The 144,179-nt window shown below is 40.1% G+C and overlaps 1 protein-coding gene across 1 annotated transcript; it reads left to right on the top strand.

Annotated features, from left to right (window-relative positions):
* The first annotated feature begins 31,805 nt into the window (after positions 1–31,805).
* Positions 31,806–122,419, top strand: cntnap5a (contactin associated protein family member 5a). The gene is made up of 22 exons (XM_073473673.1): positions 31,806–31,946; positions 45,172–45,319; positions 49,864–50,067; positions 50,676–50,860; positions 54,551–54,694; positions 59,891–60,158; positions 69,191–69,334; positions 69,473–69,632; positions 75,618–75,724; positions 77,804–77,923; positions 81,959–82,159; positions 89,968–90,124; positions 92,220–92,347; positions 95,100–95,270; positions 96,228–96,446; positions 100,780–101,019; positions 104,720–104,947; positions 110,604–110,737; positions 116,154–116,241; positions 116,442–116,642; positions 119,519–119,593; positions 122,226–122,419. Exons 1-22 carry the CDS (start codon positions 31,821–31,823, stop codon positions 122,417–122,419), a joined length of 3,642 nt encoding a protein of 1,213 aa, XP_073329774.1. The 5' UTR covers positions 31,806–31,820.
* The last annotated feature ends 21,760 nt before the right edge of the window (positions 122,420–144,179 follow it).

Here is a 144,179-nt window from a genome sequence, read left to right as displayed (position 1 = left end):
AGAAGAAGAAGAAGAAGAAGAAGAAGAAGAAGGAGAAGAAGGAGAAGGGATGCGTTTGCTAAAGTGTAAACCTCCATTCAGTAAACACTTGCGCCGTAACTAGTTTGAACTGATGAGCATCTGGCACAGGGGATGAACAGTACAACAAGAAATGGGCAAGGATGAGAAAAACTGATCTACCATGTTGTTACTTTTGTCTCTAGTTCCATTTTACGCATATTTTGACTTTTGTTTTGTAATCAGTGTTGGTAGATGAGGGTGGGAGCACTGTAATTTCCATCATTTTATGGAAGAGTAAATTGAAGCTTGAGCCTTGCCTGGAGTTTTTCCATTTTCTCAGCAACAAGGTTTTTCTTTCCTCAGGTAAAATTAGGCACTTACAGGAGGTATTTATTCTAGGATTTATTCAGCTTTTTAGTCTGCAAAATAACTGATGTTATCTCACAGCCTGTTAGAGCCGTTCACTGCTGCTTATGAGATATGGAAATGATGCATGTATCTGAAACTGCTACAATTCCAGGCCAAAGAACCGGAAAGAGATTTTTAAATGACAGACAGTTTTTGTTTCATTTTAGCCAGATTTACCACTTGTGACTGCTTTGTCACAATTTTGCAAGTATTAAGTCCTGTGATTTAACATTTAATGTGAAATAACATAAACACAATTAACATGCTAATTGCCAATCAAAGCAGACAATGAAAACCCTGTGAAGAAATGTTCCTGGAGACAAGGAGAGCCACTGCTGAGTGACACTGAGGTTTTAATGGGAGCTACTTCAAAGTGAACAGGAGATGAAAAACATCATTATCACAACAGTGAAGACTATCTGCTCCATCAAACTGAGAGCCAGGTGTACTAAGAGTCCATTTAATTAGCTGCTTTGTCGATGCCCTGCAGTCATTATGTGTATTCAACTGGAGTGTATGGTGTAATTTTCTTCTTACTGGACAAAAGCACTTAAATGCCAACGAGACAGCAACTCCCACTTCCTGCTTAGTTATAAGAGGAAGTCAAGAAGGGAGCGAAGAAATGAACAGAGAGTTAACAACTTTGCTAACACAGCCAAACATCCAGCAAGTGCAACAACACGAGACACATAACTTAGCGAGCCAGCTAATATTACTTGCTATTCAACAGCAACAAGTCCAGCTGTGTCCGTCTGCAGCCTTTTATTCAGCCAAACTGTCGCCAACGACTCAAAGTCAGTCTGAGACTCTTCTCTCTTGCCTCTTGCTCTGTCACTGTCTCTTTTTCTCTTCTTAGCTTCCTCCATCACCATCTCCTTCAGTCTCTTCACCTCTGTCATGATGTCAGTAGAGGCAGCTGAGGCCAGTTCGGTTGCCTGCTCGGTTGACGGTCCAAAGCTGCTGTGATAGCTGTGTGAACGCCAACACTCCCAGACGATGCTCCGAGCAGCTAACGGCTAACTTGCAGCTACGCTACGCTGCAGTTACAGGTTGCTTTCAGGAAACCCCGTAAATCACAGAGTTGAGACACACCTGCCGGAGGAAATAAGAGGAAAAAACAGAAAACATTTTCTCCTTTTTCTCCAAAACCAGTGATAGTTGTTGTGTGTGATGTAGTGCCGTCAAGCGTTACGCACTGTGTTACAAAATCAAGTGATGGCGAGGCTGAGCAGCTGAAACGGAAATGCTGTTTGAAGCTGTTGTTTGAGGCAAAATAGCTACATCATGTTGCTTTAAGCAAAATGTACAATCAAACAATGATTCCTTAGTGGAGGGAACTCAGGCATGTATTACTATTCGCCAGTGAATGAAGATGCTGCTTTAGTTGTTCCTGCGATGTCATCTTGATTCACTACAGCTGTTTTGCATTTACTATCCAGAATGATTTAATTGTATTTTAGAATTTCTGTGTTTTATCGGTTACCCTGGCACAGAATGCTCTTCTCTCTCCAGCCTGGAGATCATGACTTCCCTCTAGGAGCAGCGACGGCCTGAGGAGATGTGACATGATTAAAAAGATAAGGAAGAGCAAACATATTATTCTGCTTCAGAAACTTCTTGTTTTCTTTTCTCTGATCTTGGCTTCTTCTTTTGAAGTAATTTAATAGTAGCTTCACCCATCCATGCTTCTATAGCTCAAATTAAATTAAACAGTTTAAGAAGTTCTTAGATTGAACATATGCAGCCTGTGACAAAGTGTTGCCATTGCCTTGATTTAACATTTGGCACCACTGATCCAATGCATGCTCCGTTAATTAGTTGGAGATTGTATTTTCAATTTAACCCACTCAGGTGAAAATCATCTCAGAGATAAGCTTGTGCTTTTCTTTTGTCTTGTTTCATCATATTTTTTTTCCTGAATTTCATCCTCTGTCCCTGTGTGTGATTGTTTGATTAGATGCTTTTCTCCAAAGCTGCTTCTGTGTCTGCAGAGCAAGTCTCAACTTGGCTTGTTTTTCACACTTCCAGAGGCTATTTTCTGCCGTCCCTGCTTTGACAATTGATAGTGTCTTCACCCCGGGAACAAAATCAAGGAGTTTTGCCAGGTTCTAACAGAGGAAGTGGAAACTTCTGTCAGTGCAGAGACAAGGAAACCATGTGATCAATGTCACATAACAGTAGCTTTTGTATGAGGTTTAATAGAACTAGATTTTTTATAATTATTTCATCTATTTTTTGGGAAAGAGATATTGTTCTGCTAACCTCCGGTCAGTGGATTCTAGTCAGTAATAAAGACCATTTCCACATTTCCCATGTGAGTGTGTTTCTTGGGATGAACAAAAAAAGCCATGTGGGGACTTAATTGGCTTTTCAGTAGAAAGAAAAGCTTTGAGAGAGCAATAAAGCAGGGAGGGGAGTGAAAGGCAATGAAGCAAGAAACATTAGCTTTAGAAACGAGTTCCATAATCCATGCAATTAAAATGAAGTGGCTGACCATGCCAGTCGGCCATTTCCTTTTTGTCGCCTCGCTCGTGTTCAGCTCCTTGCAGCGACATGCTCCTTTGATCCTTTCATGACTCTCTGGAGCTCAATACAGGAGGGAAACATTTAGAGACATTTATTTCACTGACGACAGCTGTAGGCTATTTGAATATGAGAACTATGTTTGCATTATGTGGACACAAAAGCCCGCATAAAGATTCCGGACAACATTAGGATCATTTAAGCTCAGTCTAATTCCCTTTCTGACGCTGCAATTGCAGGGCTTTTGTCCACTTGGCAGCTGTGAAATGGTATTGCTAAGGTTATCTGTGGGAGCAAAGTATAGGCTTCTCTTTTTTGGGCTCACAGATCACCTGAATCTGTGACACCTTTCTGATTGCAGCTTTGTCAGGATCCTCTATCTGGCACAAAACTACTGAGTGAATCGTCCTCTGATGCAGCCACTGTGGAGAATTTAATTTGGGAAACACAGACACTGCAGAGAGTTTCACTCTTACAGATGATGGATGAGCAAGAGTTTTCAGATGCAAAGAACTCTCACATTTAGGCCTGAGCACTTCTGTTGATAGTGTCCTTGAGGGAAAGTGTTCTCCTTCACAATCAGTGTCCAACTAACCAGAAAACAGGTGAAAGGAAGTTATAATTACACATCCCCGTTCTGATGAGAATCTCTCCCTGAGTTCTAGGGTGGACCTTAACATTAGGCAAGGCAGACGACTGCTTGGATCTATAATCACTATACAGTATATACACTCTGATGTTTCCACACCAGGCATATAAAATCTGCCGCCAACACACTAGCTGTGAAGTTGAAATAGCCATTCGGCAGAATGTTTAACAATAAAACGTATGAAGACATTAGCTGATCTCAGTGGGAATTCCAGAGGAAAAAATAAAGATTAAACTGTAACTTTCGCTGAGCAGCTTACCTTGTGAGGCAGCTGGATTCACCAGATCACATCTCGCCAGGCTTCAAGCTGTGCACTCGTGGCTGGACACAGTAGTTGAAACAATCTGCGTCTAATGAGGAACTACAGGAGGCTGTGGGCGTGATGTGAAGACCAGCAAGAGTTGCTACTGTTTGTTTGACAAACAATAATGGCAGCTCCTCAAGAGGTTAGCATAGCTTCTGTGATATCATCATTTATATCAGGACTGAAGAAGAGTATATGGCATTAAAAGAAGAGCAAAGAACAGCAATGAAGGCTTTTCTGGATGGAAAAGATGTTTTCTGTCTTCTCTCGGCTGACCTCCATAAGAGTTTGATTCACGTACTGTTTCAAAGTCATCGAAGCGCTGTCCTATTGTTGATTTAATTGGTTGAAGTAAGCCAGTGATAGACAGTGATATCATTTTTTTGTCAGTCCATGTCCTCCAAACAGCTTCTATTGAGAAATCTGGCCTGACTAGGTGACCGGTATTGACCTTTGAATATGAATGTGTTATTCTGCTTTGGGGCTGAGATAAACAGAAGATTGGGAAATACGATGATATCACACTTAATAAGCACACACACATAATCGCATAGAGATGCCAGGACTTTCCAAAACGGTGAAAAACAGGAAGCCTACACTCCAAATCAGCACGTATGGTCAAGTCAACAAGGATGAACACACACACATACATGCATGAGCAAACACGCACACAAGCTCTGGAAAGATTACTGGAAATTACATGAAATACTAGGAAAGATATGGAACAATGAGACAAGGGTCATCGTGACATTTTGGCGGTGGTCCAGGTCATCACTACGCAAGTGTGACTGTGCAAACAGATTTTGAGACATATAAATGCTTGGTCAGTCCAGGAATAAACAGAACCCACTTTATACAAACCTTGCCTCTGTGTCGTACTTTCTGAGAGTTTCGGCTTCAACATGTACACTTGTTGTGTACATCCTCTGCAACACTTATAGTGGCGCCTTGCCAGATGGTTCTGTGTAACAAACCATCTGGCACGTCAGGTTCCTGAACAGCAGCCATTTGGTCAAAAGTCACAATCAGAGGATAAATGGAAATGCTGAGATGGAAATGCTCAAATATAGCATACTGTAGCATTAGTCGCTCAGCATACTGACTCACTATAATGTCAGTACAATGTCTAAAACTGCTAATAATCTTGTCATAATCTAAGGATCTTAAATATAACTAACAGCTCTGTATGGCTGTCACAGTGAATCACTGACTCACTATGTTTACATGATGTTAGAAAAAAGTCGGACTATTGGGTTAGTCCGACTATTAAAGTCCATGTAAGCATGAAATCGTGCTAAATCGGATTTCTCAAAATCGGACTAACACACCCAGATAATGCAGTTGGAAGTAAATGTACTTTTACGTCTTAGTCGGACCTGAACTCGCCTTGGCGTTCTGCGCGTGCATCACAGTCGCAGCACCGGGCATTGACCCGTCCAGTCGTCCATGGCATAAATCCATAGCAGGAAGAAAAACAGGAAAAACACAAGAAGAAGACGGCGACGAAGGTATCAACATGGAGAGTGCTAGAGCAGGAAATACACATTTTTGGACCGACGAGGAAACGCAGTTATGTTGTCTCGTGTTTTCACTGTTCGCTGTGGGTGCAGCCCGTTTGCCGCTTCTTAACTTGTTTGGTATGTGTCGTAATAGGTCAACCGGATGAAGGACCAGTAGCAACTAGCTGAAACGGTGCATATGTCCACCTACCGTGGTGAAGTCAGACATACTTCTGTCAATAAATCGATTCTCCCCTGGTGCTTGTACATTGGGACAATGACAGCGGTCCAATTAAATGGCCTAATAGAGCTATGACCGTAGCTCGACTTAAGTGTGCATGGAAACATACTGACTGTAAACAGAAATAAGAAAATATTTTTGGAAGGTGTGATATTATTACACAACTACATTCATCACATAATGAGATTACCCATGTATGACCAAAGTTTCCTAAACTAAATGAAGAATAATGAGCAATAATAATAGTAATAACCACCACAGCACTTATAGGTGATTTAATGTTGCAACTAAATTGACACGGCAAAGTTCAGTAAACTTTCACTTAAAACTTTTTTTAATTAATGAGATCATCTCATAATATTAGAGATCATATCTCTCCCATATCAGCCTCTCAATATTTTATTCAAACATAATAGCAACACTATGAATTGTACCCGTGGCAGGTTACCTATTTTCTTGTTGCGCCCCCTGAAATCACTGATAGAGTAACTCATGTTAGTTTCACTTTACTCCATGACTGGAGTCAGCTGGGTTTTGTCATCACGGCAGCATGGTAACAAGGCTCAGCTCACAGTGTCAGGCATAACAGTCAGGCATAACACAATAAATACAAATTGACAGTATTCCCAGGAAGCAGGGAGAGCTGCATGTTCAGAACAATATGCATAAGTGCAGAGGAACATTCTGCAGTTTCCTCTGCTCCACCAACTAACCCTAACTCTAACTTGTGACATGATCTGCCCAACTTTCTCTGATGCTTATTAAGGCAAGAAAAGAAAACTACTCTCAAGACGGATGGAAAGAGAGAATGAAGAGGTGGAGCAGCATTCAGTGTGAGTGAAGATGTTTTCACATTCTTTATTTAAAGCTGCTTTAAAAGACAATTTTCATATTAATAATGAATCAAATGAAGAGCTGGAATGTTGAAAAAGTTTATTTGTATCCACAGAGTTATCACCTGACTAGCTCCCCTTAGCTCTGCATAGTTTTCTTTCTACGGGGATTTAGCATCTTTTAGCTCACTGCTTTTACGGCCCACAGACGGGCTGTTTTGGTTCAGTCTGAAGTCATTAACAACATTTTTAGCCAAAGCAGGCAGCTGTTTTCAGGAAAATAATTTAAAAAACCCAGTGAACACTACCTGCCCAGCACCAAATGGCAAATAAAGTTAACAGCTAGCTACTGAACATGATGGAGCTTTTACCTGCCAGAGAGCCAGATATTTCCCTCAGGGATGGGAGGAGATCGAAATAGAACCTAATTTCACCAGATGGACACAAACATGACTCCTAATGAATGCTAATGTTGCTCTTTGTCTTCTTCATGTGTAAATGAGCCAAAGTTTGCTAACACTCTAACCATATCAACTTTATAAGGAGATGACGATGCTGTAGTTACAGCCTATTGAGCTGCTCCGAAGCTGCGCCAATAATAAATAAATATTATAATATATAAGTACTCCACTGCAAGTGAAAGCCCTATGCTTTTACTTCACACTGCTATGAACATTAGTAATGTACGCACTACTAATAAGAGGTAACACATTATTTGTTAATGGTCTCTCAGGGAAAATAGAGAAAATGTTCTGTGAGAGTTCGGTTGATTTGTTGTGTTCATTTTCTAAATAGATTTCAAGTGGAATGTCCCTGAACTGCTCTGTATACATGTTGATTTTGTATGCTTGCCTGTAGACATTTTCCATGTTCAGCTGACCCGCTGTGCACTGAAAAACTCTCTGGGTTACACTGGGGTTAATTAGAACTAATCTACTGGAAGTGCACCAATTTAAAAGAGAAAATCTTTTTCTCATCAGTCAGTGAAGATCTTTCTCTTCTCATTAAAATTTCTTTACCAAAACTACAGAGTGCTCCTTTAAATGAAGCATTACTTTATTGGACCACATGAAGAGTCGTGCATTTTTAAAAAAAAACAAACAGTTTGATTCATTAACGGATCTACATCCAAACACGTCAGAGTGAGAACATCTGTTTGCAGTGTGTTTGGAGCAGGAGCTGTTCATTACCGTGGTGCTGAAATCAAAAATACATTTTTTTCACGATGCCGTCACTTCTGTGTTGCTTACCAGTACCATTACATTTAAATGAGATACCGCCGTACATCTCATCTTTTAAAACCTTAGTAGGATATGTTTGCAGCGATGTGTTTTTCTTTCATTACTGTATGCTATGTATAGTGAGGTAGTTGTATACCACCGATTCACCGCACTCTCAGACCAAAACAAAATTCAACATTTACTTGGGGAATAAACTGACACTGCCAGGGAAACAGCAATATGTGTCAGAGCCTGAGGGAAAACCAGTAGAACAACACATGAAACTGTGCTGAGAATCTACCCCCTCTACAGTTTTTTACATTTTCCCTTTTTATCTCTTTCTACGATGCTCAACATATAAGTTAATCTGTACTTCATCTTATCATTTATATTCTTTCTATAGATTTATCTTCAATAATGGTTTTACCCCCTTATAGTGTAATATGTTCACATAGCTGTATGGCGTGGTATAGTGTATGTTGTGTAGTGTACACGGTGTTGAGTGGTGCATCTTGTAAAGTGATATATTTTATAACACTGAATATGAAAAACTGTAAAACCTTGTAAAAGTTGTGCAACATGCTTGTTACAACTGTTATTACTTATGGTCAAGCTAACAAAGCAAATTTGTATTAAATTAAGGTGGTAAGTGTTGATGTGATTTACTGCTGTTTGTGTCATAACATGGCTAAATTAAATCATGACAATATTAAACCTCTTTAATCAAAATCCCTTAAAGGTCCAGTGGGTGGTATTGTGGGGGATTTAGAGGCAGATATGGAATATAATGTTCACAATTATCTTTTCATTAGCGTATAATCACCTGAAACTAAGACCATTTGTGTTTTTTGTAACCTTAAAATGAGCCTTTTATATCTACATGATTCTACAGTAGCTCAGAATGGACAAACCAAACACTGAATCCAGAGAGGGCCTTTCAAGTTTTCATGCTTTTAGCAGCCATAGCAGTGGAGGGTAAGGTGAGGGGTGTTCAGTTGGTTGCAGTCTGCAAACACAGTGCTAGATGCTATTTAATCCTACACACCGTACCTTTAACTTGGTATTTCCAAGTTAGCGAGAAATGTTGCGAAGTGAATCTAACCCCAAAAAATAATGAAGCGATTGTATGGTATGTTCAGTGTGGGGCTACAAAAATGCAACAGCATGGACGTTGAGCCATTACCAAGCTCTGTGTTGCCAAAGAAGAAGATGGAGAGAAGTTCCCTCAGCCAGCTGGTTATGTGGCTCAGATTGCCTCTCAGCAGACAGCCAGCAGGAAAAAGAAAGTGCAGCAGCCACTGGACATCGACGACAAAAACTCAAATGAAAAATGTTAATGCTGAACACTGAACATACAATACAGAGTGGCAGAGAATCTGGGCAGTGTGAGCATTCAGAAACTGAGAAAGACATTAAGCAAGTGGGACTGAGTGACCGACCACACAAGTGACCACAAAATTGGCCATTGAGACCGGTTGTCACAGAAAAACCTGGCAACCCGGAGAAAACAGATTGAGTCACTTCTGCCAACAACAAGATGCAGAGACAGAGCAACACTTTATGATGCACTGCTGCAGAAAGACAGAAGAATTCAGTTCTTTAGCAAAATAAAGTTCAAATACCAAAAAAGTATGACACTCTCTCAGACCTAAAGAAAGTTAAGTACATACTTGAGGGTAAAAACTGACCATGCAATACAAGCAGTGAAATGGCCAGAGGGAAAAGCTGCAGAACAACACATAAAGCGGTAATGAGCTCCTCTGAAATCTGCTTCCCCTTTTGGTTTTTATTATCTCCTATGGTTCTCACTATTACCATCACATCTAGTTGTTATGCTAGATTGTACATATATTTTTATTCTGTTTAAATGATTTGCTGCACCAATTTGTTGCTCCTTTATTACACTATACTATTAAACGTAGCAGTGTAATTGTGTAGGAGGTTGTGCCGTAAAGTGCAAACCATCCGTCGTCTCCATTTTGTTGCGTTTGGGTTTTTACACACACTAGAGTCATAACTCAAGAGGGGCAATGTCATTCTGAGACCACTGTGGTCCAGACTGAAATGAGAAATGAGCTCTGTCCATGTCCACATTTTTGCGGAGGTCATGTGGTCACATGGCCTGCTTGGTCCAACACCACACACACCACAGATATCACATTTAAAAAATACTGTCAACGATCTGTAAACTAGTCTACAGCTATAAAATAAAAAAATATATCTATTCAAGAGCATATGACAAGATTTACAAAAATAAAGAGCTCCTTTGCACCCAATTAATAAGTAGTTCAGTCCTTGTAGACCACAGCGTTGCATTGTGGAACCAGGTTTTGAAAAGCAGTCCACTGATCTATCATCGCTCTCCTATAACACTGTTGGACTCGTTATGGACAGTTTAAAAACAAATGATCAAAACTGATACAGCAGAACCAACCGAACCAACCGAACCGCCAGAATAAAAGTTGACAAAGCATTCTGCAAATCCACAGATAAGTTAAAACTTTACGTTTCTATGTGTTGGAACTTTTCTTCTGGTTTAATTTTCTGTTTTTCTCTTTAAGGCTGTGCTTATGCTCTGGTTAGGTCTAGGCACAAATCAACACTTGGTTAGGGTTAGGAAAACATCATGTTGTGCCTTAAAATACCTGTTTTGGTTGTGACACACATGGCTGAAGATGGCACAATTTCTGTAGAAAATATTGTTTTTTTGTCGCCTCAAATACAGCTAGAAATAATCCTGTGGACTCTGAGGTCACACTTACAAATACTGAAACAGAGACTTGAACTGCTGTCACTGGCTTGGCAGCCTAGTTGCCTGCAACTCCATCACCATCCCCTCCACCTCCCGCCATGAACGTCAGGTCGTAAACATGTAATTTGAACATGAATGACACATTTTTGAGAAAAGCCAACATGTTATGTACAAATGTATCTGTGACTTGTAGAAACATGAACTGTTAACACTTGATCCTGGTGACTGTGCTGGTCGAACCAGAGATATTGGCTTTTTTTATTCCACGTATACTTCCTTACTCTATTACATGCAGCTTCCTCTGGAGCCACAGAAGGCTTTGTGCTAAATTTTTTTCACCTATGCAGAAGTGCTCCTCGAGACCTATAAACACACTTTAAAGGAGCACTCTGTAGTTTTGGGGAAGAAATGTTAAAGAGAAGAGAAATGTGTTCATTGGCTGATTTTTTTTTTGCCTGAACAAACTAAATATTCAAACTCTCTTTGTTTTCATGACTGAATAAACTGAATAAACAAACTGACTTTAAAGGACAACACAATTTATACTGTTTTTACTTTGTTTATATGTGGCGGACCCTGCCACCTTTCTAGCTTCAAACAGTGTTCTGGGACCTTATTTTCCTCTGAGAACAGCTTGTTTATTCACTGATGGAAAAGTTTGTTTTATTACCTCATTATTTTGTAAATTCTGAGTTTGAATTTCTTCTCCAATACTATGTAGTGCTCCTTTAATGTGTAAAATTGGTAGTCACCCTTTACTATGGATGTGCTGATACCAGCAGTTGCACAGGCAAGTGCATGATATTAAATCCTGTGCCTTACATACAGCAGTGAGCGCTTAAAGCAGTAAAAATACATACATTTATGATAAGAACAGAAAATGAGAAAGAAGGGTGTGCTCTCATGGGCTCCTTAATAGGGTCCCTGGGTGAGTGCTCCCAGCCTTATCTTCATATTATAAACCTTGTGCCACGTCAGCACTTCTGTAGGCTGCCAGTTACGGTCATACCAATAAAACAAATCCGAATGTCTGACAGGAAGACCAGTCCATCTTCTGACATGATGAAACATGTCACACCGGTCAGATGCTTCATGCTTCACAGGCCTTTGAAAGCCACTAATAGTCCTCGTGGGAACTGACCTGCCACCATACTTGTAATGTTTCAATAAAGTTATCCGGATACAGACGGGGACTGCTGCACACACGGGGCTTTTCTCTGTGGATCTTTTTTGCTATTGTTCTGCATTTTCATAGCAGTGCTTGGGCATCACAATGCTCTTATTCTGCCAATAAAGACTGGAAGTGAGAGAGAGAGAGGGAGGGAGAGAGAGAGGCAGGGGAGAGAGAGGGAGAGAGAGAGAGGCAGGGGGAGAGAGGTGGGCTGTGCCTCGCTCGCCTCGCAGTGAGAGAGAGAGTCGTCGTGGGAGCGGTTTGTTCTTCCACATCAGACTCCTTCTGACCCTCCGTGCTGGAGGAGCGAGGAGGAACCTCTCCTGGTTTTTAGCCTCTCTGCGGACACACGGATAATAACCACACCACGGCTGGAAGATGGTTTTTCTGCTGCATATGGTTACCCTTTATACTCTGAGCGTGTTACGCGGAGCATCCGCCGCGACTCACTGTGAGTATTCTACCTTCGCTCACCTGTAAGCTGCTCTCCTCCTCTCTCTTCTCCTCTCCTCTCCTCTCCTCTCTCCTCTCTCATGTCCTATCTCCTCTCCTCTCTCCTCCTATCTCCTCTCAAGTGGAGGCTGCTGGAGTTTTTCCGCCTGGCTGCTACCTTTGTCCTCCCGGTGTTGCGCAGGGAGCATCGTGACCATAAAGAGATAACTGCGCTGTTGTTGGTCATGTGAAGTCGACTTTGGAGAGTACTTGAGGACGGCTTCCTTTGTGTCAGTATGACTCAGATGAACAAGTAGTTGGTGCGTGCTCGCTTGTGTTTCTGTTGAGCACAATGGACTCGATGAAGGTCAAGCAAACAGGTTCATTTCTCCTCCGACAGACAGTCGGCGTCCGTGTGGAGAGCGCGTATCCTCGGGCTGCGTCCTCACACACTTCATGTGGTATTTTTTAAGGTCAGTCTTCAGACATGTTTGTCTGATGTGTGTGTCGGGAGGAGAAAGTGCTGACTGCTCACAGCTGTAGTGCACAGAGACGAGTCCTCCGTGAAAACACCGAGCGCTCACACACACAGAGCCCGCCGGAGCCTCCACTGAAGACAGATTGCTTCACCCAAAGGGCTGTCATCTTTAAATGTGAAGATTTAGCCGATTTAGTTGCATGAGTGCTTTCCAATAATACGTGAGTGGATTTGTGGAGATGACAATTTTGATAAACCATCCATCATTTCACTCATTTCTCAAGCATAAGAGACTAAAAATTCACAGTTGTTAGCTTCTCTTTGCTCTCTAAAGTAAAGTGGATATCATGTGCTAGTGAATATGGCATGCTGGACAAGGAACATTTGCATGTGGTGCTATTGTTAGTATAGTAACACTTAGCTGTAGTTAATTAAACTTTAGTTAATAGTTATCTGGCTGTTGACAAACAATGGCATGCCTCATAGACCAGGTTTATAAAGATTATCTTTACAATGTCCATTTAAGTGACGTTTACAGATAACCTACACAGTATTTATTAAGCATTTACAAAGTATTATAAACATCAGCTGTGACTTTACAATAAACAGTTGCTTGGTAAATGGTTTATAAATAATTTCATAGCTTGTTAACAGTGAAAAACTATTAACTGAAGTTGAGTCAACTATAAATGTGCTATAGTTATTAATGATGGTTATTATAAAGCCTGTACAGAGGGGCTTCATTGTTCAAAAAAAATTCTCTCTTTAATTTATTTAATTTATCTCTCAACCATGTTGCAGAAATCCCATTAGAAGGCTGCAGTAGGAACAATGAGGTTTAAACTTCATACCAAACTAAAGACAAAGGTCACTGTTAACATAGAGTGTGTTACGTGTATTTTCTGATACATACTGGACACTTAGCTGATATTTAGTTGTGTGTATTTTTTATATTTAACAAATGAGGTAGAGAGCTTGAGTCACCATGGCTCAACAAAAAGAAGTCCTGACCAGCTCAACTCTTTGTTCCGTTGGTTAGTTCGGGGTTAGATTTTCAAGTTTCTTTTGAAAATTCTTTCCCATATCTCGCCTATTACACAACATCTAACTTTCAAATTAAAAAAACATAAACAGTGACTGTCCTTACCTGTAATTTAATTCCATGCTGTCGGTTTGCAGTCTGACACAGAATCCGTGACACTCTGATGATGATAAAAATTAAATAATTAAATCATAAGAAAAACAATGCATTTCAACTCCAAAAGTCACAGGCCAAGGTCACATGACCTGTCAGCTCTACTACTTCCATGTGCAATGTCAACGATATATCACAGAGAACTGCAATACAAGTGCAGAACATATACAAAGAAATATAATCAGTACATATCACATGACACATTCAACCACTTTATCCCACTCAAAATAACAATAATATATCACCAAGAATAGCAATAAAAGTACGCAGATACACACACGCACACACACACACACACACACACACACACACATATATTAGCCATCACAGCACATGTGGCTTCTACCACTTTGTACCTCTTGCCAAACCAGCAATATACCACCAAACAAAAAAATATACCTCACACACTTCTCTCACAAAGGCCACGACTGGAAAGGGCAAAAGCTTCAGTGTGAAAGGTAAACAACCTGACTGTGATATACACAACACTGTAGAGAGCCCTGACTCTTACACACTTCATTACAGACTGTCAAAATGTACTTTGTGCTTTAGATTTTAACTGAGGACATTCATGCTCCTGAGAGAATGAACCTCTCCATTTCAGACACTCTAGCTCCCCCTCAGGCCAAAATATCAGTTTTACAACAATAATATGTAATCTAGATTAGGATACATATATAACTTATATCTTTCCCGGGCTGCCATTTGTGCAGGCTCCCAGTGGAATAACAGTATTTTTTTTCTTGTTAGTGACCCATCACCGTTCCATCTCGCCACAGCTTTAGGACAAAGTTTTCATTTCTAGCCTGACAATTAGAACTAACAAACTTTAAAAATATTGTCCCGTTAAAAATATGAAAAGTGATTCCCAACACGATGTGAATACACCAGCGACATGACATTATCTGGCCCAGTGCTACAGCAGCCTTGTGCTGGGGTTAAAGCAGTTTATCTAAAGGTGAGGAAGTGAGCTAAACTAAGCTGCATTACTCATTTATGACAGTCCTGTGGTTCTCAAATGTGTGCAGTGATCAGCTCTGACATGCTGTGCTGAGATGAAATGATGAGATGCTTCTGGAGGTCAAAGAGCTGCCTTCATATTTACCACGGAGAAACAAAAGGAGGGGAGCAGAGATGTGTCACGGCTGGTTTGTGTGGCCTTTTGTTAGGTGGCAGCCACTTCCTCTCAGAAAACCCTCTGCACTTCCTGTGGCTTTTCAAAGATAGGAAGGCGTGTACAGCGCCGACTACGTCAGCATTCAGTCTGTCATTTTTCAGCAGGCGTTAATTGATCCTGTATTGGTGTGACCTTTACAGTAATGGCCAAATGACTGGCAACAGAGGAGCTATTCACAGATGTATTGTATGATGATTTCTCTTCTCATCACATATGTACGTGTAATTCAACTTTACCACCCACGAGTGGATATCTGTCTTGACAACAAACCACAAGTTTCTCTCCGGCAATTATATCAGTGAAGTGTGAAAAGTGATTATACAGGGGTCGAGTCTTTTAAAAATACATTGATCTTTGTCTCTAGTTCAATGCACAATTCCCCCACTGGTTCTTTTTATTGACTTTACTGGAAGTGATGACCAGCTACAGTGGTTTTGTGTTAACGGCCTTGCCAGGATGTGGAATTGTAAGTTATGGGGACGTGAGGATAAAAGATTTTTATCCAAATTTGGAATAAAAACACTGATTGTGGTGAATTTCCATTATCGGGATAATCTTGAATATCCTCACATCAGTGACTGGAAAAGGCTGTGTAGCTTGATAGCTCGCGCAGTCCTGCAGTTAATCGATTTCCTGATTTATTTTGCATTGCCACAAGGGGGAGTGTGCATATTTCCAGTCATTCCAAAATCCTAAACCTGTCACCAGGTGCACATTTTATCCCCCACAAAAAACGTCAATCAGATGTGGAAATACTTTACCAAACTAAATGACAGGGAAATGAGGTGCCCACGATTTACTTATCCTGTATTTATGCAAGGGCACCTAATGATTTATCATATTTAAGAGTGCTTTTATTGATGTTCACTAAAAGATGTGTGTCCTATCTGTGATGCATTCAAATATTTGTTTCTTAACAAAATGTAATGTACAGTAATTGCAGTATATTTTATTGCCATTTTAAGAGTTTTAAGCATATTTTGATGATTTAAGGATACAATAAAATATCATTAATCACAACTATTTTGGTCAGGACCGTCGTGAGATGACATTTTCATATTCTCCCATGCCTAGAAAGTTAGTGCACTTTTTACTCATGCCTTAAAAACAAATCTTCTCCAACACCAAAGCCATGTGCAATTTTGATGACATTTTTCAGTAACAAGTAGTGAGGTGGATTACAATTTGAAATGTATGTAAGTAAGTACAGTAAGTACATTACTGAACCCAGTAAAGCTTTGTTACTAGATATGACATGTTTGAGTTTAGCTTCATTTCTATCCTGTCAGGAGTTGGATGGTACAGCTGGTGTTAGATTTGTATCATTGCTTTCAGTATTCAGACTATTCAGGAAAAGAGGGGGAATAAATCTTAACTCCCAAGTTTCCCTGTGTACATTTTGTCTCTTCTTCACTAGCCACTGATAAGCCTAGTTTAGTTCAGATTGAAGGTGCAACATTTCAGAATTTAAGTTTTAAAAATTCAACAATAAACAGAAATCATTGACAGAATGTGAAGAAATATGAGTATTGATGTTATGTTGAAGACATCTGTGTGTTGTGTTGTAGAGATATCTATTGAGGTTAGCATGCTAACCAGCCAGCACCTAGCCAGTTCGTACCTCAAGAGGTGGTAATCCAACAGAAAACAACCTCAACATTCCCCCAGCGCTCAGAGCTCCCAGTCCTGGCAGAGTCAGCTAATACGACTACTAGCTGCACGGTTAATTGAGCTTACTAGCTAACAGCAGCTACAGTTTGCAGCAGTTAGTGGTTACTCTGGTGATATGCTGCCCCCTTGTTGTTGGAGTATGAATATGATAGGTGGCCAATTCTTACTTATTGCACCTTTAACCAATTATCAATTTAGTCTGTCTAAATGTCCAAATGTCTAAAAACAGTATTAAAAAATATCCGTCTCTATTATCCCCAAAGTACAAGATGTGATGTCTAAAAAAATGTTTTTTCTGTCAAACAGTCCAAAAACAAAATATATTTAGTCTTCTGTAAGTTCAGAACAGTCGATAAGTCCTGACATTTAAGAATCAACTCATTGTTTTATTCCTCATAATGTCACAATATTTCAGTGTATTCCTGCAATACTAATATTCTGGACAACATGAGCTCCCCTCGCAGGATTGTTTGGCTCTCCTTTTACTCAACCAGGTGCTTCTGCTGGAGGTGGTGAAATGAATGTGTTGAATTGCCCAGGTTTTGCTCTTCTTACATTTTAAGGTCGCTCCTCTTTGTGGATGATAATGTTAGCCAATGTTACTTTAGCCTTCAGCCATGCTTGTTGATGCTGTTCGTAACAGTATGACATCATTAAGTCAACAAGTCAGAATAGTAACATCATTGCATCTTTTTAAATTTGTTTTAATTCTAAAAATTATACCAGTATTACTGTGAACTATAGCATTTGGCAGAGCCCTAATCTAACTCCAGGACATACACATTTATCAACACAGGGGTGATGTCACATCCTGTCTGACATCACTGATATGAATAATCATATAATCTGTTTCACCTAGCACATCACCTTGTTTAAACCCGGCCTGGGCCCTGCCACAGCTCCACGTGAGGCTTCTTTTATGTCTCCTGCTATGAGTGGATACACAAGTGATTTAGGGTTTGCTTTTAGCTGGGAAAAGGGAAGGCTTTCATTACCAGATGATATGACTCTCTTCACCGCAGGTCTGTGGGAGGAATATTGCCACACTCTTAGTGATCCCCTCGCAGCAGGTGGAGACCGCTGCACCATGCATTCATCTTTAATAAGCTGGAATCTGTTTCCGATGTGGTGAAGAACCACACATATATATTAACTTAAAATGTCATGCTTCACCTTCGCTCGGCAAACAGATACTTCACAACTAATTATTTCCCATCTGAAGCACCAGGAACGTGCTGGTGCAAAGCTGCCAGGAATAACGGTGCGTGTGTGTGAGTTGGTGTGTGTGACGGAGACGATGCACCTGCAGATTCACTCTGCTAATGAATGTGAAGCAGGCACTCAAGAAACACCTACTGCTGTACACATTCAAGGCCTGATGAATTTATCAAAAGGTAAATGAGGCAGAACACTGCAGTGTGACAGCGCAGGCACTTTTCCTCATGTTTAAACATACAGCGCATTTCTTCTAAGACAATACCAACTGGAAGGAATGTGCAGAGTAAACACCCAGACTGGCGTCATGGTGGGATAGAATTGACATTACATTGCGTGACATATGATGCAATGTAATGACATATACAGAAATAGTTTACAGTATAATTATGTGATGAGGATGACTCTATATTCGTCATCCTGATGCCACAGGACTGCGACTGTGAACCTATTTGTTTGATATGTATGTCACACAGACTGCACATTTTTAATTTCTCTTTAATTTACATTTTGCTGTAAATTCGAACAAATTTGATCCTGATATGAACTTAAATGTTTACTCTCAAAATGATCAACCAAAACTGAAAAAAAGAAGACAAAGTAGTTTCAGCAGTTTCATATGAAGTAGCAGAAAACTAAAACTAGCATGAATGTAAGACAATAAAAATTGCAGGTAGTTATAATGAAATCCCTTAAATCTTAATGAGAAAGAATCACTTTATTGAAACCATCATTTGTAACTGGTGAATTTATAGTTAATTAGACTTTACTCAATAGTTATTTGACTGTTAAACAATGACATGCTTTATAAACCATTTATTAAACAAGTGTAAAGGCTAAACATAAAAAAAAATCTGTTGCAAATTTATACAGTATTTATTAACCATTTAAAAGTATTATGAACATCAACTGCAACTTCACAATAAATAATTGCTTGATAAATGGTTCATAAAACATTTAATGGTTTGTTAACAGTCAAATTACTATTAGCTTAAATATTAATTGACATTTATTAATGATGGTTTTTACAAAGTTGCTACATTCCTACACATTTCAATGTCTGGGAGGACTGCTGTCAAGTGTTTAGTTTAGATTATAGCTCCACTCCAATCAGTCGTCATCAGAATGACTTGATGTTCAAAGCTGATGTTAAATAAAGAGCAGTACTACAGAGGCCTGCGTGTTTATTTGGTTAAATTGAGTAAATACAGCATTTCAAAGCTTCCAGCTCGATCTCTGACTGACTGCCGCTCCACAGAGACATGAAATGAAGAGACTTGTACAGTTTTCTTATTTTATCTTTTCAAAGCAGTTTGTTTCTTCTGATGCATTTCTATTGAATTATTTGGCTCTGTGGTGTGGAGACGATAAACCGACAGATGCTGCTGACTTCATGCTGTTGTTTCAGGTCCTCTACTCATTATTTAAGGGCTGGCAGTAAAGTAAAGTTATTTACTGTTTGGTCTGTGGGGGATCAGACCATATGTATTTTTATATCACCGTATCAATATATATCCTTATATACTACATTTCATTGTATTAAGATTTATTTTGAATTATTTTAATTAATAAAATAAGCAGATATACCAGAGTGTCTTTTGAGCAAATCCTGTAAATTAAAGTACATATCCACTTTGAAAATCTGATAGCAATTGCTCCTCCAGACATACTAAATCTTTGCTAGTAGACAAATTTAATTACGTCATAATAGTTATTATATCGACCGCGGTTATCGGATAAGAAGCTGTTAGATTGGCTTGCTGTAAATGTGTTTTTACTGTCAGGATTCAGTCTTCAGAGAGCTGATGCTACAAGCTTCTTTCACCACGGTCCTCTGCAGATTCAGCGTGAAGAACAAAATGTCTTTGATTTTAATGAGAAAGAAGAAAACACAGCGGACACATGATACAAGACTATTTAGAGAAATAATTTTCTTCCCGATCCCTCGGGAGCAGAAAAAATCTATTGTGATGAATGTGGCGCCAGTGGAGGCCTTTCCATTTGCAGCTGTGTTGGTCCCACAGTGACACTGCACCAACCCTCAGTCTACTGAGTGCAATGAATATGCCTCAAATAGCCGTACAGCCTGTAAGTTTCATCCTCTATTTATTTTCAGTGTTACTGGCAGATGGTTTGAAAGGATTATCAACACCCACTTTCTATCGACTGTGCCAATGAGATTGATGCAATAATCAGCAAGAGCCGGTTACAGTGATGAAAAATGAGACAAAAAAAGATTTATTTTTTGAACGCTCAGACTTAAAAAAAAAAAAAAAAAAAAAGGTGTTAAATTAAAAGAGGAAAAAAAAGGCAAAGCTTGCTCACACGCGCCCAGCCAGATTTCAGAGCCCTCATTGCACAGTTTATTATTTTATGTAATTACATGGTATGATAACCTGCGAATTAGACACAGGCCTACATGTGCACACTGTATGATTTGATATTGATTACGATATATTCATGAGCAACACTTATTATCTGAAGGTGCTGGGATTAGCAAGCCCAGTTAACGAAAAAGGAAGCTGCACCCTCAGAGCCGTGATGCAGTGTTTCACTTCACGTCAGGAGAAAACATGAAAACTGAATGCCAGTGGAACATGTTATTGGTATGTATATATATACCGTGTATATGTATCTATATATATATATATATATATATATATATATATATATATATATATATATATATATATAGACATATATATACACATATATATATACACACACACACATATATATATATATATATATACATAAACATAAACTGATTAGAAATACATATTTGAGTGTTTTGCGTATTTTCTATTCACTGTTCATACATTGGACATGAGGAAGCTATCGTTGTAGGAATCTTTTAATTTGCTCAGTCACAAAAATACAGTAAGTGTTGGCAATGTGTGTTTCTGCAAACCATGGACATGTTGAAATGTAACATTTCTTTATGTCACAATTTAGCATTTTTTAGGTTCAGTTTTCTATTTTAGGTTGTCACAGTGCTATGTTTCTGGTCTGGTGTTTGCTAGGCACAAAACACACTTGGTCAGGTTTTGGAAAAGATCATTTCTTGGCTTAAAACACCTAAACCATTCATCACTTGTTAATGATCCAAGGTCTCCTTCTCCATATACCTTAACTGCCAACATTTTATTCTGGTCACTGGGCTGAGTCCAGACATTCTGGACTGCATTGAACAACAACATATAGTAGTCACCAGAAGCCAGGCTATACTCCTACAGCACATCAATATAGTTTTCCTGTGTGCTCTTGTGGTGCATCCAGCCCTTATTCAGCAGCTTTGAATCAGTAAATATCTCACAAACAGACTGAGGGCAGCACAGTGACACAGGCATCATATCTATAAATGTATCGTCTTGAGTGACTGCCCATGCACGTCCACAGTCACATAGGAAATGCTATGTAAAGCTGTAAGACCGAAATTCAATCAACTTTTTGCTCTTCCTGAACCTCCATGAACCATTCCTCAGAGACAAAACTGGAGCTTACAAAAGCCTCGTTTTTATCTTTACCTCGCTCTGCAAAGATGTTTTTCTCTCGTCTCAGCTGAATTTCGGCTACTGAATCAATATTAGTTGTTTATGCTTGAAAGTAAGCGATGCTTATATATAGATAGTATAGATATCTGTATACCCAAATGATATAATGGTAGATATGATTTCAATAAACCTAATTTTAGTTTTGGATCATTTCTGAACTGACGCATGAGCAATTAAATCATGCAGTCACACAGTAAAAGAGTGAGTCTACAGTCAGCCATCACTCCTGAGAGAAGACATGACAGAAGACATAGATTTTATGGCCATCCCCCCGGGTTAAAAAATAACATATTTCCTACTGGTTATTTCCAAGATGTTACTCCCTAATGGCTGCTACCGGTTTTACCCATGATTATCCCTTTATTAATAAGATATTATCCCATTATTACCATGTCTTTACCAAGCTGTTATTCAAACTGCTTCCAGCAATCCTACAGAAAATCAACACAAATCCTGTCTGACTACATTCCTGAATGAGGGCTGAATAATTAATGTCTGGCAGATGAGATGTGTATAATCACTAAAGCTGTCGATAGCCCAGTAAAACATCCCACATGCTGCCTGTAAATGCTCATAGGTCCCTTTAGATTATATGCAGTGTTCAGAGAAATGAAGTGCTACAGTAAACCAGGCTGTGTTTCCTCAATCATTTGTATTGATGCGTGCTTCCTTGAATTCAGCCAGCGTTTGGGACTAATTGTCAACCGATACCTCAGCTCCACTCAGGCTATCACTGAGCAGAGGTCACTGAGCCCCAAAGCCTGTTAGTCCATGCATGGTATCATATGAAGCTTTATCAATACCACACAGAGGTCTGAGGCCGCCTGTCACCAGATACTATCGCTGTTGCCTTTGATATTATTGACTCTGTGGTCTATGTTGACTGAACTTACGCACCCTCCATCACACTGCCTTAGCTGCGATAAAGGTGCTATACGTATGGTTTTAAGTGTTTTATTGCCATCGTAAATGATCGTGATGTGTGTGTGTGTCTTGTTTCTTTTGCTAATATTTCCTCCAGTGTGTGAGGCTGTTTTGACATAGGTTCTTGTGTAATGACAGAGTAAGACTCCACAAAACCTTTGGCATAATAGTGCATAATTTGTTGCACCAGTAAAGTTATGGTGTGAAGTGGGGAGAAGCTGAGTAACTAATTTCTTGCCTTTAATAATCTCTTTCTGGCCTGTAGACTTTGTTCTGCCTTGCTGACGCATTAGTCACAATAATCAGTCACAGAACTTTAATAGATGACAACTATGATAAATTGCTTAACTCATTTATCAAGCAGAAAATACAAACAGTCTTTCATTTCACAGCTTTGTGAATAAAGGTTTTTTTTTTGACTGTATGTCAGAAAAATGGAGCTTTTGGAAAACACAGGCTGCGGTAACTCATAACATTTGACATTTTATAGACTAATGATTTATCACTTATTGCTGTGCTTCAGATTTTCACTGTAAAAAAAGTCACACAGAAACTTGGTGGACTCAAGACCAGACTGTCCTGAGATCAGGGCAAAACCAAGACCGGACCGGTATCAGTCCTCTACTGCATGACAGCCTTATTACACTAAAATGTTGAACATGCAAAGCATAGGCAGTCTTCTATTGATAATACATAATAAATACCCACATTTCAATAGAGAAATTTTATTGCCATATACAGTATATATGTGTGTATATCTATAAGTGCAACATGAGAAATGTCTTCATAAAGTCATCAAAAAGCATTGCAGAGGTGAATAGTATGTATGGAATTTTTACTAGTAAACAAATACAAACAAACACTTGGGAGCTGAAACCAACGTAACCATCGTTATTCAACTCGATAAACCATCCACCATACATCGCCGGTGACTCTTGTCTTCCCATAGAGACCATCAATAAGTACAGAGTATATTAAAACATATTTTCAATACAGTATTTTCAGCTTTGGACCTCCTGTTGATAGAAACAGAAAAAATTGTGTTGACTGGACTAGAGAATTCTGAACTGAGTGTTTCCCACACATAGATCTTACCTGGGTGGCCGCCCAGGTATATTAACGGCTAGGTCTACTGTCAGTCACACATGCTCAGCAGACAGAGCAGACATCCCTCCTGTAAACACACTGATTATGATGTGACCTCTACTATTTTATGAAGGCCTATTATGCTGCAGATGCACCTGGTTGTCGCGGTGCCGTTAGGTGCACATAGGTTTTGATGGGCGACATAACGAGCTTCCTCCACTGTGGCTCATCCAAAAAAATGTTTTAAAGTTAAGACCGATATATTTTTTAAAGTGTTGTTTAAAGCTGGTTTGATTATTTTAAACCATTTTCTCACTTTTATCCTTGTTTTATTTACAACCTGTCTCAATGTTGAATGCTTGCTTTTACTCTCATTGTCCTGTGTAACGGTGAGCACTCAACACAGAGTGAATTGCTCTCTTTGGACCAGCGTGTATAAATGAATGAATAAATGGATGAATTAGATGATAATCTACTAAACAACAGAGTAATTGTTAAAGAAGAAAATATGTGCAGCCTAGTTGTGGAAATTAAACTGACTGTGATTAAAGTTTAAGTTCCAACTGAAGCTACAAGCTTTCCAGCTCTTCAATGATGGACTATATTTTTTTTTACTTTTATTTTTTAATGGTGCACATTGATGGAGCAGTCACATAACATTTCCATTTTCCACAGACCAGTGACAAGAAAATAAAGGCCAAGAACAACAAAAGCAAGAAATACCCAGCCCCTACACACACTTCAGTTGGCCATTACAACGTTTATACTTAACATATGTGGATATATGAATATACATGGTTTATATTTATATTCCTAAGAAAGAAAAGTCAGTGACGGTCAGAAGACAAAAAAGGCTCAGTAACGGAGGACTTTATTTGCCATGACAGACACATATTGGCGTGCATAGATCTGTCTTAGTTATCCAGAATTACATTTATTATTATTATTAGTGTTATTATTTATTTTGACTTTACTTTGTAGGATTAGAAGTAGTTATACTCTTGAGTCTTTATCGGACCCCTATCAGCCTCCGCAGAGTGATTGCTGGTCTTCCTGCGGTCCTAAATTCGTAACAGCCTGTACAGTACCTGTGCACAAACAACAACAACAACACATGATGGAAACAGACACATTGACAAAAACACACGACACAGACAACAACAGCAACAATTCAAACAAAAATTGTGCTGTAACACAATAATATCTAATCAATCTGGTGAAGAAGATGAAAACCAAAATTATACTGGAGTCTCTTTGAGATATATGTACCAAAGTTTTGCTCACATTTGGCAGCTGTAACTTAACTCACAGGGTTTGATCCACCCGGAGAAGAGAAGAGGATCAGGTCGGACTCAGAAGCTCTGCTCCGCTCCACCCTGTCTCTATTGCATGTTCTATTTTTAGGAAATCCCTTTGGCATTTTTTCTCATATCCAGCTGTTTGTACATTTCCTGAGACTTGATATCCAAGAGGAAACTCAGACTTCCTCATATCTGGTGAGGCATGTCTATTTGATTGGGTGCGTAGTCGTGTTCAGGTGTGATTATGCCTCTGCAAGTAGAGCTTAAAATATCCATCCCATGTGTGCTACAAATGGCACTTTGTTGTGATAATTGAGTTTGATTTCTTTGTGGAGCTGCATCTGTTGTGCACCCGGGTAAAGACAGGCTTGCTAATGAGCAGTGGAGAGCATTGGAAAAGGGGCTATGTCTACAGTATGGCTGAGTCGATAGCGCTATCACACAGTGATGGATAGTTGACATTATGGAGGGTGAGTGGGTAGTTTCAAAGATCTCATTTTATTTTGACTGGAAGTGAAACCTGTAGCCTAACAGTATTGTTTTTGTCCCCTATTCAGATGCTCGGTGTCCTTAGTTGAATTCAAAAGATTATTTATATGAGAGTTACTGAGATATTTTCATTCTATATGACAGATTTAGATGTAATGAACATCTAACACGCCAAAAGGTGAAGTGAAACTCTGAACCTACATGTGCTTGCGGCAGTAAATGGTTAATAAGAGATAACCTTTTATTTTGCAAATGAAAGGATGGCAAATGGTGCAAGGATATCAGAAAAAAGAGAAGAAAAAAGGCTAAGGCTTCAATATCCTGTATTTTTCATATTGTTGAGAAATCCCATAAAAAGACCAAAACCAACAAAGAATTGATCCAAGTAATAACTAGTGGAGTGCACTCAGCAGAGCGCAGATCTCCTCCAGGTGTGTACATTTCCCCTAGCTCAAGGGTATTCAATTAAAATTCAACGAGGTCGATTTAGAGAAAATTTCCCCAAGCAAAGAAACATCATAATGTGTAACTAGCATTATGATTCAGATCCATATATACTGCAGTAGACCAGTAGTTGTATCAACATCTGTATGCAGTCAGCAACTGACTGTCAAATGAGACAAAGTAAGCACTGTTCAATAATAATTCAACAATATTAATTATCAGTTTTCACTTAAAACCTCAGGGAATATAAATAATAATACTCTAATAATAAATAAGTGTTCTTTCCTCATTGTATGTACAACAAGGCTGCATTTAAAAATCTAACTCATAATGAGGAGCTTCTGAAAACTGCATCTTAAAATAAAATGCTTCATTTTAGAACAATGAAACACAAAGTGTGAGCTGAGGATCCACTTTACCTTTTTTTTTTTGTTAATTATATTTCACATCCGACTGATATTGACCAGTATAGCTCCTTTTCTCTTTCTTTCCATCCTATATTCCTCTTGTATGCTTCCTCTTATATCCCTCTCATATATGTGATAATGGCGCTTCACACCAACGCCTTTAATAATCTCCAGTCTCAGAACATATGAAACATAGCCTGCTGGTTCTGAGCTGCCAGTGGGAGGACTGAACATGTGAGAGCCTGTCCCTTCTTGATTAAAAGCTCTGTTGTCACTATCGACTTTTTCCTTTAGTTTAAATTACTTTTCTTTGACTAACTTATGACTGGTGTCTGTCCTTTCGTTTCTATGTCGCTCGCTGACTTTGTTCGCAGTGTTGATTCACAGATTTGATTATCTGAGTGGTATCACATGAGATGTCCTGGGCCGTGACAGATTGCTGTAAAGGCTGGAAAAGCTGTGCATGTTAAAATGGGAACATGAAAATTTAATAACTCTGAAGTTTAAAAAAAAAAATTGTGAATCACATTAGCCAGGAGAGGAAGGCATTCCCTGGCCCCAACCCTAAACCCAACCATCGCAGGTTTAGGGTTGTTCAACTTAAACTGTTCAACCAGCTCCGACCTTCAAACAGCCCTTTGAAGTGACGACCATCCAAAATGTCCTTACTTCCCAAAAATGTCCTCACTCCCAAGGTCTAAAGCTCAAATTGGTTCTGACAAAGATAGCACACAAAGACACACACACGCACACACTCGCACACGGCCAGTGATCCCTCCAGGCTTACGCCTGGCGGAGATAATTATTGTCTGTGTAAGCAAGCCTGATGCACTGCAGCTTATATTCCTCTTCGCTGTAGAGCTTTATTGCTGTCCAAAAAAAAAAACACACATCAATGAGCCGCACCGTGTCATGTTCCTTCATTATGGTAAATTCAGACACTGGAGTTTATTTTGAGTTGATCCCACATACAATGCTCTCGTGCTGTAAACACTCAGTAGAGCAGCAAATGTGTTTTAATCCACAGCTGAAAATTGTCCCCCGTATCTTACTCTTGTCTGAGTAACATTTCCTAAAAACTACAGTGCTCAGCTGTTTTAGGAAATGAATGCCGTGTGTGTGGATGCTGATATTAAAGATTTATGTCATCAGCAGGAACCAATCAGCTTAAGCAATGTTGATTTTGGTCTTTCATGGGATTATTTGGCCTGACAACATTTTGATTTCCGTCTGAACTACGTCCGGTCGGTGTGCAGGCGTGACTCTTTCTCTTCCTTTATTTTTATCACAAACACAATCAGTGATAACCTCTGCTGTGCAGCCGTCACTGCAGCAGTGTCAACATGATACTTCTGTGCCTGGCTTCAGTTGGTCATCCCAGTTCCTGCTGTGGCTGAAGCTGTGAGCTCTTGTGCTTTAGCAGTTGATGTACTTATGATTTCAAGAGAGATTAAGCGTTCTCTCACGGCTGGAAGTTGTGTGCATGTGTTAATGCCCATGCATTCAGATGTGCGTCTGGATTCATTTGGCTATAAGATTCAAGCCTCTGAGCCTTGCATGGAGATCGTGAGTCAGCTCCAGAGGATTTTCAGTTATCCCACAGGCCAAGGAGCAGCTTTGCAGACAAATCTTCCTCCATCCATAAGTCTTTGTGACTGACAGTCAAGCATTTGGCTCGAGACCAAATCTGTAAACAGCATCAGGGTCTGTGAGACGCACATTTTGCACATGGAGAAACTTTCTCTGAACTCACACAGCACCTCAATCAATAACACGTTATTTTATGTGTTACACCTCACCATGTTTCATCTTTTCTAATCTGTCATGGTCTAAAATGGTCACGCAAAGGTTGGATTGAATGAAGGAGCGATGCTCTCCTAACATCAGTGATGTTTCGTCAGCTCTTCAATCAGAGATGCGTCATGCAAGAACAAGGATGGAGGGTAACAGATTGAAGAGGAGACAGGAAGAGTGAGAGTTACTCTTTAAGAATCAAAAGTAGGATCTTGAAGACTTTTGACAGATTAAGATTGCTGTGCTTGCGTAATAACCCCAGTTCCTGTAATGGTGTTTTAAGATGGCATGCCACTGTTCTCATTTCCCCGATGAACATCTGCAACTGCATTGCAGCTCTGCCGTAATTTGAGTCTTGGACAAAACAACTTGATCCACTTTAGTCACACTTGAAATCAGGATTAGAGAAATCTCTTGGCAAGCGATCTGAGAGCAGTCAAATCAGGTCAGTCAGAATTCGGTGAGACGCCCAAAAGGAGAGCGAGATCACGCTGTCAGCGCCGCTGTGCTCTTGTCTACCAGATGGATGGCCAGTTGCCACTCCAGATGTGCTCAGAATCTGAACTCGAAGTAGAATGGCATCCAAAAACAAAAAGCCTCTCGCACTCAGAGGAGTGAACTTCACGCTGATGGAGAGAGTACAGGGATAATTGTAATCAGGCTGGTGCCAGTTTTCATTACGTTCCCAGATACAGGCCTTAATGCAGCGCTGCACTCAAGTGAAACAGTGGAGAGGCTGTTGTTGTGCTGCTCGCTGCTCTTATTGTGGCGGGCAGGGCGCAGCAGAAGAATATGAGACCGACAGGTTTAGATCACTGGACTCTTAATCTGTTCCTGCCTGTTGGACGTGATGTAATCTCACACTGTGGGATTAAACAGAACACACACAAGCACACAAAGGGAGCCATAGCTTTTTCTGTGCTATTTTCAAGGGTCAGCGCACGGGTTAATAGACTGTTTGAGGTATTTGAGAACTGGATAAGTGAGGCAGCCCTGTTATTTTTTCCCAGATCTTGCTTTAAAACTCTACCACCGACAGGTGAAGATGCACTTTGAACCAACATGTTTTACTACTCAAGGACGCCTTCTCTATTATTTATGTCAGCTGAATAAATTCAAGTATGGCAGGCAGTGAAACCTCTTCAGAACCCTTCTTCAAATACTCAGATTTGCGTGTGAAATACATTATATGGCCTTAATTCAACAATATTTAAAGACACACGCATATTTTAAAGTTAATTGCCTCTGATGTATCTCTGCTTTGTTTCACAGATAATTGCAATGGCCCTCTGGTATCCACGTTGCCCCATGCATCCTTTCAGAGCTCCTCTCAGTCCTCAGTCAGTTATGCTGCTTACAACGCCAAGCTCAACAGAAGAGACGGTGAGTACAAGGGAGCATGTTCCTGCATGCATTCAATAGTTCTACATGCTTCACATACACACCACCCACCTGCTGTACCAGCTGTTACCAGTGAACCTAAACTATAGAAGTAGCAGACCGTAAAACACTCACATGAGTCATTGTTGTGGTCACACGGCTTATATTTGAAGGAAATGACACCTTTTCATTATTGTGAAGAGATGCGAAAAAGATGGCTGTGTGTAATTACTGGAAGACTGTGACTCTTAGTAATGTTATACAAATGCAGTGAGTGTTATATGACAAAGAAAAAGACTTCTTCTCTTTGTATTAAAACGAGAAAGACTCCCGGGGCCTCATTACAGAAAAAAATCCTCACTGCTTGTTCTATCATAAGTTTGAAAGATAGGAAAATTCCTACGTTCCTATTACAGAGGCAATTCCTAAAGTCTGTGTCCTATCCTATCTAAGGCCTTGTATCTTATTTCCAGAAATCCTAACTAGAGCTGTGAACTTGATTCTCAGTCAGTTCAGTCAGCACTCATCCTGTCAGGCCTGTGTCTGTGCTCGGAGTAGAGCTCAACACTGATGATCCAGAAGTGAAACTCCAATTCATGTTTTGACTTGAGGATGTTAATTCCACAAGTCCAAATGACAGCAACCCTTTGTGTGTCATGAATAAGTAGGACACTACCCACAATCCTAAAGTGTGACAGCGCAATATCTGATCAATGGAGCTCCCTGTTACCGTGGAAATGTTTACCACACCCAGGGTCAAGCCATGTGGGGCAGCGAGATACAGCTACCACGATTAGATTGTTTATGTATGTTTACTTCAGAGCGACCGCGATTTCCCTTTCTGACATAATGCATCTTTTTAGTAATGAGGAAAAACGGTGGTAAAAGTCATTTCAGGCTGTTCACTACTGTTTGTGAGCTTGAAGTCTTTAGAAAGAATTCATTCTCAATGGTTTATGGGATTAGCAGTCCTTCGCTCTTGTTTTGTCTTTTTTTCGTTTTCTAAATTTTGGTTGGACAAGTGTGTCAGTGTTGAGCTCTATGTACACAACACTGCCTGTATCCATGACCACAGCTGTCTCACTTCACTTTGACATTGACTAGCAAGCTTACTGTAGACAACTATAACACATGGCCCAGAAATTTCAAGCTAACAGGGTAACGTCAGTGCTAGTTTCTCCAACATGCTAAGACCTGTGTCAGCAGCTCCAACAGGTTAACATCAGTATTAGCTTCTCCAACAGGCCAACATCAATACTAGCCTCTCCAACAGGCTTTCATTGGCGTTAGCTTCTCCAACAAGGCTAACATCAATGTTAGATTCTCCAACAGGCCAACATCAATGTTAGCTTCTGCAACAGTTGCAGTTTAAGTACTGTAGCATCAACCATAATATTTCAGAGCTCATGTTGTCATGTTGTTATGATCTTCACTGTCATTTCTCTGGGACTTTTTGTGCATGTGAATATTCTTCAGTTGGACTTGTTTGTAATAACTTAATTACCCCAAGTTAAAATAGGACTTTTCCTCAATGCAGTAAGGAAACATGATTCCGTAATACCAAAAATCTTTGAGTGCTGTTCTAAGCTGAGATAAGGGTTTGAGATATGTGAAGCTTCTGTAATGAGGCCCAGGCTGGTAGGAAGTCCTGGCTTCTTTGAATCAAGGGAGAAAATGAATAGCATTAAACCAGGGCCATCAGGGGGTGGAGTTCTGTTGTCACGGTGGCACTGGTCCTCTTGTACTCATCCCAGAACAGCTGGGATTTATCCGGCCATAAGCAAATCAAAAGGCTACAGATGCCAATTAAGATAGTTTTACTGTGGTTATTTCAAATTTCAATTCAGTAATAAGGGAAAGGGAACAGTCTGATTACTTTGATTTGATTCTAATTGTACTGGGACGTGTTAAACTGTCTTGCTATCAGCTCTTGCCTCCTTAGTCTCAGTCATTCCTCTGATGCAGCTCGGACCCTCTTGGGTAAAAGGAAACTGCTGTGAGAATAAATAGCTTCAACAACTGCAGCTCCCATGAGCTTTGGACGTACGTCACACTGTATGTGCCATCAAAACCTAATTAGAGCTACAGATGCTGAATGCTAACAACATAATCATTTATGGGTTGTAGAAAAGTAAAAAGAAATTATAACATTACTAGCAGATGCATTAGTAAGACACTTATACTGTATACAGTATACGTGACTTACTAATGCTTCTGCTAACATGAAATTTCTATTCATATACAGTGAATATGAATAGAAATGTCATGATTCAGTCTTCCAGAAGGACAAACACAGTATTGTGGAGTACATTATGCAAAACAGGCTAGCATGTTGAGCTGGCAGGATTCTGCTCTCTACAAACTCCCAGGCCAGGCATTGCATATTTCAAAACAAGTCAGCCATCTTCCATGAACTGAGGCCCTAAACTGTGGCAGCTGCAGAGTCACTTCACCTTGAACTCTTCACATACTCCCTGTGTACACATCGGGACTTGCATTCAGAGCCCAGTCGCAACTGAGCATAAAAACCACAACAATCCACTGCTGATCCACAATATCGATGTTTAATGGAACCCTCTGTCTGTATTTCTCTGCAATACCTCAGGAGCAGGAGGTTGGTCTCCCATGGTGACTGACCAAGAGCCCTGGCTCCAGGTGGACCTCAAGGAGCAGATGGAGGTGACGGCTGTGGCCACACAGGGACGGTATGACAGCTGGGACTGGGTCAGCAGTTACCTGCTGCTCTACAGCGACACGGGCCGGGTCTGGAAACAGTACAGGCATGAGGACGGCGTCGGGGTGAGTCTCCATCAGCTTTCTGTAAGACTTTGTGTTCATCATTGATTTGCTGTGTACTGTTTGCCTCTGAAATCAAGCAGAATCAATATTTGGATTCAGACTCAGATAATTTAAATTTACATTCCGCCTCTCTGTTGCATAAGATCTGTCTTCTTCATGCTGTGTTCTCCATTGACCTATTGATGACGTTGTGGGTCATAACACATCCTCTCACTTTTTCCGACACATTTCAAGGTGTGGGATGTGTCTGTTGTCAATGCGCTCATTAGACTGTTTCCATCCTCCATGTTATGTCACAACTTGTCATGTCAGCCTGTACGAGGACTTCAGGTCTAAGAAAAGAGCCCTGTGTCGGCACATGTCATTAATTCTTTATTGTGTTTGCCCCAGTTATGTCAAGGGCTGCTGCAACATGTTAAATTGTTTCTCTGGGACTTTTTCTGCATGGCAGTCCAATTAGCAGGGTGTGTTGTTGCCCACAGCCGCACGTTCTTTTTTCCATTGTGTTGAAATTAAAAGAGTATGGAGTTGTGGGGGTGAAAATTATGTCAAATGTTGTGTGTTGCCTTTAATTATTTACCCGCCTCCATCGCTTTAAAAATGCAGTATCTACTGGAATGTAGGAATTGAAGATGAAATAAAACAGCTTGATGTGGAATGAGACAGTTCTGACTGTGACACAGGGCTAACCAGGCTGGCCTACAGAAATGGCTGCCAAGGTCCAGTGAGTGGATCTCCCCCGATTCTGCTTCACTCATTTCAATGCATGCAGACGCTCCTTTTCCTCCAACCTGAACAGATGCACAACATCTTTGCTATTATCATATAGGGGGATGGTCGCTCCTTCGAAGATGCTAGCTACCTCTCTGAGTAGTAAGTTAAGCTGTACTGTTATCTATCGATCACCTCCTCAGCTTGGTTCACCTCAGCCTGCTGAGCTGAATGAAAAAAGTTGATCATTTTTCATTATTATTTCGGTCTAAAGCCCTTTTTTTTTAATAATAAAGTAATGTAGCACCCTCTCTTTCTTCTCCTTTCTTTTCTCACATCATGATTTATGTGCAAGTCCTGCCATGGCAAGGAAATTGACTCCAACATTAGCTATTATAAAGCTTACTGTACGTCAGTGAATCTCTCAGGTACTTTTGACATTTTGACAATGCGTACAAAAGAAAAAATCATTCATGCCATACCAGGAGAGGAGGTTTAAGTCATTAGTCATAAATATACATATTTTTTTGTTTTTTTAAAAAGTAATGCTAATTATTTTTCTTTAATAGTCTTAAACGTGTGCTATATTAGGCAATGCCATGTCCAAGAGGAAATATGGAGGAGACATTAGTTCATCTATAGGATCTAATTATGTAAAATCCAGCAAAAAGTGATGTAATGTGCTTAAAAGGTCTGCAAACCTGAGGCTATTCTAACTAGCTAACGAGCTACTCAGTCCATCCAATGTATTACACTGGGATTTTACACTATAAGTTAATCACATCTATTATCTAATCAACAACAACAACAAAACTGTTTAAATTTAATGTTATTTTTTTGTTGTTTTTTTGTCAGAATTTCACACTAGAATCAGCACAAGCCAGTGACAAACGGAGGTGCTGATGAGGAGCAAAGTGTTCTCAGTGGTTAACATTTCTTGGTGCCATCATGTGAGCATTCTTTAATCAGTCCTGCTTTTAACATGTTCCCAGCATCCCCAGTGTAGATGACACCTGTGATAGAAGTGATTATTGCTGGTGTCCAAGCAGCTCAGCCCCAGACAGCTTTACCCTTTATCCCCCCGTTATGTGTGGCACTGCGTCTAAATGTTGAAGCCTGACCAGAATGTAAACATTTCACACACACTATGTTCAATAATATGTTGACACTAAAAGACCAAATGTGTTTAAATCCAAGGCTGAAAATAGTCCCTATTAAATACACAATTTACTTTTCTGTTCAAGTAGCGTTTACTAAAATCTAGAGTGCCTGGCTTTTTAGAAAACTATTGAGCCTTTGTTTAATTAAACATGGTAGTTTTGATGTCTTTACTCCAGAGTATAATTTCTAAGTTTTGCAATGAGCCAATGTGAAGAACAACAATCAATTTCAATGAATAAATAAATGAAAACATTTATTTATTTATTTCATAATGGAGGGCTGAAATAGAACAGCAAATAGTACTTAAACACGTATGAGCATAATGAGCAAAGGTTTAAATATGTGTAAAATACCCATTTACAGGAGCAACAATGGCTGTGCAGCCTTCAGCAGCAGCTCAGTCTGCTCATATCTCAGACCAGATACTGAATGTTAAAGATTTCGTGGACCATCTGGCTAAACTGTTGCATATTTTTTGTAATTGTACACATGTAAGAGGTTTATGTAAACAAGTAACATTACTCAATTTTTAATTAGTTCCAAGAAATACATAGTGAAGAAATAAAAGTGTACAGTTCCCCACAAATAACATGAAATATTTACAGTGACACTGACTAAGACGTTTCCTTGATGTGTTATCCAGTGACTGACTTGTTGAAATATCATGACAAACAGCTTGCAGCTCCTTCCACACACTGTCAGCCTTCGTTTAGTTTGGTCTGAATACGGAAGAAAAGCTGCTGTGAAGTGAGAAGAAGAGACGTTACGTATAGAGTAGATGTTACCAACATGACCTGCAGCTACCTCCTTTGTTAGTGACTTATGAGAGAGAAAAGAGAGGAAATGATTGTGTTTCAAATATTAACATTCATATAGCACTCAAACACAACACAGTACTGCGTAATACCAGTCAAAACAGGAAACATCCTCCTTAAACGTGGCGTGCGTTAAAACCAGGCGTGACTGTTGTTTATATCATCTGATGTGTATTAAATGCACACTCACACAAACCATTAAACCCCCACGCCTCCCCACTTCTCTGTGGTGCTCAAGTGAACTTGGGCTTATAGATATTGCAGGGATGAATGGCAGCCAATTAGTCTGCAATCTCTAATGAAGCTCACACCCGAGCTGACTGACTAAAGCTTTCACCAAGACGTTGAAGATAGTAACTCACGTCCGTCTGGCATTTTAACAAGTGAAGCTCAAAGGTAACGGCTCACTGCCAGAAACTGAACTCGGGGGGCCTAATGAGAGAGAAGCAGCTGCTGAAATGGCTGCTAGCTCTCAGGCACTCTGAGCTAACGCCGAGCCAAATTAGCTCCATGGAAGAATTAGCTCTGTTAAAAATTGGGCTAAAGATCGACAATCCTTCCGGCATCTCCGAGAGGCTGCGACGTTTAAAGACCAAATGATATGGAAGCATTACAGGCCTCCCAGAAGTCTGGCTTAAAATAGACTGTGTATATAATATAATATAATAACCACCTGCTACAGCGTCGGCTGGTTATTCTTTACCTTGTGTGTGTGTGTGTGTGTGTGTGTGTGTGTGTGTGTGTGTGTGTGTGTGTGTGTGTGTGTGTGTGTCCATAGCAAACTTTTGCTAATGGAACCAGCACAGAAGCAGTTTTAAGTAGTTTGCCAAGTGTCTGTCTGTCTGTCTGTCTGTCTGTGGACAGATTTTGTCTCCATGACAACTTCAGTCACCGTTCAAGAGGCTGTGACAAGACTTCACAGGTAGTTGAGATCAAAATGAAGGTTGGGTTCTGTGAGGGCTGTGGTACTAATGGGTCGAACATGAACATGTTAACAGATGTCATGGCTAATGTGACCCCATAGCAAGATGGTCTATAATATAATATAACATAACATAACATAATGCAATATAACACAATATGTATGTATATATATATATATACATATATATATATATATATACATATATATATATATATATATATATATATATATATATATATATATATATATATATATATATATATACATATATATATATAGATACATATATATATATATAACAACATTCAACTACTGTTACACAAATGTGATGATGGTCTACCCATGAATCCTTGTGCAATCAGCTAAGTAAGCTAACTAAATGTTAGGCTTCATCACTGTGCAGCACCCATCTATAAAAGTAAAGTGGTGAGTTAACTCCTGCCAGTCTCACTCCCTGGGCGTTAAATACTGACATTTTGTCATGCTCCTTGGTGTAAAGCTTTCTGGCAGGAAGGCTTTGGGCTCTGCACACAACACTGAATCGTTTGTTGTGTATCTGTATGAGACAACAAAGGGCTACAAAGCAGCATTAGTATTTGATGACCTGGGATGAGAACGTATTTCTGGAACATATTAGCCAGTTAGCTACACATTATTGTAGGCCCAGTTTAATATGCAACAGAATGTCATTCATTAAATGCAGGATCAGTGCTCTGTCTCTCTTTCAGCTGAGGGGTTCTTGGCATGAAAAAGACCCCTGGATCAAAGAGCGAGCCATGGGAGCATTAAATAAAGTTTATTGAGAACATAAATAATTTTCCTCTAAATGAAGCTCTAGCTAAGTTCAGACAGGAAGACTACTCTTTCACATGCTCAGTCCTTAGTTGAATTTGCATACCATCCTTTCATCTACCCCTCTCACTCCTCTCACTCATAATTGCCGGTCATTATCTGGACCCGTCAGTTGATATCAGCTGCTTACAACAGCCGGGCACATCTATCCAACAGCACATGGACACACCGTCACTGTTAGCCTGTCATCTTGCTGCTTTTTTTTAAAAAATGCAACTGTCTCCAGCCTCAAGTTCATTCATGCTGCTGTTGCACGCGCCCTCCACCTCCCCATCGCCACCCAGTCTTCGAAGATTCACAAGCTACATCAGCTTCATCGTTTTATCAGCCCATCTGTCTGAGAAGAGTTATCTACCACCACCACCAGTGTCTGGACTCCATGCAGAACTAAACTACGAGAAGACTCCATAACCTAAACTGACAAACAAAGCCACAGAAACAGGGCTACCAGACCTTCATCCTCAAAAAGAAAACAAAACATCAACAAACACAGACAATCTGAAGCCGGTCAGGACTGCTTGGTCTGCAGAAGAAGAGAACACCTGAGAGAAGGAAAGGAGAACAGAGGACGAGGAAACACAGAAGGGGGAGCGCGTAACATGCTGTAGTAAACATTGTCTTTACTTCATTCACTAGTTTCTCCTGATTGAAAGAAATTATAGGATATTTTGTGTGCAAAGTTGGTACGTTTCACTTGAATCTATTTTAAAGATTTCTTCTGGGGTAAAATGTCACCCTGATGACTCCAGCAGCCGCTCCCAAAACTTAAAAATGATGCGGCCTAGTATGAAATTGGAAAATCTCCCGGGGCTCGCCCAAACTTTTAATCACAACTCTGATCAACACGTAAGACTAAGAAGAATGTTTTTTTTTTTTCATTAACAATAACAATTCAATGTGAACGTGGGCCTGGGGCAACGCAGTGCAGATTAATTATCCATCCACATACAATTTGTAAAGTTGCATATCTTTGCATGCAAACACATGAAGTTACAATTCCCTGTTTGCTGACACAATATAAAATATGTTCTGATGTTGTGTTGGTGGTCTGTTCCCAAGGCAAATACGTTTACTCCCCTATATGCCACCCAGCAGTGCAGGTGAAGGTGGGTGGATGGCACATGTATCAATAAGAAAGAGACTTCAACAAAACACCAGAGGAAACAGGTTAGATAAATGAATTACATGCAATTTAAACTTGTTTTATCAGTTCTGATGACTTTTTTAAACATGGGTGGGACGGTCTAAATCATGTCCGAGCCTCATGGGCTCTGGGTGTTGTCACCCAGAGAAAGTTTTGACAAAGCGGATGTCATTTTACCGTATTCTGGTGCCTCTGCAGGGTTTGATACTGTGGGTTCACCAGCATGAGGAAAATTCTTGGTACATTTTTGTAATTTCATCTGCAGTAAGTGTTTGGCCCCAGATCACATATCTGAAGACATTAAAAAGGTAGAAGTGCAGAAATTGATTCAATGAATAATTCAGATTCATCTTTAATAATATCCATGAACTCATTGTTTATTTAAATTGAGGATCTTGTTATGCCTGCTTGTAATTACAAGTTCTGTTAAATTAATTTCTTTAATGTTATAAAATCAATGAGTAAAGTGGAGAGGACACATGTAGTGCGCCTTCTCCCATAAACTACATTCATCTTCCAATCATTTCTATTACTATGAGAAATCACCAGTCAGTGTGTGTGTGAGCAAATCCATCAAGTTAGCTGTATAACATCATGATAGCTTCGTGGCACACAGATAGACACTGGGTTAAATGCCAAGCTTTGATTTCCGGTGAGTTGACAGTTTCCTGAACATGTTGTGGGGACAGTGTGTGACCCACCTTAACTCAGCCACCTGGCAACAAGGCATCAAAATGACTAGAACGTTATCGGCAAGCTTGTGTGAATGTGCGTGCTATGTGTCAGTCTGCCCGGGTGCACGGTAGCAGGAAAATGTGTTATGGCATTTCATCGATTTGAACATTTTCTCAGTAAGCAAGCGGACTGGAGTTGATTTGATAATGAAGCACAATTACACAGCGTTCTGAAAGGAGCACCAAGTAGATAAACTGATTCATTTTCAACATGGTAAAAGTTTGTGGCTTGTTTTGAGGACTGTAAATATCCATACAAAATGTTATGACAATCTGGACAGTATCTATGGACGTATCTCGCTTCAGACATCCTCATTCTTAAATTCTGCGTGCCGTGTCGAAGGCAACTGGACTTGTTTCAGTTTCTTGAAGATTCAAGACTCATTATTAAACTTTACCACTTGGTACTAAGACACTCAGAAACATGTCAAAACACTGAAAATAGAAATTAAATCACAAATGGGCTTTGCCATCTAATAGAACACAAATGTAAATAACATTTTCTCCCAGTGCAAACATTCAAATGTTTTCACAGTTTCTCCTTTTGTTTAACTCTCTCTCCTCACTTGCTCATTTACCCCTTACCTCACTAATGTGTTGACATCACTGTTCCCGCAACCAGGCTGCGTTGTGAGCAAAGCTTGTTGTTTTGCAAGAGGAGCATGTGAAACAACAGGAAGGCACAAGCTGATGATAACCTAATTAGAATGAAATGTCTGTGGAAGGTGCGTTCTCTAGCATTGGGTCCAGATTACCTTCATTATCCCTGAGAAGTGTTATTTAAAAAAAAAATGTTGTAATTGAGCTGTCAATGATTCTGCTCCTTAAGGGGGGAATTTAAACACTGATTGTCCATGCTTGTTAGCCGTTCAGGTGGATGGGAATCTAACAAGGACTGAAATGTGTTTGCTTGAGTGCTAATTTGTGTTTTATCTGAGGATTTTTCTGCTTCCAGTTTCAGTACTCCTTGGGTTGAAATGTTGTTCTGTCGGCCAGTCGGTCAAGCACTTGAAATATCTCAACTATTTAAAGACACTGTTAAAAAAATATGGATCCTCTTGACAGCGGTGTTTCCCTGAGGTTTCATTTAGCCGAACATGAGGTTCACATTTGTGGTTTTCAGTGAAGTATCTTGACAACTGTAGGATGGATTGCCATGATATTTTTTACATATATTTAAGGTCCCATGAGGTTGAATTATAACAAATCAGATGTAACTTCAAGGGGTTTGCCTCTAGCAGTGTCATCACATCACATTAAAGGGGTAACTCCAACAAATTTACACATTAAAGTATTTACAGGTCTTGTGGAGTACGCCTGCATAAGTGTAAAAATAGTACGGCTCCCAAGGAAGCTGCATGTAATCTACTAAACTGTCTCCAGTGATGTCGCTCAGTGGCTGAATTGCATTGTGGGTAATGTAAGCACCAGGTTTTGAACAGAGGAGGAATGCGTGGGATATGTCATGTTTGGTAAAAAAAAAAAGATGAGGACCCAAATGCAGAAGCACACAGGAGGACGGCAGCATGAGGAACTAAAAGGCAAGCTTTATTTCACAAAAGCTGAAATCCAAAAATCATATAATCCCAAAAAGAAGACCAAAATGCCCAAAACACAAAGTAGCAACACAAAAGCAAAGTTCAAATCGGGAAATACACAAAACCAGAAACATAGCGTGAGGGGAAACAGGAGACACTGGAGGGAACAGGCTCAGGTGAAACACAGGAGAATCACTCAGGAGGATTACACAGGAGGAAAAACGGACCGACTGACAAAGACATGAGGGAGCACGCAGACTACATACACACAAGAGCTGACTACAAACAAGACAAGGTGAACACAGAAAAAGGGCGGGAAATTCACACAAAGGGAGGAACTGAAAAGCAACACACAAGAGATAAAACTTGAAAGTAAAACAGGAAATTACAGAAACACAAACTGAAACATGACAGGGGAAAAGAAATGATCATTTGTTTTTAACTGTCCGTAATGACTGAACACTGTCTCAGCTGACTGTGTGTTCAATGCTAAGTTAGCATGCTAACCCCAGAAATTAAGTTGATGAATATAGTCAGTGTTAAACCTGCCGTATGTCAGCAAGTAAACCTTTTCACTGTGAACATGCTGCCTGTTATGTTGTTAACAGGACCAAAGTGCAGAAAACAAACCCCATAATGTGTAAACCTAAACCTAAACCTACTACAAGAACTGACAAGGAAAACAGGACCAACTGAATCAGTGGTTCTCAAACTTTTTCATGTGAATGACCCCTAAAGTGACACACGTCAGACCACAGACCTCCATCTGATACAAATTTTACTTTTAGATGTGTTATACCACACACTGCTCTCAGCCTCCCCCTGGACCTACGTCAGCAGAGTTTCAGTGGACCGAAACGTTAGAAGTCTTAACAAATTTGGTGATGCTGAGCAGGAGCAGCATGCAGGAACTTCTTTTCTTCGGACTGAAGTGATACTTTCCTGTTTTTGTTGGATGTGCGACTATTGCTTTTGAATTTATTACAGAAAGTGTATGAAACCCATGATCAAAGTAGTCATCCATACTTATGGATGAAAGTATAGTGAAAAAAAAATGATTCCCTGTTTTGCTGGGGACCCCTAGAACCCCCTCAAGGACCTCTAAGGCTCCCAAGACACCACTTGAACCACTGAACTAAATAGCTCCATATTATTGCAAGCTTTGGTTAGACAAATGACAAGGACGATCAGGCAGACTATCGGCCCGTACTCTCTGCTGGCAGGATTGTGCTCCTGGTGTGAATGTCAGCTCCAGAATGAGCACCCTGGACAGCAATCCTCACAGTTGCCATGCTGATGTTAACACTTAGCTTAAAGCATCACTGTGCCTCAGTACAGCCTCACAGGGCTGCTGGGGTGGCTGCAGACTCCTGTTGTACATTGAAGAAATTGATATAATTATAACACAACACCTTCATCTAACCTAGCCCAGAATTTCACTCAATAGGTGCAGTAGCCTTTTCTTGCTTAACAGAGACATGTCAGGCCCTCTGCTGATAAGATATTGGGGAGATAGCTGAGGTCGTGTTGATCCTTTTCAGGGAACTGTTGGCTGACTGACAGGTGATCAGGGATTGCTGGAGTATTTTCACTCTTGGCAAGGTCACATACTCGTGGCTTCGCTGTGCATTCCCTCAGGGTGTTTAACTGGTCAGTGACCTTTTTCGAAATATTGCATCTCCTCTTCGCCAGCAGCAGGATTTATCCCCCAGCGAACTGATTAAAATAAACGTATGTGCCTGTGCTGTATGCAACACAAAGGAAAAGTGACTCAGGGGAGCTCATCACTGGAGAGGAAGAGTAAAGAGTCTTAATGAATGAGAGAAGAGACTGTTACGCAGTGACAGAAACATAAATAGAAATAATGAAGTCACTGTGGGGTTAGGTCTGTTTGCGTGGGTAAGGACCCGGCTCGGTCCTCTGGACCCCTGGAAAATCTTCAGTACCCTCAGGCCTTTATTCTGAGACTTTACTTCATCTCCCAGCTGGAACACACAGGATTTTCTGTTGCAAGTTTTTCCTAAGTGGAAAAAAAACAAACGTCATCGCTGAGGACAGCCTCAGTGGTGTGCTTGTAGTGGTATTGCTCCTGAATACTAATGACTCATGCTGACGTGTGTGAGTTTTTCGGCTAATGGATAGTGAGAATGATTGCACTGCGGCCTCAGTCAGAGTTGATTGGGTTCATTAGATTTTCCAGACATTCAGCTGGGAGTCAAGTGGAAAGACGGGGTTAATGATGAGGACAAAACTAAGAGGCAGAGTTTCACAAGCTGTGTAAGAAACATATAGCATGCACTCAACATATATCTTGTTTCTGATCCCTTTCAAAGGATAAAAAAAAGCTGTGTTTTCTGAGTCCTGCTTGGTTTTCACCTGAAGGATTTTGGCATTTCTGTTCTGTTGTCATCGCTTTTCACTCTGGTTGGAAGTGGGCAGGGTGCAGCTGGAAAGAAAAGCTGATGTCACGTATTTCCACACACCAATCAGAGTTTAACAACATTTGATTCAGTGTGTGTGACAGTTGGTGCTTCAAAGCTTACTGTTGCCATGGCAATCGACATCCGAATCACTATTTGAATGCTTTGTTTTTTGTTTCTCGAAGCAGCGACGAAAAAGAGGCAAAAGACTGATGATGGAGCTTCTCTATGGCATTGAATTAGTCTCTAAACACATGCACATAAATACCAGGTGTGTGCAGGTGATTCCAGCACAGTATCAGCAAGGAAAATCATTCTCGCAAGCATTTCTGCTCAGCGTGCACAAATGTGATCCAGCATTGTGATGGAACAGTCTGATATCACTGTGTTAGTGTCGTTGCCGGAACATCATAATTAATGTTGCTCCAGTACCATCAATGCAACTCACCAAGCATATTTTTGTAATGTCATAACTTTGCGACTCGGGGAAGACGAGAAAGACATGTGATTAACATCGTGAAAGGATAACGCAAACAATGTTTTCCTAAACCTGACCATGTATTTTCGTTACCTAAACCTCACCAAACAGTGGAGAAAAAGAAATAGTAAACTAAATGTGAGTCCTGTACTACCCGATCAGCCACGACAGCTGGCTCAAGTTACCGACTGTCACTTGTATATATGTTTTTTTTATCATGTCTTGCTCTATATCTCATCTATATGCCAGTATCAGGCCATATGATAGCAAATAAGTTGTTTGTAAGTATTCTAAATGGTATTTTAGAGTTTGTAGTTTCCTGAAAAAATGTTAAAATTGTGCAATCAGGAGCACATAGTAGTTTTTTGTCCAATAAACGCTCTCTTAATTTTTATGACGCTGCCATAAGTGTATGAAAAGAAGGGCGCAACCAGACAGGAGTGTTTCTGGGAACCAGGCCTTCAAGATTACTTTACAAAAACACACATTTTTAACAAAAAACACATCATTTCAGATTTTTTTTACTCACTGATCTTGGTGAGAGTGGATCATACTTTAAGGAGAAAGTATTTTCTGTTTCCTTCTTTGAGGTCATCCAGCTGCTCTGCCACAACTATGGACAGTTAGCTTTAATTATTGCTAAAGTAACTGCTAACTACTGCTAACCAGCAGCCTCCCAATGAACACCTCCAGACTACTGACACCAGAAGCTTTGTTACTAAAGTAAGTAACTGGGGTGCTGAGCCAATCCACCACAACCACCTTGGTACTGTATTCTACTGTCGCGGTCTGGCCGTGTTTACTGATAGCTGCCAGTCCGCAGAGATTGAGGACTGCTAGCACTAAAGCATTTTAATCACAGAGTATAGTCTATAAGAAAACAATGATCTTATGGCCCTCCAGAAGCTTTGAAACTTTGCGGGTTAAATGGAAGTCAGACCAGAAAAACCTGTGCCCACACAGTCCTGATAAAGAATACAAATAAATAATAAATTAATACATTTTTTTTCAAAACTTCATCTTTATCGTTAATTCTCTGGTGCTGATTATCATTATATGTTCTAAAGTAATGCTTAAGATTTGAAATCACATTGCAGGGGCTTTAGATTACAGCTTTTGAATGCGGAGCAATCAAACAGTCTTCTGCTGCAGTGTCTCACACAAAGCCTGAGAATAACAAGGTCATGGCTAGAGCCCTGCATGACAAGCACAGCAGTGAGTTTTCATCAGCCTGATTCCCAATAAAACACCAGCGACTAATGAGATTTTGTGACTGAAAGCATTTAGAAAGCTCCAGTGTTGTGAATATGCATGTGTTGTTTTTTCGAGGCCAATGTGTTTCTCTTATTTCCTTTGGTCTAAAAGCTGTTTGCACTGCTTAAGTAATACATTGGCTTTGACCAAATGTGTAAGCCCCGGTGCTATTTGTTAATCCCTCCTGTGCAGACGTGAATTATTCTGCATGTGTAAATAAGCCTGGCCTGTACGTGTGTTAAGATTCAGCCACGAGGCTCCTCTCAGTAGCTGGCTCAAAACGAGAAAGTGGTGGCATAAATCACAATAACAGCCTTACCGGTTGCACAGTCGCCTTGATTATCTACCAAGAGGCAGTATCCTGGTGCATTCACTGATCCTTCAGCTGTGCAGCGTTTCTAAAAGGACTGGATGGTCATTTGTGCCACTGGTCTTTGTGTTTCTTTTGTTGCTGAGAGGTGAATGATTGGCCTTGTCAGACTGAGACTATTCACAAAACCCTGGAGTGCCGCTGTCAATGATCTATATTTTCAGTTCTTTATAGTACGAGTACTTATTGATTTGATATGTCACCTGCCTGGAATCGGTTATGAAGAAGCTGGTAATCAGTCATTGGAGAGGAGAGGTTCTTTGTCTCTGTTTCTGTCTGCATCTCTCTCTGTTTCTGTTTATGTCCCCTGGCTTCGTCTGGTGCAGACTGAATGGAGAAGAGGGGTGGGAGAGAGAAAGAAGAATGACATCTCACCGCTGCACTCAGAGGTGTTTGTTTTTAGCTCCGCAGGGTGAAAACACAATACGCGAGCCCTTATATTGCCCCTGGCTGCCTCAGTGGTGATTTTTCCTCACATGGACTCACTTGAACGAATACTCTCATATTTCTGGACCGCACAATGATTCTTATCACTTTACATCAAATAGTATGTTCAAGGATAGGAAGAAGACATTGCCCTTGGCTGTGCTTTGTCAGCACTTTGTTGTTGTTCGTGCTATTCAAGGATTTAGATTTCTTTTATTCTGCTTATATTTCAGATATTCGGCTAAAAAAGACTTTTCTACTCCCTGGTGAAATAATATTACTACTCACTTACAATCTGAGGGCATTTTTGTCCCTCACCGGAGCCTTGGTCACTTGCTTTACATCACTTTTATGCCACCGTCATGACTGCAATCTTTGTCCCTCCTTGCTCCTGCAGAGATTTGTCGGGAATACGAATTCAGAGGCCGTCGTCCAGAACAAGCTGTCCCACCCAGTGAGAACACGTTTCCTGCGTTTCATCCCTCGCGACTGGAACCCCAGCGGCTGGATGGGCCTCAGAGTGGAGGTGTATGGCTGCTCCTACAGTGAGTAACACACACCCTGGAGTTAATACCACAGTCTGAGAGCACTCAGTCTACGCATCAGACGCTCTGTAGTTACACTGCCTAGAAGGATTTGTTCATTTGTGCATCCGGCTTTGCAGCTACGCTCTTGATGGAGAGTAATGAGGACTATTTTCTCTTCACTCAGTTTTAACACGCTGTTTGATACTCCAGACAGCATATGATACGATGAATCAAAACCGCAACAGCCAGGGTCTGAAACACACATCTGCACATATCTCCTCACATTTAACACTTCCAGAATAAAACTTGATAATTCAAACCAGGAAGCCAGCAGCTTCAGACTGAATGTTGGAGAGTCTGGTGAGACTGTGGCTCTGGGTTTCAGTTTTTAGAAAAAAGGCTCCAAAAAATTTTAAAAAAACAACAAAAAAATATATATATATATGTGTGTATATATATATTTATATATATATAAAATGGCTCCACAGCTCGTCCGCATTATAATCCAAGCCTCCGGAAGCCCCCGAGATCCTAGATTGATTTGGAAAGATGCATATTACGTCATTTTTTAAAATGAAATCTTCACTGTAGCTGCTACGCTTAAAGCGTTAGCACACACCTCATCTGAAGTGAGTGCACAAGACACATGGAGGGTGTAAATAAAACCTTTTCAAATCAATGTGGGATTTCAGGGCATCCAGAGACTGGGATTACGCAGGATGAGCTGTATGGAGCCATTTTATGTTCTGATTCAAAGGAACAGTTCACCCAACAATGAACTACTCGCTCTCATGCTGCTTGAAAGTCAGGTGAACATTTGTAGTCCACAAAACATTTCTGGAGCTTCACAGCAAAACAGCGTTGCATAATTCTCCTCAACATCTGAATTAGCTGGGACTGTGGGGAACAGAACGGAAATGAAAATATAAAATCCATCAGGAAGCCTGAAAAAACGTTATTTACGTGGGTGCACATAATGGAGTAAATAACCTCCTTTGAAATGAATTTTGGACATCAGGGCCTCCAGAGACTTGGATTACACCAAACAAGCTGTATGGACCAGTGTGGTTCTGTTTTCACGTGGGTCAGTTTTTTGGTTGGTTGGTTGGTTGGTTTGTCAGCAGGATTACACAAACATTACTGAGCACAACATTTGGATGGAGGATGGGTCTCTGCCCAGAATAGACTCCATTAACTTCTGGTGCAGATCCAGATAACGGAACGGATCCAAGAATTGTTTTCTCACTTTCTTTAACATTGCATGTTTTTTCCATTTCCATTTCCATTAATTTCTCAGGCAGTGATCCATGGATTTAGATTTTTTTAAAGAGTGAGTACAAAAAGGGGTGTTGGGCCTTGGCAGAGGTATGCACTCTACAGTGTGCCAATCCAGTTTTCTGTTGTTTTTCCATTATGTTGTGAAACAAGTCTCCAGCTACTTCAGTTGTTTAGGAGAATGCTGCATCACTGTTTTGCTGTGAAACTCCAGAAATGTTTCGTGGACTATGACACTTCACCTGACATTTTTTATCAGCATGGGAGTAAATAGATAATGCCTGAGTTTTCATTTTTAAGTGAACTTTTCCTTTTCTTAGTTAGATCATTAGGTTGCTGATGTTAATACTAACAAGGTTCTAACACAAGCGGGCCAATTAATGCCAAATTCATAATTTACTTTGCTTGTTTATCTTTCCCATCATTACTTAATTATCTTCTTGTCTCAATGAAAAGCTGTCATCCAGAGATAAATACCTCATTATCTCAGGATGACATGTTTTTATACTTCTCGTATAATAGAGAGTCTGTCCATGTGGGATGCATCACGGAGTCATTGTTCTCTGCTGTAACCTAAAGGACAAGGGGGGAACTAAGTGGGCCTATTCATAAAGTGCGACATACATAGGCTAGCTTCAAGGAGTGAGGCACACACCAGATGTGCCTCCCAGACAGAAGAATCAGTCACGGAACAGTGGCTGGGATGTGCCAATCCTGGGAGCGAGTGTTAAAAATTGCTTTTTTTGTGGCGTTTCAGTCTTTGAGGAGAGCCAAGACACGCCTGTGTGTGTGTGTATGTGTGTGTGTATGTGTGTGTGTGTGTGGGTGCATATAGAAAACAACAGCTGCAGGTTTGCCAAAGTGCATCACATGACTCCAGTGTGTGCTCCCCTCAATTTAGGCTGTGAATTATCTGAAGATAATGAAATAAGTTTTCTTTCAGTCTTTTTAAAGTAAAACAGAAATAAAACAAGCCAGTTATTTCTCAAGGATAACAATCTCAGAGCATTGAGTGATAAAGGATGACATTAATGGGTTCCATACTTCCATGCCTAACAAACTAGACTGTGACTGCACAGTGGAGAAAAAGAAATGCTGCTCAGACACACAGCAGCATTTATGAGCAAACCTCAATAAAACACATGTAATGGGGATTCAGTGACACACTCTCCCACGCATTGTGAAGCAGCACTAACTAGATGAGCCAGTGAATTAATGCAGTGTGAAACACAGTCAGAATATCCCACAGTGATCAGTTTTATGATGTCTAACCAACACACAGTAGTGGAGTGTATTAATATTAGACAAGCAGGTATAAAACTAATGCTTCCTCGTATACTTCTTCTTCTTCCACTGGTCAGTTTATCCTTCAACTGCATGTGTATGTGCACAAACTACTGATAATATGAGTAACAATGTTACTGATGAACGAAGAATGAAGTAACAATCACCTGCCATCAGACTGAGAGAGAGACGCAGGCAGGTTTCACTGCCTTGCAGCTCATTCTGCTGCATTACAGACTGTAATCTATACAGGAGTGTCTCTCTGAAGCAGGATTATATGGAGGTGACTGTGAGAGTGCCCCCCACACTATTAACTGATCTCAAATATATTCCTCAGGACTCCCTGAACTCTATTGTATATGAATGAGGAGGGTGAAACACAGAGAGTGTATTACAGATTGAGATTTTCTCCATTTTGACAGCGAGCTGGCTGGTGTTGGTGCTATGAGGAGAACAAAGGCTGAGTACAGTACTCTTTCCTTTGTCAGTCTGATTACTGTATAGCAGCTGGCCTCCCAGCACTGCTGCAGGGTAACAGTGATCAACAGAGCTGCATGTCTCATGACAGACTGCGTACAGACTCATTAACCTGTGCATTTATTTGTTATTGACTCCTCTGTGTTACTGCCACTTAATTACATTTTTAATTATTTGATTGTTTTGATAGTGGTGATGCTGAAAGGATTATTCTCTTATATTAAATTGAATTTAATTAATGCAGCCAGTAGCTATGTTCTGCCTTAATCAAACGGCTTGTCCTAACTCATTTTGCGTTATCGCCCGCCCCTGCTTTTCACAATGTCATCCGCTTTTATCATTCTATTTATTGCTCTTTTGTTTATGCTTTTGTTGTTCCTCTTATTAGTACACAATTACTTCTTATTTTTCCTCTCATCATTTTTTTTTTCAGATTTAGAGTATTATCACACAATTTTATAACATTAAACATTTTCAGTGCAGTCCGATGGAAGTATATGTATTTTTAGTTTTGTGGTTTTCAGTGTCTTTTTTATTTATTTAGTCCAACATGATGCAGACTAAATTGTTACAGCAACTTTGCAAACTGTGACACAAGCAAAGAAGACCATCAGTAAAAAGATTGGCTGTCGTTATTATAGTAAATGTTAATGTTGTCACTGGATTCGGTCTTATCTTGGTATGATGAGCCATAAAATTCAAACAAATTTTTCAAGAGAGAGTGCTGAGGATGGACTGAGGAGTCTCACAGCCTGAGTGAAGATGCTGCTCTGTAGTCTGGTGGTACGGCACTAACACAAACTTAACTTACTTCTGCTTTCTGCACATTTCTTTTAAACATTTGCATTCTCACAAACTCGACAATCAAAGATCAGACTCTTTCTCTTTCTGTCACACTCACGCACACACACACAGTGACTTATTGGAGTTATTATATGCAGGCACTTAAATGGTTATAATTACTATTAACTTTTACTTTTTAACAATTACTTGCTATTGTGTGTCTCGAAGTATAAAAAGAGTTTAAAATTTAACCTGAGTAGTGTGAAGACATTATAATTAGGCTTCAACAGGCAATCAAGGAAATGGAACTTTTTAAATGGGAAATTAGTAACTTGATTCCTGATTATGAAGTTCTTCTTGTTGGTAATTAGCAGTCTGTGGTGGCTGAATATTAAAAAGTTACATTAGGAAAAATTCTTAAGTTGGACTGAGGTGATGAAATTGTTGAAAAAATGTACTTTAACTTACCAACCTGCACAAGTTGGACAAAAAAAAAAATGGAAATGAAGCTGCAACAGCTCACGTCACTGTGGTGGCCTGCTGAGGGGAAGTTAGACAAAAACGAGTTGGAAATTAAAATGGCATGAGAATAGCAGAAGCTAATTTCAAATATGTTACCTAATTAGCACCTGATTACCGTGACATTTGAGGACCTGTGAAATGAAGTGTTAACCTTTTTTCCGTATTGTTCACTGAAAAGTCCTGTGTGCAATACTGATTTCAGTTGTTCTATTTTCTTTCAGAGTCATATGTGGCAGACTTTGATGGCAGAAGTGCGCTGCTCTACCGGTTCAACCAGAAGTCCATGTCAACGGTAAAGGACGTGATCTCGCTACGCTTCAAAAGCCACCAGGCGGAGGGTGTTTTACTGCATGGAGAGGGCCAGAGAGGAGATTATATCACCCTGGAGCTTCACCGAGGAAGACTGGACCTCTACCTCAACTTAGGTGCTTTCCTGACGTCTAGCTCGAAAATCAATTTTTTATTTCCTAAGAGTTAAGTCTCACGTTGAATGCGGTGAGTGGCTTCTCGCCAGATTGAGAAGATATGAAGCCTTTAAAAGAGGTGTATTCTGGGGGATGTTTTCATGATTGAGAGGTATTACAGCAGGGTGGTGGTTATCGTTTGTGCATCTCACTTCATTTCCACCTCGTAATGAGGTTTTTCACAACACACCAAAGACCAAATTTATGCCTTCAAATTGCAGTGATAACTATCTGTGGATCAGATTGCAGTTTGCCAAGCAAAAGGCATTCGACTGACAACAAAATAAAGAAGTTTAGACCCTTTTGACATTCTGTGGTAGGCAATAACTTCAACAAGTACTCGATTATAAGAATACTAATTGATTACTTTGCTGTAATTCATTGTCCAAATAACCAATTTACCCATTTCTATTGTAGAAGTCATCACTTGAGTGACTGGATCAGACACAACTGTGTGCGTTCATGGTGTTCTGAGCTCTGCCTATCTTCCCTCACACATTTCCAGGCTCACTGTCAAAGATTTAAAGCTGCTCACCGTGCTCCTTCTGTTTTTCTTTGTGTTCCTCCAGACGACAACAGACTGAGGTTCAGCAGCGGCCGTGTTGCAGTTACTGTAGGCAGCCTGCTGGATGACCAGCACTGGCACTCTGTCCAAATGGAGCGCTTCAACAGGCAGGTTAACCTCACAGTGGACTCCCACACACAGCACTTTCAAACCAAAGGAGAAGGACACTCACTGGAGGTGGACTACGAGGTAAGTTCATGTGATGATTGAATTACATAAATTGGAGGTGAGACAGCAAGAACGGCCTCGTAAATGTGAGCTTATCACTTAATGAATTTATCCAGTGCGGGCCAGACAACCCTATCATTACTAACACAACGATGAGCGTGGAGTTAATAATAAGCCTCGGAGCACTATGGTAAACAGAGTCTAGTGTATGGAAGCCCTGGGGAAGGGGCATGCTTTGAAATTACGTCTCTGTAATGAAAGATAGAACTGAGAGAACCAGAAAAGTAGCAGGAACAAGTTATTTCTGTTGTCTCAAAGGAATAAGAGCCCGCCGACAACGCTGTCAACTTCCAAAAACTTTGCACGAATATGATTTATTTCAGTTCCAAACTGTATTAAAAAACAGAGATTATGAGATATGCCCTCTAACAGTAACTCACCAGACACCCTTTCATTAACTGTACACGAAACCCCTCCATCAGACAGCAATTGTCCAATCTAAGTACAGCAAGCCTGTCATGACCTCTCCTCAGATTTGTTGTGATGGAGCTCTAACACTGTCAGAACGGAATGAGCCGTTTTGGGGGTAACTTGTTAAAAAGTAATCTATACGAGTGCTCAGATTACTTTTTTGTGGTAACGAGTAACATAACACATTAGTTCTGCAATTCTGCCATCCAGTGCGCCCGGGGAGAGGCTTGGAGGTCTGGTCTTTACCCCAGTAGAGGAACCGACTGTCAGACACAGATTTTAAGAAACTTCTCCTGCGTTATAATCACTACTTTAGAGTAAAGTAAACTAGAGAGAGCAGCACATTGGCTGGGTGAGTCTGTGTGTTTGAAAAGCCTAAATGCACTTATATAGTTTGTGTGTAGGAATGTGTTTTGAAAAAAAAAAAGTCCATGCACTTTCATCGTATTTGTGCTTTTATTATTTCTATGTCAGCACTCATAGTTTCCAGCTTCATTAGTTGCATTTTTAAACATCATATACTGGCTATACGTTTTCATTGGAACAGCCGTGCCTAATACTGTACGCCTCTGCACAGCCCACTGTCAGATTGTTAGCAGAATAAAGAGCTGTAAATGTTATATTGCGTCTGTCATTCCTATTATTAGGCTGCAGAGTTAACGATTATGGGCCGTAAAGAAGGCTACAAAATGACGGTAGAGTCAAAACATTTAAAGGTACATGTACAGTTGGCTTCACACCGTCTGGACAATATAACCCACATGTGCAACAAGTCCTTAAGAGGTTTAACTGTAATTTTTTGTAACTCTAAAAACGCGTTACTTTTCTCAGTAGATAACGCAGTAACGTAACAAGATACTTTTTAATGGAAGTAATCTTGTAACGTAATGAGTTATTTTTAAAAGTAACGTTGCCCAACACTGTGCATGAGAGCATCCGATGCGTCACGATGTCAGACGCTCACTGTCCACACTGAATCTGTTAAATATTCATTCTGTTGCATCTGTAAACAAACCACGTACCCATCAGCTGTGCAGAGATCAGATTGGACACTTAGCCACTCAAGTTAAGATGGGTGTGTTTGCTAAGACAGCCTGTCTTCCTACATTTGTACTTTCTAAACAAAATATACACATCTGATACTGTGATATTTAGATGTTTCTCTTCTGGAAGTGACATGCCTTATAGCCAACAGCAAGTAGAGATGGTGTGTTTTCTTACCAGCAACCTTCAGCTCTGTGGTGATCTCCCTCTGGACAGCTGGCACCTTATTTAGGTTTTGCAGAAAAAGTGGGTGATCATGTCCAACTAATTACATACAGCTGCCTGGTCAGCAGCCCTACACTTATAATTTTGACACTGTAGTTACTCGTCTAGCGTCATTCTTGAAGTGCCCCTCTAGTGCAGTAGCGTAAAAGAGCGAGAAAAGTCATGGTGGGGGTGGACTTATCAAATCAAATCAGTTTTATTTATATAGCCCCAAATCACAATCACATTGCCTCAGCAGGCTTTACAATCTGTACAGTGAACGGCATCCTCCGTCCCCTCAATTTGAGTAAGGAAAAACTTGCAATAATAAAGTAAAAAACCCTTTTAACAGGAAAAAAAGCCACAGAGGACGATTCCTCTCCCAGTAAATGTCGCATGTGCAGAACAGAATGACAAACTCACAGTTAACAGGTTTCATTGACATACTTATGTCAGTTATATTGCATCAATAACAGTCATGTATTAACGTCATAATATGTGGCCTGTTTGTCAGCAAGCTTTAACAGTAAAGTCCAACCATATGCTGTATATTACCTATTGGTGCTAACTTGACTGTGGAGCTCTTCACGTCCCAGACCAACACTAGAGGGGCAGGTAGAGCATCATAGTTTGAAGCTTCAGGCCGCTGACCAGGCTGCTGCTGCATTTGACGAGTTCTGTGTTATTCCAACATTAATCTGCTGCTGAAACAGCCTCTGCCCCTCTGGGAAGACTTTCAAAAACAGCTTGGAAGCTGGTTGCAGGGATTTGCTCCCATTCAGATACAATAACAAGTGTGAGGTCCAACACTGATGTTGGATGATAAGGTCTGGCTCGCAGTCAAAGTTCCAGTTCATCCCAAAGGTGCCTGATAGGGTTGAAGTGAGGACTCTGTGCAGGCCTGCCAAGTTCTTCCAAACCACAATGTGAAAACATTTTCTTTAAGAGCCACTCTCTGTGGATGGTGGCCAGTGGGCAATTTGAGCGGAGATGAGGGGGGATGCCATCCCCCATCTCCATCCTGTATTAGCGGAGAGAGTGCAGGGACAGAGGGGTTGTTTGGTGGCATATGTTCGTCTAGTCTGCCTGACTTATTGATCCTGACTAAGATTTGTGCAAGTTAGAATCTATGGCCCTGACTGTGGTTCTGACGTATCGGTGGCTTAACTGTGCTATGTATTGATGAATCCATGGTGCTGAAGGAGTAAACAGATTTGTGTTTACAACTTTTTCTCTCAGTTTAATATTCTCTAATCTATAGACTATAAACACTCAATTCTATACTTTATTGTAGCCTATATGCTCATTAGATTCATGTCATCTTCATGATCAGTGATAAAGAAGACGTGTAGTCACAGAAGGACGAGAGGATTATAGAGACACACTGCTGTAGTCCTGTAGTTTTCCTATAATGTTCTTTGACCAGTCACGTGTCTGTGCTGCTGTAAGAGGGTGTCCTTCAAAGAATTAGATGGTAATGAATTCAAAGTGGTCATGTGGGTCATGTTACTAAACATGTCCTCGCTTGTAGTGTGTTGTGAGAAACACGAGTGCCTGAATAAACTCAGATCACTGCAAAAGTCTATTTACTTATTACTTCATTACACAGTTATTAAGAGACATTGTAGACTGGGAGAAGGACGATAACAGGATGAAATGGAACTGTGGAGGTAGAAATATCACAGTAATGGTTAAGTGTCCTTTGACAGGGGTATATGGGTGTGTGTGCAGATGGGGCCACCACCCTGTTAAAAATAGACAATTCACTGTCTAATGGTGGTACTGTCATGTTGAAGTAGCAAAAAGTCTTCTAACACTATTCTGTTCACAGTGGTGGTGGTGGTAGAGTAACATTGTACAGCAGATAATAAAACAGACTGTGAATTTCATTTTATTTTGTTTTTTTACGTCTACTGTTTATTATGTCACTATGTAGGATCAATATCTGTATCCAGTGATAATAGATCTGTTTTTCTTTTCTTGCCTTGAAAGCTGAGTTTCGGAGGCATCCCACTGCCTGGTAAACCCGGCACCTTTCTGAGGAAGAACTTCCACGGCTGCATGGAAAACCTCTACTACAACGGAATCAATATCATAGATCTGGCAAAGAGACGCAAGCCACAGATACACAGCGTGGTGAGTTGCATGGAGTTTCAGAGTTACAATTTTTAGGTGTTGCAGCACGCACTTTTACCGATTCAGCTGCTTGTCCACCCACATTCAATCCATATGTATGTACTGTAAATGTGTCAGATGTTTTTAAAGATTTCTCCTAAGAGCTTGAGTTAGATTAAAGAAGAACCAGACTGATACTGGATATCTTTACATCTTTAGAACATAATATGAATTAACTCAACGGATTAAAGTATTAGATTTGATTATTAAACACCAAGAAAAGGTTAAAAAATAAATTGCTGTCTGGTGACACTGTTACAGTGTTTCTAAATAACCTCACACATATGTTTTACATTTTTGTATGACTATTATTGATATATTACACTGATATGTGTGTGATAAGCTCTGAGGCTCTTTATCAAGATGAATACTCTTTGTACCAGGTCAGGAAAAATCTTCAGCCTCCCCTGTAGATCCAGGTTGGGTCAGTCCAGATGACTTCTTCGAGCTCCATAGAGTTCTTCTGTTTCTATTCCAAGAAACAGATTTATTGCTTTTAAAAGCTCACAGATGTGAGAAAGCACTTTGCCATTTGAAAGCTTTTTTACACAGCAGAGAATCTCTGCTTGAGACAGAAATGGCTTTAATGATATTTAAAGACAGAAAGTGGGAGTGCACACTAAAAGGAAACAAGTGAACCTTTATTTATATTGCATATATACTGTATATATATAAATATTATCCGATTCAGTGTATTTCTTTGATTTAGCAGTGGAGTGTATAAAGCTGCAGTGCGGACTGGCGTATCTGCTTGGAGTGGCATCCAGAGATGAAGCTATTACAGATTTATAACATCAATAAATGTGGGTTCAGTGTGCGTTCATATATGTCTCCTGTATGAGAGGCGTATAAGAGTTTCTGTTCATTTGACTCAAGAGGTCAACACTCTTTGGGCGATGATTTATATATGAATAAAGACATTTAGAAAAGCCAGCAGCATATGATTGACAGGGCCATGTGTGCAGGTAAACATCCACATGCAGCTTCCCCACTGAAGATGGTCTGTTAATGGCCCTTGGATTATTGCAGAACCTCTTACTGTAGCGACTGCTCTACTGTCAAGTTTTCACAATACAGTCTGTAATACATTTTCAATTCCCAATGTTTTGGTTAAACTAAACCTATTGATATGAACTCGGGCCAAAAATAACTAAGACACAGGTTGTAGAAACATGCAGTACATTTCTTTCACTACTCTGCCCAAGAAGATTGATACTAACATGTGCACTATGCTAGCAGCTCCATTAGGCCGTACTTAAGCACAACTAAATCCTAACATCAGCACGCTAACATGGTCACAGTGATAATGCTAACTTGTTGATGTATTGCAGATATTATGTTTACCATGTTCAGCATCTTTGTTTAGAACATTTGCTACCATTACACACAACACAAACACACTACAACTGGGCTGATAAGACTTTCATTAAAGGGTAATACCACCAATTTTACTTTTACTTTTACTTTAATCAGCGTACAAATGGGATAATTATTATACATCTGGCAATGTTGTTTTATTCAACTTCTTTGTGTTTTTTCTTTTTTTTTTTAGTACATATGCAGTAGTTCTCCCCTAGACCTATAGATACACATAGTTGTTATTTTAGCGATATTTCTGTTTGGACTAAAATGGTTGACTACTGACATCCTCAGAGCTGTGGCACTAGAGTGTTTAATATCGATGCTTTAGTTTCTTCTTGCTGTGAGGTTTCACATTTTCATCTCAATTGATTTGTATCTGATTTGTCAGATTTAACGCATTCTGGTATGGAAGCAGAGAATTATGTGAAAACAATCATGACATCCATTGTGATCCTTACGACTATATCATTAAGACCAAGTGTGTGAATGGATTCATTTGAAGAGTCGACCTCCCACACAAATCAGATTGGTCGGCCAAAGAGCCACAAGCCACATCTCATCTGAGACATCCGCTGCCTTTTAGAGTCTGATTGCTGCGTTAAAAGGCCTTTACTGACAACAGAGGCGGAGAGGTGGAGAGAAACTGTCATGATGGAAGCTGTAATGGAATTTCAATGGGGCTATCTCCCTGAGGTTGATGGGAGAGAATCACATTGAGAGTCAAAGAGCTGTGATTGCTCTGTGCTGCCCTGCAGGCACCACAGCTGATGGGGCTCTGACCTCAGCAGACACGACCGGGCTGTGTTTGACTGTACCTAACACGACCTCTGCACTGTACAGAATTAAACTGAAATGTAAATTTAAATGGGTTTATATATACATATATATATATGTGTGTGTGTGTGTAAAAATCCATATTGGCTGCTCTTCCGTTTAACTATCTATTGCCCTTTTTCACTTTTCTGCTTATTTTGTAGTTTATCAGCCCACGAACCACTCTGACTCAATGACAGTGCTTGATGACAGAAAGGGAAAATAGTTTAGAATGATTTTTACAATTATTTTACTCCATATGAAATTCTGAAAATAACACATCAACGTTTTGGGAAAAATGTGCTTTTTCACTTTCTTGTTAAAGTTCTTCTTGTAAAAGAAGATGGATACTGCTGTTATATGTGGATGTTAAATATAAAGTTGCAGGAAACAGCTTGTTATCTTAGCTTAGCATAAAGACTAAAAACTGGTGGAAACAGCTAGCCTGGCTCTAGTTAAAATCAGCCTTAAGGCACCTGTAAAACACACTGTAGTCACATGTTGTTTGAGATATAACATAACAACATGTTACCTTACGCTGGGCAAATCTAGTCTTTTCTCATATTTGTAGTCTTTATGCTGAAAGATATAATATGTATCAACAAGTTTACTGCGGTGCGTTTCATTTGTTCGCCTGTTGCTATATTTTCTGGGAGAGTCAGAGGGTGAGGAAGGAAGTCGGTGTGTGAGACTAATCATGTGACCTTGTCTGTAAACATCTGTGCCTGAGACAGATGGTTGTTTCATGGCGTGTTCACCACCCGGGAACCAAATTTGTGTTTATTTGCCCTAGACAACCAGATTACTTTACTGTACATAACAGAGGTTGTATCTTTGTGTTTGTAGTCAGGTCAGGTCAATTACTGAACTCAGCACTCACCAGGGACTCTGGCTCTTTCTCTTCTTTTTGCCCTCTCTACTCTGTAGCGTTACCTTCATGTAGTACATTTCCCATCCAGTTGATAATAGAGGTCACCTCTGTGGATCACTGCCGCAGTCAGGTTGATAAACAGGATTGAAGATGAATCAACTTTTTAATCCCAAAAGTTAAAGATGAATCTCTGAGCTCTCCTCCCTTCAGTAAACTGCTCTGTATCAGAGCAGAATCTGATGAGACTCCAGGTATTTATTTCTCCAGAAGGTCTGGCTCTGCCCTGATTCTCTCCTCCAAAGCTGGACCGCTCTGAGCAGCGGCTCTGTCCTCACGCCGACTGGTCGTCCCCATACAACACTCTGCAAACACGTTTTTTTGCTATATTAGAAAGAACTCTAGCGGCAGAAATACATAGTGTGCCTGTAAGCTAAGTGTATCATCTGCTGGATAATAATTATGATATATAAAAGTTGTATCAATCTCTTCAGCTCTCTGCAAGAAACAAAAACTATATCCCAAAATGTCAAAGTCCTTTCATCTTTATCTGCTTTTTTATTGAAATTGGTTAAGATATCACTAGTATGGATCAGATTAAACCCATTAATGATAACATGAATATTAACAACACATAACTGGCCTGGAGGGATGTGAGAAAATATGTGAATATTCCTTCATCTCTGTCCGGGCTCCTCTGGCACTGAACTTGCAAGGGTCTCTCAGATTTTTCTGGCTTGCCGGTCTCTGACTCTAAAATCATTTGAACAAATTAGATGTGATTTTGATATTCCTCATGAAGATTTTTTTAAATATCTCAGAATTCGTCATTTCATAGAGTGTCTTTTAAAGAAGAGGGAGATTCGTCTGAAGCTGTCGGAGCTAGAAGATGTCATAATCTCTGACAAATCTTTTCAAGGAATGATTTCAAAGTTTTACGATTGACTGCCGTATTCAGATACTTCTGCTTATGATCCCTTGGAGCCGTTGTGGGAGCGTGACCTGGGGCTGGCATTTCGTTCTGCAGACTGGACCAAGATATGCAGTGGGGTCTTTCCAAAATGTACTTCAGTTTCCATACAGTTTCCAAAATTTCAAATTCTTCCATAGGATTTATTTCACACCTGTTCACCTCCAGATGATGTTCCCCCAACAGCTCAAACCTTTGTTATAATTGTAAAATTCATAAAGGTACATTTATTCATTTGTTTTGGTCATGTGGTCGCATCCAAGCATTCTGGAAAGTGGTTGACTCTGTTATTCAACAGGTTATTGGTAAGCACCTGTTAAACTATACCCTTGACAAGCAATTTGATATGGATACCAAATCTCTGCTGGAGACTCAGATTCCCACGGTTGATATGTGGATATATTGCAGATATCATAATTTTTTCCGCTGGAGAAATTGACTTACGAACTTCATCATAAGTCTGACAAATTCTGGACAAACTGTCTACAGAGAGTCTGTCTTGTCTGCCACTGAAAACCAAATGGTTAAAGCTCATTTGGTTATGTGGGTTACTTCCCCTGCTGCTGACTACATTAGTTTTTGTTTTGTTTTGGTTTGTTTTTTTTTTCTTCTTTCTTTCTCTTCTCCAATGCTTAACTTTGTTATGTTGCGCCGCTTTCGATTTTCATTTTACATATGTTTCTAGTTACATATAAACACACACATATAGCCATGTATATTGATGTATATTGATTTCCCCTTATTTTCTTCTGTGTTTGTGAAATTGTTGTAGATTTGTTGTATTTAATGTAAAAAAAAATCTACTATAAAGAATAAAACAACAAAAAAAGAAATTGGTTAAAATCTTATACCATACATAAAATGTGGCAGTCCTTTTGTATCATAATTATGAATTAATATTTTCATCAAAGTAGAATAAGTTACTGCTGATGATTGATCGACAGTTGATGACATGTAATTGAGTTGAACTGGTTAAAGGTTACAGTTAAAGTCACAGTTTTGCTCATGGTTCTTTACCCATCTGTTCCCTATTGTGTATATCAACATTTATTTCCCGACGTATCACAATTAGTTTCCCATGAGACATGGGACATGTAGCTGAAGACGCATGTTAATCTGTGTCCTTGGGTCTGTCGTCCTCCAGGGCAATGTGACCTTCTCGTGTTCGCAGCCCCAGCTGGTGGCCTGCACCTTTGTGAGCTCCGGCAGCAGCTTCCTGTCACTTCCGTCAGCGGCGTCTGCCACTGGGGGTTTCTCTGTTCGCTTCCAGTTTCGGACATGGAACCCAGACGGGCTGCTGCTATCTGTGCAGCTGAACCCGGAGCCCCAGAGACTGGAGTTGCAGATCAGCAACAGCCGGCTGTACCTGACCCTGCACAACTCAGGACGGCAGAAATCAGAGGTCTCTGCCGGTGAGTCCACAGGCCACACATAAACAGAAACAAACACATGAAAACAGGAATTGAATAAGTGTGTTAGTGAGGACTGTCCCTGACTTTATTCACCCAGACAGACACACAGACTGAATTCTATTATTAACTGAGGCATATGAAAATTTCATGTCACAATTATCATAGAGTTGGGGTTAGTCCAAAATAAATGTGATTTGCTGTGTTATTCCGATAATCAAAATATGCTCAAAACTCCTACAAAGGCAGAAACAGAATAAATAGGACACAAATCTTTTCTTGTGAACATCCTTTTTAATAAAAAACAGTCAAACAGTCTTGAATAGGGTAAATCGATATATAGGAGTTATCGAGCTGGACAGCTTTTTCAAGTCACTCGTGAGGAAATTCAAGATTATCACAAAAAAGGAAAATTCACCACAACTCATCTGGAGCGTTTTTATCCAGTTTTATGATAAAGTCTTTATATCCTCCCTTCCCTACATTTAACTTCTCTACTTTATACCTACAGTACATTTGAATTAAGTTTTTGCCTAGTGTTTTTCATTTAAAAAAGAAGCTGTATCGTTATTATGCTGTGAGTCATTGTGATAATCTCCACAGATCAGTTCACTTTCTAACCACGCAAGCAATTAGTTTACATATTAAGTGTTCAGCAGAACACAGTGTATGTCACTGCCTCTCTTGGCATTTAAAATATTTAAGAGCAGTAAAGTGAAAAATGTTTCAGCTCAAAGGTTCTCTGTAGAGCTGATTTTTATCTCTGTGAGTGTTTTCCAGTTTGGTGTGTCTTGAGCATGCACATGAGGATGCACACATGCATGCGTGTGGGTATTGCAATACACAGTCCTGCTACACACACCGTTCCATTCATCTCTATGTATATGCAGCAGTGTGCCAACAAAGGCAGGGAAGAAGACTGCAAGCTACTAAGCATGGATTTTAACAATGTTGGGTTTAAAATACTTTTTAAAAAATCATGTTTTATTAAAAATGAAATGCACTTAGCACATCTGTTAGAGCTCAAGGACTTACACTATCTGTTTTTGTGGGTAACACTGAATGTAAACATAACTTCTTTAAGAGATAACTCCACAGGGCCAATTTAAGTGAACCACTGACTTTAATTTATGCACTAATTAAAAACCTTGTGAGGAAAAAAAGGGTGGAAATGGTGATGGAACTACTGCTCAAATACATTTGGACTGTAATGTAGTCCTAATCCTAAATCTGTCAATCTTAAACAGGGGTGGCCAAACCTTTTCCCTTGGAGGGACAAAACTGAAAGTAAATGTTGGCCGATGGGCCAAAAGCAGACACCTGTTTTATTGTATCGTATTGTTACGATGCAAAACGTTGGAAAGTTGGATCCTGACTGTCACTCTGCCCGCCATGTGCGGATTATGAGAAATAGTTTATAATAACGGATCCTACATATTTAAAGAGCGTTTTTACCTCACATAATTTTTTATCATATTTCTTTAGACTTAGACTTTACTATCCCAAGAGAAAATTATTTTTCACAGCACCACATACCCATCAGTAAAACAATACATACAACAGACAATATACACAAAACAAAAAACAGTACATACAACAACACACCTACAAAACAAAACAAAAACAAAACAACACACAGTACCAAACAGCAATTACAAAACCACACTTTCAGTTCAGCAGGAGTTCACCGTGGCTCTTACACTGTAGGGGAGTAACCTGTTGCCGGCGTCAGGCTGTAATGTGAGGCCATCACAGATCAGCCATACAATAGGGTGTAAAATGAGGACTGCTTTGTAGAGTTTGATCATGTTTGATCAGTCAAGTGTGACTTACATAAAACACTTTACAATACATGAAAGCCCTTAGACACGACGTGGTGTGGAGTCAAACAGAGTAAGGTCTGTGCCATGGTGAAAGGAAAACTCTGGGTTTATACTGATTTTTGATTGTTTTTTGCTTGAAACATCTGGTGGGCCAAATTGAACTTTGTGGTGCGCCAACTCTGGCCCCATTTTGGGTAGCCATGATTTAAGACCTATAACTTTAAAGGCATAGTTTGGTGTTTTACAAAGTGGAGTTGTATGACGTGCACAGTCAGTGTATTACATATAGTAGCTGGTGGCCAGCATGCTTCCATTTTGAAGAAGCAGAGAGCAGAACTGGCACAGAAGCAAGGCAATGTCCTGCTGTTGATGGGTTCAGCAGTAAAACGCTTTTTAGCGACCTAAAACAGACCAATCTGAAGAAATCAATATCACTTTAAGTGTACTATATTTACAATATTTTCAGCACATCACCTTGACCTTGCAATCAGACGGCCCTTTTTGGCTCTACATTTTCTCAAGCGTAAACAACACTTAATGCACTGGTCCAGATCCCTGCCAAATAAGCCAGATGGACACTTACTATCAGGTACATACCTGAAAATGAATGAAACAATCCAACAACCAGTAAAGAAATGCAATTTCCACAGACGTTTCTCCAAAAGCTTTTCTGCTGTATACTCTTCACCTTCCTTCTTCTGTAAACTGCTGAATCTTAGACCCAAACAGCTGTTCTGCAGCAGTGTGTGAAATGCGTAAGACTACAGAAGTTCTACGCTTAAGAAAATGTAGTGTGGAAAGGACGGGCTGTCTGACGGTTAAATCGAGCGCTCAAAATATTCTAAATATAGCGTACACCTCAATCCACAGTGATTTTTTTTTAAGTGGGCCGTCTTTTAAGTGGCTAAAAAACATTTTGCTGCTGCCCTCGTCCGCAGAAGTACATTACTCCTGCTGCTTCTCCAAACTGGGGGCATGTTGACCACTATACTCTAGCTAATACACAGACTATGGATCAGCACGTCATACAACCCCACCTCAGAAAACTCTAACTATCCCTTTAAACTTGACCTTCTAGATATAACCACTGGGGTATTTTTTTGCATTTAACTTATGCTGAACTGCAGACACACCAACATGCTGACCTCAGCCTGCCCTGTTTGTAATGTGGATGTCTCCAACTCCACCTGGCTACCTGTTTGTGCGCTTCACTTTACTGAGTCAAAGTCATTTCATCCAACTTACTTTTATCACCTTTCTCTTCAATAAACTTCAAAAAAGTTTATTTTCTTGGAATTACTCAGAGAATAATATCATTCAGTCCTCTGTGTGGGATTGCTTAGCAAAGATAATAGAGATAACCGTGATTGTTTGGGGAAGCCAGACTTTGAACAGATGGTAGGCTGCAGGGAAATATAGATGGAGAAGACAACCACAGCTAAGGGACGATATTCCCTTTTATATAATTTACCTCAAGCTGCATTAAATTACCTAACTGCACCAGGGACTATGAGCCTTAGAGCTGCACATGAGGAAAATGACCTGGAGTCATCTTGTTGTTTGCAATAAATAAAAGTTTGACTGTAAATTAATTTAGCAGAATAAAGAGGTAGTCTGATATTAGTTTGATATGAATTGACTTCTCAGCAATTTGGGCAATTTTATCTATTTACTTACCCACTTATTTTCATTAGGATTCCTCGTATTTCCTCCCTCCTCGGCTGGATTTCTGAAGGTCACAGCTAAGATTATTATTGAGCAAGAGCTCTGATAGCATCTTGGTTACAAATTCAGGGGGCTCATCTCGCTCCTCAGCGCAGAGGCCAGTAACATTTTAACAGTACTGAGACATAATCCCTGGGATCTAGTCTGCAAAAAGCAGAATTATCCTTTGTGAATGTGCTGCATCAAATACAGACATGGGGGGTAAATCCCTTAATTACATTAGGGCCCCAAAGTGATTGTAGTCCCATGTTAAAAGGGTGAATCACACACTCAGCAGTTATAAATCGTCTCTATGAATGATATGCTGAGCAGAGAAAGCTGGTGTCACTGCTGATACATCTTTATTGTTCCTGTGGTGCATGAATATAATAATAATAATAATAATAATAACATGCTTTTCAAACAAGACATATAGTTTAAATAAGAAAGCAGGGCTACACTGTACCTGTATATGACAAAATAATAACAGCTAAAAGCAAAACTAGTGAATAACAGTGCAATCAAACAAATCATTGACTGCTACAAGGCTATGTTACGAGGTGGGACCTCTGGATCGACAGAAGGGACACAGCTGAGGATCTAAGGTTACGTACAGCCTCATGGGGAAGCAGTAAGTCAGCATTATAATGGGACCCAAACCCTGCAGAGCTTTAAAAGTTGGCAATAAAATCTTAAAATCAATTCTAAAACTGACAGACAACCGTTAAAGAGAGAGGCAAGGATGGGAGTGATGTGGTCAACACGTTCTCACTCCCAGCTCGTCAAATACAGCCGCAGCTTGTCAGCGGCCTTCAGCTTCAGACTGACACCCACCACCACCACCACCCCTCTAGTGTCAGTTTTGTACATGAAGGGCCCCATGGTCAAGTAAGCACGGTGCATTATATGCTACATCAGGTAAACTTTCAAAATAAACCTTTCTGACTAACAGTTGCTATGCTATGAATGTACTCGGTTAAAGCTGCTGTAAGAGTTGTCGTTGTTTTGGCTAAGTTCTGTGCCATTTCACAGTTGCAGTCCCCTCCCTCCTCTTTACATCAACACATGACAGACATAGCAGCAAACCGGAGGATCCTCAGGAGCAGGCAGGACCGCCTCTTTATGGAGTTCCCTATCCCGACACTTATCTTAATAAAGATTAGCACTTACAGCAGCTCTCAGTTCAGGAAAAAATATTACTCTGGGTTAAAATGTTCAGACTTTTCACTCAAAGTTATGGTTAGGGTTACTTACCTCACGTAACGTAAATGACCTAGCTACATCACTCACTTCACATTCGTAGCATAAGTTATCTCATCTACGTACGTGTGACTTAACTTAAAAACATCACTCTTGACTCTTGGTCACAGATGTGATGGGAACTCCCGTCATCAGAGGGAAAGTCCAGTGAATGACTGATCTAACCACCGAGACCAGCGTCTGACTCTGACTTTTCTCTGACTCCTCTTTACTGCACTACAGGGGCACATCAAGAAGTGATGCAAGAGGGGTAACTACAGTCTCAAAGTTAGAAGCATGGGGCCACTGAGCAGGCTGCTGCATTTGATGCGTTGGGAGTGAGAACAGGCAGATGTGGTCTCTTGTTTTTGAAGTCAATTCAAAGCCGAAAAGCTGCATTTTTAAAAAGGTGGAAGAGCAGTAATCAGGGCATGGTCATGTCATTGTCTGCTTAAAAGAGAAAGAAAAACAAAGACTTAATTTTTGCAGTAGTCCAGGGCTGAAGAAAGCAGAGTTGAACAACTTTTGTAATTTGGTTCAATTCAAAATATATATTTGAGTCAACATGAGTGTGCTGTGTGACAGAAACATGTAATTGCTACACCAGTCGCGAGGATGCGTGCATTTCTGTCTGCACTCTAAACTCTGTTAACACCCAGAATAGACAGAAGTCATGAATCTCAAACACAATTAAAATAAAGTTCATAGATTATTGAGTATTCTCACCATTTTCAACCCTCTTCCCCAAACAATCACATACGTCAGCAAAGTCAAATGCCGTGCAGCGGAGGTGTCATTGCACTCGTTAAACTAAGCCACAGGGCTCGTCAAAGCTCTCGCAAATTATTTATTTTTCCTAAATCTAACCTCTTGTTCTTCTCACTTTTCAGTGTTATTAGAAAGGCAACTGTTTTTTTTTGTTTTTTTTTAGTTTGACAAGTAGACAATGAAATAGCTTAGGGAGAAATGCAATAGGCGCCTTTTGATAAAGTGCTGTACTCAAGCTAAGTGCACAACGACCTTAATGTGGAAAGAATATTGATCTGTATCTTCCTCTCTTCAGCCCAGAGATGATCTGCACCAACAGCTTGATTTCCATACAAGTAAACATGTTTGTCTCACTCAAACAACCAGACACACAACGCTGGGTCGCAACATCCAAAACAAACTTTTGTTTCATTCACCTCACTCTGCATCTACTGCCAGTTTGGGGTTGTCAAGAACTTGAAGCAGCTGCCACTGCAGCTTGGTGCAGTAATGACACAACTCTGTCACATGAAACTGTGTATTTCCTGGAGGCAGCACTGGGGCTCAGAGAAGTAGTCTCAGACAGAGGAAGAATAGGCAAATGTTTTTCTTAACAGTTGAGCGGCTGTCACGCAGTTCACTGATGTGATACAAAAACATTATATATCTGTCCTAGATAGCACTTTGACACTTCAAGCTTGGCCAGCAGCAGGGCAGCAAGGAGATGATGAGATATGAGCTGAATGGGGGAAGGGAAACTCCCACGGATGCTCGCCAGCATTCCCTCGCGGCTGCACTGCCTATTCCATGAAACAGTCAATGGGGTGGAGAAAAAATGCCCCGTGGCATTCACAGTCTTCTGGGATAAAAGGTTGTGCTGTAAGCGAGAGGCGTCATTGGATTGCATCTGAAATTCTCAAGTTTTCCCAAGAGACTGGACAGATCTGATTTTAGAGTAACTAAAAGAACTCCTAGTGTGCACTCTGCGTGACCGTCTTGTCCCCTCTGAGTTCCCGTAGCGCAGCACAGCTCAATCTGGATGCTAATTTAGTTGGGGACAAACAGAGTCAAAATGGAGGCGTGGATCAGTAATTTCCATTTTCAGCTGCCATTGTGGCGTCGTCCTCTTGATGGCCACAGCTCCGTGAGATGAGCTGTCACTGTCAATTTAAAAGAAATGGTTTGTGGATCAAGCTGAGTTGGCTTATTACTCATCTTTTGGGTTTTAATAGATTTTTTAAAGTCCAAATGGTTTGAAACTGACTTTCAGATGGATTTTTTTCTATTTCCAATTATGAAAATTTTGGGTTAAGCAAGCGGTCAGTCGTTTAAAAAGCAGACGTTTCTGCTATTTTAACAGAGGGGGAATTATGGTACTCGAATGAAAATAGATGGATGAAAGAGCACAATTTATATGAAAACATTGAGCCAGTTTTATGCCTTTTTGCAGAAACCAGCAGGGAATTTGCCTAATGAGCATCAGAGTGATTATATGGGAGAAGTTCATGGTTTAAAGTGATTTGGTTTGATATTTGATTTAAAAAGTGAACATTGATGGCAACAAGTTAGAATGCAAATAAGTTTTACATCTGAAGCATCCCAACACACAGTACACGTACTAAGTCCTATTTGACACTATTTATCTGACACTTATCCAACATAATCTCAATCTGTGATATTACAGCATGAGGGCTGCGACTAACAGTTATCTTCATTATCAGTTAAGCTGCCAATTATTTCCACGATTCATTTATTCAATAAAATGTAAAAAACAACAACAACAACAACAACAAAATAGTGAGGAAAGGTTCATCACTATTTCCCAGAGCCCAGAGTGACATCTTTAAATTGGTTGTTCTGTCCCATCAACAGTTATAAATCGTCACCTTTAAGAAGCTGAAACCAGCAAATGGTCGACATGTTTGTTTGAAAAATGGCTGCCAATTTTTTTCCAGTCGACTAACTCATTAATCGACTAATTGTTGAAGTTCAAAAAATAAAATGTGCTTAAAGTAAACTTTTCAATATGCGAGCAGAATTGCTCCTGACATTGTCATTATATATTATACTATCAGCTGAGAACAGCCAGGCTTTCATGCTTGCAATTACTTTATTTGATGTTGTTATCTCGAGATGACAAATTAATTATTTTGTTATCTAAGGTTAACGGGATAATCAACAATTTATCTCGAGAAAACAAGAGGTTGTCTCTTCTTAATGCTTTAAATGTTTATCACAGATCAGCAGTGCCATGCCAGCATGCATAGCCTGTACTTCAAGGTCTGACACAGGCAGGAGAAGCATTGTGTCAGAGATAACACCCCGATCAGTTCTCGTTTTTTAAGGAGAGGAGGCTGCAACTTCACAGGCGAGTGCACTTCAGTGATCCCGCTGACCACTGAAGTGCACGTCACTCTGCAGTTCAGTTATGAATCCTCCCTGTCAGTCATGACAGTGAGCTTGAAAGCTGAAATCAGGTATAATCAAATGAACCAAACACTGATTCTGGAGCTCTCCATAATTATCCTGTGATTGCAAGAAAACAAAAGTTGTTTTCTTTTGATAAATGATCTTGTCAACTCGAGAAATCTGCATTTTACTTTCCTGAGATAACAAGATAAATTTGTCTGTTATCTCAATAAAAAAAAATATCTCAAAATAAGGCCATCGGCTTCTTGGCATCTTCAGTCCAGAGGTACATACAAAGATAAACATGCAGGCAAGATTGTAGTGTTGCAGCTGGTCAAATCGTTTTATAAACTGTTGTGTACTTCATTGTATTGAATAACGATGCATCGTATTTAATATGCTCATTGAAGGTTTTCAAAGTCCTTAACTGCTGGAGACTAATAACTGTCGAAAAGCTGCAGTGAATTAAAAAGTACAATCACTAACCTGTGAGATGAACCAAGTAGAAGTATATAATACAGTAGTTAGAGCACAGTACAGTAGGTAGTACAGTACGTAGTTGCTTTACACTTCGGCAGTCATACACCTCCAGTATTTTGTTCACTACTATTAAATATAAAGATGCTGACTTTTGAGTCGTTCCACCTTATCTGCACATTAACTTCATCTTCATGATAAAACGAGCAGTAAAGACAGTTGACAGTGACAGAGCGGGGGAGGGGGAGGTTTTTGTTTTGAGTGATGGAGGAGCCTTGAAGCTCTGCGACTGTCTCGTGTGTCAGTGAAGTGACAGCATCTGTGTGGAGGAACTGTGATGAGAGGAAATTTTGGTATTTGACGGCAGTGTTGCCAGCTATTACAAAATTTACAGTTTATCTTTAACTAATCTGCTGACTCAAACGTGGCCATGTTCTTGTTGGTCCATTGATGTATTAGTGGTGACTGCTGAGAAAACACCCACTTTGACCATATCACACTGCAGTGAACCAGAATGCAATGGTAGAAACGCTTCACAGGAAAATGGTCGAAACAAATATCTCTTTCTGTGCTGCAGACCACTAAACTAAACTAAAGCCATTTCACCGAGGCTTAATGTGAAATGTTCTTCCTCAGGTCACAGAGTCAATGATGGTCTGTGGCACTCAGTGAGTCTCGACACCAGGAATCTACAGATCACTTTCACTGTGGATAATGAGCCGTCCTCCTCAATCGAACTGTGGGAACAGCTGGAATCAAAAGGCAGCTTTTATTTTGGAGGTCAGTGGGTTCTCACAGCATGTTTACAATGTTAAGATACATAAATTAATCTCTAGCACATACTTCAACAGCATATTTCTTGGTTCAAATTCCTTGTGCAGTTAAACTAAGGTTCCATCATGTGTCATTTCCGTCCAGGCTGTTCCACGATGAACTGTCAGCACCAGACTCCGGCCTTCCAGGGCTGTATGCGGCTCATATTCATCAACAGGCAGCCAATGAATCTCAATCATGTACAGCAAGGGCTGCTGGGCAATTATAATGAGCTCCAGTTTGACACCTGCAATATTAGAGACAGGTAAGTTGGTCTAAATTTTTTATTTACATTTTAATTAATTAGAGGACAGTTATTACCGGAAACTTTGACAATCAACAGTCAAAATCTGTCAAATATAACGGTCTTTAAAACGTTATCCAAGCTGGCAGCAGAGAGTTATTCATGCCCACATTGTTAATTTGGAGATGGCAGTGTTGTCTGCAGAGCTGCCTGAAAGTCACTGACATCTTGTCCTATAAAGACAAACACGCTGACAGGATCATCCAATTAAATTGCAACAGAAAGTCAGCAACACCTTTTCTGGCAGAGGACTATGCTAACAAGCTGCTCCCTACTGGCCTGTGTGGCATCCCTCCCCGTCCCTATCCCTCATTACCCTGCACAGCTGTGGGCCCTGTGAATGAGATTGGCAAACCTATGAGCTCATTGAATGTCTGCATGTAGCTTGGAACATTTATATGAACCAGACAAAGATGCAAACTTGTGTTTTTTATCTTGTATTTGCCCCGAGGAGGGTCTCTCCTTTGTCAGATTTCAAACCATTTCCTTTCTACTGTGGATGTCCCCTGTCAGAGGAAATGCAAACACAACTGTGCTGCCAGTCTGTTGTGGCAGCGAGCGAAGGGACGGACTGTAGGAAATGACAGAAGATTGAAATTGGATTGGAATCCTTTCTTTTGCCAAACTGAGATGCATACATCTTTTGTGTGCATAGGTGCACATTTAAAAAAAACAACTAAAAAAACGTACACTATATTAATGGATGAGTGCAAAAGCAGACTCAGGTTTTATAGTATAAATAGCTCTTGGTAAACTCTAACAGATAATAAGAAAAATATACATTCTTAAAATCATATAAAGACAAATCTGGTCACACATAACCATCATTGAAAAATGTTAAATTTATGATTAATAAACTTTATCTAATAGCTATTTCACTGTTAACAAACAATGAAATGCTTTCTAAATTCCTTATCAAGCAATTGTTTATTATGAAGTTGCAACTGATGTTAATACTACTTTGTAAATGGTCAGTTAATACTGTGTAGTTCATCTGTAGACATTATTTGGATGGCCAAGTTGTTTAACGGTTCAACTGATGTCTATAAACCTTTACAATTTCTTAATAATTTAGAAACCATTTAATGTTTGTCAAATAACTATTACTATTATAAATGCAGAAGAACTCAACAAGCTGACGAGATCTCAGATGTTGTTCCTGGACTCAGCTGGAGCCACTCTCCCACTTCAGGGACCACTGCTGCCTTCACTCTCCACATATTCTCCAGCTCTTCTTTCAGCCCTTGGTATTTCTCGAGCTTCTTGTGTTCCTTCTCCCAGATGTTGCTGTCACTTGGGATTGCTACATCTATCACCATTGCCTTCTTCTGATGTTTGTCCACCACAACTGTGTCCGGTTGGTTAGCCATCACCAGTCTGTCGGTCTGTATCTGGAGGTCCAACAGGATCTTGGCTTGGTCAATCTCCACCACCTTCTGAGGTGTCTCCCATTTTGACCTAGGGGCTTCCAGCCCATACTTGTCACAGATGTTCCTGTACACTATGCCAGCCACATGGTTATGGTGCTCCATGTGTGCCCTGCCTGCCTGTATCTTACAGTCTACTGTTATGAGCTGGATTGTCTCAGGGGCACCTTTGCACAGCCTACATCTGGGGTCCTGTCTGGTTTGGTAGACCTCAGCCTCAATCGATCTTGTTCCTCTGTGCTGTCTTTCAGTCCAGCTTTTCCCAGCCACTGGTAGGATTTCTCAATTTAAGCCACTCTCTTCAATCTGTTGATGGTACATACCATGCAGGGGGTTGTCCTTCCATGATGTCCTCCTGTTCTCTCTCTTCTCCTCCTCTAGGAGTTTCTGTTGCCTGAGGTATTCACTTAGTAGTTCATCACTTCATCCTGGATAGTGGCTTTGATGCTCACTGGTCCTCGGCCTCCTTCCTTCCGCTTAATGTAGAACCTGTGGACGCTGGACTTGTGGTGCAACCCTCCATGCATTGTGAGGAGCTTCCTTGTCTTGATATCAGTGGCCTCTATCTCCTCTTTTGGCCACCTTATTATCCCAGCAGGGTATCTGATGACCGGCAGGGCGTAGGTTTTGATTGCTGAGACCTTGTTCTCACCATTCAGCTGACTTTTCAGGACTAGTCTTATTTTATGAAGGTATTTGACTGTGGCTGCCTCCTCATGGTTCCCATTTGCTTGTGGGACCCCAAGGTACTTGTGGCTGTCTACATGTGCTTTGTTGACTTCTGGTAGTTCAACCCCTTCAGTTCAGATCATCTTCCCTCTCTTCGATACCATCCTACCACATGAATGACATTCTGATGTCGTTGCTATAGATCCTGGTGATGTGAATTAGTGAGTCGATGTCTTGCTCACTCCTGGCATACAACTTAATGTCATCCATGTAGAGGAGGTGGGGACAGAGCATCTCCTTGGTATATCCCCAGGCTGGATCTCCCCAGACAGAGGCCTCCACAGGCCCCCGCCACCTCTTCCACTTGCCTAACCCTAACCAGGGGACCCCCCAGGCTGGCTGGTTAGCTGGTGGGTTGGCACCTAAGTGCTAAATGTTCTGTTATCTTCTGTGGCTGTGGTTCAGGAATTAGAGCAGGTCACTAGCTAATCGGAAGCTTGGAAGTTCAGTCCCCAGCTGTAAAAGGGTCTTTGGGCAAGATACTGATCCCCAAATTGCTCTTGGTGGCTGCTCATCAATATGTGAGTGTGACTATGAACGGTTACTGAGCCTGATGATCAGGTGGCCTCTTGAATGGCAGCCTCTGCCACCAGTGTATTAATGTGTGTGTGAATGGGAAGACCAGAAAAGCACCATATTAATGCAGTGCATTTTACCAGCTAGAAGCTAACTCTGGTTGTCTGTTGTTTTGTTGCTGAGCACATAGTGTAGAGCGGGTTCATCAGAGCTGAAAACGGCTCTGCTGCTGCTTGAGACAAGGTTAATGAAAAGATGCAGTGATCCTCAACCACGACAGAAAATGAGTCATAAACCCAAACCCATAAGCAAAAAGAAGTTAAAAATCTCTGACTCAAACATGACTTAAAAAGTAATTTCACTCACAGTGAATGTGAACAGCGTTGATTATGGAGCGTTACAAGTTGAGGCAAAAACTCCACTTTACTGTTAAAGCAAAAACAAGCTTTGTGAAATGTTACAGAAACATTTCAGTGTATTTTTTCCTAATCTTTGATAAATATTAATAGTCACTGCATTATGCATTTCATAAAAACAGATGCGAGCGGAGAAAGCGTTTGATGTTTCCTACAAATGAAACAACCATCTACATGCATTATGCAGTGTGCAACAAAGAAAGTTATGCAGAACTAAAATCAAATGTGTGTGGGTTACATCCACACTTTTTTTCTTTTTGGTGTGTACTTGATGTCTTTGCAACATCCTGTGCTCAGATCTGCTTGACAAGACATGTGAGGCAGTTGTACGCAGCTTTTCAAACATTTATTTCATTGATGTTAACTCTCATTTCACTTATTGTGGCCTGTTTAATGACCCCCGAGTGTGAGAAAATTAACTTTCATCAGAGTCAATCTCTTTTCTTTGTGTCTAATTAAACCTTGTGACTCAATTTATGGTCAGCATGCACTTAGGTGTGCTGGCTACTGTAATTCCATGACCTGTGAGGGCACTCATGAACACAACAGAAAATAGCTTGATGGTAATTAAACCAGTGGCTGCAACCTTATCCGTGTTGCGGCTGGCCCGCTCCGCTGCAGTTAATAGGTGGGAGATGAAAGTGTATGAAATTATAGATGCATGCTCGAAAGGCTGGCAATTATGTGAAACTGAAGGAGGCTTGAGGAAGGGACTATTAATCAGACGAGTGTGGTTTGAAATTTCTGTGAAGCGCTCATTGTGTCAAAATCCCATTAACGGGCATTCTAGTCTGAAGGTGACAGTAATGCTTTTATTTTTAGTAAAACGCCTCGACGTGTCAGCTTTTTTAAAAATTCATACAAGGGCAAAGTATGAGACACAATCATTTCACAGTTGTTTGAGATTTTTAATGAAACATGAATAAACAGCAAATTAGTCTATTGGGTGGGTTCCAAAGCGTGTTCATAATTGCGTACAAAAGAATAAAGAGAACAGCGAGCAGGGGTCGTGCTTGCCTGATAAATAAAAGATCAGGTTTGCAAACAGTAACAAAAGAAGTATCTCTACTGGTACCTAATACAAATGCCTAAGAGGCTTGTGTTGTGTTTTGTTTTGCAGCCAAGAAATAGCTGTTTTGTGCTGCTTATAACAGGACAACATGAAAGTGTATCAGGAGAAGACTTACATAATCAGCAACTAATAGCAACTGTTCTGATCAGCAATTCTCAGGTTCCAGTTTTAAAATGTAATATTTTGTGTTATGTATATTAAAAAAAATAATTTTCTGGTACAGAACAAACATTTACATGTTTTTAATCCTCTGATATTTTACAAATCAAACAATTAAAGCTAGGGTTGGTAAGTTATTCTGGAAGCATTTTTGTTCTAAAATCTCTTAACATCCGGACAGTAATCAAAAATCAAATGCTCTGACAAATAAAAGAACAAATCCAGTATCTGTGGCTGTTGCAGGCATTTAATAAGCCCAGCTTATCCTTTCATTCAGCCCACATGAAATGATTGAACAGGCTACCTGTCTGTCTACCTACGTACCTATCTGCACACATTCTACCCATGCACTTATTGCGCATGACTGGAATTTCCACAAGGCTAGGCTGATCTACTGCTAAAGCTAGTAAGAAGCTAGTTGCACAAGAATGGCAGAGAAAGTGCAGTGGTGAGTTCTAACAGTAGCCTTGTTCATTCCTTTCATTCATTAAGATAATGTTTGATGTTTTCTCACATGATGAGGTAGTTGGATATTGTTATCAATGACAAATGTGACCCGTCACGAGAAAACCAGGAACAAGTCGGCCCAGCACAAGTCGGGAAAACAAAGAAAAATCGACTTTTAAAAAAAATTTGTGATTTTCGTTTTTTTGCAGAATATGTAAGTTGAAATCATGAAGAAGCCACTCCATGTTTCAAATAAAAGTATCGGTGGTTTTGAAACCTTAAACTTTATATTTGAATTTGGGTAGTTTTAGAGTAAATCCTCGCTGCAGCTAATGATTGATAATGTGTTATCAATCACAGTACACAGTCCACAGTAGCTAGCTAACTCGGTAGCACAAAGGACACAGCCCCTGAGCCAAAGAGCAGTAGGAATAGCCTTTCAGTGGCTAATACAGTTAGCACAAAGCACACAGCCCCTGAGCCAAAGACCAGAGCTGGGGAGCAGAAACAGCCTCCTTAAGTGGCTATTGTTAGCAGACAGCACACACCTACAGCAATAAGAAGTAACTCTTGTACCGGGTAACCTTTCGGACTGAGGTACGTTCATGATGGCTATTTTGCTTGTGTTTATATAATTGTGGCATTTAACAGAGTTGTTTATTTATGTATTTATTAGGCTCAAAAAGCTAACAGAGCCTGTCAGCCAGCATTTTTTTTAAAGTCAATAGTGGCCAAACCATGGATACAATGAACTGGTGGATACATTTTTTTGAGTGTCAAACCTCACTGTCATAATATCATCCATTTAGTCGCAGGAGAGAGGCACAAGTAAATCATTTCACCCCCATTCAAGTTAGCCATGGGCCGCGTCATTCTATACCCAGGAAGCTGAACGTTTTCTGCTTCTTGCACCGCTGAGCAGCTTTCATCGGAATGAATGGGGCTATATGTCCATGGTGTAGTCAGGCAGTGTGTTCTGATGTGTTTTGGAGGAGTGGCCTGGAGGGAGGCCTGGATACTTTGGCTTGCTCTTGCTGGCTTCTACAATGATCATACTGTATATATATAAATATATATATGACAATAATTGATTAATTTACAAGTATTGACCCAATTAATCAGCACTAAAATTATCTCCTGATATTAAATGTTAGTGTAAAAACTTTTTTTTTTTTTTCAGATGTCTCCCCAACCTGTGTGAACATGGAGGCCGCTGCTCTCAGACGTGGAGCACCTTCACCTGCGACTGTTCGGGAACAGGATACTCTGGAGCGACCTGTCACAACTGTGAGCAGTTCATCTCACTTTCATTTCTCCACCTAGTCTCAAACCTGCTATTACACCCTCTGCACCTCCCCATATATTCGAGGTCTACTGAGCTGTGTCATTTGATTCAGCGCACACACCTGTCATGCTCCCAGCTTTCTTCACTTTGTACAACTGAGAGGCAAAGAAAAAACTTGCCCTCCTTCGACCTGACATGACCTCACAATCATTGCTGCTATTCTCGCTTTCAGATTTCTGAGAAACAGTTTTTTTCACTCCATCCTTAAATAGCTTGAAACATGCTGGCTTCAGACTGACTCTACATGTGGAAGTGTTTCCTTACGGGTGTCATTTTTTGACATCCTCCCAACATCTTCAGATATTCATAGTGGAGACGGCTGTTGGAAACTCTGTGTGAAATTCCCCTGCCCCAGATTACTGATTTCTTGTTTATATGCAGGCAACGTTGTTTTATTTGCATGTTGGAGGCTACATGACAGATAAGAGCATCTGCTGAATTAGAAATATTTTTAGCAGCTGGAAAGATTAATGAGTAAACCAGAGGCTGAATTGTCAACCATATCATCGAGTTTAATTATCAAGCTAGCTCGGCTGATAACATCTACCAGCTACAGTTGTCATTTCAGCCCACAAAAACAAAGGTTAGAAATCAGAAGCCTGTTATTGTCTATTACTGTCTGAAATCTAAGACACATTGTTTTGAAAAAATAAGATGAATTTTAGTTGTAAATGTGCCACTGCACACATGTAAACTGCAACAACTGATGTAGCAACAATACCTAAGGAGGAAACTTAAAATGGCTCCATACAGCTCGACCAGCACAATCTAAGTCCCCAGAAGCTCAGAGATCCTAAATTGACGGACAGACGTTATTTACACCCTTTTTAAAGCTGAAATCTTCACTGTAGCTGCTAAACTAAGCTGTTAGAAAGCACCCAGTCTGAAGTGGGCGCACCAGTCTGGCCGTGTGTTGAGAGTGTAAATAATCTCTGCTCTTCTCTGCCCTTTGACTCTCACAGACACACTCCACAATCCATTTCAAGGCAAATTATATCACTGGTACGTGTAAGGTAGTTCAAAAACTATTCCCCAGTCTCAGGCCCTGTTTACATGACAGCACTTTTGCAAAAAACTGAAATATTTTTCCTTTGCCGTTTAAAGACATTCCGCGCTCATGTAACGTCGTGAAAATCTCATGCACACAGAGCTGCAAAAAGGATTGGAAAACCCTGTAGTATGTATGCCAGGCCAGTAGGTTGCAGTGTAATTTGCAGTTAAACACCACAGAATAACACCACAAACGCTTTCTTCTACACAGCAGTGAGCTATCACATCACATTAATGGTGACCGTTAATAAACTCAGTAGAGTCAGCAGCACAAACAAAGCTCAACAATCCGTCATTGTTCCTGCTGTCCCCCTGTTCACAGATGGCTATAAGGCTGAAAATATAACACATATGGCTGAAGCGGGGCCTTGTCGTCACAGTTTTCACAAGAATTGCACAGTGCCAGTTTACATGGCGATGGTACTATAAGGGTGGCATTTCAAAAGATTCAGTTTCAAAAGTTTGCATTTTCAGGCCCCCAAAACCATTTTATGAACAAACACTATCGTGTAAACATTTTATTTTTTTCTCCACAACAATCTGGCGACCACTGGAAATCGTGACCACCTCGGGGGTCCCAATCCCCAACATTTCAAAAACCAATACTTTAAGCCAAGAGAATATGACCGAAAGCTTTACAATTACAAGATTTAAATTAAACACTGAATCCACCTTAAAATTTTACAGTGAATACATTTTGATCAGGCCTTTCAGTCGTATTCAAATATAAGTAGTATTCAAATATAAATCCGCATCAGAGCAACAACTGGTGATGGATAGAGCAGAAACATATGTCACCAGCAGCCACCACTTCACTGTTTTTTAAAGAATGAATACAATAACTTCTAAACAGTTCATAAATAAAGATAGATTTTTTGCAGTCAGATGAGTCAGCCAGTAGAAAGCTGTCAGAGCGTGGGATGATTCTTGAAGGAAATAACCGATTTCTGTCCCCACTCTGCCTCTTCCAGCCATCTACGAGTCCTCCTGTGAGGCCTACAAGCTGATTGGCAGCTCCTCAGGCTTCTTCTCCATTGATCCAGATGGGAGTGGTCCCCTGGGGCCCACACAGGTATACTGCAACATGACAGGTGAGATCATTGTAGTTCACGTGTTGTCACCTTTACTCCTTTTGAGTTCCACTGAGAACTGGCAGAAAGCTCAGAGTAAAGAGTCCGCTCACGTAGTGATCGCACTGCATCGATCCCCAGCCTGGCTATCTCACACTTTACCATCCAGTAATAAATCATTACGGCCACTCAGGGCAGTTCCTCAGAGTTTAGAACATATCTGTGAGAAGTCAATATCTTTTGTAAATGTCCATGTGGTTACACTTAAACAATGTCAGAGTGCTTTCACACAGGTTTGGTTCAGTTAAATCGAGTCTCGGTGCTGAACCAAAAACAAGGCCATGAGAGAAACAGGGAACAGTAAAAGCACAGTTTGTTTGTGGGGTGAAAGCAAACGGACCAACTCCAGTATTTTTGACAGTCGGTTTGTGATTTAAGCAGGATTTGAAAAGATACTAAATCTACTATAGTATTAAACTGCGATTAAATCCATCTGCTGATTGTAAGCTGATCAGAAAGTGATCCCATAATCAGTCTGAATAGGCAACGTACATGTCTCCGCAAATCTTTATTAACCATGGTAACACTAATGTGCATTAGTATGACTCTCAGTAAGGGGATTTTCTCTGATCCTTTGAATGATGACATTCAAGAGACATTTAACATTGCACATTAAAATTGCAGCGTGTTGTGGTTCCATCCTACTCTGTGTACTTTGCCGGTTCATTAGGTTCATTATAAATTAAATACATATTAATGCACATGATGCCACTTTTCCATCCTGTCTCTATCTGTTTGTCATTATTCATAACATGCAGTCAATTTTCAGTCTCATAATGCCAATAATGCTTCTGATCAGTTATTTCTCCATGAAAGCCTTGTGACACTAGAGAACGTACAATCTATTAGAATGACTGAATGCTGTCAGTCACCAAAAATTACCCACATTGGTCCTTATGAACGGATGACAATAGCCAAAACTGTCCAATCAATGAGTTATCTGTCAGTCTGTATAACTTCATGTTTTTTCCTTTTGGTTCATTTGTGAAAAGCCCGTGCACCCAAACCAGCAAGAATGCAACAATGTATGGTCCGATATCGTAGTGTTGGTGTTGTTCCTAGAATAATTAATGTTGCTCCAGGACCAACATTGAAACTGATAGCTTAGAGAAAGAAGAAGAAAGTCATCCTCTCAAACACGTGTTTAACATCGAGCAATTATACTTATATTTTGTCCCCTAAACCTAACCAAGTATTTTTGTTTCCTAAACCTAACCAAATTTGTGTTACCTTAACTTGAACAGGTATTTTGTTCCCTAAACCAAAGCAAGTATTTGGTTCCCTGAACCTAACCAAACAGGGAGTCCTATACTTAACCCATTCAGCCATGACAGCTTGCTTTAGATGTGGACTTTAACATTTTTCGTCAGTTGAAATGGCGGTCCAGGAACATTAATTGTGATGTTATACGAACAACACAAACACTGTGATATCAGATACAACAAGCACCCTCAGATACCATTTAATCTATTATTGGGTCTAACTTATTTTCTTTAAACAAGAGAAAACATCCCTCCAGCTAAAGAATGACAAGTCATTATGTTTGTTACAATATGCTGCCTCATCCTGTCTTTATCTTTAATTAAAAAGGAGAACAATTTATGATAGTGCCCCCAACAACTAGTGCAAGCACCCCTCAGTTCAGTGCACCACAAGAGGCGTCGTGTGCTTTCAAGGTTTCACTGAAGTCATTAGGAGTTGTGGCTTCTCAAATTAAAGTGTCATGACGAAATTACAATTTAACAGCTTACAAGTCTAAAGCCCCTCTAGTGGCCTCTAGAGGCTGCAATTTTCAGAGCCAGGGGTCATTAGAGTCAGAAGGGTTAATCCTCTTGGGAGCACTAATATGCTCAGTAAATTTAATGGCGGCCTGCCATTAAATAATGAGATATTTTGTGTGCAAGACTGACATTTTGAGCTGAGGGTGAAAAGTGTCCAAAATGTAAATACATCTCTCAATAAATTAATCAGCATCCGACTGTTAGATTTGGGTTTTCTTGTGTGCAGCTTGTGGTTTTGACCTTATCGTTTTGCAAAAGTCAGGGTTCTCCAAAACTATTTGGATTTATTTCCTGGAGACCATGAATATCCACATCAAATTTCACAGAGATTTCCCCATTGATTTTTGAAAACACCATGTCCTGATACTATGTGTTTCTCAAGGAGGAGCGACTGACCTCTATCTAAAGGAAAGTTAAGGATAAGGAGTCGATAAAACCATTGCAAAACATGCTCCTGGCAGCACAAATATCCATACTGAATTTCATGGCAATCTGTTGAGTTTTGGAGACGACAGGGCTCACATTGCCATTTGACCTTTAATTATTTACAGTATGCAATTAGTATAATCTGGCAGGACAGTTGGATTTGTGAAGCTACAGTTTTATGTTAATAGCGACTTTGGGAACGTATCACCGCATCAGAGCTGCTATATCAGTGGGATCTGTTGACAGCAGGAACACAATGTGCTCTATATCACCTGGACTGTCACCTGAGATGTGACATTTGACAGACAGGGAGAGGGACACAAGGTGATCCACAGTCCTCTTGACATATAGGACAAAACATATTCCATTAAGTTATGACAGTATTCATGACTGAGCTGTCACAACTTCCTCAGTTACTTTGCCTTTGCAAGGTTAACGTAGCGGTGATGTTACAGAGGAGAGCGTTGCGTTTTGTGTTCTCAGACTTTCCCCCTCACAAATCTGAATTGCCCAGCAGCAGATATTGCCTCAGCTTGACCTCAATTAAGGAATCTATTAGGAATGTAAATAACTCTAAGCCCGACAACCTGATGTGAATAATCACAAAGTGGAGAGGGATTTTCTCTAACGCAGAGTAAACAGAAAATCCATAATGAAAACCGAGTGGGGACGGAAATAGGAGGGATTCCTCATCTAATTTTACTGTACAAACTCTTGACTAACTTTTGTATGTAAATGTTTATGAAATCACTTCAAAATTAAAAATGTAGGACTTCTAACTCAAATGTCTCATGCTGTGAGCAGCAAAAGCAGACCATTACCGAAAGGGGCTCTTCTGCTGTGATAGGATTGTGTGCTGTGGAAGTGTAAGGTTTATTTTCGGGGTGACGGAGAATTGTTGCTTGGAAACGAGGGCATCGGTTGGGTTCTCAGTCATATGAAACTGCAAAGATTTGTGAAAATGTCACCAGCAACAGCGATGTTTCCGCCAACAACACTGAATGTCTCAATGACTCGCTAATGAACTTGGCCATGATGCTGAGACGTACAGTAAAGTGTGACTCACAAATGGGTCATAGCAATTGTTCAGCAACATGACAAGTCAAAACTCCCACTGTAACATCATTTATATTTATGAGCTCATTCATCTGCTGTTTATCTGTGAACTTTGAAAAATAAGCGTTAGACTTGCTTTTTTGGTTCAATTGCCAATTAGGCTGCTGTATTTTGTTCTGTGACTGAGAAGCATTTCATGTTTTGTATTTAGTCTTTAAGTTACTAAGTTGTTTTTATTTTTTAAAAGTGCACCTTTCCATGACAGAAAGTCCAAACTAAGCACAGTTGATGGAAGGTTTTCTGTGATGGCTATTACCTGAATTTAGAAATACTCATTTTTCATTTGACCCTGGTTGTGACAGTTAATGATTTATTGTAACAACGACAATCATAAATCACATGTATTCCCTTCAACTGTGACATAAAAGCCTACATTAAACATGTGCTTTTGTATTAAGATGAAAAGCTGCGGATGATGTGCTCATGCTAACACATACTAGCATACGTAACACCGACATGCAGACACATTGTTTGAAGCTCAAGTGAACAGTCCAACACACTTTTTTAAATTAAGAGCAAATGGAATTTGATGAGATGTAAATGTTTTATAATGAGAGCACAGTGAGATCATGCTGGTGCAAAAGGTGTTGATGACATCATGCTAACAGTTGAACATGTGCTGAAAGAAGGTGTTAACACACTCATGATAACAGATTGACTTTTCCTCTTTCAGAAGAGAAGGTGTGGACGGTGTTGGCGCACAACAGCACAGCTCCTGTCACAGTTCAGGGCTCCTCTCCTCACAAACCCCACATCATGAAGCTCAACTACAGCGCCTCAGCTGAGCAGCTGCATGCCATCGTATCAGGCTCAGAGCAATGCCAGCAGGAAGTGGTTTACAACTGCAAGAAGTCCCGTCTCTTTAATACTAAAGGTGAGTGTTGTTTTCCTCTGAATGTCAAACTTGCACACTGCAAGCTACTACAACTCACAAGCTAACAGTCAAGTTGTGTTTCATAAGATGGGCAGGGTTAGCTGGTCTTACATATGGGTAGCCTAGAGATACCAAAGGATAACTGACCACACAGCACAGGAGCATTTTTTATTTCACTGCTGCCTGAGACTCAGCAGCCAACATTAAAAAATGCAACAGTCTGCGTTGGTGGAGGCATGTTGCTTAAGATACTGGTGAGACATGAGATGGATCCAGTTTAGTTTGACTAATAGATGAATGTGTTTGAAGGCTTATCAGCTGCCAAAACACTGCACACCTGTCTGTAGTACTCTGAGACAGCATTTGTTTCTACTGTTTTATCTTTAGTCGTGATCAGCTTTGGGTAGTAGTGAACTACATACAGTTAAACTAGTAGTTTAACTACATTTCTATATGGATAGTGATTAAAGTAGTTCAGTTCATTTTTAGCCTATTTTGTGTAGTGAATAATTGACACTGGTAGGAAAGGAATGATTGTTTGTTTTTATTTTACCATTGATTCGTTCAAAGCTGACATTCATTGCCATCTCCACCAAGGAGGTTATGTTTTAATCCTTGTCAGTTGGCTGGTTGGTTGGTTGGTTGGTTGGTCAGCAGGATTACACAAAAACTACAGAACATTTCCGTGAAACTTGCTCGACTTGCTAACTTTTGGTGCAGATTCAGATAACAGTACGGATCCAGGAATTTCTTCTCACATTCTTTAACACTGACAATTTCTCAGGGAATAATGCATGGAAAGTACTATTCCATGCATTGATGGAAAAAGACATGCATATTAAGTCACTGGTATCTATGAGTGAGTTCAATTTGATGCTGATCCACATACCATCCGGATCTAACAGATTTAAATACTTTTATTTGACATTGGATTAGGCCTGATTGAATTAAAGGGTCCTTTTGGCCTTGGCAAAGGTATACAGCGCATTCTAGTTTTAAAGTCATGAAATACATTTTCTGAGTGGCTTTAGTTAAAAAGAATGGTTTTCCTGAAGGTACCTTTGCTGTGGTCATATTAGCTTACAAAGCTATGCTTTCAAAGTAGCTTCCCCCACACTAGTTGCACTGTACAGTAAACAGTACAAATACAGCTAACAAATATAGTTACAAAATGTTCCACCAGGAATTTGTGCTTCCACGTGTTTGATTGGCCGGTGCAGTGCCTTGCCAGAGGTTGTTGCATTGTGTTGGGTTTTATTGTTGGCCAGCTCTTCTGATTGGTACGCCTGCTGTGTCGCTGTACTGGCCTCATTCAGATGAATGAGGGGGGGTGCGTTTTTCTCGCAGGGCTCCAGTCGAAGTCATGGCCTCTCGTGGACGATGTCTCTTGAATGTTCTGTGCTCTGCACCATCAGGGGAGTGTTTCTTGTTTCATTGTGAATTGAAAGTCAGACGGTCTGTGCTTTGTCACATTGGGAGCTGCTGCCCCTTCGACACCCTGCCTTCTGCTTCGCTCTTCTTGTTATATTTTCACAATAACTAGAAAGGCGGTCTCCAATCTTTCTGTGTGCATTCATCTTGAACTGTTCCAGCACCTATGGTGGCCCAAACAACATTTGCTCTTAAATCATGAAACATTCATGACGTCCCAGATTCCACCATTCCCCGGGTGCCATGCATGTGAAAACAAACAAGTTCATTATCACACCAGACATCAAAGAGAGGCAGAAAACAGCCAATTTTATAGCTGCATGAACACACTGGTGTGATGGTGGCCTTCATTGTCAAAGCTCAGACAACGTCTGTGGAAGAAGGTAAATGTCTCCTTACTTTCCTGAGTGTGTCGACACAAACAGGATCACTTCTGACAACAAACATACTTTACAGCATACTCAAATTAATTATTGTACAAAAATGCACTTACCATGCTAATTTACGTTGAAAAAAACAAGCGCCACAGCTGTTTGAAGCAGCCTGCTGGGAGTACAGATGCTGGCATGTGCCAAGAACTTCTGAAGTTCACCTCCAGTTGTGGAGTTGGGCTGTATAACATGTCCCCTCTCTGCCAACTCTCCTGTCAGCCTCTGTTCTGTTACTGTCACTTAAAACACAGATGTTCAGTGATTTAATGTTCCTGTAATGGCGTTCAACTGCTGTCTGATTTGAATTATTAAAGGCTTGTTTTTTCCTTATTTAACACGCATAATGAATAAAGTTTGCTGAGAACTCTAAAGTGACAGTGAAGGGACTAAAACAGCAGCAATTTCATGCTCTCCCTAGTGTCTCATACTTCAGTCTTGCTTTTTACTTCACATTCTTATTTTCACATTCAGCGATATCGTGTCAGTGTTGAGACATTTGTTTAGGTTTACTGTATGAGACAACTTGGCATTTAGAAAACCATCATTATTGGTTGTGGATCATAAAAAAGGTAGAGCTAGCGCTGGGATCTCGTCCTGTATTTTAATGCCTCGACAGCGACACTTCTGGCCGGAGACATGGTGTCTGTCTGTCCCATTCTGAGAACAGGATACCTCAGGAATGCTGGAAGGGACTTTGGCACAAGCTTCCACTTTGTGTTGATCCCAGTTCTTATAAATTGCATCCACTTATTCCTCACTTGTGTCTTTTCCATGCGCCTCAGTCCCTCCCACCGAGGACGTATAAAGAGAAACAATGCGAGGAGAAAGGAAACAAGGAAAGAAGAGAGAAAAGAAACATCCTTTCATCTGAAGCGTCACATGAAGCGACATGCATTTGTGATAATGGCTTCAGCTGATTGCAGCTGGATCAGCTGTCAGTTGTCGTTAACTAGGCACAGTTAACAGCTATCAGCGTGGGTGTCAAACAAACACCTGCGCATGAAAAACAAGCTACATTCTGTATTTATACTGTGACCTGCTCTGAGGCACATGGACCATTTCTACAGACACAGTGATTTTTATATGATTTATTCATTATTTACATCTGTATTCATTGATATTCTGGTTATGAATTCATTTTTTAATGTCTTTAATTGTATCCATAGCCTAGCCTCAAATCTGATGGAGAAAATAACAGCTGATGAAAGAAAAATATTTCTGATAAATCACGAAAGTTGCTTGTAGTCCTTTTGTTATTCGAACCTACAGTTAACACAGATCTTAAACTCTGAAAAAAAATAGAAAACTTCCGTCTTTACTATAGTACAAACCCAAAAAAGTGCTGTTTAATATCAGTAACTGATATTAAAGGGGGCGTGTCGGTCAGTAAAAAGACTTCCGTGGAGGCTGCCCTCATGTATCCTCACTCATCACTCCTAAGAGATCTGTCCACACTTCTCACAGTGAGGAGCGAGGAAATCATGCTATTGATATCATGCTAATATCTATCCTATCGCGATCCATGCTAATGTCCACCACACTATGGAGCAGCTTCATGCCCGAGGCTGTGAGACTCCTCATTTCATCCTCAACAACAGCACTCAGCACACCATAACATAGACGTAGCAGGACTCCAGGACTATTTTGTTTTTCTAAACCCTTGTTCATCATACTGGTGCTGTCCACGCTAATGATGTTGATCTTGCTCGCTCAGGATTCTGGTTGCCATGGTAATGGATTACGTCCTCTGTATTGTCTGTTTCAGAAAGAACTTCAACAGTTAAAATGGAGGTAGCGCTGCTGGAGTAGAGCTTTAAATGGATCAACTTCTGCTTTCATTTACCTCTCTAAGACTGTAAACTGAATATCGTCAGGTTATAGACAAAACAAGACGTTTGAGGATGTCATCTTGGGCCTTGAGAAACACTGACCAACATTTTTCACCATTTCCTGACATCTTATAGACCAAACAACTTGGCAATTAATCGAGAAAACTACAACAACTACTACTACTCCAACTTTGTGTTCCATCAGTATATACATGTGAACACATACAAGAAATGTGACTGTTTTTTTCTCTTTCAATGAACTTAAACACAGTAGACAAACATCATGCTGACATTGATCTTCAGCTGATTGTCGCCGCACCATGTGACAAAGCTCTCTATCAGTCATCTGTACTCCTCGGTAGAAATAGCGTCTAAGTGAAGACAGCATGTTTCTCATGTCAGCATAGCGATACCGTAACCAAAAAATAAACTTAATACTTCTGATTAAATTCCTTCAACATGTGTTCTGTGAGTCTGGACAGACATGGATAGAAGCTGTTACCTGACCGGTGCATGGCAGGCATACATATGTGAGGTGGTATTTCAAGTTTCAAATTAAAGAAAGCTCTTGTACTTAAGCGCCCTGACCACGCACTTAGTTGTTTGTCTGAGATTGATGAAATACCCATTTTTGATGACAACTAGCTCTTCTGGAGTTTCAAAGTGGATCACTTGTACAAAAGCGTCTGCCGTTCTATGTAATATCACCGTCAACAACGTCTTATTGACTGAAACTCTCAGGTGTTTTAGTTATTATTCCCATTTCACTTATGACTGTCAGAGTATTCGTCCAGCACCACCTTTGATGTTCGTTCCCAGCGCTTTGGTACTGTGGATGTAATGAATGCTGCAGACTCTCATGGCTGTTTGTGGGGCAGTTGTCAAAATGTTAGCTTCCACTCAGTTCAGTTCAGGAGAGAGAGTCAGGTGCATTCTTGCTGTAAACATGTCCTGTCAATATCGAACCAATTTGGGGGAGAGAGTGAGACTCACCTCTCCTTCAGGAAGTATTGATTGTTGCTGTTTCTTATTTGTGTACCTGTTCGCTGTCTGAATAGTGTTCCCAAAGAGGCAGCAGAAATGGAGGAAAAGCGAGGCTGTATGTCTGCAGTGAGCACAAGGACAGGGAGGGTAAAGACAATAAAGCATTTGTTATTTTCAACCTTTGTAATGCAAATGTTGGCTGGCTGGCCCTTGTTGTTCCAGCCCTCATTATTTCCTTTCTTGCCTGTGTTTCGCTATTGAATACAAGTAACTTTTGTCCTCCCAATTTTGGTCAGACTGTGGTATTAGGCTGTTAGTCGGAGGCCATCAGCTCCTGTTTGGAGAGGATTTCCAGGGGTGTTATCTACACAAGAGCAGGATCTTTCTTCTGCAAAAAGAGTGAACTGATGGAGATGGGAGATTATTTGCTGTCTCAGATCCACTCAGTGACATAGACCAATAATGACATGTGTATCCATACATAAAAGCCTTGCCTAATGCGGCTGTAATGTATGCAGGCTAAGATGAAGGCGCCATAGCATGTGACACTTGATTATGTATTGTGACATGTAGCTTAATGGGCTTTCCGTTGCTCGCTGGCCTCATCTCCGATGCAGGGTCACGTTGTGTGACAGATGATTGAAGCTCGACCACTTAACCCCATAGAGGAGGTAATGACTTGTGCCTACATGGCTCCACTGTGGCCTCATTGTCAGTCGCAGACAATGTGTCATGAAATGCCAGCAGAGAATTAAAACAAGTTAATGTATGAAGTGAAGAATAACCATTTTGGTTAAAAAAGAAGAGCACAGTTGATGAGGAAATAAGTATTTTTAAGAGATCTATCAGAAATGCAGCATTTTGACTTCAAACCAAGCCTCTTTTGTGATGTAATTTTTTGTAATTGTTAGTTTTTTTCTTAGTTCTTTATTCAGTTTGTCCTGTAACTGAATTGATATCTCTCATGATGATGATATTTATCTTTATGACATAAAGTGTTTATCTTGGTTTGAGTTTAGCTAGAAGGTCTCTGCATAAGCTATCAGCTTCCAGTGCAGGTGTATTCATTAAATTGTATTTTTGCTTATTAACACAGACCATACAGATAAACATTGTTACATTCAAATTAGCAATACAAAAGGTGTCTGTAGTCTATCTAGCTCAACTTAACTCGCGGCCCTGGTTACCAACACCATGGAGGTTATGATTTCACCCATGTCCGTTTGTTAGTTTTTTTGTTTGTCAGCAGGATTACACAAAAACTACTGAAAAGATTTCCATAAGTCTTGGATAGGGGATGCAGATGGGTCTCAGCTCAGAATAGACCCCATTTGTTACATTTTCAAAAATATCGAGGACCCAAACACAAAACGCACAGAGACAGGCGGGTTGAAAACGTAAAGCAAGCTTTAATAATATAGCTGTTGTCTAAAACCTAAAGTTCAGAAAGCAAGCAGCAACACTCACAGAAACGGACAGGGGCAAATAAAGAGAAATACAAAAACCAAAAGAAATACAAACCAGAAGCTCTGGGAACAGAGGCAGGATTTCAAAAACATGAGGGCATAAAACATGAGGAGCAACACAGAGACAGCGGGAACGAAACAGACAAACTGAAAAGGAGAGAGGAAAAGACAAGGACTGAAATACACAGGAGGTTTATCAGGGACAGGTGAAACGGAGGCGTTATCATATCAGATTTCACTACATGAATATCCTGGCCAAACACATTTAAGATAATATCATCGCCGTATTTATAAAAAAAATAAAGATACAAGCAAGCATCTTTAACTTTGTCTGACGTGTGTTTTGGCTGTTTTTGGGCAAATGAATTACACTCAAATTATGAGTGTACTGAGGTGGAGAGAGAGTCTGTGACCATAACTATTTCTATCAACTACTTAATTAATAGAGAAAAGGCACCTAGATTAACTCATAAAGAAAACATGCACAAAGCGTTACATCTTCGCTAAATTATTCAGTTATTATATATTATATTATTAATACAATTATGTATTAATTTCTCAGGGAATAATTCATGGATCTTGATGAAAATAATCTGGTATATTTAGGTGGCTGGTATCAATGAGTGAGTACAGTGTTATTCTTCAACAACACAAAGGAGATCATGATACCATCTGTATTGTGTTTTTTGTCCTGAGGGTCAGCTGTTACAGACTTGGTGATCTTTAATTATGGTGAACCAGTTATAGGTGGTTCAAAGTTTAGAGTGATACAGAGCTGTCAAGTTTGATATGGGATCAGGCTTGATTGATTTAAAGAGGACTGTTTGGTCTCGGCGGAGGTATGCGCTCTACTGAGCGTCATACAAGTAAGGATTTCAAATCTAGGTTAAAACAGAAGAACAAGTTTATTACACTGAATCAAGATAAAACCAACTGTACACAGATACAGTATATAAATCATGAATCTATTTTGAATTGACGCCTCTGCTCAGCCCTGGTTTCAGTTTTTCCCGGTGGCCAAAAAATTCCCCTGCAGCCCCCAGAGTCCCCGTAGAGCACCGTTATGAAAGAGACTCTGTAAAACTGTTGCCAGGACACCTCCAACTGCAGGTGAAAGGTGTGACAGTGGTTTTGAAGTATGAATATAGTATATAAACATGTTTTTATATGTGTGTATGTATGACTGTGTTTGAATATCAACATGTATATCTCATACATTGCTCTATTTTTAACTGCAAACTAAAAGAAAACTCAAGTGTGCTTTAATTGTTTATTCGTGTTCTGTTGGTTTATGAGCAAAGTGTTGGAAATATCTAAACTGTGCTTGTCTTTATTTAGTGAGGTTTTGTTACTTACCTCCATTCCTAGCTCTATTTGCTTGATTTTAATCCCATTATTTAGTCTCCCATTACGTAAGCCTCTCAGCTCAGCCGCCTCTGGCAGAACAGGATTTCTGTACCATGCTTATCTATAAATATTAATTTTTCTGTATTTTTTCAGTGCACTTCCATAGATGCTTTTTTAGCATATTAAGATAAAGCCAGTGAAGCGAACAACACAATCCTCCAAATATAACCCATGACCTTGACCTACTTGAGCTTGAGCCCTGGCAGTGGCAGGCATCAGGCTGTTGCCGCGGTCGCTGACTGTCTGCTGCATTGTTGCAGATGGCAGTCCGCTGTCCTGGTGGCTGGACCGGGAAGGAGAGAGACGGAGTTACTGGGGAGGCTTCCTGCCTGGAGTTCAGCAGTGTTCCTGCAGCCTGGAGGAGAACTGCATCGACATGAACTACTTCTGTAACTGTGATGCTGATGCAGACACATGGTACAGTGCAGACACACACAATTTCACATCAGGACATGTCTTTTTTATGTTTTTTGGCCATGCATTTTTATTGAGCGAGATGCTTCACTCAAAAAAGTAATTTGCCTAAAACACTGACTTTAAGTATTTTAATTAGATGTACATTTTCCATTCTGTTGCATAAGTTCAATGTAAAGTCTCACATTTAAAGCAAAGTTATTCTGTCATGTTGAGTCAGTGTGAATACTTTAAATAACTAAGTCTGATTACATTTAATTAATGCAAACTTCTAGATAAACTTCATGTGTTTATTCAGTTATTACATGTAACATTAAGGGTAACTTCTACATAAACATAATGTGTTCTTCAATTCATTATTATTCAAGTGTTGTACATAAAAGCATTTCAGGTTGATTAGTCAGTCCCCTGTAATAAATCACTCCTCGAGTTATTCTCAGACATTTTCTGGCAGATATAAAAAAAAAAATGGACATCTGCAAATGTCCTTAAACTGAAGCCAGATAACATAGAGATCCTTATCATTGATCCAGATAATCCACATTCCAGTATCTGCTCCTGTCCTGGCTCCTTATCAAATAACATTAAACTGAATGTTAGGGACCGAGGTGTTCTCATTGATTCTGACCTCACATCTGTGAAACATATTGTACGAGCAAGGTTGTTCAGTCATGTTACTACCATTGTAGGAGTAGTGTCAGAATATGAGTTTTAACCAGTGTGTCCCAGCTCATACTGAAAGACTAAGGGCTGCCCAAACCAAGAACTGTAACAATAACAATAACTTTAACAAAAAAGAAGAAGAAAACACAGAAGGAGATGGTTTATACATTTCTTCAAAGATGAGAGGAGTTTGGAGAATCCAGCACTCTGTCACGAGAGACGCTGCCTTTTGAAGACAAATTTTATTCATACTTTTCACTGAGTCAACATTAATTATCCTGCCGATCATTATGAAGGACATCAAAACCCGTGGGCACCAAAGACCATTTGGCAGTATGTCCCAAGTAAAATTATGTTTTTTATGTGTAATTTGCAGCCTAATGTGTGTTATATACTCGTTAATACGTTGAATAAATATCCAAGACTAAGTGCCTGCTAACTGCCATCAAATGGTGCACATGAAATAGGTGGGAGGTTAGGTTAGGATAACTTTTATTAGTTTATATGTTAATTGAAATACTGTCACTTTTTTAGGAAAAATAATTATGTTCTGAGTCTATTATTCTGTCCACCCTTTCTGTATAATTGATGGTGCAGTTTAACAACTTCCCAAACTACAATAACTAATACTCAGTGTTCACACAGCCCCTTAGAAACACACAGGATTTATAGCCCAACTGTTGTATGAGGCTGCGTGAGATTTAGCTAAGTGGCTGTAAGCAGAGTGTGTCTAGCCCCTCTTATAGCCTCGTGATCTAAATATAAGGATCCAAATATGAATTAACCAGACCAATAGAGAAAAAAAAAAAAAAAATGATCTCCTCTAATTATCTCATCAATGATCTCTCATAACCGCTCTGTGGTTTATCCGTAAACCACCACCCTGAGATAATCCATAGAAGACCACAGAGATAGAATTTATGACTAATTAGTGAATTCATTATTGGCATTCAGCAAAATCAAATCACGGAGAATATTCCTAAATGGCTAAAACTACTAACAGAGCACTGAGCAGCAGCTGAGAGTCCAGAATCTGCTCAGTGTTATTCTCCTTTATCTATCTGCATCTGTCCTCAGCCATCTCCTACACCAGTGTTCCCTCTAAAATGATTCATTACAGCCCAAACATGCTATTACAATTATAATGGAATAAATCATGTGAATGAAGAAACAAAGGCTGTATTGTAGTGTTGGTGTATTAGACGTTTGTTGCGGGGATGTAAATCCACTCCAGAGCTTCTCTCGATTCAGCTCAGTTTGCATATTTCCAGCGGCAGTTGTCTGCATCGTGATAGATTGCTCCCTTTTTAATGTGTTTACTCTTCGTTCTGTGCTAATGCAGAAGAATGGATGCCTTTATCTGGACCCCCATAAAGGCATCCGGCCCAGAGGGCTCTGTGTTACAATTCATTTATTTCCTTTTTGTCTGCCCCAGGGCTAATGACACCGGAGTCCTCTCCTACAAAGACCACCTACCAGTGAGCCAGATAGTGATTGGAGACACCAACAGAACAGGCTCGCAGGCCGTCTACCACATCGGGCCTCTGCGTTGTTATGGAGACAGTAGGTGATCACCTCAGTTACCGTGCCAGATTTGGTTGCAGATGGGGGCCTTGATTCCCAGGCTTAGTGTTGATCAGACACAAAGTATTCTCAGATGATGTCTTTAGTCCTCGTGTGTTTAGCCAGGGATAGAGAGATAAACCTCATCTGTTCTGTTTCAAGGCAGACACCTGGCCGTGTGGACTGTAACCTCCTAAAATCTGCCGGACCCCCCTGCTGCCTGTCTTTATTAACTCATGTTGTTCAGCCAGGCAGGGGTGCCAAAATAAGAGGAAACTCATTGGGGCGGGGGGGAGCTGGACAGCAGCAATGGAACATGAAAGAGATTGTAGATATTTACTGCTTCATGTCCCAGAGCGAGCTGTGGACACAGAGCGGGGAATTTTTAGTAACTCATCTGCAGTCAAATGTAGTTCAAAACCCCCTGTTTTATTTGAAATCCGAGTGGAGATACCAACCCTTTCTATCTGAGCCATCAAATGACGGCATCTAGAATACTTTCAGAAACTGACTACTAAACAGTGTCTACCAGGGGTGTCACGATTGAAACTTAAAATAAAAAATAGATTGAAGTGTCTTTCACTTTCGATCATCAAATACAAAAGCAGCATCGGCAATACCTCCCTCCTGCATGCCAACTCGCATGCTTCTGTCTGAAGGAAAAAGTTCTCAGCTCACTGTAGCCTGCAGCTACACTTCCAGACATTTCCTGTGTGCATGAAGACGATCAGCCGACTGGTACGAAGGTTACTCCAAGAGTGTCACAGATGTTGGGTACATCTTCTTTTTCAGAGGTCCTTTATTGATTTCCTTAAGAGGAGGGGTTTAGTTGTGGGGGAAGAACTGAACTGAAGAGAACTGAAAACATTTCCAGAGATCCTTAAGGTGATCTTCCCATGTTTGGGAAGACGGTTTACTCAGGACCGATTTCAGAAATCAAACTGTCTTTTGTTGTTTATTGTTGAATTATAAAAAGTGTTTTTTTTATTTGTGTTGAACTCCTGAATCTTTATTCACGGTGAATATTATTTGAACTTGTGGAACCCTAACCTGCAAGAAGCCACCAGGATAAAGTCAAGCTGTTGTTGTGAAATACCTCAGTATGTTCAATGAGGAATCTGCAAATGTAAATGACAGTTTTCAGGACATAAAACCAACGATCTGCTGATCTTCACAAATCCAGATGTGATAGTCTGACAGTGGCATACAGTATGTATCAGTGCAGAAAAAGAGCTGAATCATGAATGACCTGATGATCAAGTCAAATCAAATCGTGGATTTCAGATACCCCTTCATTTCTACACATTCTTGTCATAATCTTGACTATTATATAATGAGGGTATGAGTTTTTTACAGTCCTGAAAACATAAAATAAATTAAAGGGTGGTGCAAATATATGTTTTGCAAGTACTCTGATAACAGTAGAAAATAGAAGTAGCCTGGGTAATTTGATTTTAGTTTCTAAACTTAAGACAATATTATTTTCATGTCGTAGTCCTTTGTCAGATAAATGTTTTACTTTCATGGTATTTTGTCATGTTATTATTTATCCCAGGTACCACAGCATCACACTTCAATGAGCTCTCTGAACTAAAGTTATTGCCATTTTTCTCCAGTAAAACAGCTCATTGAAACATGATGATGGAAATCATCAGACAGCGCCAAGTACAAAGACTGTCTCAGTGGATTAATTGGTTATTTTAGAACGATTAAATTAATCGCCAGCTTCTTTGAAAATCAATTAAATGTTTGGTCATTTTTAAGAAAAAAAGGCCAATCTGTGATTACAGCTTCTCAAACGACTCTAAGGACCTCATGTGATTTAGAGACGAGAACCTCACGTTTGGTCTGTTTATTTCCTGAAACTATCTCCTGGATATGATGTCAAGGCTCAGTGCAACATTGACTTTCAGAAGCAAAGCGTCTGTCTGCATGTGTTACAACATAGATACACATTTGCAGCTCAGTAAAAGATGCTTTGCAGCTGTACTTGGATATGACCACCTTTGGTTGTTCCTAGCCTTCTCATCACTTTTAAACGTCAGTATAGCCGATCTCACAGCACAGCTACACAACTATATGAGCCACAATTAAATATGTGACTTGTTCAGCTGACTGATGACAGAAAACAGAGCACCAACATGCCAATTCACACGGGACTATCATCACATGACCTCTGTGTTTGGTGAAATCTGGTAGTTAATATGCGCTGGAACTTTTACTTTAGACACTTTGGACATTTCAGATTTGCACAGCATTAAAATCACAGACGTCCTCCACAATTATTACAAATTACTAGAGGTCCTCAGGTAATGCTAGTCCTGTGAGAAGAGAGCTTATGAAAGTCAATTGAATATCTTCAGGTTCTCGATGATGAAAATGATTGTTAGTTAGTTGCAGCCCTACAGCATTGGCATTATTGTTTTCCTGACAATGGACCTCTTGCGGTGAATGGTGGCTGTGCTCTTTGATTGAAAAAGAAAATGTGGTGTTGTTACACAATAGCAGAACCTCTCAGGAAGGAGGTTGAGATTGATTGACATTCGGGTGTACAAAGTGTGTGAATTTTGATACCAGATACCACAGTTTGCTTCCTGTTTCCTCCCAGAAGTCAACACTTGAAGCCCTGGTGCCAGATCACATGTCACGCTTCATTAAATTCCTCCATTCTTGTATTTCACTGTTTTGTTTTTTGTTGATAAAATGCAAATATGGTACAGTAAACAAGGATTCATCTGGCTTTTCCTTTCAGAGTCCATATGGAACGCGGCATCTTTCTACCAGGAGTCCTCCTACCTCTACTTCCCCACCCTGCAGGCAGAGCTCGCCTCTGATATCTCCTTCTTCTTCAAGACTAGTGCTCCTTCAGGCGTGTTCCTGGAGAACCTGGGCCTCAAGGACTTCATCAGAGCGGAGCTCAGCTGTGAGTAAACGTTCAGGCCAGAATAAAAGACGTGCAGCATGCACGAAGTACATGACAAGGACATGAACACCGAATGTGAAAAAGCACAACCACACATAACAACGCTCACAAAAGTTGTCAGTATTTAATTTTTTTTTTTTCCTCCTTAGATGGAAATGCTAGCTGTTGACAGTTTAATTTCCCCAAGAAGCGGGCTGTCAGGTCTGCCCAGCATGATGTAATCCTAATGACACAGTCAACTGCAGTGTCATGTTGTCACAGGAGACATTTAAAGCATTTCCTAACAACTGCTGAAGCTGAAATCCTTATTGAACACTCCAGATGGATACAGCAGTGAGGATTCATCATTACCTCGCAGGTTTACCTTAATAATCAGGAAAAATATGTTAAAATGCTAAAAATCAAATATATTTACGCAAAGGATTGACTTATTTACATGAGCACCATTAGCGGAATACACAGAAGACCTAAGGTATTTAGGATTGCAAGAAAATTGCAGCAACGTGAGCTTGTACTTCAAACGGCATATTTAATAAGCGCAGAGTACACATGTAGTCCTCAGAGAGCGAGCTGAAGTAGCAGTGGATTAGTTTATTTATTCGAGGTGTTAAAAAGGTGTTGGAACTGTTGATTACAGTGTGTTTTGTTCACAAATGTGAGGGAGGAGCTCTCAGGATACTTGGAGCCATTATGTATTACTGCAGCATCAGAGACATTGTGAAATATTGACGAGCTGTCAGCTGAGCCCCCTCATAAATCTATTCAGGTCATCAAGTTTTCCCAGTAGCATTGTATCACATTGCATCAGAAAGGGAGGACAGAGAAGACATAAAGCACGTAATATCACATTCAGTCTGACCTGGCTGTGGTATGTGTGTGTACGTGTGTGTGTGTGTGTGCGTGTGCGTGTGCGTGTGCGTGTGCGTGTGTGTGTATGATTCCCTACTGGCCTCCCAGCTCCCTCAGTGGTGACTTTCTCCTTTGATGTGGGAAACGGTCCGGTGGTCCTGTCCGTGAAGTCCCACCTCCCTCTGAATGACAGACAGTGGCACTACGTGAGGGCCGAGCGCAACGTGAAGGAGGCCTCCCTGCAGGTCGACCAGCTTCCCCTCCGCTTCCTGGAGGCTCCGGCTGATGGACACCCCCGTTTACGGCTCAGCAGCCAGCTGTTTGTAGGTAGGTGTGCCATCAGTCTTTACATCCACTTGAGACAGGAATTATTTAAACCTGAATCTGTCATTTTTTGTAGGGGGGGGGGGGGGGGGGGGGGGGGGGTAGTGCAGCAAGCTGTGAGCACTAGATTTACATATGGATAACAATCAGTTGCCTTTTTACACATCTAGACTCAGTAACATGAGCGGTAGTGCTGCAAAATTAATTGAAATATTATTAAAATCACAATGTTGCCAAGTGCACCATGCAAATTACATAAGCTGGGGGTTTTTTTTATAAAATGTGTTGTAAAACAGCATTATAATGAAGTACTGTGGTGCTGCAGAGATGCGTATTAAGTATTGTATTGTTTCTTTACTTCATTTTACAGGTTGCATGTAACTTATTCAAGTATCCCCACATTACCACAACAGTTACCTTAAAATGTATTGAAAACACCCCAGCATTATTTAATAATAGAATTCTGGTATATTTTCAGAATATATTCCTATAAGCAGTTAATAAATAGAAAATACATTTCCTGGAAACTTCCAACCACTTTCTGTCTAACCTCTGCAGGTCAGCACATTGAAGTACATTTTCTAACCATTTAAATTCTCACTCCTTACTGTGTATAGAGGCCTGATTATAATGTCTCCACACCATTTATGTTAAATGTCAATCTTTTTTTTTTTTTTTGAGACAATACTTTAGCAAGTAAATGAATAAAAGGAAAAAAATGTATTTAGCGAGTGTGACAGAGAAAGAGTGTGAGCCTGATTGTTGAATTGGTGAAGATGTGAATGGTTAAAAATGTATACTGCTAATACTTTCATTGACTGACCTGCAGAAGTTAGACAGAGAGTGGTTTGACATTAACAGGGCATGATCAGAAGAAGTTAAGCAGTTGGAGAAGAACCAGTTGGAAGTTTCCTGGAAATGTTTTAATGAAATTACCGCCTACTTTTTTTACTGCTGGCTGGAAAATAGCAGAATATTATTCTGAAAAAAAGTTGCAGTAATCTTCAGTTAAATGTAACTATTATTATTACAACTTAGCATGAAGTGGTACCTGATTATAACAGGTTTTCAGTGTAAGTGAAAACTGTCTCACCAATCATGAATCATATTGAAATGTCTGTCAAAATTCACACAATGTGCTTTTCGCCATTGTTTATACTGAGAACAGTTACCTGCTGGTGTTGATGAGGTTGAGAGACATGAGAGGGAACCAAAACTGTAAATTTGCATGCTGTTAAAACCAAAAACAATGAGCTCACAGTAGAGCTAAAATGAGGTGCAGAGTTGAGTGTGATATCTCATATCACACACTGGCTTAATCAGTCAAATCAAGGGTTCCTGATGATTTGTAGTACAAATGTTTCTATTTGTGTTTTCATCATACAACCAGGACAAAGATGCATGATTTGGCTACATGATTCTCATATTAGCCCTGGCTCAACTGAAAAGTTCATTTTAGCACACAGATTGTGGATTGTATCTCTCTCAATGAAGTCACACTACAAAGGTCTCTTCACAGCCAGAATGGAGAGAAGTAATTACAGCTAACAATAACACTTTAAACGTACATTTGTCCTCTGAGTATTGTGCTAATATAGGCTTGAAAAAACACAAACCTGTGTGAAGAACTAATGTATTTTATTATTTTTTCATTATTGCTGTGGCTCAGAAGCATGGCTGCTCTCTTTTTCCTCTTTCCCCCCTCTGACATTTTAATGTCTCCTTAATAATACACCATCCCTCTGGAGGGGACAGAGACACCATTAAAAGAGTGTGTTTCTTTCATGTGTTCTCACTTTTAGGCCTTAGTTCATGCACTTAATGGATCATTTACTTTAAGAAATAATTTATCAGAGGAGTGAAATGACAAATGGAAGCAATAATCCTCTGTGGAGCGCAGCAGAACTTGACGTTAGATGAAGATTTAATTGTTTCCTAAGAAGCTGCAGAGGTGTCTTTTAATCAAAGTTTAAATGTTTTAAAGTTTTAATGAAAGAAACAAAGTTCATTTGGATGTGATTATGTCGGTTTTAAAGGGCTCTCTCTGACATTTTAAAACTGATGACTGGGTTGGAACAGTAGATAATAAAAGTGACTTTTAATTACACTCAATGAAATAAGAATCTAATTGATGTTTCAAAACAAAAATGTTTCATCACCAAAGCACACAGTTCATAAATGAAACTAGTAAAATGACATAATGTGGAGATATATGGAGGCATATGTAGGAGGTAGAGTGGGTCGTCCACTGATCGGACGGTCGGTGGTTCGATCCCTGGCTCTGGCCACCTGATGGCTTTACCATTGGTTTGTGAGGTTGTGTCGGTAGCTGGGCATAGAAATTCTGTGGGGCACTTTGGCCAGGAAGAACAGTAACACTGTATTATAACTGTCATTAATGAATTATAAATGTATATGTAATTAAACTACAGTTAATAGATAATTAACTTTTAACAATGAAATGTTTTATACTGTTTGCTGTAAGGGCAATAGATTGATAAATGGTTTATAAAGCACAAGCATTGTTTGTTTACAGTGAAATAACTAAAGTTTAATCAACTATAAATGTACTTTTTATTAATGATGGTTATTATAAATTGTAACCAGAAACGCTATATCGCGCCTGAAGAGCAGGACGGCGCCTTGCATGGCAGCCTATGCCATCAGTGTGTGAATGTGTGTGTGGATGGGTGAACGTGGAAAGTATCGTAGAGTGTTGTGAGTGATCGGTAGAGCAGAAAAATGCTATATGCTATATCCATTTACCAAATATTTGATGAAACAAACACGATATCATTACGTGATATTTCCTATACAGTATTATGTAAAACCAACCTTGATGTAACCAGACAGGTTCGACAGTAACATGGTAAAGTTCCACCAAAGTTTTATCTAAAACATGAAACACTTCCTGAAATAAAGTGCTGTTTGACAGAAGACAGCTGTTGTTGTCGTGGAATATTGACGCTCACTGCACTGAAATGCTGAATTTCTCACTCACTCCACACTGGTTTTACTGTGAAAATGTTTAAAATATACAGTAGCTCCACAGTGTGTTATGTAACACAGTATTTATTATTCATTCACAAGCTCCTTCCATTTTCTTTTATAAATGGGACTAAACGGTGACAGATAAATCCTGTTCTTTAAAAAGAAAAAGACAACTATTCATTGTTAGCAACATAGCAACTGTTATAAGAAAAACAACTGTAATAATCCCAATGTGACCTAGAAACCCTGATCTAAATGCTGTGAAAAGGCAGAGTAAAACAGACAGTTGTATTAATAAGTAGGTAGGTTTTGTTACTTATGGTTTTGTGGAAAGAGAACTGTCTCAAGTCCCGATGCTAAAGGGAAATCACACCGGAGCGCTCTCCATCGTGGGAATGCTGTTTTACCCTCTCCCTCTTCACCTTCTTTGCCTCCTCCAGCAGCAGGGCTTTTTCTGTTGCAGTGTAGAGTTTACCAGTTATTGCAGTTGTTCCAGCGCTTCCTGCAGACAGTGACCAGGGAAAACAATGCCCTTCCAGTTTTGGTTGCAAAATGACAGATGTGCTTCCTTTGTGCCGTAATTCGATCTTCGTTTTGCTTGAAAAAAAAAACTTTTAAAGGCCGGTAGCAGACTGAAAAGCATATTAAAAGCAAGGTTTATAAAGAACCACTCTGTACACACGGTGTCATTTTTCTACAGCCATTACACTGTGCCATCAGTATTTTACTTCAGAATAATTTAAAGCAAAAAACTTCAAGTAACATGAATTAAATATTTAATATGCAAAGTCTCAGTTTAATATACTGTAATTACACTATAGGCCTTTATTCTGACAGTCAACCTGGACACATAGACAGGTATCCAGTCTGCAAAACAGGATGAATCCAGCTCTGGGGTTGAAAACATGTTTTAGCTTATTTTTAGACATTTTAGCATGTACAACGCAATTAGAATAAAGCGTCCTGAAGCTGGCAGCAGGGTTTGTTTTCTCAGTTAAATTACAGAGTAATTATAGAGAGAGTGATATTTTTTTAATTTAAAGTCATCAGTCTCCCACCTCACTGTAGCACAAATTAGCAACTGCCAACATGTCACAGATGTTTGTGTTCTACATGTTTATTTCCTGGAAACTAGTCTAGTCCATTACATGGTATATGTAGTCGTTTTGAGGCTTGACATGCTTTAGAGTCGACAGAGTCAGCCTAGATCCACACTGGAATTAAGTAAATGTTTGTCGTAAATCCTCATCAGCCTTAAAGGGAATCATGCTTAGAAAGTCATCAGAGAAGCTTCTTTGCACAGCCTGTGAGCATTAGACGTGACTAACGGCCGTCCTCGTCTCAGGGGGCACAGCGTCCCAGCAGAGAGGCTTCCTGGGCTGCATCAGGACTCTGACCATCAACGGCGTGAGCTTTGACCTGGAGGAGAGGGCGAGGATGACGCCGGGGGTGAGCTCCGGCTGCCCCGGCTACTGCAGCGGCTCCAGCAGCCTCTGCCACAACAGAGGGAGGTGTATCGAGAAGAACAACGGCTACGTGTGCGACTGCTCCCAATCCGCATACGGAGGAACCACCTGTAACCAAGGTGAGTGCTGATCACCGAGAAAAGCTTAATGACACTTAATGCAATTCTTTTAGTAGATTAATGTTGATTAGGACAAACAAATAATCAATCAAGCCAAGGTTATTCCATTACAGCGCTTCAATGAAAATGCAAGTAATGCAAGAGGCAATTAATACTTGTCCTGACTCCAGACTCCAAGAACATTTAAAATGCATTAGAGCGAATTATCTCCTGCTATATGTGAGGAGGGAGCAGCACACAGGCACAAGTGGAACACACCACCGCCCAGCACAGATAGAAGAGCAGGAGGCTGAGCAAACAGTCATATGGACATGGTGGAGTTTGAAGACAAGAGATTAAATTAAAGTCTGGCTGCAACTGTGGCTAACCACGCTATATAGTTACTGTTTACACACTTTCCTCTTGCTCACTCTGCTCAATATGAAAGTGGCACCCATGCCAGGATACAGCTAATCCGACTGCTGTGCAAAAATATTTCTGGATTATTACAACTTGGATCTTAGCACACAGTTAGTTGTGTTATTATGGGAAAGAGCCGACATGTCATTTATGTCACCTGCAGGTTACGGACTCACCTTTTGATCCATGTCTCTCTGAGAGTTCAACTCCGTGAACCTCAGGAGTGAAATGCAGTTTTTAGATCATTAATAGTAGGATGGTAGATTTTCAAAACTCTGTGTTGTTGAAGTTTTGACATAACGAAAGAACGTCACATTAAAATCACATCCCAGTATCATGGCAGTCTGGGAAAATGTGATGAAAATCTATGGGAATCATGTACATTGGAAGAAATTGGAAGAAGTTTTTTCATGACAGCACGAGTTTAAAAATCGAAAATTAGTGAAATTTGAAATATAACTGAAATCACAATCTTTCTTTAAAGGTGTGATATGTAAGAATTTTAGTTGAAAACATTCAAAATTAATTAAAATGATCCACATGACAAGAAGATAAATCAGTTTTGACATTATGTCTATGTACTAACTGCTGAAGTTAGTCCTGGGCTCGAGTTGTGAAGAGCAACACTTCCCCGCTGCTTCAAGCTCCCAGTCTGGATTGCTAACTGCAAGGCTTACTGAGCTAACGAGCTAAAAAGCAGCTAGCATTTAAGCAATATGCTGCACCGTATTTGTTTTGAGTATGAATTTGGCAGGTGGCCATTCTTACATTTTGCACCTTTAACTTAAACCAGAGTGAATCTTACATTACATTACATTTCATGACTGTTTCACAGGAAATCTCTTTTCATAACCTTAACCAGAGTGTGTTTATTGCCCAAACCTGCAACACAATCGCCAGAATAAATGTTGGCAAAGCATGTTTCTGCAAATGCTACATTTCTTTATGTTGCAACAACATCTATTCACCCTGCTGCCGTCTGGCAAAAGATACAGAAGTATCCACTGCTGTACCATCAGACTTACAGAGCAGCTTCATTCCTCAGGCTGAGATACTCCTCAATATATCCTCCACACTACATTTCATAAAGGACTGTTTTCTTGTTTTTGTTTTTATCTGTGAATCTATCATAAAAGGAATCAGACCTAGTTAAGCCTAGCATAACTAAATAGCCGTGTAACCTTGTTTCCTTAAAGTTTGTTTGTGCCTACAATACTTGTTTTTGTTGCCACATACACAGCTTGAGGTGTCCTGATTTCTAGTCAAAAATATTAATGATTTGTCACCACAAAAGACTGGAAATTGTCCCGAGGTCTCCCTAAAGCATACCCAGTGGTGTCACATTTACAAATGTTGAAACACAGCCTCAAATTGTGGTTGCTGGCTTACCAGTCTCTCCTGTAAGTCCACTACCATCCCCTTCTCCTCCTGATATGAAAGTTAGGTTATAAACATGAACTATGACACATGACACGACACAGTCTGTAGAATGTCAGTAGCCTTCAAATGTAAACGTATCAGTGGTTTGCAGAAGTGTTATAGCTTCTGTAAGCGCTGTCGTCATTTTAGTTAACTTAATGTCCGTTTCACAGTCAGCGATCCCCTCCCTGCTCTCTACATCACCACATGAGCGTGCAGTGGTAATCAGCAGACAGCAGCAAATAGGAGGATCCTGCTGTCTGCACATTCACAAACAGACAGGACGGCCTCTTTATGCAGTTCTCTGTCCTGATTGGATAAAGAGGGCAGGGATGCAAGAAAATGTCTCTTCTCTTTTATTGCATGAGCAGGGGGAGGAGAGACATGGGTTACTGACCAAACACTCAGTAACAGTGAATACTGTTGGAATACAGAGCTGCTTAAATCTTATTTAATAAATATATATCAGATTTACCTGCCAACATTTCATCCAGGTGACTGGGCTGAAACCTGACCACAGACTGGATGTGAACCCTACATTCTGTTTTTACTGTCCTGGACTATGTACACATACCATCCACCCCAACCTCCGTCCTACTACATCAGTGCGGTTCATAATTGTTCTCAGTCAAAGAAATGTGACGCCAGCACAAAAGATAGTCATGCTGAGAGCACAAAAATAATTAAAAACTAGTATCCATGTACACAAATCCTATATTTATACTTTGTGACAATTTCATAAGCTGCTTGGATGCTAAAACCAAGAGTGTTAATTAAGCCATGAACACTGCGGCTGCAAAGAGAACTGTCAGTTTTATTTCCTGGTGTTTAGTCAGTGAATATATTGGTACTTCGTGAAAGTGGGTGCCCGAGGTGCTGAGCAGCAGTAGCCTAAAGATAACCTGCTTCAGTGCAGAGACTGCTCGTACTGAGGCACTCTCATTATAAATGTGTTTATTGCTGCAATGTGAAACAAGACAGTGATGTAATGTTATAGTGTCTTGGTATGTTGGCATACTGTGACTCCCATCCCTTCACTCCTGCCTCTTATATTTGACTCTCACACATGAAACACAGAGGAGACAATAGCCTGCTTGTTAAGGGAGTTCAACTCTCGGCACCTGTTGAGGTAACAGTGTCTGAGTGGCATTGATCGACAACAGTCCCTGTGGTGCTGCTGCTTCAGCTGCTTTGTTCTAAGCATTATATCTGTGTCATCATATCCTCGTGGAGATGAATTTCCAGCTTTGAGTGAAGTTTAATAATGTGATTTGATGTTCTGTAATAGTGTGTGTGCATGATAAGCTAGCCAACCATCCATTTTATATCCCTCCATCGGATGTGAGTCACAGACAGACAGCAGTGAGCGAGCTTCTGTTCCTCACGTTTACCTTTAAGACAACATTCTATCCCCGTGTTGGAGCCTTTATGGTGGTTTCCCTGGTGAATGGGAGGCCTCAAAGTCCAGGAACAGAAGTTGGCTGTGTGCACAAAACATCACAGAATGCCTGAAATATTGTAACCGTATATACACTAATGTGTATATCTGGTTATTTTTAGATGTACAGTAGCTCCACCTGCTCAGAGAGTTCTGCGTATACACACCACTACGTGTCTGTAGATAGATATTGCTTTTGGACAGATTTCAATCAAAACAGTGACTTCTCTCTGGCTGTACCCAGTGGGCATACCATATTTTTTAGCTCACTTTTAATAAGGGTCTGTTGATTTTTTCCTGCTTTCATATTTTCAGATATAATGAGCGCTGCAGCCTCTGGAGGCCCTGAGCTGTGTTTTAGTCTTTTAATCTTGTTTCAAAAAGTGTTGTAACACAGCTGCCTGCACTGAAACCTTCTTTTTATCCGTATCCCTGTGTGTGCAGAGGTGTCAGTGTCCTTCGACATGGAGTCCTCAGTGACCTACACTTTCCAGGAGCCCTTCTCAGTGATGCAGAACAGAAGCTCGCAGGCCTCCAGTGTTTCCACAGAAAGCAGCAGCAGGGCCAGAGAGGACATAGCCTTCAGCTTCGTCACCTCCCAGAGGCCCGCCATGCTGCTGACTGTCAGCACCTTCAGCCAGCAGTACATCGCTGTCATCCTGGCCAAGAACGGTACGTACAGGTTTGACATTAATACAAAAAGACCGGATAAGCAGTCAAAACTAGGGCTCTGCAAGATATCGATATTACGTTGTTACTGTGATATGAGACTATATATCATCTTGGACATTTTGGATATCGTTATATCATGATGTGGTATCTTTTCCTTCTTTTAAAGGCTGCAGTACAGTAAAGTGATATATATTATTTTATGAAAGTACCTATAGTCATCTCTACAATATTGCAGCATATTGGTCAAAAATATTGAAATATTTGATTTTCTCTCCAAGTCCTAGCACTTATGAAGTGCTTTTAAGGGGGTTTCAAAGTCTTAGGATATATATTGTGTGTTACAATATAGCTAAAAATCACCCAAAAATGAAAATGTAGTCATTATCCTTTCAGCCCCATGCTGATGGAAAGTCGAGTGTGTTTCGTCGTCCACAAAACATTTCTGGAGCTTCACAGAAAAACTGAGTTGCAGCATTCTCTTAGACAACTGAAGTAGCGGGAAAGCAGTTATGGGTGGTTTAAAATTGAGAGTGATACAGGGCTATTGAATTTGATTTTGGATCAGGCTTGATTGAATTAAAGGGGACTGTTGGGCATTGGCGGAGGTATGCACTCTACTGAGTGCCATTCTAGCAATATGCTGTTATTTTCATATGAAAACACTGTATCTGCATCTGCATTATACAGCTGTTTGTCCATGGACATTTGAAACCATTTCAAATGCTGTCAGATAAAATACTGCATGGTTTACGTCATCGGTGCAGCAAAAATGTGGATGGAAACACAAACACCAATGCATTTTCCATACTCATGGACACACACACTTTGAGGTGCGTTCCCCGTAAGTCCGTGAGGGATCAGGACTGTCCAACTGTCAAATCGTCAAGTGCATGAGGGCTCTCTAGCAGACATTTCGAGTGCTAGATGGCCCCTTTCCACATTCCTGTAGACATTCCCTCAGGGAATTTCCCTCAGATAATTGTGCTGTAAGGTTAAACGCAAGGTTACCATGGGTTATCAGGGGAAGCCTGAAAAAAAATAACAATCATAATCCAGATGATGGCGCTCTTTAATATCTGATTGATGTAATTATTCTATATAATAAGTGTCTTTTTCAATTCACAAACAGGTTTTTTTTTTTTTAATCGCTACCTAAGATCTCAGCTCTTCTCCTAAAACTGAATCACTCAGTTTATTAAACAACAAAAAAGTAATTTAACTTTTGAAATACTACGGAGCTTTTTCCCTGAAATCACTGACTGAATATGTTTATGTGTGTTTTTATTTTGATGTCATTTCTCTTTTTTTACATGTTACGTTCTTTATATATATTTGTGTCATTTGAGTTTGATTCTAATGTGCCGATCTTGTTTTATGTGTTGAATGTTTATATTATCATTTGAGTCATTACATTTTTTTTTTAAGTAAACCAGTAGGAAAGCATTTCAAGAAAGTTTTCACATTATTGTCTAATGTTGTTTTGACATAAACGAGTAAATTGATTATTTAACAATTACCACTATGTAAGGCAAGAGCCTGGAAGACATTTAAATCAGGCAGTCGGTCCCTTAAGTGCATTGGCCGTGAAGAAAGTAAAAAACTAAAATGTCCCAAACCCACAAGGTAACGTGATATGTCACAAAGTGCTGTCCCATTCCTATGTCTACCATTTTTGGCCCTTGCAGCCTCTCAAACTCGAGCACTTACCAGGTAACACCAGCTTGTCTTCGAGGGTTCAGCGCTTAAGGCCCTAAAGGGGACATTTGTGTTGGGTCCCACTGTTTGACATATGAAACCCTCAGGTCTTCAGCCTTCTGTTGAGATGACATTGATGTGATTCAACACGATGACTGTGAGGTCACAATGTAGCTTTTGAAGCTTTTTTCAGGTACATGGGATAAACAGTCAAAATAAGCCCACGCTTACATGGTCAGTTATTCAGAATTCTTGGGCCCGAATAGTTGTTAAATCTTCTTTAAAACACTGAAGGCAAACAAGGTTATAATTTTAAAAGCTTTCCCCAGTTGATTCATTTTATTGAGACAATTATTACAAGTTAAATATGCAAATGAGGCTTTATCTAACTAAAAATGTGCTATTTTGCACATTTTCAAGGATCAAAGTTCTTGTTTCATTTTGTCATTTTGAGTCTTTGTTTTGTCTTCTTTTCTTTTACAGAGAGAATTCTAGATATCTGTTATTATCACTCCATAAATCAGAAAATACTGTCAACAACCATTAAAAATTCAATTTGGGCCTTGTTCTTAGAAATAAAATGCTGTTTAAATCAGGCCATGAATGATGCATGAACAAACATCTAACTCTTGTGATTAATGGTTTATAAATACTGTGTAATTATTAAGTTGCAACTGTAGTTAAACCTTATTATTTAGTTATTATTTATTTTTAGTTATTAAACCTTTACAATTTCTAATAAATAATAAAGTAACTCTTAAGTCAAATTTAAATAAACTATAAATTTACCATTTATTAATGATGGTTTTTGTAAGGTGTTCCTGAAAACATCCTTTACGGATATGTTTTGTAAAGATGACGCATTTTTAGACAAACTAATATCAACATGAAACTTTCCCAGCTGATGACTCACATCAGGAGAATAAGTTTTTAATAATACAAGAGTTTTTAAATTTTATGAACAGAAATCTGAATATTGGATGAAGCCACTTTCAAAATTGTTGTCTCATTTTGTCAACTTAATGGACTCAAAGCTTTTTACTGGGGGAATTTTGGACATCTCTATTTGTCACTCCTTAAATCAGAAAAAAACTGTAGACAGCTATAAGAAATCTGTTTTGGCCATATTGTTATGAATAAAATATTATATAAATGTGGCTATGAATGATGCACGAACAGATCCTCTCTAAAAACCTCCATGATGAGATTAAAATATTTAGTTCCAAAGTTTTGTGTATGTCAGCGCTACTGATGTGGAGATTTCTGAGAAATATGAGAAAAAAATAATAATTCATTGTAAATAAAGCTCAGTTCATGAACTGAACTGAACTGTAAATAAAGCTACAAAATAAGGGACTATGGTATGTTTTTAAGGAAAATATGTCATTATGAAACTCCCCTAGTCAAATACCAGTTTAAATATGCAAATTTCAGAACAAAAATCTCAACTAAAATAAACACTTAGATGTGTTTTGGACATTCTGTCAACTAGTCTGAAAGAAAACATGTTCTGGGCGCGTTATAACCCAAAATCTCAAAATTGACTGCATCTTTGCAACGATGCATGGATTCATTTCACTGCACCATGTTCACATGTGACAAGGCATTAAGCAACATTATGTAGGCATATTGTGTGATTTGGCGCCCCCCACAGTTCCTCGGTGCAGCACCACTGTGGTAAATACAAATCCCAGGTGTGTAACAGTTTGTCAGACGTAATGTAGCTGCTAACTACAAACAGCTCATTACTTCATAACAACGTTATGTGTTGAAAACTTATATGTTGAAGTAAAGATGTGATCCTACCCTCTCACTGAAGTTACATAGAGCACAGACAAGTGACAGAGACACCATTCACCCTGTTACAAGACACTGTACCATCAACAGGATTCTGAAGCTGTTATTTAAGGTAAAAAGTTACATAATGTTGCTTTTAAAGATACTGACACACCCTACTTCCAACCCTCCCGATTTTCCCGTGAGACTCCAGTTTTTCCATCGCCCTCTCCCACTTTCCTCCCGTGGTCACAATTTCTTGTATTTCTCACTCCTATTTATGACATTTTCACACCATCACACCTTTTTCTCCCCTATTAGCTATCACAACCACTTTCTGGCACTTTACAGTTTGCTGTATTGTTGCACCTTGTCCTCCTGACTGAGACACAGAGAGGTGGTGAAAAGACAGGGGTCAGGGTTAGCTCACATTCTCAGATCGTGTCAAGTATGTCTCATAAGTGCTGTCATTAGTGCTTCACTTTTGGTTAAAAAAATATATATATATATATTATAATAATAATATTCACATTGACTGATCATAAACTAACCAAGAGTAAAGTCATTGGAAGTTAATCCACTTCAAGTTGTTGGACAGTTTGGGTAGAAGCCGAAGCCATAGTGCATGTGATAGTAGAGAATGACACAGGGATCTCTGTTTCACCCTTCTTTCAGAATCTGATTATCAGGAAAAACCCTGAACTCTCCAGCTGACAAAGACGTGTAACCATGGCAACCAAATGATCTTGCATAATTACATAGGGCGAATGCTTCCTCGACAATGGGTCGGTGTACTTTACGTTCACACCACGAACGAGATGCACCAGAGTTCACTTGGAAGCAGACAGAGATCGTCCTTTTTACGCAAATAGAAATGGAACCCATTTAAATAGAAATGATTCAATTACAAACCCGTGACACTCCGGTTACCATCGAGGGTTATTTTTAAACTCCAGCAGGAACCGATGCAAAATGTGCCGCTTACATTAACACCTAACACTCTGAAAACCTCCAGATTTATTGAAATCTCTTGTTTATTTGCATGTTGAAAGGTGCTGAGGGAAATGGAAAATGATCTGACAGTGAACAGGCAACTAATGTGTATCATTTGAGGTCCACAGCTGCCCGAATGTATATAAAGCCACCCCCACAACTTTATGATAACTGACTATAGGCTAATGAATGGATTTAACCTTTGTGGTTCGTCTGTATCTTTGAAAAATCTCTGTTTTCAGTAGGAGTCTTGATGTCCAATGAAAATAAGCTCAAGTCCTTTTCTTCCAAAGCAAAATATTAAAAAGCCCTCAGACAGTTGATACTCAACAAAATAATTTAATAAATATGTCACTTCAATTCATTTCTGATGAAAATATTAAAAACAAAGACGACATTTCACTCTTGACATTTTTAGAAGAAGGTCCTCACATCTATAACTCTTCTTACATTTTATTTCTTGCTGTCAGTGTCTGAGCATTTTCATCTTCTGACACAAGAAAGGCCTCAAAGCTTTAAGCTGACAGCCTTTAAGCTCCATCCAAACTTGAGTATCATGTTGAGTGACACCAATGTGCAGTTGGTAGTCAGAGTCAGTATCCTCGTGCACTCTTTTGTGTTAAATCAGAGGGCCTGTGTTCTTCAGGTCCCTGTAAACAGTGAAGGGCACTGGAGGCACTTTATCCACGGTGACCTCCATCCATAGGAGCACTCTCAGGATTTGAAATGAATCACAACACAAAGCCCTTCACCTACAGACGGGGAATTGTAATATTGACCCAGCTCCACTTGACAATGCATATCTTTCCGACTCTATGATCTGGCAGCGATTGTGTGTGTGGGAGGAACACTGAGCACATATTGACTTATTCAGTGTGGGAGCGAAGAGCTCGGAGATAGAGATCTAAAAAGGCAATAGAAGAAGTTTAGATTTAGCGCTCTATTTATAAGTAAGTAGCTGCTTCATTTCAGTTAAGAAGTCTGCTCTTTTCCAGTATTTGCAGTGTACACATACTTGACGCCAGAGTAGAAAGTAAGGTGTTCATGTCAGGGGACTCAGACTTGAGCCTGTGGATTTAGAATTTGCATTGAGCGCAAAAGCAAATCAATCATCGCAAAGTGCTCAGATGGGGATTTCTACAGAGGTCTGTTCAAAGAGAGAGCTACATGTCTTTTCATGCTTTGTGTCCAGGGAGTCTGCAGATCTGGTATCACCTTCAGACGGACAGGAGTCCAGATGTGTTCAGCCCCGCCCTCAATAACCTGGCAGACGGACGACTCCATCGTATCCGAATCCACCGAGTGGGGAAAAACCTCTATGTACAGGTGAGCAGAGAGCCCCCGCAGGGTCACGCTGGGAATTGTTTCTTTCTGAAAATCTCTTGCGTTACCCTACAATACGTTTTGCAGTTTCTCTCCTCAAGTTGTGAGACTCCATTTGTGAATTGATTATTCTTCATTCATGAATCTTTTATAGTTTTTGTTTTTTGTGGGTGCAGCTTTGGGAACTGCAGCTCAAATTTCATGATAAATCGTGTTCTTGAATCTTAAATCTTGAATTCCCTCTGATCCATAGAGGAAGTCTGAGCTGTATTATGATATGGTATTATGTATTATGTATCAGACCGTCAGTGGTTGTGACCACAGTGTGAGGGGGTGTACCTTCAGCTCTGGCTGGCTCAGGAGCGAGTGTATAAGTAGTGGAGCTGGTTTACCTACACTCTCACTCTGGTTATAGCCCTGGGATGATATTTTAGCTTTAATTGTGGCTGTGCTTTGGTTTGTATGGGTGTAACACTGACTTGATGGAGGGGTTGTGTGTGTGCGTTGAATTGACATGGTTGATGGCCAAGGGTTAAGCGTCTGTGTTCCTGAACTCTTGTGGTTTGTTGGAAACACATCTGTCATGTGTGATATATGCATCACAGGCACAAATCCTGTGTGGTCTAACAATGCTTTCCTTGTTGTTGAAATGATTCGTAAACTACAAGTAATCAATTAAATATATTTACTTCTTTAAATCAAATTCAGTTTCAAGGGAATTAAATACAGTGTCATGTTTCATACAAACTGTTTCTCAACCCTGAAATATCTTTAATTTTCAAATAAAGTATCATCATGAATGAGAATTAAATGCAATGTAACCAAATAAAAAGTCACATCATTTAAGTTGATATATTGCAATCACAACATCTTTCTGTGACATTTCAATATGGAAGAGCTTTTATTGTAGCACCTTGCGGTTCCATTTACTACCATTTCATTCAAGAAGCATTTGGTTTTGGATAAGAAAGCTGCCAATCATACACCACTTCATCAGATGCAGGCTCAATGTCCTTCAGCTTGCCTCTTCATTTTCTCAGTCCTTCTGCTCAAGTAATGATGAATATAACTGATTATATGTGCACAATTTTACATTGTATAAAACAGGCCCATTTTCTTTTTTAGAAGGCCCCGATTTGAGAAAACTAAAGTGCCAAGGACCCAGACTTTTACATGTCTGACCACTTGTTTTTCTCTGCTTTGTTTATTAGTTTTCACAATTTAAAAAGAAACTATATATAAAACAATCACAGAAAAAAAACATTTTAATCTTAGAAGTAGGTTGTCAGTTAAATTCCCTCTCTTTAAACAGTTTAAACTGAAATAAGAGCACATGTGCTGAGTAACACACATAACTATGGGCTAATTAGCCTACTAACAAAATGATCACGGTGCCAGAATGAGGTTGTTAAAGAGCCGCATCCATCCCATGGGCCGCCAGTTGAAAAAATTTTGATTAATATGAACGGCTGACACCACACGCTACATACCACGTTGTCATGGCGACAGTGATCATGTTTTATCAAACGTGATTCACACTGACAACACCTACATGAGGTCAGATCTCACCAGTGGCTGTGGGGCTTTATTGACAGGTAAAGGCAGCTAGCTACAGCCATCTGAAACCAAATGCTTCTTAAATGAAAATGGTGGTGAATGGAACTGCAAGCTGCTAAAACAGGAGCTCTTCCCAATCGATGCAATGACACTTTATTAAAAGTTAAACACATGTAATTGATGAGTAACAGTTATATTAATTGAAATAAGATTATATGTTATTTTAAAAGTAAATATATTTCATTGGTCACTGTTAGTTTTCAGTTAATTCATATAACATCCATCCCTTATATAGCAATAATAAAATGTCATAAAATGTATATTTAACATGATGAAAAATGCCATAAAACCCTATAATGTAATACAACATTTATATTACCATTAGTGTCATGTAAGTATACTGCAAACACCAACAGCTGACACTGATTTCATGTTTAGAAACGTAAACCCAAGGCTTTATACAGAATTTGAAATTCACAAAACACAAAACATGGTAAGTGGTACATTAGTTAGTGAACCCACCTATATCCATGTTGACTGGTCGTTGGGAAAGGATTGTCCGTTAGACCAGAGTGCATTTTGGATTAGACGCATTATAAAATGGCAAAAGCTGCAGGAGGTGTTATACAAACAAGCGATGACGGTAACACAGCCGATGACACTCCATGAAATGTTCTTTTTCAGTGATTCTTATTGAGTCAAGTGTGTCTTTTACTGAAATTTCTGCACTCAAAAAGGGTCAAACTTGAATGAAGCAAAAAAAAAACTCAAAACGTTTTGTCTTTTACTTAATTGCACCCCCACTGATTATGGGAGGGCTCCAATCACAGATTTTCATAAGGCATTACAGTTTCTATAAAAATGCTATTAAAATATCAGTCAGGACATTTTATTACACTATTGGTCAAGTTATTACATTATTGGGTTTCATTATATTTTAAATCAAGTTAAGTGCAAATTTTATTACATTTTCAGGGAATTGTGACATTATTAAGTGCTACAAGTAGTCACAGTAGAGCTATTGTAGCTATATTCAGAGCATCTTAGATTCAGCCATAAATGCAGCTGCAGTCAGAGCATTAAGCATCTCCACAGCCACAGCTTCACCCTGCACAGCGAGGCAGAGCAGCTGCAGCTGTGCTCACAGAAAGTGGCTGTATGCTGTCTGAGCTCGGCCTTTAATGAGCAATAAATGCCTCATATAAAGAGTAACAGCGTCTCTCCTTTCTCTTGTATCTGCAAAGTGTTTCTCTAAACTGGCAGTGTATTATAACTGGAGTGGACCAACGCACTAACTGTTCCTTATTTCTCAGGGGGAATTCAAAAAATATTGTGAGGGAATGCAAAACCTCATGCAAGGGAACGTAAAAGTACTTTGGGAAACAAATTCCCACTGTGATCCTCTGTGCTCCACAGAGCAGCGGACACATTAAGTCATGTGGCAATGCAGGAGGAAGCCGCAGTCTCAAATTATGCTGATATGCAACTGTTCTGCAGAACTGAGTTCATTTAGCAGCGACGTTTAGTGCCAGTGCAGGAATGAATGTGTCAAATAAAGAGAGAGGTTTGTTTGCTTTTGTCTGCATGGCTCCAAGTGCACAGTCTGTTTCATGAGAGTACACCATTTTGACCATTTATAGAGTCATTTCTCACCAGGATAAAAAGTAGTTTAATGCCCATTTCATCTTCCCAATAATGCCATGGTGGACTGACACCCCCTGGAGTATACTTCTACTGAAGTTAAACCACAGGAGGTTGGTAAAATATTTTCTGGGGGAGTAAAGGAAGTTGCTTTTTAGCCCTAACTCAAACCTTTACCAAGTGGTTGCTCGACATTTAACATACAGATGTTGTAAGAATCCCAAATTCAGAAACTTTGGCAGACAAAAATTTTGCAAAAGTGTTCGTGATGGAAAAAAAGTAATGGAAAACTTAATCTTGCATTATTCTTACCCCAAAATGTATGAATATAAACAAGCGATCAAAAAAACGTAGCAGTGATGTGGTGGTTTGTCGGTCAAAGGAGGTCCAGACAGTTATTTATGTATATTTTTGAACATTTATTTAACTGACTGTATTTCAGTGTGGAGCTGCTTCAGTTCGGTGTTCAAACTCAATAGATATAACCCACACGTCTACAAAACGTTCCATCTTTTCTCGATTTTCTGATTCAAATCAATCTTCATTTGAATGATCTGATATCAACTCATAAAATCCAAAGACAATCCTTTAACACGTCACTTTTCCCTTGGATGTGTTTCACAGGGGCCAAAATTAACACCCGCCAAGCGCGAAATGCAGGAAGATTTTCAATTTGTTGAGTAAATCTATGAAGGCTTTCTGCCACACTAGCGAGTCAATGTTTGAATCAAAACAGTCATGTAAAAATAAAAGCAACACTGAGAGTCTCTGCTCTGTTTTGGTGTCATATAAAAACGTGCTGCTTCTCTCCTGTGCTGTCTGTCTGTGTCAGAGTCTCACACACAGGGACGAGGACTTTGTGGTGCATTCAGGTGCATGTCACAAACTCTGAAATCCACATTGCTTTGTACAGCACAGTGCGTAGGCACTATTTTCTTTCTTCTTTTCCCTTGATGACAGACACAGGTCTACACTTGTCATTACTTCCCTGTTCTTTCACCACCTGGATGCTAAAATCATAGCAATATCTGGTTCATTTCTCAAAAGGCAGATATTGGTCTAAAAAATATCTGAAACCATTTAATTCAGTGTAATTCAGTAAAAAATCATATTTTTGATAAATTATGCACCAGGTAAGATGGTTACTCGTACTATTTACAGAATTAGTTCTCTCAGAATCTTTCATTTCAAAGCTAAATTGCTGTTGTTACGGAAATTTCCCTAAAACTGAATCTATGTCGAATCCAATCAAATCAGAAATTAAATAAAATTGGAACCTTGTGAATCGGAATCGAATCAATTCAGGAAATCAGTGATGATAACCACCTCTACTCTTGAGTCAAACTGAGCTTGAGTCAATGCTTCCTGGTCACTATACTATCTTTTTGCTGAGCTGTCAGCCTCATCTAACGGTCTTCATTAGCAGAGGGAACCTGCCCTGCACTGAAGAACAGTATTTTGAGTTGGCAGGAATTATAATCTCCTTATACAGTATGACCGATGTTTGTCTGAACTCCACATTTTACACATGATGATAACTAAAACATGCTCCTTCTGCTGATGAAGATGTAAGATGTGGTTGAAAGCTGCCTAAAAGGATAGGAACGGAGATTAAATGCTATTTTGTCATTGTTAAAGCCAGATTACAGTTATATTTAATTGTGTTTGCTAGCTAAGAGCACCTGTGGCAACAATGAAATAAAGATATGTTAAATTACCACATTGCAACTAACATAACTGCTATAAACTAATAGAAAGGCCGACTATATGTTAGAATTTTCTAATCTTATTTTGCACAATAACACAAATAGCCATATCTGCAAGGAACTAGAATTTAATTTTCTACCTGCGATCCAAACAGTAACAATAGAGAGGTGATGTTAAAATAGATTCTCCTCTGCAATGAAATCCATTCTTAGCTGGGTCATCAGATATACCGCTGTAGGCATTTTATTAAACGTCAGTGGACGTTATCAAAGTCCTTCAGTGTTTTATTGCAGATCATCAAGTTAAGTGATGCAACTGAGTCAGCATGGTCATGCAGAAGTGAAAGGTCGAAATCACTTCAAAGCCAGCTGTGGGCGGATATGGTTTTGTGTGAAGCAGTAGAGAACACAATTCTCAATCTATAATGTATCGAAATGTGCTGCGGCTGCTGCTGTTACCTCGGTTTAGATTTCTTGTAATCGCCTTGTTATTTGATTTCTTTCCACTCAACCAGATCGACCAGGACATCCACACTAAGTACACACTGTCATCTGATGCAGAGCTGATCTTAATCAGATCCCTGACATTGGGCAAAGTCACCAGTAAGTCATAACCCATTATGCTCAGATAATTGCTGAAAAACTTGTAGCGTCGTCACCCTGTTGTGCTTTTTGGTCTGACTGTTTCCTGTGACCATTCTTTTGTCATTCTTGACTTGGCTACTCAGAAATGACTGTAATTCACAAAATCAAACCTGTCACCATCAGTAACAACATATACTTTAACCCTGTCAACTCAGCAGGGAGGGAGAACTTCAATGAGAAAGTGGTGCAAGCAGCTTCTAAAGGTTTCATCGGCTGCCTCTCCTCGGTTCAGTTCAACCACGTGGCGCCACTGAAGGCAGCGCTGACGAATCGAGGGAGTTCACTGGTCACCATCCGTGGTCCACTGGTCCAGTCGAATTGTGGTGCACTGGCAGAGTCCACCTCGCACACACTGCAAGGTAAAACATGCACACACTCTTCTGTTTAAGTCACCCACATACTTTACACTGCCTGTAAATAGTCACTGAACACCCCCCACCCCCACTAGTCAATTAGCTGATGACACAATAATTGTCTTTTCTGTGATTTATCCGGCAAATATATAATTAAGCACTAGGGAATTTTCTTAAATGTGAGGATTTGCTGCTCTTCTTTATATCTTTGTACTTTAAATATCTCTAAACTGATTGAATGGCTGACAGCACAAGTTATTTAAAGATGTCATCCAGAAACATTAAGGAGGGAGAGAGATTTTTCATTACTAACTGACATTTCATGGACTTAACAATGAATTAAAAAACAATTGACATATTAAGCAACAAAGAAAGATAATTGCATCCAAAGTTAATTTTTCTTCAGGACTGTACCAAGACACTGTAGCGAGCTATGTGGCTCTCTCTCCACTTTTTCTTCCTCGTGCACTTCTCTCCTTCTCTTTGCTTCACTTGAGAATGGCAGCATTGAGATTCCACTCGTTACATCTCATAGTGTCATGCTGTTTACCAATGCATGTGGCACACGTGGGACACACCATACAGACAAAAATCAAGGCAGTGTCAGGGTCTTTTGGTGCACATCACACATGAGTAATTTGCAGCTGTAGACAGACAGCATCTAGTTTCAGTTGGAGGAAGTGTTGCTTATGGATCTACTTGTTATTCCGTGTCAGGATCCTGCAGCAATGATCTAATTACTTGGAAACATTTTGATTCAGTCCTCTCAACTGTCTGTTGAGCAGTAAGCATGTTGCAGCATGGCTGAGATCTGTATTGGTCAAAAGTAAGCTAGTTTTGTGATACCAGAAAATTAGAGTCAAGCCTCAAATGTAGCTGCTAACCAAGCATGGACTCACCAAATGGCACATGAATGACAGGCCAATACCGTTAAGTGTTATTATAATGCATTTTTTGCTTTTCATATATCACTTTAGTGCAGATTTCATAGAGAAAAAAAGTCAGATGAGTGAGAAACCCCATCCGCCGTGTACACAGGTGGATGGGTCAAACACAAGAGTTCATGTCGCGTCCCATGTGAAACCAAAAGTCCATGTTTGTTAACTTATGTCAGGTACTTATTTTAACCCAAACCATGATCTTTTCCTAAACCTAGCCAAGTTGTGACCATTTCACAGTGTTAGCAATGTGTTAATTATTCAAGGTTCCAGGTTCAGGTCATTTATTTGTAATCATAAAACATAAAGTTGCAAAAACGAAATGAAAGTTTATAAACTCCATCATGCTACACAAACATAGAACATACAGTATATACACTTAGTTATATACATATATACATGAACACAAAAACAATTATTGGTGTCTGGATGAAGGTAAACAGCAGCAACATGGTGACGCGTTTGACAGAACCAACCAACCAGACATTAGCCAGGAGGGGCCTTTAAGTTCCACTGTTACCATGATGACAAAGTTCACCTAACTAGGACGATAAAGGTCACCTGACTATTGTTGCTATGACGACAAAGTTCATCCGACTTCTTCCTTCCCTGCACACCCAAAACTCTTAAAATGCGGACGTGTTAAAGGACACGAAAAATCAGCGTGCTATTTATAAGCCATCACAGGAGAATGCATTATCAATTCTGAAAATATACAAAATGACTCAGACATAACAGTCTAATTGGCTCCCTATTAAACTGTTACAGTCTTTAACCCTGTCTGGTAACCAGTGACTTGTGTATTTAGCTAATTGCAGCATATCTAAAATAGACACACGCCAGCTGTTTTTCAGTCCTCTGTCTGACAGAACAGATGTATTCCTAATTTTATTTTATAGTTATTTTTATTTATTTTTCACTGCAGCTGTCTGCACCAGCCACACTTTAAGAGTTTTTTCCCCCACAATCATTCATGTAAGAACACAATTGTGCAGTTGTTTTTAGTAAACAGATGTACTGCAATGTGCAACCTTGTGTGGTCAAAGATTTTTAATTTGGTACAGAGGTTATCTGTTGTTAAAGGTATAAGTCTTCTCGATCATAAAGCAGGCCTAGGTGCTATATATTGTATCACCTTATGTATCAAAACACTAAATCCACAGAGAAAAGCTCACAGCCCATATTCAGAAATTGTGCCTTTAAACGAGCCGTCAGGACTTCTGTGAGCTTGTGAGGTCACAACTATATAGCCACCACGCCCCCCAGCATGGCCGTGGCTGCATAAACACCAGCAGAGCCCGGTGGGTTTCCGCCTTTGCTACCAGCTCAGGCCTGTGAGAGCTGACCAATTTAATGTTTAATGTTAATGTTTAAACACAAAGCATTAAGTCTGCAGGCTCTGAGTATTGCTTACAGCTAGCCCATGCCATATTGCCACATACATCATAAAACATTATAGACCATGATAGAAAATACCCTTAAAAACCGATGTGAGATTATAAAAGATAAATTAATTCCAGGCACCAGTTTGAACTCAGACTTGGCTGACACAGGAAGACTCTCTCATCCAGAGTATAATGGAGGTTTTGTTTAGTGTTGTTTTGGCAGCCACTTGAAACGGCTCATCGTGGGGAGCCATAACATGCAATGAAACCACCAGCTGCTTGCTTCAAGGCTCATTCACTATCACACCTCATTCAGTGTGACACTTTGACACAGGTTAAATGGGTCAACACACATCATCACTTCATCACCACCCTCCTTCTGACCAGGGCTTAACGTGGGTCAAACTCTGCCTGCCCCCAAGTGATCAAGCGTCTCCGTTAGAGATGGAAACTCGATGACATTGAGAAGTCCCAGAAGAATCAGAGATCTTAGTGTTGTACATGTGTCTCCTGTATGACGGGGACATAAATGGATTTGTCTGTTTCTTGTCTTCTCCAGATCAAACTGTAACAGCAAACAAAGACAAGGAGCAGCACGGCAGCAGCACCCAGAACGATTTGGCTGTAATAGCAGGTCTGTTTTTCTCTCTTCTCTTCTGCTTTATTTTTCTTGCTTAATTGAAAATGAGCCCCAGCTGTTTGTTATTTGTCATTCTCTCCATTTGCCTCCATCTTAATTCTTTTTTCCTGGTCTCTTGATAACACAGTCTTAGCTCTGGCTCATTTTCATTACTGCCACTTACACAGCATTGCTTGAAATTCAATTTAAAATGATGATGATAATGGTCATGGATTTCTGTCTGCTTTCTAAATGGGGAAACTTTGCTTTGCATTTTCGTTCTCCTTACACTTGAACTGTATTGTTGACAATAGAGATACCCCAAGATGATCTGCAGCATCAATATGAGACCAATTAAAGCCTTTAAAGGAAATGTGTGACATTTTGGGAAATTGAAGAGGGAAGGGGGAGTGGAAGATAGAGGTCGTCAAGCTAATGAGTGAGCTGGGGCTGCATTCACAAGCATTCTGAAGATCCTCTCAGAGAGCTCCAAGCTCTGCCTCTACATTTCTAGCAAGGAGTCCTAGCTTGAGACTGATTTAGAAAACTTCTTAGCAAGGAGCAGCAAGGAAGAGACAGAAACCTTTATCTCAGTGAGGGCATGCATTATATATTCTTATATTCTTCTTGAAAATACAGGCCAATTCACAGCCTATTCACATGCTGATAGTTGTTATATGTGTTTGCTTGGAACTATTTGCCATGCTGATAATTTTAGTAGGTCTATTTGATATTAACAAGCGTGAAACCATAAAAATGTGTTGTGTTACAGTGTAAACCAAGAGGCAGCTGTGGGAAAATAAAGTGCAGCAGACATACACCTCTCTCGAAGAGGTGGACTGTGAAAGCGCTGCAATTGTTGATGGAAGGTTTTGACAGAGCCAAGTTATCACAATCAGCGTTATTGCGTTGGGTGGGAGATGTGAGCGCATCTCTAATGAGATCCACCACAAACATTATCCCTGCACCATCTAAACTGTAGCGTTTCATTAGCTCACTGTCATTCAGCGTTTGGAGAATACTTCTTTCCACTATTTCCTCATCAGCTTAAGAAACTCTCAAGGCTCTTAAACGTCCTCCTCCTGACTCCTTACAGCTTTTCACCTCAGCAGCTCTCTTAGGGGCTGAGATGCTTGTGAATAACTCTTACATTTACAAGGATCTAGTCTTATCTTTAAGGGAAAATTATTAGAAAAGATTTTTTTTTAGATTTTCGTCACTAGGAGCTAATCCTCGCACTAGGAAGCTTTATGAATCTGGCCACAGGTGTCTGCACAAATTTGTTTGGAGTCCACAAGAGGCTGCATCTTTTCTTACCAAAGCAGTGTTGTGATATTGTGACAAGATGTAGTATTGAATTTTGAATTTGAATTTTGTCATGTTGTAGATTTAAAAAAAAGAAAAGTTTATTGCATTGCTGAAATGAGTAGCCTATAAACACAGATCAGTGCTGGGAGAAGGCTGTTTTAGCTTAGCTCAAAGACTAGAAACATGGAGAAACAGCTCTCCTGGTGACAAAACACAAACACAAAACTTTCAAGGACAAAGCATTACATTCTGAGCAGAAATAATAAATAAATACACAAACCAGTACGTCAACAACTAATTATGCTTGTCAGCAGGTCAGTGGTCAAAGGTTCAATACTCCGCACTAGTTTAATGATCTGTGTGTCCAATAATAAACTGTGTGGGTCTTGTACTTTGTATCCAAGAAATGCTTTTTGTGTTCAAAGACATACAGTTTAATTGCACAATTACAGGCAAACTGACTTTTCTGTAACCAGTTCAGATCAGGAGGTCAGAGGTCAACCAGACACCTCTGACCGCATTCAAAAAGCTTCCTAGTAATTCTTAGTATTATGAAGTTTTCTCAGAATTTTCCTTAAATTTAGACTAGAGCCTTGTAAAGAAAAAAGTTATTCACAAAGCATCTTAGCCCCTAAGAGGGCTCCTCGGGGGAAAATCTGTTCAGAGTGAGGAGGAGGACTTTTAAGAGCCTGAGGAGTTTCTGGAGAAAGAGGAGAAAATGGTGGAAAGACAAAGAGTGAATGACAGTGAGTTAATGAAACACTACAGTTAGATCATGCAGGGACAATGTTTGTGGTCTGTGATTGATCAGAGATACACTGAGATATTTAAAATGGTTTTACACTTGTTATCAAATAGACTAAGTAGGCCTTCTAAAATCAGTAATTGGTAAATTCATGTAGGCTAACAACTATCAGCATGTCAATAGGCTACTAAGCAAGTCGGCCTGTGTTTTCAAACATGTCTGGACTTCTTAAGAGAATTTCTTACAAGCTATTAAACAGAGATTACATAGAATAATATTCATTATTACACCATGTCTGAATAGACAGTAAATTCTATGATTAGGCCTTTCGATTTCACTGTCCATATCCTGCCCATAATCACTAAAAGTGCATTTTTATTTCTCTTTTACGATCAACCAATTACAGCTTTTAAAAGAATGTGTCACACTTAGCAATGGGTCAACCACGCCTCCTCAAGATTAAAGTTTTTGTCCTTTCCTTGCTCAGCGTTGGATGCTGAATGTTGGTGACTACGGGCCCTGGTGGGGACAGCCCCGGCTGACAGCATTGTCCCCTGGTTCTTACTATTATGTCTTCCCTGCTGTGTTTCTCAGGTGTGGTCACAGCGGTGGTCTTCATCGCGGTGTGTGCTCTGGCTGTGATAAGCCGCCTCCTCTACCAGCAGCGGCGGGCCCAGAGGAGCAGCAGCATCAAAGAAGACAACAGACACAGCATGTACACAGACTACAGGACAGAGATGCACCTCCACAACTCAGTCAGGGACAACATGAAGGAGTACTACATCTGACTACAGTGTGCGCTCTGTGGACCTAGGACACAAACTTACCTCTCTCTTAAAAAGGACTAACAGGTGGACGAGCCGCTGCAGGATTTCTTACAACAAAACATCTCTGTGCCCTGGAAGACTCTCAGGAACACTGCAAAAGCCTGTAGCCTGTAGTCCACTTTCGTAAATGCTCCAGTACAAGCAAGTGGCTGAATCTTTACAGCTCTTAGTGTATTTGATGTTGGTGAAACTGTCAAGAATCAAGCTGCTGTGGTTTCTGTCGTTGCAAATTGTGTAAAGCAAAAGATGAATGTTCTGCAGCGGTGGACAGAGGGACACCACGAGTGCGCTGAGCGAACGCTGCTGTCCATCCTGAACGCGCACAACTTACAACGTTTTGTTTAAAACCCTCAAATGCTGAAGATTTCCACATTTCGGTGGGACTCACTAAATTGTACTTGCAAGTCAGGAAATGTAGGCCAGGCCTGTAAGATATGCGTGCATTCGCTGCTGTCTTTGTTTTGTCAGTGGTGGTGAGTGTTGTAGAAGAAGAAAAGGGGACAATACTGCCTATACTGTATGAGTGCCTAATTTGCATACAAGTTTTTATTTTAACATTTTAGAAGTTATTCATGTGATTTGCACAAAAGCAGTCGCATTTACATAGAGATGAGCTTATTGTCATTCAGTTCTGTAACCCACACCACATAGAATAAAAGGGAATATGAATTTCCCAGTCATGCACAACATCTGCCAGTTGACCATTAGTATCGGGTGACTGTCGGTAATGTTTCTTTCACTGAGCTGTTTTCAGCCGCACCGTTTGAAGTAGCATGGAAATTTACAAACATAAAAAGTCCATTAAATCCATGAGGTTGTAATCTTTTTTTAAGTAGATAGTAACTCTCAACACTTTCAAGTGTTTCAGGTTTTCAAGTCTCGTCCCTAAGAAAGCATTGTACGCCATTTAAACCACATATAATTAGTTGTAGGCAATATTTAGCTGAAGGCTTGTGAAATCATAATTTTTCATATTTATTTAAGTGTGCAAAGTCTACTTGTGTATTATTTTTCAATTACATAAAAAACCCAAAAAGACATACATGTATTGTCTCATGACAGTAGCAGAAATAAGAAATTCATGGAGAGGATTATAGTATTTAAATAAATACACAATGGTCATCCACACTAACATGTACAGTAACAGGTGTAACTCTCAACCAAACTGCAGTCGGAACTCTAGCCTTTGCAGGCATCCAATAATAGTGGTAATACAGGTTCAAAACCACTGCATATACTGATAATGGTACAGTATACAAATCTCAAAATCTATTCAGCTCCCGAGCGGTATCTTTGGTGGTCTTTGGCATACAGGCAGCAGTTTGGTGTGTACAGGAAGTGTGAAACTGGTTGAACCAGCATGTGAGTCGAGTGAAGTTCGCAGTACAATGAAACAATCACGGCAGTTCATCGGAGCTTGTACAGCTACAGTATGCTCCGAGGGTTAAATGTTTCAGTCACAACCTGCTCTACTACACTTTGTCACAGAACTTCAGTGAGTTTGTTCCACTGTTTAAAGTTGTAACGCTAATATCTCAATTGCTAGCTTGGTGATATGCAGAAGCCAAGCTGGCAGGAGAAGGTGGGCCTTCTTGTCAGTGTCAGACAAAGACTGTGAGGCTGGGATATCCCTTGGAAAGATCAATATACACACACAAAGAAGATGAAAAAGTCGAGAACCAACCAAGTGGTCTGCATACAAGTTAGAATTTCAGCAAAGCATGGGTGGACAATGAAGAAAACTTTGCTTTTTTTAGATCCAAAAAACTTAATTGCAAAAAACACTAAGCTTGACCTGGAGGTGGTACTGGAATAAAAAGAGTACCAAAAATGTCAAGATCAAGCTTGTCAGGCTCAGCTCTATGTCAACAGATTTATCATCCATTGGCTTCAGCTATTCTTAGGCAGGTTAGCCGTCTTTGTCAGTTGTATTTTGAGCTTAACATGCTAAACATAAGAAGCCCAAAGAAAAGCTGAATCTGAGGTGGACAGGAATGTGGTAATTGTTTTTTTCTATGTGTTGGAAAGTCATTAGAATTCATCCTCTGGGGATCATAAATGTCATAAAGGAACAACTGTGTGATATTTGTGAAGATATATCACCCTGATTGTGATGTTTGGACCAATGGACTGATGGATGGACAGATGGACGAAAGACTGATAAACAATATCGCCCTTCCTGGAGCCCCGCCACTACCATGGCTAAAGATTACGAGACTGAAAGTGAGAGCGGCATGGTCAAAAGATAGGGTCTTGATCCACCAGACCCCATCTGTGCATGTCCTTGTTATGTCTCAAGATGTGATCTCTAGTATCAGTAAATGAAAACATACCTCTCAGAGTGTTTTGGTTATATTGCAATGGGTAATATCACGTGGTTACTTCTTCTTAATGATTTGTATAGCTGCAGTTTTATTAAGGATCTATTGTATAGATGTATAATTTAATAATAAAAGTGAATATATTGCTACTCCTCTGTTGTAAAATGGCTTGACTTCAATAACTTTAAACAGGATCTTGTTATCAAGATGTTTAAAGACTCCCGTGGCAACCAAAAAGGAATTCTAATCAAAAGTCTCACATTGTTTATGGTGTTTGCAGTTGGGCAGCCAGTGAGGGATTACATCTTTGTTCCTGCACCAGTTGGACAGAGGGGTGGGGTCTGGTGAGAGGGTTTATGTTCCTACAATGATGTTGTAGTAGTTGTTTTGTTTATTAAATACAGCTGCTGAAGGGGATGACTGATTGAAGGAAAAGACCCCCTGTCTACATCGTGTGGAGCTAAGACGGAGCAGGTGAACAGTTTTCTGTTCCTGGGAATCAACATCGACCTGTTATGGCCAGCACACATCGCCAGGCAGATAACAAAAAAAAAAAAAGCAAAGGCTCTGCTTTTTAGACTTAAGAGGGCTAAATTCCTGCGTCAAGTTCATTAGAAAGCATCCTGACTGGAAACATCACAAACTGACATGGTTCATCATGGCCCAGGACAGGAAGGCTCTACAGCAGCTGATTAAAACCACCAGAACATCACTGCAGCAGTGACATCAGTGAAGTGAGATGTCTGCACAGAGCCCAAAGATACTAAAAGACAACACCCACTGACAACAACAGATACAGAAGTATCTGCTGCTGTACCACCAGACTACAGAGCAGCTTCATTCTCCAGGCTGTGAGACTCCTGAACTCATCCTCAACACTCCACCATGACTAGTTTATTATTCATTAGTCTAGTTTTTGTTCTTTGTGTGTGTGTGTGTGTGTGTGTGTAGCTTACGATAATACAATAGGAATCAACAAAAACAATCAAATCTTAAACAATACACATTTTTGAAATTACTTCTTATATGTTGTCATTGCACAAAAACATTGGTGTTTAAAGCTGCTGTTATTTGCTCATGCAGTAAAAGGGAAAATACATTTTCTGGTATCCCTGCCCACTTTATCCAATCAGGACAGAGAACTTCATGAAGAGGCGGTCCTGTTTGCTCGGGCATCACACAGATAGTAGGAGCCTCCTGTTCTGGTATCTACGGCGGCAATTCCAGCGCTCATACTGACAGCCTGTACTACCAAATAGGCCAAGTGATGGAAAACTTGAAGAAAATAAAGAGGCGAAGAGAGCTGCCTCTAAAAGTGTTTAGATGCTTCAAAATTAGTTGTATGGCTTGAAGTAAAATGTATTTGCAATTTTACAATATGGTCATGACTTACAGTAGTTTACACCGATCAGCCACAACATTAAAACCAGCTGCCTAATGTCGTGTACATCCTACTTGTGCCGCCAAGAATTTGGTAACGGTTCTTTTGGCTCCTGTGAGTTGGGGGCTGCGGCCTCCATGGATTGGGTCTGTTACAACGCAATTCACGGATGCTCAATCGGATTGGGATATTGGGAGTTTGGAGGCCGGGTCAACACCTTAAGCTCTTTGTTATGTTCCTTAAGCCGTTGATGAGCTGTTTTTACGGTGTGACCATCAGGGAGGGCTTGTGGACTTGGTGTGCAATGGTGTTTGGGTGGGCAGTGTGTGTAAAACAGCATCCACATGAATTCCAGGACCCATGAGTGATCACATGGTTGTGCTAATCAGTTACTCCTTCACTCATGGCCTAAATTTTCTCCAAGTGACAATGTAGCCAATAGGCAAAGGTAGTTTTGTACATACTAATAAGAACTTCAGTGGGTAGCTGCTACAGTCAAACATCACTGGGAAAAAACAAAAAAACATAAATGTAAATGTTTTTAGATATGATCGTGGTGCATCTCTGTGACTTGCAGGACTGACATCAGTAAATTAATTTGACATTTTTAGTAGTTACAGTACTTTTCTTTTATTTATCTTTCGGAGCTACCATATTTGCATTTGCTTCCTTTCAGTACTTATGAACTGAGTTAATTGCAAGTCAGCAAATAAGTACACCTGCATACATAATTTCCCTTAAAATAGGTTATAATGATTACATAAAGTATTCGGTGCCTCCGATAGTGAGGGCTACTTATACCAAGCAGCAGTCAAGGCAGCTTAAACTCCTTTCTTGTGACATTCAACAGCTTATTATGTTAGAGTCGGTGGTAATTACAGTTTAGAACCAAACAGTACTCTCTGTGTACACATGAGGGACTGGGAAATTATCTGATGACCTTTCAAAAGCATTCACCATAAACATATGTCTACACACACTGTATCTCCCAGTGACAGCATATCAGGAGTGACACATACAGAGAGACTTGAAAAAGCAGCCAACAGGCTAAACCAAGTTCAATTTGTAGCTTATGTAAATGTATTCATATTTCACTGCTTATCTATTCAAAACTGGACATTGTCAAAGACGACTATTTGATATGTGTTGCTCCTGATTATCTGCTTGTCCAAGCCTCCTTTTTATGTTCTGTATGCCTCCTAGTGCCTGAGCTGAGTGCACAAACAAAAGCAAGTAAAATGTCATGTTTTTTGTTGTTGTTGTTTGTTTGTTTTGATTTATGAATTAATTTTTAAATGTTGATGTAGTTTTCCAGTTTTTGTGGCAAATCTCTGGTCGTTCAGGTTTGGAAGCTGGTTACATTTTGCTCTGCATTATCTTTGGACTGGATGCACGTTTTCCTGTACATAGTCATTTGACATGAACACAACACTATAAAAATGATCACTTTGAATTGCGTTGGATGTACTGTGTTCAGTAACACTTAAGATTAAAGCCTGCAACACACAGTGTAATTGTTCCCAGAGTACAGGGTAATGCTACTGTTGATGACAGTTACACTGTGACAGGACATAAAATCAATCATCTTCTGCAGCCTCATTATTAAAAACCTCTTCCACTATCGCTACTCCATAATAATATTAATGAACAGCACTCTGTCTAACAATGTCAGTCCACATTTACCCTAACCACCTCAGGCTTCTTCCCAAAGTAGAACATAAATTGGAGGATTGTGGTGGTTATTCATTATGATGTCATATTACTTGTTTTATGGTAATCTTTCTACTGGTTTGACATATTTATTCTGTCCATCAGGAACTATCAAAGGCATAGGAGAAAGACGTGTGGAGAGTTTAAACATATAATATGTAAGAGTTTGCCTTAAAATGTCTAAAAAAAACCCAGACCTTTTTTATATATGTTGTTGAGTTGTGTACGTAGATTATCCCAAATGTTTCCAACAATGTTCAAACCAGAGAAATCCACAAGTTTACCGCGCTCCTCTTTGTAACGCTTCGTTTATTAAGTACATTTCCCCTCCAGCTTCAGGCAGCAGTCAACATTATAGAACATAAACACCCGACAATGGAGGTCAGCTCAGTGGATCACTGCTGCAGTCAGGTTGATAATCAGGAGTGAAGATAAATCCACTTTTTAATGCCAAATGTTAAAAAGTGATCTTGGATCAAAGCAGAGTACGATATGACTCTGAGTACAAACAGAGTAATGTAGTTGATGCTGTTCAATGCAGCCAGGAATGCACAGATTTGTTCATTGGGGAGACAAAACAACCTCTCCATAAACAAATGGCACAACACAGGAGGGCCAGCTCCTCAGGTCAAGACTCTGCTGTCCACTTACATCTGAAGGAGACAAATCATTTCTTTGAGGACAACAATGTAAACATCTTGGCCGGAGAAGACAGATGGTTTGAAAGAGGAGTAAAAGAATCTATCTATGTCAAACTGGAATGACTGTCTTTGAACAGAGGAGGTGGCCTAAGACATTACTTATCACCCACCTACAATGCTGTACTGAGTTCCCTCCCCAGACAGCTTAACAACCATTCACACCTGGGCTCACCTCAACCTAACATACTCCCATGAAGGCCGGTTTGACCAATGACCCACAAGTAGCCCTATTGACTCTGAAACTCAGAGCTCACACGTGTCCTTAACAACTCTGTAAGGACACTCCCACACAGAGTTTAAAAGCCTGCAACTCCCCTCCAGTTAGTTAGAACTGAAGAAGCCTCTTGGATGAGAGGTGACACGTCTTCAAGAAACTGGAACACGTCCATTTGCCTACAATACAGCATTTAAAACTACCATGACCTGGATAGCTGAGAACCTTCATCAACATTTTTTATTTGGTTCAATATTCCGTTCCGTTCCATCCTTACTATTGGTGCTTACACTGAGCAAATATGGCACAGCAGGGCTAATAGTAACTACAAATTCCTCACGTGATTGCCACATAATTCACTGGCTTATACCATAAGTGTCTGAGTGTACATGAAAGGAAGGCAAATACTTGAATGGCCTTATGAAATCGTCTCTCATAACAATTTTGGGGGTGTAGTGGAATCATTGCTGGAGGATTTCTGAGCTCCTGGAACTATTAAACAGGGGTTTACAGTGAGATGTGTGTTCATTGGATTAAGTCTGCTGTACTATGGTAACATTACATGCATAAGCCTGCCATATTATTAATTATTCATGCTGCAAAAGGCAAAACTATGCACATTAGAGATTTTTGCAATATCTATTGATCCAAGGTCAAGTCTAATCAGCTCTTTGCCCTCCAAGTTGAATCTTCAAGTCTCGGGGCAGAGGAGTTTAAGTCGAGTTACAAATCCTCATTTTCACAAGTCAAATCCAAATCCCAAGTCTACAACACTGCATCTCAGTACAGAAGAAAGGGTCAAGGATAACATTTAAAACCACTTTTATATAATATCAAATTTGATATAAAACTGCGTGAGACCAGCACTTGCATATACATACAAGGTTGAGTTTTGTCTAAATTATAGTACAGAAACAGTTCTGTATGCAGAGTAAACCTTGTTAGCAGCAGGGACATTATAAAGTTGCCATGATGACAAAAACTGTGACACGTGTGACTATGTAACATGCAATTATGCGTACATACCTCTGTAACAGCTTTTTGTCAACAGACTAAAATAAAAAATTGCCAGTGTGAGAGATTTTGCTGTGTGCTTTTGATCTGCTCTGCTCTCCGCCTGCTGAACTACAAAGGTGTTGATGCCTGTCAGCTTACAGTCTCCTGGTGTCTAACCAGGTTCCCTTTTTGTCCACAGTTCATTGAAATTGCAGTGGATACAGAGCATCCCTGTGCCCCAAGAGCTGTGCTGGTATGCAGCAATAATTCATAGCATAGTATGTCATAGTATGCATTAGTAATTATATTCAATGTGGTAACATATGGTGGAGTGAGGAGGTCAAGGTGAGGAATGGGTCACTCTGTGTTTGTGTCCAGCAATGCGGCAGCAGTTTGACATCCTGTCACAAAGGTGTATTTGTTGACAGCATTATCATTTAACCCTCATTTTCCCTTGACCTTGACCAAGAGGTGTAAGTATCCTGTCCATGCTAACTATGCTCAGGAACATCCAATTGATCCCTTGGCTAAGTCCCGCTATCCTAATTGCTACACCTGTCAAGCTTTGCATTCTATCTTGGCATATATGCAGTCTACAGTTTGATGACAGCTTTGCAATATGAGGTAATTTTTTAAAATAACGTGTCCTTTTTTAAGACAGAAGCAGTCAACAACATCCTTTCATTCGTCAGCTGAAACTCTGAGACTTAGAGAGGCTGGCATATTTCACCAGCTGTAACTAGGACACTAATGCTGTACATTAGTGTGAGGTTTTGATGGTGATGACCCCCTACAAACAGGATGAGAGCCAGCAAGATTGAGTTGTAAAGCGGGATGGAGAAATAAGCAGCATCAGGCAAGCAGAGATTTTCTCCAGAGCTCAGATTTCTTTTTTTCTTGCCTCCAAAAACAAATTACAGAAGTTCCACAACAGCCACCAAACAGGTAGCAGGCTGACGGACATCAAAAGCAGTCCCACAGACGCAACAGATACCAGCCGAGATGACAGGCAACCTGACCCCTTCTCTCGAGGACAAAATCCTGCTTTTACACCATGCATCTATCCCTGCAAACTCTACCATTACACAGTGAGAGGAAATACATACACTCTCTCACAACAACGTTAAAGGTTCTCTAACTAAGAATCAGCCACCTGCCAAATTCATACTCAACAAGTCCAAACATAGCTGTGTAAGCTCAGTTAACCAGGCAGCTAGTGAACAATTCTATTAGCTGACTTTGTGTTATGGCCTGTCAAATTCTGGGGCGGACTTGTGTGTGTTTTTGGTGTTTTTTCTGTTTGCTGTGTTTGCAGACGTGCAGAGGGAGGCTGGGCGGAGTTTCACCTCACCGGAGCCGCACACGCACACCTGCGCCTTTTTAAAAGCCTTGGTCTCTACGCTACCTGAAGCTCTTATTAGTATCTTCTTGTATTATTCTCTAGATCTAATTATCGTTTGTTCTCCCGCCAGCAATCACCTGCTTTCCCGGCAACCAGCGGCTTCACACCCCGCAGCCCAGCTCTCCGCACCTCTGAAACCGGTGCCCTCGCCCCGAGCTCAGCCCGAGCCGCCCCACGCCACCTGGTCCACCAACACCACAGTGAGCGACCTCTCCTCCAACACCTCTCCCTGCTCCGACGGACTCACCAGCTGGAGTTTATCACGCCTTGCCCCTGCACATTTCCATTGTCTAAACTCAATAAATCTACCTGAACTCTACTTCTGTCTCGCTGTTCGCTTTTGGGTCCTGCCTCGCACCATACAGCGTAACACTTTGCCCAGACTGGGAGCTCAATGGGGACTGTTAGTGTTGTTTACTTTCGGACTATAAACTCTTGAAGTACAAAGTGGCTAGCTAGTTAGCATGTGAACTTCAATAGTTATCTCTGCAACCCAGTATATAGGTTTCTTTGACATAACGTCAAAACTGTTATTTATTCACATTCTGTTGATAATTTTAGTACATTTCTGATTGCTTAAAATGCTAATTCTTACATATTGCACCTTTAAAACACATATTTAAAAATATAACCTTAATGATATTGTAATATACATAATACAAATGACTATAGTCTGATACAAACTAACAAAAGGCAAAATAAACTAAAGAAATAACAACTAGAATGGCACTCAGTAGAGGGCATACAGTCCCCTTTAATTCAGTCACACCTAATCCAATATCAAACTCGACAGCTCTGTATCACTCTAAATTTTAAACCATCCATTAGTCTGAACCTTTAAGCTCAGTGCATCTAGAAAAAGGATAAAAATCTTTATTTAATCAGGTACAATCATACAATGTACAACATATTGAAACTGGTTCTCTGCATTTAACCCATCCCGAGGGAGTAGTGGGCAACATGCATCGCCCAAGGACTAACTCCAGATTTTAAGCTAATGCCTTGGTCAAGGGCACTCACTTGAGAATTAACCTTTTGTGCATGTTTTGACAGTGGTGGAAGACAGAGTACCTTCGAGGAAACCCACGCAAGCAGAGAACATGCAAACTGATTTGAACCCAGGACCTTCTTGCTAACCACTGTGCCACCGTGCTGCATCAAATTATACTCACTCATAGATACCAGCCACCTAAATACGCCTGAATTTTTCATCAAGATCCATGCATCATTCCCTTAGAAATTAATGAAAATGTATAAAAACGACATATCTCACGATGTTAAAGCCGATAGAGACAACTTTTCATCTTTCCCCCCTCCCAGGGTTTCACTGTGATATTACTGATGATGCCACTGTGGCAAACGCAGCATTAACTGCATTGCTACCACTAGCAGCATGGCTACTGTCCAAAGCAAAAGACAACTGTAAGATTCACAATTTGACCTAGAATCCCTGATCTCAGTGCCATAAAACAGCAAAGGAAAACACCCGGTTATATTAATAAGTGGGCAGGTTTTGTTAATTGCTGATCTAGTAGAGGGAAAATACTGTGCGGTGGACCAGACTTTGACACATCACAGGTGCTCTCCATTGAGTGAATACCCGTCCTTTCACTCTTGTCTTACCTCAGTGTCTATCACTCGCCCTCTTCACCTTCTTTGCTCCATCAGCGGGTTCTTTTTATTTTGCAGTGTGGAGTTACTACAGTTATTCCAGTTGTTCCACCATTACCGGAGGATACCACCTGGGGAAAAACAATGCCTCTTCCTGTTTTGGTTGCACAATGCTGCCTTCGTTTTTGCAGGAAACATCCTTCTTGGTGGGCAGGCTGAATAGCGTAGTGAAAGAGAGGTTTCATGAGTAAAAATGCACCCTGTGTATGACAACATATGTAGTGACATTTGTTCCAGCTCTGGCAGTTACAATATTGCCATGGAAAAGGTGGAGTAACAGTGATGAGCAAGGTCACGTTCTCAATTAAATTGCTTGGTATGAACTACTTATAATATGCATTTGATATTAACTACATGCATGATAATACATGTAGCACAATGTTATAATTGCAATAAGAGTAAAGGCTAAAGCATAGCAAACAGTTTGCATTCTCACAAGTTGCTGATCTATAGCAGGCATGGAAACACAGGAGCAGGTAGATAGAGGCAGATTAAAAGGAAAAAATGTAGGACCACATATAATGTTATTTCATTTTAACACTGCTTTGTTTGGATGCTTCATGTTTCACATAATGGTCAGATTTATGCTCTATCTGTTACAATATGTTTCACAGAGAGAGACTTGATGAGGACTTATCGACTCGTTCTGCAAATGTTTCTCAGATGCACTCCTCAAATCGAATAAAGAGCAGGACAGAGCCACTAGTGTTACACTGAACTCTAATATAGAAGCATGTGGGACCAGCTCCCACACAGTGAATGCTCTAATGCTGAACAAGGCTGCTGTCTGATGTAACCTAACCCCCAAAATAATGTGGTTAGCAGTGGTGGAAGGTAACAATGTTGAAGTACTTCTACTTCACTACACTTTAGAGGTAAATATTACTGCTATGCTTCTACTACTACATTTATGGACACAGCTTTAGTTATTTTTCAGGTTTTATATAAAACAGATGCTCTGTTTATGAAATACAATGCATTGTTAAAGGCCCCTTACAAAAAGGAAGTATCTGGTTGGGCCACTTCTCATATTTCCAACACATCCTCATACCATCAATTGCCAGTGACTCCCAAAACAACATGACCACTGCAGAGTTCCAGCTACAAGTGTACCGGTAAACCAACCTGTCTATTCTCCCTAACGAGCCCAGAGACACTCAGCTACTGTAAGAGTGGCTCCAGTGGATGAGTGATCCTGATAAGAGCAGCAGAAGACGTGTTTGCTACAGCTCAAAAGATGCAGAAAATTGACATTTTCAGAGTTATTGTGTGAGTCAATAAAGCCATCATAACTAACTTCTGGGTCACACAAATCGGTCAAATTAAATATCAAAATTGAGTTCTGCCCGGAGCTTGTCTTTTTCATTTCCTATTTTTGATCTGAGCATAAAATGAAAAGTACAAAAAACAAACTGGTGTCATTTTTTTTTTCATTTTCCAATTTAGGATTCTCACTTTAATATGGAAAGAACAGATTGATGATGTTTGTTCATTTTTATAATCAGACTAAAATTCTAGCCATATCTTATAAATTGCCTCTCCAATGTTTCATATTAAGAGGATGCTGAGCAGGGGAACATTGGACTCTAGGAACATATATACACTCCCATCAAAAGGGTCATGCTAGTCATAAAAGCTTGTACTATGCTTGTGAATTTTAGCACTCATCTTTGCATAGATGAGCGGTGCAGACTATAGGGGTCCAAGAGAAGGCTCCATCTGTGTAGAAAGAGGTTAAAATACATAATTATCCATGCCAATCATGCTAAATTGGGCAGAAAATATATAGTACCAGACACAAGTTGTGATAAGTGATCCTCTATCAGTTTGAGGTGATGAAATGATAGAAGTAAAGTAATGACTCCATGTTGGTAACAGCCTCACAGCTGGTACTCATTTTTAAATCACCCCAGATGGATTCACATGTATCCCATTCGCCAACTGTTGCCCTTCATGTATTTGAATTTCTCCCTCTTTTGTTCCCGACACACTAACGAACACAGATACTCACACATGCCCTTGTCAAACAAAGCCGAGAAATGAGATGAAGTGGTTAGAATCACCTCGGTTGCCTATTCATTAGATTCAGTACTTCCTGTTTTGACTTCAGGACCACCTACACAAACTCCTGGGAACACAGGTACTGTTTTTAGCATTAAAAAAATGGAGGCAAAGTTTCTTTCCACCAAACTTCTGAGTTAATGAGCTGTGGTGTATGGGATTCTCTGTTAAGCACACTTTTAACTTTCAGTATGTGAGCTGCGTGACAGTTTCCAAACTGAAATATTACAGGATTCAATGTAAAGATGTGTATAATGACAGCAACACTGCTATATTTCCACAGCATGAACCTCCCCATGAACCAAAACACATATAATGCAGCAGCACTGTATGTGTGGGAGCCGTGCAGACTGCTGCAGGGACTCATTTTATATCTAATGACAGCCTGCAGATACGGAGCCAGCAGGGTTGAGGGATGGACAGACTTTTGAAACTAATTAAAATACTTAAACATGCAACGACTTCAGGCTTATTTAGGCCTCTGAAAGACAGAATCCTGAACACAGACAGGTAGGAAACCACAGGAACAACATCTTTTTAGGAAGAATGACAAGAGAAACCCTCCATATGTTGATGCAGGTGGAACTGAGCCAACCTCAGTACTTTTCTGCCTGCAGACGTCCACTGATGAAATGCTTCCTGTGGAGGCTTCATACTCAGGGTAGAAATACACAGAACGCAGCAAAGCCACCAAGAGCTTTCGACAACTCCCACACTTGGCTGCCTGTGGGCAGATCCATCGAGCTGTCAATCCTAATGCAGTTCACTGCTACTTCTGCTGTTGTTTTTTCAGCTCACAGTGTAAACAGACTATTGCAGGAGCAGGTTCTGATTGCAGTTATTTAAGGAGTAAAAAACAATGCTGCAAATTATATTTATTGAAATGAAAATATATAAGAGTCGTCCGCCCTCATTATGTGTGTGGGTGCAAAAGATGAGATGCCAACAACAGTGTACATGCTGTTAGATTGCTTACATTGTCCCATATGCCAGGAAGAAAGAAATATCACAGCTAAAGGTTAACATTAAGTCCCCATGTGAAGTACAACAGAGTAAACATACGCTCTGTTGGTACATGCTTCTAAAGGACATTACAGGTTACCACTCCTCCACGAAATGAAAAACATCCTTTAGCTGTGCATGTGTATTTTCATGAATGCGTTCTCGATGTCACTTCTCAGCTGATCATCTAAATGCCTCCTGCAGATATGCAGAATATGGGCCACGCAATTGGCTTTGGTGATTGGCGATGATTAGTGTATAATCACCTGAAACTAAGAATTGTTGTGTTTTGGTTCGAACGAATAAGCCTTTTGAACCTGCAGAGGGGGTGGCTACTCTTTTTACTGAATCCGCCATGTTTCACCACTATGTTTTTACAGCAGCCCAGAAAGTATGGATCCAGAACAGTGACAGTTCATTTTGGCATCGAAAATAGCATTTGTCATTGAAAACAAAAAACCTGAACTGACAAAGGAAACGTCAGCATTGAATACACAGAATATTTCCTTTAATTTTGACATTTTTATGTGTGTTTCAATGACAATCTTCCGATTTTTTATGATGTCAGTAATTTTTCAGAGTCACTGCTTTTCAGTTTCAACTTCCTGTCACTGTTTTGGCTTGGAGAGGAGTGGTTTGGGGGGGGGCAAGGAAAGTGTGACTTGCAAATCTGCACACTAATGAGGAAACGTCACTCATTACACTATTAAAGCTATGTTGCATAACGGATGCATGATTTGAAGGGAATGCTGTGTAACGTTAACACTAATCAAAATAAAAATAATGTATTTACAGTATGTTTACATTGGTTTGTTTGACTATTTGTGTGACTATCAAGATAGACATTGCCTAGTTACCAACGTCTAAAGCACTAACGGGTTGGTCAGTGCCAGTAAATAGTCTGTGCCGTCAAGTGTGGTAAACTAAATCAGCCACCAGCTGGCATTATCAAGTAAAATAACACATTATGTAAAATGGTGGACAGAAATACAATGAACCCATGACAAAACAAAGTAGACAGGGAAAGACAGAGAAACAAGGCTCCCCATCACAACCTGCTATTACTTTTTTCCATAGCAGCACAACTGTGTCCTCAGCTGGTGGCCAAAAGCTGCCAGTACTGTGAAATACAAGAACAGCACAGCAATTAAACACAAATGTGCAAACTCATATTGTCTTGTAAAATGCACCAAACGTCATATTAGCATTGCAAACACTAACCGACAGTTGAAGTTCCCCCTCTAGAGACTGAAATTAAATCCCAGTGATATTTCTCCCACTATGCGTCTGTCTGCAGCGTTCCGGCTCGTGGCTGCATCTCCATTAGGGCATGTCATGGATGACCTCGTCATGGCAGCCAGGTCATTTTATTTGTAGATGAGTTATAATTCGTTGTTAAATGTTTTTCTTGATAAGGGCCATGGACAGACCTTAGAAAAAGAAAGAAAAGAAACATAAAATACGCTTTGATATGGGGCACTTTGGACATCAGGGGCGAAGGGTCAAGAGCTCGAGCAGTCTCAGCTCCCCGCCTCTCGAGTGCCCCCACGCTGCAGCATTAAACAACTTAAACAGGCTGTGTGGTGAAGAAAATAACTCCATGCTCGACCTGTTTCACCTCAAAAAGCCTATGCCCGCTCAGCGTCTTGGGCAGCCGAGGCTTTCCCTCGAGCTACCAGGGCAGCAGAGAGACTGCTCTCCACTGCTGGAGACATGATGTCAATGACAAACACAGAGGAGCACTCTGCCTCCCCCCTTTTTGTTATTCTCCTACAGGCAGGAGACTGTGAAATCTTCTCAAATTAATACACTTAACTTTTTAAAATATAAAGTCTGCAGACCATTTATCTTAATTGCCAGTTATATTTCAGTGTATTTCAGTGGAATTAGGACACCAGTGAAGGGTTTGGCCTCAGTATGCTGGAGAGAGAGAGACGACTGATTAATTAATTTTCGCTCTGTGGTCCAGTAACAGTTGAGTAAGCTTGGTACCCGGATCATCTTTCCCGTTTCCTGCTAACTTATATGTGCTAAAACAGATACAAATTTTGTCCGATGTAAAGAGTGGAACAGGCTGTGTGGTAACACAGTTTGTTTAAAAGCTAACAGTTTCTCTTCATTCAAGCAAGAACTGATTCTAAATCAAATCAGATTGTAGTGACTTGTTCCATTATCATTACTGTGAACGACATTCTGTAATCTGATTGGTTGGTTATGATGAATTCAATGTGGAAACAATCCCTGATAATATGAAGAGCCTTTGTCTGTGCCTGACATATTCAGGAATAGATAAAAGTACTTTTGATTCAAGTGAAAACAACTGTGTGGTTATGTCTGTGACTATATTTGGCCTCTGGAACTGTCTTTAAAAAATCTGATTGAACTATGAAATAGGCTGTGCTACATCTTAATCGTACAAAATGTTTAAAATTAAGAGTTTGTCTCAGCCAGGAAAGAAAGTAAAAACCAAAAGAAGAAGAATCAAGATTGTATTTATTCTCCAACACGGTGTAGGCGCTCCTCCAAGTCAGAGTGGGGTGATTTAAGAGCATAATGTTTTATTCATTGCTCTTATTGCATGAAAGCCTTTTATGTACCCTCAAACTCTGTTTCTCCGATAATTAAGGAATTAAAACAATAGTCTTCTCTTGACCGTCAATGGTTCTTGAGTTCATGGTCGGAGTGGGCAGCACACCATGTAGTCCACTAGCCACATACAGAGCACAAGTCACAAAATGGAGCTGTAAGGCTTTAACACAATGTAACCAAACAAGTCTTAATATTAATTTGCACATGCATGTGCAGACTGAAAGGTAGCACTATGACTGCTTAAAATAGCTAATACATCTGATCATATTTACAATGTAATCAGTGAAGGATGTTAATGGTTCTGACTCTGTAACCTGCTTCCTCTCACTCACATTCACATCAACCCCTCATCAACTCCATCACCGTAATGATAGTGATTACAAGTACAGAGTGCACAACAATGATAATTAGCATATTCTCAAAGCAAAATGCTAATGGCTCTGGTACCCGGTGTGTGTGTGCGTGTGTGCGCACACCATACCCCTGTCACAAGCCTGCATGTCTCCTTTGCTGGCCAAGAAAAAAAAAAATTCCAATTAACCAGCAGCTTGCTCTCAAGTGGAAGTGAGAGATTGAGAAATTCAGACAAAAGCACAGGCCCGGAACAGACTGGAATAACAATACAGGTCGTTGAAAAGATCTGCGGGAGCTGCAAGACATTTCTTTAACAACCGGCATTGTTTACCTCGGATGAGGTGAAAATAACCTTACTTGTGCTCACAATGTCTTTAATAATCAATCAATGTCAGTATAGCTGCACTAATTAATGCCTTGCATCAACCATGGAAATAAATGAGAGAGGTGTCACACATATTGACTAACTAATAAAAAAATGATCATCCTCTGCAGTTCCAGTGTATTCCAGCTCATTGTTTTGCTGCTCACGGCAGGTAGACAAAGTTAGTCCAAGTCCATTTTGCTGGTGAAGCGGCAGAAAATATGGGCGTAAAGTGCAGCACATGGCGCAGAGGGGTTGTATTTAGACTCTGAATTAGCCTTCATTGTTCCCCCTTGTGAAAATGTAATGCCCATCCACTAACAAGCGTCTGCCCCTGCACTTTCTCTCTGAGTGACAGAACCCAAAAGTCCTGGTTTCACTTCAGCTGTCTGTGTCCAAACTCACTGCCTAGTTACTATATAGTGCACTGTAGTGTTCACCATTTTATTTGTGTATCCAAAATGCCACACAGAAAAAGTAATGTCTGTGGCAGTACTTTCTGCAAAGAGTCCCACAATGCAACGTGCCACATACTACAGATGTGACAATTACGTTGTGTGAATCAACAGCTGCTAGTATTGAAAAATGACAATAAGTGTCTGAAATCTCAATTTACTGCTCATTACTGAGTAAATCACTGTTCAGTGACTGTTCATTATGCGGCAAGTAGTGAATGAATGAGCAAGGGTTTTTTCAAAGACAGCCCATATGTTTATATACATATGTTTACATATATATATATATTTATATATACCTGGCAGTCAGTCTAGTTCAAGCAATGCAGACATCAGTGACAACCTAAACGATCTTGCCTTGAATAGATTTTCATGCACACCAGATGTTTCACCTTGTCCTACCACACAAGCAATGTCGGCTGACATGGTGGTGATGGTGCTACATTAATGTAGCCCCATCATTTCCTTACAAATGAAGTGATAAGCCTTTTTATTCATTAGTGTAGCTTGACATGTATTTTGTTAGTATCTAAAATATACATAATAATGATGTATTTGCTTTATTCAGGATATTTCATTCAATTATTTCTTGCTTTTGTTTCTTGTTTGCTTTCTTTTTCTTCAGTGTCACTTAGTGGTTTAGGAAGGAGACATCCTGAACGTGCACACATGAATGAATGCCCAACGATGGCTTTATTGTGTTACCAGAAAAGGTAGGTACCTTCTATCCACATGGATTGATGCTGATTGAACAGATGCACTGTCCATCTTTTTAATTGGAAGGAAAGGTGTCATGGTTCAGTTTGTGTTCCTGTAATTTCCTGTGTTACTTTGAAGTTTTGCCCTCTTGTGTTGTGCGTTGCTTTTCAGTTGGTGTGTTGGTATGTTCCTGTTTTATTGTCCCTTGTGTTTTCATTGATTTGTACTTTGATTTTGGTTGCACTTTGTTTAAGCGTTTGTGTTGTACTCTGCATTTTCAGTACTGGCACTTCTTGTTTGTTTTTTTAATTCTTTGTTTTTGGGTTATTCAGCTTTTCATTAAAAGCTTGTTTTTAGTTGCCAGTCCTGCTTCCCTCTTGGTGTTTTTGCATTTGGGTCCACACCGTCTTTTTGTAGAAAGGCGTCATTTGTGCATTATTATGGATCCCCCTGCTTGTCTTGCAAGACCCATCCCGTCTGCTTCTGATTGGCTTGTATCCATCGTTTTCACATGAGGAAAGCCTAGACAGCTTTATGGTCCTAGTTCTGCAAGCTAAACACATCCATCAAGTTTTTCAACAGGAGAAGCCAAGAAAAGCAGTGAAGTTCAACTGATAGGTGCCTTGTTCCCATCAAACACAAAAAACATTTGAGATTTTGGTGGCCCTGGTAGTCTGCTGGACAGCAGAGGGAGGCAGACTGGTGGGGCCCATGCCCAGTGCCGAGTGTCTGTTCTTGGGTGTCCTCCCATGTCCACACACCCCTCAGTGCCCTGGTAGTCTGCTTTACAACCAGGGGGAGGGAGGGAAGTCTGTGGGCCACGATAATCACACCACAAATGAGACAAGAAATAGCTAGCTAGCATGCTATTAACCACTGTTTGTTCACTGGTTGTGTTAATGGTGTTAATAGGTTGGGTCTGTGTTTGTAAAACAATCAGCCAGCAGTGGGGCTGATACAGCAGATCAGGAGCTGTAGTTTTCCTGGTAAACACCCAACCTCTTTGGTTGTCACAGCTGCAGTTTCTCAGGACTAATTAGCAAACCAGTGGCAGGGCAGCAAGGCACCAGCCCTCCGGACAGCCAGCCTGTCCGCTCTGCCTTGCCCAGAGACACTTTAGCAGCAAAGAGCAGCTCAAGAGGATAACTGACCCCGAGAATTAAAGGTACAGTCTGTAATATATCGAGTGTTTAGCGACATCCAGCGGTTCCAAAGACGGTGGAGAAGCTCCAGAAGCTACAGTGGCCCTCAGGGACAAGAAACTCATTTTTTGAACATAGACAGCTCAAGAGGATAACTGACCCCGAGAGGAGTAGCAGCAGACCAGGAAGAAGGCCCAAGAAGTCGTTGCGTTTACAGGGGAAACTACAGCTCATAAACCGCAGACAGACACAGACGTAACTAGAGCTACACTACACTATGAGTTAACAGTTAGAGTTAAGTGTAGAGAAACACAGCAGCGTTCATAACGTGCACATCTCTGCTACTGTTAAATAGATAGACAGTGTATCTGTTCAATACAACACAAACCTTGTCAATAGGATCTATCTACCTTTTCTTTCTGGAAGTTAATGTCCTGTTCTGTGGTTTCTGTTTTGTTCTGTGAGTTGTTGTGTTTTATTTGTCATTGTGTTTGCCTAATTATTGTCGTGTTCTGCACTGCAGTTCCAGCGTAGTGCCTCAAAGAACATCCAAAGCTTGTTTTAAGACAACTTACAGAAATAAAAACTCTTAAATCGACATATTCCCTCAACTTGAGGAACATTAACTGCTGCTGACAACCACTACCACATGGCTCTGTGAAGGCTGTATATTACCTCAATGGGACAAACGCATCAGTCACTGCTGATCAACTTGTGCAAGCTGTGCAACTTTATTGGAAAAATGTGCTCTTTGTCTCTTAGTTTTGTTGTCTCCATAATGTTTCATTAATTGATGCTTTTTCAGCTCTCATAAACAGAAATTCATTTATTCAGCGGCTGCATTTCATCAGCAATCAATCTACAGCACAGAAACTTTGTATTAACTTGGAAGATCAGAATCACTTATGTTGCTGAAATTATAAAGTCATGTAAAAGTTGGTACACATTCACCACTATGTCTCATCACCAGCTACAAATGAAGTGTTTGTTTTATTAACATAGGAAGCCCAGCTATGGTCATTTGAAATATAAATTAGTGTCCATCTTGCACTACAGGCAGCTTAATCCCAGCTCCATGCTGGAGACGTGTAGGTACAGCTGTTCAATCTGTTTGTGTGAAATGTCATAACATATCCAATAGAAAGTCAGCTGGCTTGAGATAAAAAAATAAATAATCATTCTGTTATCAACAAAACAAGCTGTCTGGCTGTTTTTTCCTGATCATGAAATAATCATGTTGTTTCATACTCAAAGTAACACCACACTGTTATCTCCTGATAATGACACAGCAAGTGGACATTAGACCAAATGACACAATGAGATGGGACCTGGAGAGACTACAAATACAACAAACAGGAGGTGTCTTCATTAAATTATGCAAATGAGTAACATTAATGTGCCTACTGTAGACAAGCAGTTGGAAGCATTGTTCACTTTCACAGGAAGTATAATTTCAGAATATTGTAGCACTTCACTTATTTAGAGCATCAAGGCCCATGAAAAAGTACATCTAAAGAATAGTTTGGGGAAAACACAGGGAAGACAAGTGACTAGAAGGTGTGGGAAGGTTGGCAGGAGGCAGGCTCAGAGACCTTGTCAATGATTTAAAAAGCTGACTTATTTAACAGTGCAACCAAAGTACACTTGTAACAAATAGGAAAGGAAAAACAAACTGTTTGCTTAGCTGAACTGAGAAATACAGAACTCCTATCAAACTTAAGGCAAAATCATGTGCACACAGCTACATGGACATCCCTCTCTCCTGACTGACTAACAACAACCCCCTTAAACATTAGTTTATAGTCAGAGCCGTAGGGCTAGCAAACATTATTCATACAAGCAAAACTTTAAATAGTCCTTGCCATATGAAAAGAGACAATCATCACCGAAGAAAATACCAATCAACATAAAGGTTTAAAGGTGTAATTTGATGTAATTTTCGAGTGGTGCTCGCTATACTCTTTGCTGTTGCTTACTTTGGCTGGCGCAACTAACTGTCACCCGCAAGTAGCTCAGTTAGCCGAGGATACAGAACAGTACAGGGTATACAGTACAGAGGTGATTTACAGCAGCTCTGACTCTTATTTTACTCTATGAATTGAGCAAACAATCGTTGAAAGACAAACCAAAGCTGTTTGGTGAGTTTTGTTTTGTTTCTGTAGAGTTTGAATGAATTGTGTTTTATGATGAATTAACAAGGCAGTTAAGCTCGTTTTAGTTTGGTAAAGGTGAGAAACTTGAATTCAGACGGTGCAGTTGAATTTTTCTTTTCAGTATGGAAGATAGGTTTTCTTTCTTGACATTGTCAGTTTATTTTGTTCAGTTATCTTTAGGAACAAAGTGGCATTATGGGACAGGACGGGCCGGGGGCTAGTCGGTTAGCATGCTAACTTCAGTAGATATCTCTGGAACACAGTACATAGATGTTATTAGGCCATATAGATATATATTGATATAGGCCATATCTTATACCGTATATTGTCCCTTCTACCCACTACAGCGTATACATTGTCGATTCCTACATCACTGACAGCTGGTGAGCATGGGTAAGTAAGAACAAAGAAAGATCATAGATAGAAACTCCAGATTTAAAGGTACAGTGTGTAATATATTGAGTATTTAGCGACATCTAGCGATCAAGTTCTAGATCGCAACACTC

The sequence above is a fragment of the Pagrus major genome, chromosome 9 (genome assembly GCF_040436345.1).
Source record: "Pagrus major chromosome 9, Pma_NU_1.0".
Taxonomy (NCBI): domain Eukaryota; kingdom Metazoa; phylum Chordata; class Actinopteri; order Spariformes; family Sparidae; genus Pagrus; species Pagrus major.
This window is presented reverse-complemented; position numbering and strand designations above follow the sequence as displayed.

Excerpts from the sequence above, each read along its gene's own strand:
- cntnap5a (XM_073473673.1), top strand. The coding sequence starts at position 31,821 with ATGGAGGTGACGGCTGTGGCCACACAGGGACGGTATGACAGCTGGGAC. Across the intron at positions 31,947-45,171 it reads GGCATGAGGACGGCGTCGGG|AGATTTGTCGGGAATACGAA; the intron begins GTGAGTCTCCAT and ends TTGCTCCTGCAG. Across the intron at positions 96,447-100,779 it reads CAGCAGCCAGCTGTTTGTAG|GGGGCACAGCGTCCCAGCAG; the intron begins GTAGGTGTGCCA and ends TCCTCGTCTCAG.